The 116,310-nt window shown below is 52.0% G+C and overlaps 11 protein-coding genes and 1 long non-coding RNA gene across 17 annotated transcripts in view; 6 read left to right on the top strand and 6 right to left on the bottom strand.

Moving 5' to 3' along the window:
* Nucleotides 1-15,506: 15,506 nt before the first annotated feature.
* Nucleotides 15,507-35,767, bottom strand: LOC309831997. Of its 2 annotated transcripts, XR_014297652.1 has the most exons (4): nucleotides 35,674-35,767; nucleotides 32,072-32,183; nucleotides 17,977-18,188; nucleotides 15,507-16,279 (listed from the first exon to the last, which is right to left on the bottom strand). It is a non-coding gene; the product is annotated as an uncharacterized lncRNA (long non-coding RNA). The 2 variants fall into 2 exon arrangements; XR_014297653.1 differs by lacking the exon at nucleotides 15,507-16,279 and having other exon boundaries at nucleotides 17,743-18,188.
* MAPK3 (mitogen-activated protein kinase 3) lies at nucleotides 29,748-36,387 on the top strand. 2 transcript variants are annotated; one of them, XM_082669461.1, is made up of 9 exons: nucleotides 29,748-29,933; nucleotides 30,995-31,177; nucleotides 33,007-33,196; nucleotides 33,368-33,484; nucleotides 33,784-33,898; nucleotides 34,285-34,416; nucleotides 34,577-34,686; nucleotides 34,782-34,936; nucleotides 35,792-36,387. In XM_082669461.1, the coding sequence occupies exons 1-8, from the start codon at nucleotides 29,752-29,754 to the stop codon at nucleotides 34,902-34,904; spliced, it is 1,152 nt and encodes a 383-aa protein (XP_082525587.1). In that variant the 5' UTR covers nucleotides 29,748-29,751; the 3' UTR covers nucleotides 34,905-34,936; nucleotides 35,792-36,387. The 2 variants fall into 2 exon arrangements, with proteins under 2 accessions (XP_082525587.1, XP_082525588.1); XM_082669462.1 differs by having other exon boundaries at nucleotides 29,804-29,933; nucleotides 31,000-31,177.
* A 73-nt stretch (nucleotides 36,388-36,460) lies between these two features.
* GDPD3 (glycerophosphodiester phosphodiesterase domain containing 3) lies at nucleotides 36,461-42,614 on the top strand. 2 transcript variants are annotated; one of them, XM_082669473.1, is made up of 10 exons: nucleotides 36,461-37,199; nucleotides 37,464-37,506; nucleotides 37,742-37,877; nucleotides 37,970-38,015; nucleotides 38,178-38,296; nucleotides 38,376-38,465; nucleotides 38,785-38,918; nucleotides 40,473-40,532; nucleotides 40,633-40,684; nucleotides 42,420-42,614. In XM_082669473.1, exons 1-10 carry the CDS (start codon nucleotides 37,061-37,063, stop codon nucleotides 42,555-42,557), a joined length of 957 nt encoding a protein of 318 aa, XP_082525599.1. In that variant the 5' UTR covers nucleotides 36,461-37,060; the 3' UTR covers nucleotides 42,558-42,614. The 2 variants fall into 2 exon arrangements, with proteins under 2 accessions (XP_082525599.1, XP_082525598.1); XM_082669472.1 differs by having other exon boundaries at nucleotides 37,970-38,296.
* Nucleotides 42,615-43,876: 1,262 nt separating this feature from the next.
* Nucleotides 43,877-47,594, top strand: YPEL3 (yippee like 3). The gene is made up of 5 exons (XM_082671531.1): nucleotides 43,877-44,034; nucleotides 44,712-44,894; nucleotides 45,000-45,043; nucleotides 45,255-45,363; nucleotides 47,098-47,594. Exons 2-5 carry the CDS (start codon nucleotides 44,778-44,780, stop codon nucleotides 47,185-47,187), a joined length of 360 nt encoding a protein of 119 aa, XP_082527657.1. The 5' UTR covers nucleotides 43,877-44,034; nucleotides 44,712-44,777; the 3' UTR covers nucleotides 47,188-47,594.
* Nucleotides 47,595-48,721: 1,127 nt separating this feature from the next.
* TBX6 (T-box transcription factor 6) lies at nucleotides 48,722-52,640 on the top strand. The gene is made up of 8 exons (XM_082671265.1): nucleotides 48,722-48,854; nucleotides 48,937-49,171; nucleotides 50,086-50,353; nucleotides 50,435-50,581; nucleotides 50,659-50,729; nucleotides 51,930-52,003; nucleotides 52,086-52,269; nucleotides 52,352-52,640. Exons 1-8 carry the CDS (start codon nucleotides 48,737-48,739, stop codon nucleotides 52,563-52,565), a joined length of 1,311 nt encoding a protein of 436 aa, XP_082527391.1. The 5' UTR covers nucleotides 48,722-48,736; the 3' UTR covers nucleotides 52,566-52,640.
* Nucleotides 52,641-53,402: 762 nt separating this feature from the next.
* Nucleotides 53,403-60,895, bottom strand: PPP4C (protein phosphatase 4 catalytic subunit). Its single transcript, XM_082671182.1, has 9 exons — nucleotides 60,766-60,895; nucleotides 60,373-60,534; nucleotides 56,828-56,879; nucleotides 56,247-56,297; nucleotides 55,922-56,023; nucleotides 55,134-55,307; nucleotides 54,915-55,041; nucleotides 53,934-54,123; nucleotides 53,403-53,848 (listed from the first exon to the last, which is right to left on the bottom strand). Exons 2-9 carry the CDS (start codon nucleotides 60,468-60,470, stop codon nucleotides 53,719-53,721), a joined length of 924 nt encoding a protein of 307 aa, XP_082527308.1. The 5' UTR covers nucleotides 60,471-60,534; nucleotides 60,766-60,895; the 3' UTR covers nucleotides 53,403-53,718.
* A 2,351-nt stretch (nucleotides 60,896-63,246) lies between these two features.
* Nucleotides 63,247-68,467, bottom strand: ALDOA (aldolase, fructose-bisphosphate A). Of its 2 annotated transcripts, XM_082671683.1 has the most exons (10): nucleotides 68,343-68,402; nucleotides 67,242-67,305; nucleotides 65,818-65,944; nucleotides 65,521-65,732; nucleotides 64,997-65,051; nucleotides 64,706-64,866; nucleotides 64,275-64,358; nucleotides 63,983-64,157; nucleotides 63,639-63,838; nucleotides 63,247-63,550 (listed from the first exon to the last, which is right to left on the bottom strand). In XM_082671683.1, exons 3-10 carry the CDS (start codon nucleotides 65,927-65,929, stop codon nucleotides 63,455-63,457), a joined length of 1,095 nt encoding a protein of 364 aa, XP_082527809.1. In that variant the 5' UTR covers nucleotides 65,930-65,944; nucleotides 67,242-67,305; nucleotides 68,343-68,402; the 3' UTR covers nucleotides 63,247-63,454. The 2 variants fall into 2 exon arrangements, with proteins under 2 accessions (XP_082527809.1, XP_082527810.1); XM_082671684.1 differs by lacking the exon at nucleotides 67,242-67,305 and having other exon boundaries at nucleotides 68,343-68,467.
* An 815-nt stretch (nucleotides 68,468-69,282) lies between these two features.
* Nucleotides 69,283-75,014, bottom strand: LOC309832261 (uncharacterized protein; the record flags this gene model as incomplete). The annotated part of the gene is made up of 4 exons (XM_082669883.1): nucleotides 69,283-69,396; nucleotides 73,636-73,791; nucleotides 74,045-74,188; nucleotides 75,009-75,014. 4 exons carry the CDS (start codon nucleotides 75,012-75,014, stop codon nucleotides 69,283-69,285), a joined length of 420 nt encoding a protein of 139 aa, XP_082526009.1.
* A 13,763-nt stretch (nucleotides 75,015-88,777) lies between these two features.
* Nucleotides 88,778-97,219, top strand: TLCD3B (TLC domain containing 3B; the record flags this gene model as incomplete). 2 transcript variants are annotated; one of them, XM_082669561.1, is made up of 5 exons in its annotated part: nucleotides 88,778-88,902; nucleotides 93,139-93,222; nucleotides 95,859-96,093; nucleotides 96,523-96,618; nucleotides 96,932-97,219. In XM_082669561.1, the coding sequence occupies 5 exons, from the start codon at nucleotides 88,778-88,780 to the stop codon at nucleotides 97,217-97,219; spliced, it is 828 nt and encodes a 275-aa protein (XP_082525687.1). The 2 variants fall into 2 exon arrangements, with proteins under 2 accessions (XP_082525687.1, XP_082525686.1); XM_082669560.1 differs by lacking the exon at nucleotides 88,778-88,902 and adding an exon at nucleotides 92,162-92,286.
* Nucleotides 97,220-98,401: 1,182 nt separating this feature from the next.
* Nucleotides 98,402-99,202, bottom strand: LOC309832260 (fertilization-influencing membrane protein; the record flags this gene model as incomplete). The annotated part of the gene is made up of 3 exons (XM_082669882.1): nucleotides 98,402-98,493; nucleotides 98,611-98,769; nucleotides 99,082-99,202. The coding sequence occupies 3 exons, from the start codon at nucleotides 99,200-99,202 to the stop codon at nucleotides 98,402-98,404; spliced, it is 372 nt and encodes a 123-aa protein (XP_082526008.1).
* Nucleotides 99,203-107,414: 8,212 nt separating this feature from the next.
* Nucleotides 107,415-110,993, top strand: DOC2A (double C2 domain alpha; the record flags this gene model as incomplete). Its single annotated transcript, XM_082671181.1, has 10 exons — nucleotides 107,415-107,679; nucleotides 108,037-108,116; nucleotides 108,335-108,409; nucleotides 108,540-108,649; nucleotides 109,856-109,982; nucleotides 110,064-110,123; nucleotides 110,198-110,361; nucleotides 110,492-110,573; nucleotides 110,663-110,759; nucleotides 110,848-110,993. The coding sequence occupies 10 exons, from the start codon at nucleotides 107,415-107,417 to the stop codon at nucleotides 110,991-110,993; spliced, it is 1,206 nt and encodes a 401-aa protein (XP_082527307.1).
* Nucleotides 110,994-111,401: 408 nt separating this feature from the next.
* The window catches only part of INO80E (INO80 complex subunit E), a gene marked incomplete at its 5' end in the record, with an annotated part of 5,651 nt that continues 742 nt past the window's right edge, over nucleotides 111,402-116,310 (bottom strand). Inside the window, 3 exons of the mRNA XM_082669879.1 lie at nucleotides 111,402-111,984; nucleotides 115,767-115,883; nucleotides 116,261-116,310. The exon at nucleotides 116,261-116,310 is cut by the window's right edge and continues 62 nt beyond it. Coding sequence (XP_082526005.1) covers nucleotides 111,763-111,984; nucleotides 115,767-115,883; nucleotides 116,261-116,310 — 389 coding nt within the window. The 3' untranslated portion in view covers nucleotides 111,402-111,762. The remainder of the gene's footprint in view (nucleotides 111,985-115,766; nucleotides 115,884-116,260) is intronic.

Below are 116,310 nucleotides of genomic sequence, written 5' to 3'. Positions count from 1 at the left end.
GTTGCTGCGCGTGGGCTTTCTCTAGTTGCAGCGAGCGGGGGCTACTCTTGGTCGCAGTGCTCAGGCTTCTCATTGTGGTGGCTTCTCTTGCTGCAGAGCACGGGCTCTAGGTGCACAAACTTCAGTAGTTGTGGCTTGCCAGCTCTAGAGCTCAGGCTCAGTAGTTGTGGCTCGCGGGCTTAGTTGCTCTGTGGCACGTGGGATCTTCCCGGACCAGGGCTCAAACCCATGTCCCCTGCATTGGCAGGCGGATTCTTAACCACTGTGCCACCAGGGAAGTCCCTAAAAGTAGATTTTTAAAAATTAGATTCCGTCACTTACAACCAAGAGTCCCGAATGCTCCAAGCAGCACTGGGTCCTTGGTGCTGCACCAACATTCCATCACTGAAGAGTCTCAAGAGCTCTGTGATGTGTTTTATTGTCCCTCTTTTACAGTTGACCAAAATGAGGCTCACAGGCAGTAAATGACCTACCCACAGTCACACAAACTGGGATCCAAATACAAGTCTGTGTGACCCTTGAAACCCATGAGTCCATTCACGGTTTCCAGTTGTTTTGCCGAAAGCCTGCTTTCGGTTTTAAGGTTTGTTGGATTTGTTGACAAAACAACCACTCGTTTCACACAAATAAACAGCTTTAATCAATTCTTTAATGAAAGGTGATTTAACTTAATTTTAATATACAATCTTTAGAAGGAAAGGAACAAGAATATTAGAGAAACATAACAGGGTATCTACATCACCGAATTGGGCCGACACCTACTTCCAGATCCAAGTAACAGCTGGGAAGTCCCAAGTGACAGCGATCTGGAGCCCCAGTTGGGAAGTGTCCCGGGCGGTTCGTACACCCCACGGGTGAGACTTCAGATTGGAGTTCTGGGGGCTTCCGTTTATAATTCCAGGCCGCAAACTGATATGATCAGTTCGCGTGCAAAGGTGGAGCTCTGAGTTTACTTTAATAATGCTGTTGGTTTCACCATGTGGGTCACAAGATTTTCCAGACCCTGTGGGACTGGCCAGGTCCCCAGGGCTCAAGGAATTCCAAGACCCACTCCCTTTCTTATACTAAGCGCTGCTTGACTTGCTAGCAGCAATTGTTGCGTGTGCAAGTAAGCCCGCAGTCCAGGCAGGGTTACAGGTCGGTCAGAGGCCTGCTTCTGCCTCTGAAGCCTGAACAAGACTGCTTTATTCATTTCTCCAACACCAGTCGACCTCCCGAAGCAGAGGAGGGCACAAAAGCCAAGAGCAGTGGGATCTGGAGGGCGAACCAGGATGGAAGCATGGTCCGTAGATGGTGGTGGAACGGGTGAATGAAATTACACTTATACTGGGTCTTGAATGAGAGTTTGCCAAGCAGAGAAGAGAGAGGAAGAAAAGCGAGGAAGGGACAATGACGTTTTAAGGGAATGGTGAGCTCTTCACCATGGCTGGAGCTCGGGGGCTTGGGATGACGGGGAAAGTGGTGAAGCTGGGAAAATCCCCAGGAGGCAGCGCATGAGGGACCTCGAGCTGTGTCTTCTCAAGGAGTTTGCTCCCTATGCAAGTCTCTAAGTAAAGAAGTGACAGGGTCTCATTTGCAAGAAGTTACTCTGACAGCCTGGACCCTGCCCCTGTGGCCCCCAGGCCTTCTCACAGTTGTGGTCCCCCATCCACCTTCAGGCTCCGCCCTGACCCACATTCAGGAACCATCCTGGCCTTAAGCAGGAGGCACGTAAACATGCCTTGTCCACAGGCTCAGGTCTGAGCCAACCTTGCCGGCCACTTCTCGCCAGCCACCTCCTCAGGCTGCCTTCCTTACCTTTATGAGATGATCACTGCTCCTATTTTATGGAGAAAAGAGGCAAGAATTCTTTCAACCCCTTTACTCCCAACAGCAACAACATCTCCAGCTCCTAGAAACAGCCATAGGCTGTCGTTACAGGGGAGGTGTCCTCCTAGGGCCCAAGGCTGATGCCTCCCTCTTGGGACACATTCCTTCCCACTTCCTCAGTGACCTCACTCCATCGTTTAACCCCTTTCTCCTGCACTGCCAAGTTCTCCTCTCCACAGACCCTCTCTCTTCAGTATCTAAAAACAAGCTGAGTTCCCCTGGGTCTTTGGGGGAACCTCTCTCAACTTGGCAACCTCAAACCACTTCCCTATCTCTGTCTTACCGTTCACAATCAAGTTTCTTGAAAGAGTTGTTTACACTTACTGTCTTCACTTCCTCATTTCCTACTTAGTCTCATGAGTCTGGCTTCTGTTCCCACCTTTCCGCACAGACGTGCCCTTGCCTCAGCCACCAGTGATCTCCTGATCATTACATCAAATGAGCACGTTCTGGTGATCATCTGATGCTACCTACCACTCCCTTCCTCTAGAATCTTTCCTTTCTTTTGTGTCTGGGCCCAACATCTCCTGGTTCCCTTCTTTGCTCTGAAGTTTTCTCTCAGTCCCCTGCAGGGTGTCTCTCCCTTTGCTTAACACAACTATCTGTAGGATGCTCCCAGGACACCACCTCTTCCAGTGCACCCAATCTCCCTACACCATCTCTTCCACATCCACAAGTTCAAACTCTGACAGTCCCCCGTCTGTCTCTGTGGCTCAGTCCTACTGCCTGTGCTCCCTAGTTCTGACTAGCAACTCCATGGCTCGACCGGCATGTCCCATTAGGACCTCAGGGAGAGCCTCACAAGAGGAGAAAGTCTTGAACTTGAATCTCTCCCTTTCTCTCCATGCCCACCACCACCGCCTGAGCTGCGCTGCTTGGACCATGGTGCTAGCTCCCTGACCGATCGCCTTCTTCTGAGTCATCTTCTACCAGGGACTGGTTTCGTGGAAGACAATTTTTCCACAGACCAGGGCGGGAGGGGATGGTTTTGGGATGATTCAAGCACATCACATTTATTGTGCACTTTATTTCTATTACTTAAATTATTGTAATACATAATAAAATAATTATATAACTCACCATAATGCTGGCAGGAGGCGGAGCTTAGGCGGTAATGTGAGCGATGGGGAGCGGCTGTAAATACAGATGAAGCTTCACTTGCTCGCCCTCCGCTCAACTCCTGCTGTGCAGTCTGGTTCCTAACAGGCCATGGACCGGTACCAGTCCGTGGTCCAGGGGTTGGGGACCCCTGTTCTACAGCATCACTAGAGTCACCGCCCCAGTCATACTATGCCGACCTTACAAAACGCTACCAGCTCCTGAACATTTCTGGGAAAACACTGAAACTCCCTCAGCATGGCATCAAAAGCCCTTCATGATCTTCCCCCATCCACCCTTCTGGCCTTGCTGTTCATCATCACCCAAGCTCAACATGCTCCCTCATTCCTCTGGTCCAGAGGCTGAGCCCTCGGATGTCTACAAGGGAAGGAGTGGAGGTTGGTGTTCCAGTTACCTGTACGGAGTAAACCATTCCAAAACTTGATGACTTAAAACGATAACTGCTTTATTAGCTCTCATTATTTTAGAGTTTGGAAAGGGAGTGTCCTGAGAGAATGCTCCAAGAGGATAGGCCTGTGATTTGCATAGGGTTCCTTCCACCACATTCTTTTAGTTAAGCAGTTACAGGACCAGCCCAGATCCCAGGAGAGGGAAGATTAACTCCTCCTTTTGATGCAGAGAGTTACAAAGAATTTGCAGCCATCTTTAAGCCACCATGGGTAACACGAATTGCTGATGCAGGCCAGGTGAGTTCTAATAGGGACTGGAGGGACGGCAGCTGCTCTAGCCCTTTGTCACTGGGCAAGAATGAGGGCACTGTGTAGCTAAACCTTCTGGTGCTTCTGGTTTTTCAAGACAAGTTAGAAATATGGATTTTTAAATGAAAGCTCCAGATCTTTTTACATTGGCAACCAATTCAAACATTTCTAAAAATGTTAGATGAGCAAAATTAAATATATCTTTGGGGCTTTCCTGACGCAGTGGTTAAGAATCCACCTGCCAATGCAGGGGACACGGGTTCGAGTCCCGGTTTGGGAAGATCCCACATGCCGCAGAGCAACTAAGCCCATGCGCCACAACTGCTGAAGCCTGTGCACCTAGAGCCCGTGCTCTGCAACAAGAGAAGCCACCCAATGAGAAACCCACTCACTGCAACGAAGAGTGGCCCCCACTCGTCGCAACTAGAGGAGGACCCCGCGCAGCAACCAACACCCAACACAGCCAAAACAAATATCTTTCGTTTGGATGTGGTTTTTCTGGCCGACAATATTTCTGGACTCTATTCTTTGCCTTTGGCGCAGGCCTGCAGTGTCTTAGTCCTTGTTTGCTAAGGACTCATACCTCCCTCCCCCACACAGCCACTCCTCAAATGCTTTCTTTTCTCCCCTGTACTAGTGGCTCCCGATGCATCCCTCTCTCACAGTGATTAGTACATTGGATAGTAATTGTTTACAGGTCCAGCTCTTCCACCAGACTGCCAGGCCCAGGGCCCAACTCGTGGTTGGCATTCGATAAACAACACTTCTTTCTTTCCCAATGCTGCTAATCAACCAGCAACTCTTTTTTTTTTTTTTAACGTCTTTTTTAGAGTATAATTGCTTTACAATGGTGTGTTAGTTTCTGCTTTACAACAAAGTGAATCAGCTATACATATACATATATCCCCATATCTCCTCCTTCTTGGGTCTCCCTCCCACCTTCCCTCAACCAGCAACTCTTTTCCACTCTGCTGACACCAGTTTCTTTCCTGACTGATACATCCTCCATCCCAACTGCCATTACAGTAAGTCCCCTACATATGAACCTTCAAGTTGTGAACTTTCAAAGATTCAAACATGTGTTCGCATGTCCAATCACGTAAGTTAGTTCACGTGAAATTGCAGCTTGCCCTCCGTCTCCTATTGCTGACGATCTTTCAGCTCTATCATCTCCTCCCTCTTCTCCCTCCTCTAGTCAGTAACTCTTCTTGCCTGTTCACTTGAGGCCAGCCCCTCTATACCAGCTGTGGTACTGTACTACTGTACTTTTCAAGGTACTGTATTGTAATATTAAAAATGTTTTATTTTTTGTGTATTGTTTGTGTTAAAAGTATTATAAAACTATTACAGTACAGTACTATATAGCCGATTGTGTTAGTTGGGTACCTAAGGCTAACTTTGTTGGACTTACAAACGCTCTCGGAACAGAACTCGTTCCTATATAGGGGACTTACTGTACTCTAGTTCAACCCCTGCTCACTTCTGCCCAGAATGATTCCAAGAGCCTCTAACAAGTCTCTCTAGCTCCATCTCCTCTGTTGCCCCAATCCCTGTACCTCAGCCAGACTCCTCCCTGATGCACAGATCTGACCATGTCAACCCCTTACTCAAATGTTTTAAGATTCCTCCTTTGTTCCTCCGAATAAAATTCAAACACTGTGGACAGGGTTAGTGGATGGAGGTTTTGTGCCTCTTCAGCCCAGCTGGTTCAGGGGTAGAAGCAGGGCCATTTAATGTCTGCCTTGGGTCTTTTTCTGGAACTGCTGGTTGCCATTTCTGTCTCCATGTGGGGAAAGCCTTCCTGAGAATGAAGCTGACAGGCAAAAACCAAGTGGGAATGAGGAGTTGGGGAGAGAGAGACAGAGACACAGAGGGGGAGAGAGAAGAGGAGAGATTAATTTTTTTTTTTTTTTCGGTACACGGGCCTCTCACATTGCAGAGCAACAGGCTCCGGACGCGCAGGCTCAGCGGCCATGGCTCACGGGCCCAGCCACTCCGCGGCATGTGGGATCTTCCCGGACCGGGGCACGAACCCATGTCCCCTGCATCGGCAGGCGGACTCTCAACCACTGCGCCACCAGGGAAGCCCGAGAGATTGATTTGATGACCTTGTTGAGCCCCTCGATGTAGTTTCGCATGATGCCAGGTTCATCCCAGGCTTTCCCAGTTCTCAGAGTCAAGGTGAGATCAACAGCCCGCTGGCTAGACTTGGGGGCCTGGTCTGACTGGTCTGAAAAGCAGAATTGATACGCACATAAAACAAGAACATTCATCAAAGAATGCCCACATTGATTCATTTCAACCATGCTGCATTTTCAGAGAACCACACCCACCACTGATCCGCTTCCATTTTGGAAGTGACAAACCAAGCCTCACCAACCCTAGGTAGGGTCTCTCCACGTGACACAAATTTCTCCTATAGCCTCCCTTGGGAGCTCTGCAATAGGATCTTGGGACATTAATACTAGAAGGGATCTTAGTCCAGCTGCCTCTTTTTATGGGTAATGAAACCAAGACTCAGAGACCACAGTTAATTAGACAGAGTCACAGAGTCTGAGCTGTGGGTGTGGATTCCCACAGTACAACGTTACCAAGTTTGAGACAAGATCTTTGTTTCTTTTTCACACCCAGCTGCAGCTTAGACACAAAACAGACACCCAGTCGTCAGGCTTTTTCAAAGACCCATAAGGTGTCCTGCTTCCTTGCTTATGGTAGATAAAAAAACAAACAGGGAAAGAAAAGGGGGTGCACTAGCTATTGAGTAAACTATTTTTTTCACTTCATATGCGGCTATTTCTGAACCCATTTCCTTTTGTCTATGTCCAGATTTTACTCTCATATTTATACAGCATCAGAGCATCTATTTCAAACTGTAAGCAAGGAATTTGTCTTTATTAGCCAGGTCTCTTTGGGTTACAAGTTACAGAAACCCAGCTTAAATCAATATAAGCCAAAAAAAAAAGGAATTTAGGGGTTCACACAACTGACAAGTCCAGAGACTGAATCCAGTTGCTCAAATGATGCTATCAAGATCGTCAGGATTCTCTTTCTTCTTTCTTATGTGTTTAATTCTTGGGCAGGTTCTCTCCATTGATACCAAAGACGACCACCAGAGCTCCAGGTTTATAACTTAACAGATGGGCAACCCTGGAAAAAGAGAGATTCTCTTTCCCAGCAAAAGTCATGAACAGACTCTCATGGGACCGACCTGGGTCACTTACCCATCCTTGAACCAACCCCTGTGGCCAGAGGGATGGAATAGTCTGAGTGGCCAAGTCTCAGTCAAGTGCCTACTTCTCAGGTTGGGATAGTGGAGTCAACAATGTTCAAAGCACTGGGACTGAGAACAGGGGCTTAGATCAATCATTTAAAATAGAACGAATGTTGGGAGGCAAGTATGACCACTACAGTTACCCAAGTAAAATCAGGGCAGAAGAAAGACTAGCACTTAGCAAGCAAAAATACAGACTAAACTGCGTGATTTAGGCAGCTTTTATTACTCAATCACCTATGTTTCTGATGATATAGGAGTCTTACGGTACATATATATCAGGGTAATAAGATTTTGAATGATAGTTACCAAGGTTGTTTTTATGTTCTTTGAGTTGCAGAAAAGCATGTGAGCTGTTTTCCATTGCTAGAAGGCAATATATATGCTAATTGCCGTATTTCAAAGCTGGAAGGAACCACTTTATTGGAAGAAACTAAGGGCCTGGAATGCCCTAGTGGTCCAGTGGTTAAGACTCCGCGCTGCCACTGCAGGGGGCACACTTTGATCCCTGGTCAGGGAAATAAGACCGCAAGTGGCACGACGTGGCACCCAGTAATGTAGCGGCAGAGTCCAGTAACCAAGTTAATGGTTTTTCTCACCACATTGCAGCTGTTTCTGATGGCAAAGGAGATATCTGCGGTTTTTGCCTGATTGTCATCTATTCTCTATTCTATAATAGGAACTAGAATTTCCTTTGGAAGTCCTTTGTGATGATATGATCGTTGCCTACCTAACCTCCATTTCATTCCAATGACTAGTCTAACTCAATCAGGGAAATCCTATTCCTGTGCCAGTAACTGGTTCAAAGATGGACATTTGCCCCAAACTGGCCAATGAGACCAAAAGAAGTCATTAGCAGGTGCTTCATGTAAAGATTTCCTTGCTCATAAAAAAAGATACACTGGGGCTTCCCTGGTGGCGCAGTGGTTGAGAGTCTGCCTGCCGATGCAGGGGACACGGGTTCGTGCCCCAGTCTGGGAAGATCCCACATGCCGCGGAGCGGCTGGGCCCGTGAGCCATGGCCACTGAGCCTGCGCGTCCGGAGCCTGTGCTCCGCAGCGGGAGAGGCCACAACAGTGAGAGGCTCGTGTACGGCAAAAAAAAAAAAAGATCCAACACAGCCAAAAATAAATAAATTTTAAAAAATACTGAATTTTATTATATATATAGTTCTTTATATATTTTGGATATAATTCCTATATAAGATGTACAATTTGCAAATATTTTATTCTGTGAGTTGTTTTTCACTTTCTTGATGGTAGTTTTCGTCTTTCTAGGACTTTGTCCATTCCATCTAAGCTATCTAATTTATTGGCATATAATTGTTCATAGTATTCCTTTATAATCCTTTTTATTTATGTAGTTGGTAGTAATGTCCCCCAAGGTATCTAATGAGAAATTGGCTTCAATTAAATGGAAGCTGAAATAAATCATTTGAACCTAAAATAACTTTTGAGGGGGGTCAGATACTATGTTTTAAGTCTCTTTCATTTTGCTGACAAGAAAAGCTACCTGCAAAAAATGGAATCCAGAAATTAACTAATCGGTTTAAGCAAAAACTTTACATGTGGCCTGTCCGGAAAAGGCAAATCTATAGAACAAAAATTGGATCAATGGTTGCCAGGGACATGGGGTCTGGGCAGGGGATGGAGAGTAACTCCTTATGAGTATAGATTTGTCTTTTTCTTGGAGATGAAAATGTTCTGGAATTAGTGGTGATTGATGCACAACTTTGTGAATATACTAAGGACTAAAACCACTGAAATGCATACTTTAAAAAGGTAAACTTTATATAATATATAGTATATTTCAAGAATGCTGTTTTTTAAAAAATAGATTATATGTGGCCTTACTCTAATTTTCCTAATGTTAAGGAATTAAATGCTATATTTTTCTACCATTCAATGAAAAGAGATAAGGGCTCTTTGCTGGGCAAAAAATAACTTATTTTATAGCCCTTCTAAAATATAAACCTTTTTTTGGGGGGCTTCCCTGGTGGCGCAGTGGTTGAGAGTCCGCCTGCCGATGCAGGGGACACGGGTTCGTGCCCAGGTCTGGGAGGATCCCACATGCCGCGGAGCGGCTGGGCCCGTGAGCCATGGCCGCTGAGCCTGCGCGTCTGGCCACAACAGTGAGAGGCCCGCATAACGCAAAAAAAAAATAAATAAAATAAAATATAAACCTTTTTTTAAACAAGAATTGTGAAATATATTTTAATAATTATGAGAAATTATTAATCACAGTTAGTGTAGGAGTTTAATGATATTTCATTAATTTTACTCCTTCATCATTTCAGATGATCCTGATTTACCGTGACATTTGTGAGATTTCCCATTCAAAATTTCTTTTGTTCCTTCAAACTGTAAAAATCTGATACAGCTTTTAGTTTTTGAGATAGTCAACACAATTTTCTATCTTCCTTCTGCAGAAGTTAAAAAAACAAGTTTAATTAAAACAACAAAAACAGTACCTATGACATTTTCTAGACCTAAACATATCTTAGAACTTGGTTAATATTTCACAGCTACTGCATGGCACTATTTTGTATTGGCCTTGCCAACATTCCTAAAACTGGTTCTCTCCTGAAGTTTCTATCTCAAAGACTCAACTAAGAAAACAGAGTGTGTTCCCTGAGTCTGGCCTCGACCATCTGAGGACCTGGATGTGGACTGACATCAGCTCACCTCCCCCCTCAGGGTCAGACGATGACAAGGAGTATGCGAAGTGGGGCCTTGGCATCTACCTGAGTCTGAAGGGTCTATCACAAGACATTCAGGTGGTTCTCTTGCTCCTTGGCATTTGAAGCACCTCTTTTAATGTTCAGCCACAGAATAGTAAAGAATTACATATTTAATGTTTTCATAATTAAGCATTTTAGTCTCAGTAGTAATACATGCTAATTGTATATTAAATCCCAAAAGATACATAAAGAAAAAGTCATTTCAACACTAACTCTCCATTCCCATTGCCCTCAGGTAAACTATGTCAACAATTTGATGTGTTTTCCTGCACACCTGGCAAAGAATATGCTAAATGTGGCTATTTCCCAGAAAGCCAAAGAAAGTCTTGGATGACATAAGCATGCAAAGGAGCCTAGAAAAGAGAATAAAAAGGAAGAGTCAGTGGACTGCAAATGGGCCTGAGAAATCTTTTGGGAGTGATAAAATCGTTCTAATGCCAGTTTGTGATAATGAAACTGCACAACGCCATAAATTTACTAAAAGTCAATAATTGTGCACATAAAATGGGTGAATGTAAATTATACCTCAATAAAGCTGGGATGGTTTTTTTTGTTTTGGCTGCCGTTTTGTTGTTGTCTTGTTTTTTAAATAGCCAGGAAGATAGGAAGAAAACCAGGGTCTGGTTTTCTCTGCGAGCAGAGGTCTGTGCCCTTTAGAACCTACCTACACACCCATGGCAGGCAGAATAACGCCCCTGCAAGGATGTCCACACCTAATCCCTGGAACCTGTGATATGTTCCCTGACATAGATAAAAGGACTTTGCAGGTGTGATTAAGTTTACAGACCTTAAAATAGGGAGAGTAACCTAGATTATTCAGGTGAACCCAATCAAATCACCTGATTCCTTAAAAGCGGTGAACTTTCTCCAGCTGGAAGCAATAGAGATGCTGCAGAAGAAGGCGGAGATTCGCCAGCCACTGCTGGCTCTGGGATGACCGGGCTCTGCGCACGCGCACTAGTGAGGCCCCTAGGAGGCCAGGGCGGCCCCCAGGTGAAGCAGCAAGGAAGTGGGGACCCCAGTCCCACCTACAACCACAAGCAGCTAGATTCCGCCAACAGCCTGAATAAGTGGATTCTTCCCAGCACCTCCCCGCCGGCATCCAGCCAGCCAGCACCTTGACTTCAGCCCATAGATCCCAGAGCAGAGAAACCACTTGGGCCGACCTGGACTTCTTCACTACAGAACTGTGAGGCTGGAGACGTGGGTTGTCTTAAGTCTCTAAGTTTGCGGTCATTTGTTAGGGTAGCAATAGAAAACTAATACAATACCGAAATTATAAATCAGATGTCAGACCCCACTTCAAACCTTTTAATGACTTTTTGTTGCCTAAAACCAAATAAAGTCTAGACTCCTTAATGCAGAACACGTGGCCCTCCATGACCTGACCCCCACCCCACCCTGACTCACTCATAAGCTGGAAGCTATTCTCCCACCTGCACACACCCTGCTACCTCTCACCTCCCTTCCTCTCCATAGTATGACCCTCTCATTCTCTTGGACTAAACCTAGGCGGCACCTACTCCAGGAAGACTCTCCGATCTGTGTTCCATAGCACTTGCTGAATGGTTCCTTCATTATAATACAATATAATAATAATAATAATGACATACTTACAAAGTATTACAATGAACCATTTACTGCATGGATCCCCGCTTAGGCTGTAACTTCCTCCAGGGCAGGATCAAATCTTATTCATCTTTGTTTTTGTTTTTTCTTTTTTTTCTTTTTTTTGGCGGTACACGGGCCTCTCACTGTCGTGGCCTCTCCCGTTGCGGAGCACAGGCTCCGGACACGCAGGCTCAGCGGCCATGGCTCACGGGCCCAGCCGCTTTGCGTCATGTGGGATCTTCCCGGACCAGGGCACGAACCCGTGTCCCCTGCATCGGCAGGCAGACTCTCAACCACTGCACCACCAGGGAAGCCCCAAATCTTATTCATCTTTGCTTCCCGGGTGCCCTCTACGGTGGATGCTCCGTAAATATTATTTACATGTCCCATTCTTTTTACAATATTTATTTATTTATTTGGCTGTGCTGGGTCTTACCTGCGGCACGTGGGATCTTCGTTGCCCCATGTGGGATCTTCAGTTGCGGCACGCGGGATCTAGTTTCCCGACCAGGGATTGAACCTGGACCCCCTGCTTTGGGAGCACGGAGTCTTAACCACTGGACCACCAGGAAGGTCCCTACATGTCCCATTTGGAAGAAGGAACTTTGGTAACTAATAAAGAAGTTCATTAATCTACAAGGTTAGATCATGAGGGCAGTTCCCATGTCCATTCATTTGTAAGGAAGTAAGTGGGAGTTCGGCTGTGTTCCCTAGTTTATTTCCATGAAACAGGACTGTAGACCTCAAACTTTAGAACAAGCTCCTTGATCCTCCTCGCAGCTAATGTTTTATAGATACTATTGTTGACATCCGTGGCAGAAGGAAACCTCCTTCCTTGATATTTCGGTGTTAGTGGGAAATCCTCGCAGCTACACATGTCCACACTTGCCACCTGGTTACTCACTTGGATGTTGGCTATGTCGGAAGGGCCTTGACGTATGAAACTACCAGAGCCAGGTGACTAAAGTTTCTGAACAGTACCTTCACCAACCTTTGCCTGTTTTCCTAGTGAATATCAAGCTAATAGGTCTTAGAGGCATTTGCCAATCACTTTTCCTCTTCTCTTGATGATAAACGTCAATGACACATTTTTGCACTTTGCATATTTGGATCTTTGTTCTTCAGAATGGATTTCTCTTGGGGAAAAATTCATCCCATGTATGCAAGACCATTCACCATATTTTTATGACCTATTTATTGCTACTACCACATTTTCTAACTAGGATATTTTTTAATGTCACTGCCATTTTGTCTTTTTTTAATTAATTAACTTATTTATTTTGGCTGCATTGGGTCTTTGTTGCTGCACGTGGGCTTCCTCTAGTTGCGGTGAGCGGGGGCTACTCTTCGTTGCTGTGTGCGGGCTTCTCATTGCAGTGGCTTCTCTTGTTGTGGAGCTATGGGCTCTAGGCACGCGAGCTTCAGTAGTTGTGGCACACAGGCTCAGTAGTTATGGCTCACGGGCTCTAGAGCACAGGCTTAGTAATTTAGGCACACGGGCTTAGTTGCTCCGCGGCATGTGGGATCTTCCCGGACCAGGGCTGGAACCCCTGTCCCCTGCATTGGCAGGTGGATTCTTAACCACTGCGCCACGAGGGCAGCCCTCTAACTAGGATATTAAACACTGATGAGGCATAGCAGGGTTAACAATGTTTGTAAAACACCTCAAAACCAAGCACAAACCCAGGAAACACACCAAAGACTAAGCGATAATGCTGACGCTTAGTAATGCTAAAACGATCACACACAACCATTAATTCCATCTGCTGGTTCAAGCAGAGGTGGTACATGCTTTTTCTTGGGTACAGCTTGGCTTTTCCTATAAAGGTGTATGAGTTGAATAAGCAGAGAAAATTGTGTCTTTGGACTTGAAATTAAAATTATGTTGTAATATTATAGCACACATATTTAGAGGCAAATGCTCAAAATGTTCACCATTAATTTCCAAAGATTGTTGAGAATGGTGACCCCTGAACTGACAAGTATTTAGTTTTCTATACTTTCTCTCACTGGTTCCCTCCTTTCATCAATGAGTACCTGATACGTTCTGCCTCAAATCTCTCACGTAACCTAAAAGTGGCTGCATGTGTTGGTAAATGAGTTTCATATTCATGTCTCCAGCATTGCTGAGCCCTTGACAACATCTTCCTTTTCCTTAAAATCCACTCAGGATGCTCAAACATCAGGTATAATCCTGACATCCTGAACCTCTACTTTTTCACCCATGCTGCAACTGGTGTAATCAAATGACATCACTAACACCCACCTGGGAAACAGTACAAATTATCACATCTTATCTGTATTTGTAAATGTCTTCATCAACATTGAGATGTGTAAATGTTTTTTTTGGCAACCCTCTGAAGCTGAGTAACATGATAAAACGCTCTCTTCTAGCAGAAAATCCAACCTTCTGACTTTAGTCCTCAGAGCTTCTTTGTAATCTGCCTCTCATATTCCTCTCCACACAACTCTTATTCTTGACCTCTTCACTTCAGGTAAATTCATCTGGTATTTATCATCACTCCCTTGTACTTACCCAAACCCAGCCCCTTTCCCTGAAGTTCCATTTTTTTCCATGAAGTTATTTTTTTTCTGAATTTCTAAATAATTTATTAGGAATCAAAACAATTCATTCATAAACAAACTGGATGTCTGCATCTTATACTTCAAGAAAAGGTTTACTTTTCTTTTGGCTACACTGCACAGCTTGTGGGATTTTAGTTCCCTGACCAGGGATTGAACCCAGGCCACAGCAGTGAAAGCGTGGAGTCCTAACCACTGGACCTCCATGGAATTCCCTTACTTTTTTTCTTTCAGAGACATCAATGGTTTAATGGATGGGGGAATCTTACATGTCTGAAACAAGGTGGAGTGACACCCCACCATGTACGGCAGATAGCAGGCATGACGTGGAGGCAGTCTTCCCTTGAAAAGGTTTACTTTTAAAAATTGGAGCACTTCAGGGCTGCCCTGGTGGCGCAGTGGTTAAGAATCCATCTGCCAATGCAGGGGACACAGGTTCGAGCCCTGGTCCGGGAAGATCCCACATGCCGTGGAGCAACCAAGCCCGTGCACCACAACTACTGAGCCCATGCACCACAACTACTGAAACCCGCACACCTAAAGCCCGTGCTCCGCAATGAGAAGCCCACACACCGCAACAAAGAGTAGCCCCCGCTTGCCACAACTAGAGAAAACTCGCGCGCAGCAACAAAGACCCAACACAGCCAAAAAAAAAAAAAAAAAAGGAGCGCTTCAGGTTAAAGATGGTAGATTAACACATGTATTTACCCCTCTTCCTGCCAGAACTATAACAAAATGACAGTAAGAAGGTTTTTCTAATGCCACAAACCCACAAGAACAATGAGAATGAGAGAAGACCATAGGAACACAAATTTTATTGTTTTTTTTTTAAATATAGTTGATTTACAATGTTGTGTTAGTTTCTGGTATACAGCAAAGTGATTCAGTTATACATATATATTTTTTAAAGGTGATTTTTAAAAATATTATTTATCTATTTATTTGGCTGCATCAGGTCTTAGTTGTGGCACATGGGATCTTTGTTGTGGCATGCAGGATCCTTTTTTTTTTTAATTTTTGGCTGCGTTCTTTGTTGCTGCACGTGGGCTTTTCTCTAGTTGCAGTGAGCGGGGGCTACTCTTCAGTTGCGGTGTGCGGGCTTCTCATTGGGTGGTTTCTCTTGTTGCAGAGCATGGGCTCTAGGCACATGGGCTTCAGTAGTTGTGGCATGTGGGCTCAGTAGTTGTGGCTCGCCGGTTCTAGAGCGCAGGCTCAGTAGTTGTGGTGCACGGGCTTAGTTGCTCCACAGCATGTGGGATCTTCCCGGACCAGGGATCGAACCCGTGTCCTCTGAATTGGCAGGCGGATTCTTAACCACTGTGCCACCAGGGAAGCCCCTATGTCTGTATTTTTATAAGAAGCATATATTTATTTTTTATGAAAAGATGTTTTAATGGATCAAAAGAAGAAATTGGTTGAAATGGATTTCTGGTCACTGGTTTGGCAACCTTCCAGCCAGGGACATATACTTCACCTTTATAAATGTAAATAATTATTTGTAAAGCTGAGACAGTTTTAAAATATGGCCAGAAAATCTTTTTTTTTAATGGCTTAAAGCAATATTCATTTTATTGAGCTTACAATTCTGTGGGTTGGTTGAACAGTTCTTCTGAGCCATAAACTCTTTGACACCCCTCCCATCAAGAGGTGGGGTCTGGGGGAGTTCTCTGGTGGCCTAGTGGTTAGAATTCCAGGCTTTCACTGCCGTGGCCCGGGTTCAATCCCTGGTCAGGGAACTGAGATCCCGCAAGTCATGCCGCGCGGCCAAAAAAAAAGAGGTGGGATCTATGTCCCCTTCCCTTAATTTAGGCTGTCTGTGACTGCTTCAATAAAAAGTGTGGTGGAAATGATGCCGGGTGACTTCCAAGGATGGGTCATGCAGCTTTCACCTTGCTCACTGGAACGCTTGTTCCTGGAGTCTGGAACTCCCAGGTAGGAAGTCCAGTTACCCTGCCACAGTCATGTTGGTAAGGACACCCATAGGCACTATGGTTGAGCCTGTCCTTCAGCCATCCCAGCCCAGGCCACAGTCATGTGAGTGAGGAGACCATCTTAGAAGTGGATCCCCCAGTCCCAGCTGTTCCAACCCCAGCAGAGTCACTCCCAGCTGTTCAGGTCATCCAAGCTGAGACTCAGACATCATGAAACTGAGTATAGTGTATGCCTTTTCCAAATTACTGACCCACAGAGTCAGTGAGCATTTAAAAAAAAATGTTTTATACCACTAAATACTGGAATGGGGCTTCCCTGATGGCGCAGTGGTTGAGAGTCCACCTGCCGATGCAGGAGACACGGGTTCGTGCTCCAGTCTGGGAAGATCCCACATGCCGCGGAGCGGCTGGGCCCGTGAGCCATGGCTGCTGAGCCTGCGCATCCGGAGCCTGTGCTCTGCAACAGGAGAGGGCACAACAGTGAGAGGCCCGCATACAGAAAAAAAAAAAAAAAAAATTGGAATGGTGTGTTACAGAGTAATAAATGAAACAAAGGCTAAGGGCAATAGTGGCAAGTAATTATGTATTAATGTACTCAGCATGAAGAAGACAATGCCTACAACCATTACAATGCTGAATTAATCATTGGGTGCTAAATTGATGCATATATTAATCATTGGGTGCTTGGGTGCTAAATTAATGAACAATTATTTCATTGCATGTACTAAATAATTTTCTCTTTATGTTCCAATATTAAACTAATATGTGTAATTTTAATTATCACTTCAAGAACATCCAACCAAAAATAAACAAAGAAAAAAAAGTCATTCCTTCATCCCTTTTAGATCCTGATGATGACGCAATGGGAGAACATTTAAAGGAACTAAATTGACTGCACAGGAAATTCTACGAGAGAATACGGAAGAGCTACCTACTCAGGGATAAACACACAAGACTGGTATAAACCTATACGAATATTATCAGGATGGCTGAGACTGTGAAACATGCTATAGACAACAAAAAGGGCTTTTAAAGCTATATTTGGAGCAAGAAGAAGAAGGAAGAAATGGGCCCATTGCTTAGGGTAGATGGTGTAATATTAACAGATGACCAAGAGAAAGCAGAAGCTCTCAACTTTCATTTGGTTTGCCTTCTATAAAGAAAATGATGCTCAAGATTTTAAAATGGTTTAAGGTTGTGGTTCAGAGGAAACTGAAGCCCCAAAACTGAAGAATAATGACATGAGAACACTAACTCAATTAAAATGTTCAAGACCCCAGATCTGCATGAAATCCATCCTCAGGATACTGAAGGGAACTGGAGATATGGTTTGGGAACCATGGTAGACAAACTCTGAGAAATTTTAGAAAATAGGAAAAGTACCGGAGATAGGCAAACACCATTCTTACTTTCAAGAAGTTTTAAAAAGTGATTTTTAAAACTATTCACCAATGACTTTGGTATTAGTCTCCCTGACAAGGGTCTAGATCCTATATTCTTCAGATAATGTGTGAGCACTATTTGTGAGCACCAAGTAGTGGGGACAGTGAGAACTAATGTTAAATAAACCTCATTTCCCTTTTTCATAGTGTTATGATAGGGTTATCCCATGATGAGTCAGGGGAACCCTTAGGATTTTATTTGCTTTCTACCTTGATTTCAAGGAGCAAGCACAGTCTTTCAGGACATCCTTGCAGATCATATAAAGGAACGTGGTCATGAGTTCAGGAATTTGGTGGGTCTGTAGTAGTTTGAATGTTAATATTAATTAAATGCTTATTAAATGCAGAAAAATGACAGAGAAAGGACCTATGAAAATTCACTCCTACATAAGAGCAGTAAAGAACCCAGCAAAAATTGTCAGAATCAACTTTTTAAAAACTCTATAAATTAACCAAAGGCTAACAGCAACTTGAGGAATGCTTATTCAAGAAAAATTGCTGAATCTTGGTGAGAACACTGAGCTCTGTGACATTTTAACCTGCTTAAGTCCTGTCCTCTACTCTCCAGCTCTGTTGAAACCTTGAAAAATAGCCCCCATTCCCAGTACAACCTGGAAGACACTGGAGGGAAGAGAATGGAGCTGGAGCACTTTCCAAGTTTTTTTTTTTTTTTAATTGACGTGTAGTTGAATTACAATGTTGTGTTACTTACTGCTGTACAGCAAAGTGACTCAGTTATATATATTCTTTTTCATATTCTTTTCCATTATGGTTTATCACAGTTCTTTCCAAGTCTTATTTCCAAAGAATTGTCATTATTGGCACTGTCTTGTGGTTCCTTGGAAGACCCAGCTTACAAGGCTGTCTGTATTTGACTTCACTTGGAGCTTGCCCAGTGTGAGAAGTCCTCTTCCCAGGGGTCATCTGTCAAAAACATTTAAAGGCAAGTGTTTTAACTTTGCAGCTGCCTGAGGTAGTAGATAGCTGTTAGGGCAAACAATAGACTAACCAAAAAGCTTTAGAGGAAAAGCTAGGGGAGATCAAAGCTCTGAGATGATGGTGTGAGGAGCTCTGCATTCCCATTCCCCAGAATAACAAGCAAAACTGATGAAAATTATTTTTAAAAAAACTTAAAATTTCTGGAAGTTGTACTAATGGCACATAGCCAATGAAGAGACATTTACTCAGGAAAATCTACTAAAACTTGGTAAAACTAGGAAGAGTCAGTGGCATTGGAGCCAAAAGAATTCCCTCCCTCCCACCCTCCCCCCAGCTCATCTTAAAGGAAACTCTGCCCCAGGTAGGTGTGGCCAAGAAGACAGGGTTCCCTCTCCCCTCAGCTCCCAATCAAGCCTTACCATATCTCATGAGGGACAGGCTGCCAGCATTTTTCATCCCCTCCAACTCCAAGCTGAAGAGGCTAAATTTCTGGTGAGTGTGGCAGAGAAGTAGGGGTTCCCTTCCCCCATGCAGCCCCTACTCATAGGGTGGAGGCTCTGTCCCTGGTGTGATGGTCCAAGGACCATCCCCAACCACCCTCATCCCAGCTTGCTTGTAGAGCAGAGATCCAGTGCTGGGAGAAGCAAGCCAAGAAGACCAGAAGCTACTGCCCTAGCCAGTGCCCAGAGTAGTAGTTGAGAGACTTTGCCCAGGGAGAGACAGTGCATAGAAAAGAGACTTGAAGCTCTCCCCAAAGGAATTGACTTTATTTGAAATTTAGTATAGGAAAGCTCAAGCCTAAGGGCACTCGCAAAAAAAAAAAAAAAAAACAAAAAAAAAAAAACTCTTCTTAATTAAGAACCACAAGGCTAAACCATAAGCCACTTAATTCACCAGAGAGAACCAGTGAAAGAGACAGCTAAAAAGAGCCCTCCTGGGGTCAGAACAAACCTCAAAGACCAGCCTTAACACCTACCCCTGCCCAAATTTAATTGAATCAGACTGCTGAGCAATATATGCCCCAGGGCATTGTCAAAAACAATAGAGCAATCAGCCAGTAATCAGTGGAGCCTAATAGGCAGTGTGTAATATCAAATGAAGCAGACAACTTACCAGAGAAATCGGGAGAGAGACACAGAGAGCCTGCTATAACCCCTGTCATCCCAAGATGACAAGAGCTGAAACAGGAAGGCAGAGTCCAAGGCTATGCCCTTCAAGGAGCAAGACCAGAGCTTTCAAGGTGAGGGAAAACTAACTAAAATAGCCTAGTGAAGTCACAAAACAAACAAGCCAACAACAGCGAAAACAACCCCTAGGGAGGGAGAAGGGGAATCACTATCCAGAGTTGCTATAGTACCTAAAATGTCCAGTTTTCAACAAAAATTATGAGACACGTAAAGAAAAAGTGTAACCTATACACAGACAAAAAAGCAGGCAACAGAAGCTGTCTGCGAGAGGGACTAAATGTGCAACTTGACAGGCTTCAATGTAGCTGTTACAAACACGTTCAAAGAATGAAAGGAGACCATGCTTCAAGAAATAAAGGAAGGTATGATGATGATGTCTCATCAAATAGAGACCAGAGACTATCAAATAGAGATAAAGGGGTGGAAATTATTTTCTTAAATAACCAAAAAGAAATTCTGGAGTTGAAATGTATGTTAACCAAAAGGAAAAATTCATTATAAGAGCTCAACAGTTGATTTGAACTGGCAAAAGAAAGAATCAACAAACTTGAAGATAAATGGATAGAGCTTATGGAATCCAAAGAACAGAGAGAAAATGGAATGAAGAAAAGTGAACAGAGCCTCAGAGAAATGTGGGATGCCTTTAAACACACCAACATATGTGAATAAGAGTACCAGAGGAGAGGAGAAAGAGAAAGGAGAAAGGAAAAACATTTGAAGAAAACTTGGCTAAAGACTTCCCCAATTTGCTGGGAAGTGTTAATCTATACCTCCAAGAAGCTCAACGAATCCCAAGTAGGATAAATGCAAAGAGATCCACATCCAGACATATCATAGTAAAAGTACTGAAAGATAAAGAGAAAATCTTGGAAACAGCAAGAGAAAAAAAAGATTTATCACATGCAAGGGGGTTACAATAAGATAAACAGCTGGACCTAAATGTAAGAACTGAAACTATAAAACTCTTAGAGGAAAACATAGGCATAAATCTTCATGACCTTGGAATATACAACAGTTTCTTATCTAAGAAACCTATGTACAAGCAACAAGAGAAAAACTAGATAAATTGGAATTCATCAAAAGTAAAACATTTTGTGCTTAAAGAAAATGAAAAGAATCCATTGAATGGGAGAAAATATTTGTGAATCATTTATCTGATAAGGGTCTAATATTCCAGAATACATAAAGAACTTTTACAAGTCAACAACAGAAAGACTAACATCCCAATTTTAAAATGGACAAAGGACTTGAATAGACATTTCTCCAGAGAAGATATACAAATTGCCAGTAAGCACAAAGCCTTCAGAAAAATGCAAATAAAAACTACGAGATACCATTTCACACTTGCTAGGATGGGTATTATAAAAAAAGACAGATAATAACAGTGTTGGCAAGGATGTAAAGAAATTGAAACCTTCATGCACTGCTGGTGGTAATGTTAAACGGTGCAGCCACCATGGAAAAGAGTTTGGCAGTTCCTCAAAAGTTTAAACAGAGTTACCGTATGATGCAGCAACTCTACACCTAGATATATACCCAAGAGAACAGAAGACATATGTTCACACAAAAACTTGTACACAAAAGTTCACAGCAGCATTATGCATAATAGTCGAAAGTGGAAACAATCCAAACGTCCACCAACTGATGAATAGATATATAAACGTGGTATCTGCATACAATGAAATGTTATTAAGGCATAAAATGAGAATGAAGTACTGACATATGCCAAACCCTGGGTGAATCTTGAAAACATGCTAAGGAAAAGAAGCCAGATGCAAAAAGGCCACATATTCTATGGTTCTATGTATATGAAGTGTTCAGAATAAGCAAATCCATAGAGACAGAAGGAATTAATTGTTGCCAGGCTGCAGGGTTGGGGGAATGGGCAGTAACTACTAATGGGTATGGGCTTTCTTTGGGGGGTAATTAAAATGTTCTGGAATTAGATAGTGGTGATGGTGGCACAACCTTGTAAATATACTGAAAACCACTGAATTGTACACTTTAAAATAGTGAATTTTGTGAGTTCCCTGGTGGCTTAGTGGTTAGGATTCAGCACTTTCACTGCCGTGGTCTGGGGTTCAGTTCCTGGTTGGGGAACTGAGATCCTGCAAGCCGTGGCCAAAATTTTTAAAAAAAAAGGGTGAATTTTATGGTATATGAATTATATCTCAGTTCAAAAGTTGAATATTAGTATGCACAACGTAATTTAATCTAAAAATATACTAAGCATGAGAAGTCAAACATAAACACTACTTTGTGATTTCATTTATATGAAATCCTAGAAAAGGCAAAACTAAAGTAACAGAAAGTAGATCAATCATTGCCTGGAAGAGAGAATCACTGGAAGGGGGCTTTTTTTTTTTTTTTTAAGTCTTTTGGCTGCACCACGGGCATATGGGATCTTACTACCTCACCAGGGATCGAACCCATGCCCCCTGCATTGGAAGCGCAGAGTCTTAACCGCTAGACCTCCAGGAAGTCCCTAGAAAGGAGCTTTTTAGTTTGAAGAAATTGTTCTATATCCTGATTGAGATGACTGTTACATAATTGTACTGAATGACCAAAATTCATCAAGGCTGTATATGTAAAATGGGTGGATTTTATTGATTGTAATTAATATCTTAACTTTAAAAACAACAAAAATTTGATGTCAGCTTAGGGCGTTACCTCTTATGATAAGAGACATATAACGTCTATATATCTTTTGCAGTTTTTAAGGCCTCCATATTTAAAAATCTCTAGGGGCTTCCCTGGTGGCGCAGTGGTTGAGAATCTGCCTGCCAGTGCTGGGGACCTGGGTTCGATCCCTGGTCTGGGAAGATCCCACATGCCATGGAACAACTAAGCCCCTGTGCCACAACTACTGAGCCCGCATGCCGCAACTACTGAAGCCTGCACACCTAGAGCCCGTGCTCTGCAACAAGAGAAGCCACCACAATGAGAAGCCCGCACGCTGCAACAAAGAGTAGCCCCTGCTCACCACAACTAGAGAAAGCCCGCGTGCAGCAACGAAGACCCAACACAGACAAAAATAAATAAAATTTATTAAAAAAAAAATCTCTAAAACTTTACTGTACCTAACTTTGTGAAGTAGACAGAATCAATTTATGATCCCATATTTGGATTTGATAAAACTAAAGTTTAGAAAAGTTATGCCACCCACCCAGGTTCACATATTAAAAGCATTTAAATCTCAGCCTTCCTATGAAGTAAGTACTATATCCTCTTTTTCAGATGAGAAAACTGAGGAAGAAGTTAAACAACTGATTAGCGGTGACAGGATTCAAACTCCAGCAGTTTGATTCCAGGACCTGAATTTTTGTTTTGCATTGTTTTTTGATTTTTTTTAAATTAAAGGAAAGCAAAATGACACGAGTCAAGTAATATACATCTGCAGGCTGAATATGGCCTTGAGTTACCTGTTTACAGCCTCCAGTGAAGAATCAGATAGACAGGTGTTTGAGTCCCAGGCCTGACACTTATCACAGGTATGGTCTCCAGCGAGTCACCCAAGCTTTCCGCCCCAGCTTTCCCATGTGTGAAAAGAAGATGACATCTGTTTCACAAGGCTTGTGTGAATATCAAATAAGATCATGTGCCCTCAAAAATCTAGCACTTGGGAGGCACTCAGTTTTCCCCTTCAGTGTAGCCATTGCCTACCTGGCCCTAAGGTACTCAATTTCATTGTGTGTTGAAATAAAATAACCCAAGCCTCTGCAGTTAATAGGATTATAGCTCATCTCTCTGCAGTTCTGGAAAGTGAATTCACGGAGGCAGAAAGAGAAGGGAACTTGCAGTCCCCACACTTCTAATTACTGTGTTCTACCACTTCACAAGTGAATCTCTGACAAACTGTGCTAAGTCCCATTAAAGAAAAGAACACTGTGAGGAGGCATATGAGGTTCAGGGAAAGTCTCTGTGTGGAAGAGAATAAAATATTGGACCAATACAAGGGAAGCAATACTCCTACTATACTCCCACTGGTCAGACTACATATAGAAAATGGTATTCTATTTTGGGTTTTGCATTTTTAACAGGAACACAGTCAACCCTGAGCTCATACAGAAAAGTGCATCATCCCAGCTGACAAAGGGTGTGGAGACCATTCCATAAATACTCAATTCTCTCTTTCAACAAATATTTATTGAGTGCAAAACACATCTTGGTACTGAAGAGGGTTGCAAAGTAAAGACACCATCATTACAGCCTTCAAGAAATTCTACCATCTAGGAGGAAGGGCAAGATGAGCACATAAATAAATATAATACACATTTGACATTTGCTCTAAGACATAAGAGCTGCAGATGTGGCACACGTAGCCGGAGGATACCAGGAAACACTTCATCCTGGAAATGGAAAGGATTCCTTTTATTGAAAAACCTGCATAACGGGCAACCCAAATAACAGAGATTGCATGAGCAAAGGTACAGAAGCAGGCATGTGTATGGCATGCAAGCCATTGAGAAATTCAGTTTTCCTAGAGAGAAATGTTCATCTAGGAAATGAGCCTGAGAAAGGTAAGATTTGGATCAAAGGAAGTAGGGCCTTGGATGTTGGTAAGGAATTTGGACTTAATTTGGTAGTTAAGGGAGGAATGAAGAATCTCTAAAGAGAAACATTGTAATGACACTGTTATTTTGCCTGTCCAGCACTCTCTGAGGATAGCACACCAATTTTCATTGGGAAAACCATCCCTCCCCCAGACCAGTTCATGTCATGCAAGTAGAGATAACTAAATCCCCAGTTCTACATTGATTGGTTCAGGGATTTGCACAGGCTCCAAACAGAGCCAATAACCAATGGGAGTCAAATCTGGCATTTTTGTTACAAGGAGACAGAAAGACAGAGATGAGCCTCTCCCTTGCTGGAGTTACTGGAAAAAACATCAGATATGAATCTGGACCTGCTGGCAGCCATCTTGCCACCATGAAAGGAACCACCAGAGAATGGAAACAATTCAGAAGAAAGCAGAGGTCAGAGGTGGGACCAAAGTACTGATGACGTTGTTTAAGTCCCTGGAGCCAACGGTGCCTTAACATCTACCTCTAAATTTTTCAGTAAGTAAACCCATAAATTTCCTTTCTTGTTTAAGTGGGTTTGAGCTGATCTTTAGCCACTTGTTACTGAAAGATTCCTGCTTCATACACACCTTATAAGCGCTTGTGTTTTAGGCGTATCTGAGGAGGAAGAAGACTGAAGAAAAGGAGGCTAGTTAGTACAATAGTAGTAGCATCACACAATAGTAGAGGCAAAGTGAAAGGAGGAACCACAAGGAAACATCAGACACACTCTCCCAAAGTGTCAAGGTCAAGAAGGACAAAAAAAAAAAAAAAAAGACTAAGGAACTATTCCAGATTAAAGGAAATTGAGTGATAACAACTAAATGCAACCTGTGATCCTGAACTAGAAAATGGACATTATGGGGACAGGTGGCTGAAAAAGACCTGTAGATTAACTCTGTTCATGTTAATGTCTTGATTTTAATTATTGTACTGTGTTTATTTAAAATGTTAACATTTAGGGAGTGTTGATGAAGGGTATACAGAAATTTTTTGAACTATTTCTGCAACTTTTTGCTAAGTGCTGAAGTTAGTTAAAGAGTTAGAAAGTAAAAGAATAAAAACATGAAATGAGGGTTTTTAAAAATATTTATTTATTTATTTGGCTGCGCCGGGTCTTAGCTGTGGCATGTGGGATCTGGTTCCCTGACCAGGAATGGAAACTTGGCGCACTGTATTGGGAGCGTGGAGTCTTAGCCACTGGACCACCAGGGAAGTCCCTGAAATTAGGGTTTGATCGATGGTGGAAGAGATGGCTTTGGGAAATATTGTGATAATAAAATGACAAGGAGTTGGCTAGACGTGGAGAGAAATGGAAAATGAGAAAATAACAGGGTTCAACTCTGAGAGAATGGTGATTGTCCTGAAACAGAGTCTGTAAGAGAAGCAGGTTTGGGAGTAAAACGGATGACTTTCATTGGACATCCTAAATTTTCTATATCAGCTTGTCTCCCGGTGAATATGTCTATCAAACACTGAAATTTTGGAACTGGAACTTGGATGAAAGGCAATGGCTAAGGAGAGATTTAACATAAAGGAAAAACTTGACATCACAGGAGTATGATATGACTAAGAGAGAGACATCAAGAAAGAAGGCCGGTGAGGACAGCCCAGGCAAGGAGCCCAGTGGGGGCAGGCAGAGCTGACCACCAAGATTTCAGAGAAGGGATCAGCTGAAGAATGCTTATACCAGGGGAGAGATGTTTAGACCCAGCTAATCTCTCATATATGAAGGAGTGTCACAAGAAAATTATAATGAGGTTTTTTTGGGATTTAAAAAAGAGATCAGTATTTAAATCTTCATAAATTATTCATTGTGTTCTGACCCCTATTCCTGTACATTTGCTCCTTTCTCGGTTTGTGCTGGTGAGCTGAGTTAGCTGAAAGGGGATTGTTCATTTGTGTTCTTCCAATGTGACTCGTTTGTATTACCCTGAGCAAATCACCAACTGGCCTCTCTTGTGACCTTGACATCACAAAGAGATAAGAGCTGGTTTAAGACTTAGTCTGGGTTGGGACTTCCCTGGTGGTCCAGTGGTTAAGGCTCCATGCTTCTACTGCAGGGGGCGAGGGTTCGATCCCTGGTCGGGAAACTAAGATTCTGCATGCTGTGTGGTGTGGTCAAAAAGAAAAAAAAAAGGACTTAAAAAGACTTAGTCTGGGTAGATGCAGAGGCTGTGGAGGTACTGCACTACCTGACAGAGGAAATGGTTCTAAAGTTCCTTCCAACTCCGTAGTTCAGCGAGCTGCTGCTTATTTTTTTTCTGTTAAATGTTTATAGTATCTACTTCACATGGCTGCTATGAGGATGACAGGAGATAAAGTGCATAAAAGTGCCTAGCACAGGGAATTCCCTGGCCGTTCAGCGGGTAGGACTTGGTGATCTCACTGCCAGGAACCCGGGTTGGATCCATGGTTGGGGAACTAAGATCCTGCAAGCTGTGCAGCAAGCCAAAAAATAAAAACAAAAAGAAAAAAGTGGAGTATTGAAGGCTCCAACTATTAAAAAAATAAGTGTCTGGCACAGAATAGATGTTCAGTCTCTCTTAGTTGAATATGAATTTATGAAATAGACTAAGAAATCCCAATCCAATCTAGAAGGAAGGAAGTACCAACCCCAGCCACTAGAGGGGGCTCTCAGTCACACGCCTTCAAATGAGGCTCAGATACAGCTGAGGTGGCAGGCACCCCTCCGGATACACCAGCCTTTCCCATGCCGGGAAACTCACTCCTACTCAGGAAACCTGGCTCCACGCTCAACTCCATGGTGTTTTCCCTGAGTCACTATATTCTCCCATAGTTGCAAAATGATCTGGCAAAAGTCCCTGAAAGGCTTTTACTGCTTACTGAGTAATATCCAAACTCCTTGCCGGAATCGGAGGCCTTCCTCAACCTGGCCCCAACCTACCTCTCCAGCCTAAACTCCCCTTAACTGCAGCCACACGGGACAAATCATGCTCCTGCCTCTATGGGTGGTTCATGCTGCTCCTTCTTCTTGATGCCTTTCCTCCATACTGTCCTTCTGAAACCCTACTTCTTTTTCAGAGAGGCAGATGCTACCTCCTCCATTATTCCCTCCTCACTTCTCTAGAGTGATCTTACATCTATATATCACATATATTACATCCATCTATCCTGTATTAAATTGATTTCTGTATGTGCATCTTTTTTTAATTAATTAATTAATTTTATTTATTTATTTATTTTTTGGCTGCGTTGGGTCTTTGTTGCTGCGCATGGGTTTTCTCTAGTTGCCACGGGGCTCCTCTTCGTTGCAGTGCGCGGGGTTCTCATTGCAGTGGCTTCTCTTGTTGCGGAGCACGGGCTCTAGGCGTGCTGGCTTCAGTAGTTGTGGCACACAGGCTCAGTAGTTGCGGCTCGAGGGCCCTAGAGCGCAGGCTCAGTAGTTTTGGCGCATGGGCTTAGTTGCTCCATGGCATGTGGGATCTTCCTGGAGGACCAGGGCTCGAACCCATGTCCCCTGCATTGGCAGGCGGATTCTTTTCTTTTTTTCTTAACATCTTTCTTGGAGTATAATTGCTTTTGGCAGGAGGATTCTTAACCACTGTGCCACTAGGGAAGTCCTATCATTTCTTTTTAAGATTAGAAATTCGATGAGTAGAGAGGCCAGTGTGTAATCTGTCCAGGATAACATAGCAAGTGGCAAAAATGGGATTCTAATCCAGGCAATCTGACACCAGAGAGCTCTTGCTCTTCACCACTAATTCACACTATACAGTAATCTTTTATCAGCCCTAGTGCCTAGCTCAGAGCTTTGCACACAGTACCATTAAATAGCTTATCAAATGAATAACTAAAAAAAAAAAAAGGATCTAATTAGCACCTCTTGTTTTTAAAATTATTTATTTTTGGTTGTGTTGGGTCTTCGTTGCTGCGCGCAGGCTTTCTCTCCGTGCGGCGAGCAGGGGCTATTCTTCGTTGCGGTGCGCGGGCGTCTCATTGCGGTGGTTCTCCTGTTGCGGATCATGTGCTCTAGGCGTGCATGCTTCAGTAGCTGTGGCGCACGGACTTCAGTAGCTGTGGTACATGGACTTAGTTGCTCCGCGGCATGTGGGATCTTCCCAGATCAGGGCTCAAACAGTGTCCCCTGCATTGGCACGCAGATTCTTAACCACTGCGCCACCAGGGAAGTCCTAATTAGCACCTCTTGAACCTTCACTGACTTGTGGGTTATTGGGAACCAGCAACTTGGTCTCAATCTGAATTAGAGCCTCACCACAGATCTAATTATGAGTAATTTCAGAATCATAATTACAGTTCTATTTTGTCTCTTGATCTTTAATGCATACAAGGACCTACTCCCAGCTTCTAAGGAAGACAAAAACAACATTACTTAAGCCTAGGAGGTGTGTTTCTGTGAAGGTCCCAGCTCACATTTTCACTGTGAAGTGAGGGAGATGGACTGGATGGTCTCTGAGGGCCCTCTCTTCAGTTTTAACAGACTATGATTCCAGGAGACAGAATGAAATGAAAAAGAGCATCTACTTATGTGTCAGAAGATACCATGTTGAGTCTCAGCTCCCCAACTCTCAGGTTTCCCATTCTGTAAGAGTCGATTCATCCATTCAAAAATTTCTGAGGAGGGGCTTCCCCGGTGGCGCAGTGGTTCGTGCCCCAGTCCGGGAAGATCCCACGTGCCGCGGAGTGGCTGGGCCCGTGAGCCATGGCCGCTGAGCCTGCGCGTCCAGAGCCTGTACTCTGCAACGGAAGAGGCCACAACAGTGAGAGGCCCGCGTACCGCAAAAAAAAAAAAAAAAATTTTCTGAGGGTCTGAGTTTGAGTGTAGGGGTGGGGGATACAGCGATGAACAAGACAGACATGGCTCCTGCTCATCCAGCTCAGAAAAGCAGATGACATCTGCACTGTGGGGTTGTCCTAATGAAGAAACTGAAGTGGACCAAGTACTGTGGAAAGTCTAGTACAGAATCAAAAGATGACGATCTTGACAGGATTGCCAAACCCAACTACAACAAAAACGTTAGCTATCTTGCTGTTTTTCAGAAAAACCTAATAGTATATTTTCACCAAACCCGGTCAACGCAGCTCTCTCACCTCTCCCCTGCTCTCCATGTAAGGATAGGCTGGGAGTATCTGTCCTCAGGATACAGGCACAGCCTGGTTGCTGAGGCCAGGTCCCTAGCCCACTCAGATAGGCCTCCTTCTGAAAGCCATTACGCTGGGAATCTGGAAGCCTGGGTTTTCCAGCTCTCAAGTCACCTTGTCCAGCTCAGGTTTCAGTTTCCTCATCTGTGAAAAGCACGCCACATCTGTGAGGCATCCATCTCCCACCGCCACTGTGAAATACGCATTGGATCACTTAGCATCGGGCCTGGCTCCGGGAGGCCAAACTCCAGAGGGCTGGTGAGGGTTCCCTTAAGGTTCCATCTCGAGGCCCGGGCCACTCCTCCGGCTGAGTGGGGCTGGCGGGGGCAGCGGGGCCACGTGGCCCGGTCTTGGTCCCCGGTCCAGCACTCATTTGCTGGGTGGCTCTGGGTGAGGTCATCGGGCGGCCCTACTGGTCTGCATTCGGGGGGAGGGTCTGGACAGTCTCAAGATGGTCCTGGGGAGCTTCTAAGGTTGACTGGAGTAGATGGAGCCGACAGGTGCCAAGGACCAGGTTCCTTAAGCTGGGCGCGGGGTGGTGGGTCACGTGACGGGGACGGGCAGGGGCGGGGCCTGGAGCGCCAGGCTCCGCGGGTGACAGGGCGGGCGGGAAGGGGCGGGGCCTCGGGCGGGGCCGCCGGGGGGAGGCAGGCGGGCGGGCGGGGAGGAGTGGAGATGGCGGCGGCGGCGGCGGCGGCGGCGGCTCAGGGGGGCGGGGGCGGGGAGCCCCGGGGAACTGACGGGGTCGGCCCGGGGGTCCCGGGGGAAGTAGAGATAGTAAAGGGGCAGCCGTTCGACGTGGGCCCGCGCTACACGCAGCTGCAGTACATCGGCGAGGGCGCGTATGGCATGGTCAGGTGAGGGGCGTTCTGGGGGCGGGGGCGTCTTTGGGGAGGGGGCTCCGAGGGAGGGGGCAGGGAGGGTTGCTGAGAGCTCTCTGGGCCTTGGGGACTCTTAGCATCCTGAAGAAGCTGAGGCTTCAGGAGGCTGGGGAGCATCCCAGGGAGAGGGCCTTTGAGTGCTTTCTGGGGGAGGGGGCGCTGCGTAAAATCTAAGGAGAGGGGGCTTGGGAGCTTTGAACCCACCATTCTGTAATAAAGGGAGGGGCATCTGAGTATGTGTGGGGGAGCTGTGGGGGCCTTGGGGACCCTATAGACACGGGGTGAGGAGAAGAGAATAAGTCTTCTTGGGGAGGTAATATCCTTAGTGAAGAAGGAGTGAAGGACCCTTCACTGGGGAGAGGATGCCTTGGAACCCCCCCTCAGTGAGGCTGGTCAAGGAGCTTGGGAGAAAAGAGCGGAGCTCAGGGCTAGGCAGGGTGGGGTGGGGATTTGGGCCTGGGGCCAGGGACCCAGTGAGCAATGAGGGGTCCAGGAATGCCTTCCTGCAACTTTTAGGAGGGGTCTGTGAGTTCTCCCAGCCCCACTGGGTGCTCTGGGCCTTTGTTCATCTGGGAATAACTCTGCTGCCCAGGAACCTCCCCCTGACACCCACCCCCGCCCTGCCTACCCCTTCTCTCCAGTCCCTCCTATGATTCCCTCCTTCTCACTGTATTTACCTCACTGTACGTCCTCCACACCTCCCAACCGCTGGACCTGCCTTGGGTTGAGGGAGCCCATCCTAGGAAGGGGAGGATGAGGGGTCAGGGCAACTAGAATGGAAAGGGTTGAGGAGAGGGGAAGTCAGTGATCGGTCAGTCTCTTCCTCTGTTTGTGAAGTCACTGAAAGGCTGCCTGGCTGGTCCCCAGCTTTCTCCCTGGAGATCCCAGGCCTTCACAGCAGGAAGGAACCAGCATTGTTTATGACTGGCCAGAGCCTCTCCTGCTCCCTCCCCTCCCTGCCAAGACCTGGGTGGGGCCACCGGGCCTGGACTCCCCCTTTCGTAAGGCCATGCCAACAACATCTCTGGCCCTCTCAGCTCAGCTTACGACCACGTGCGCAAGACTCGAGTGGCCATCAAGAAAATCAGCCCCTTTGAGCATCAGACCTACTGCCAGCGTACGTTGCGAGAGATCCAGATCTTGCTGCGCTTCCGCCACGAGAACGTCATCGGCATCCGAGACATTCTGCGGGCACCCACCCTGGAAGCCATGAGGGATGTGTATCCTTCACCTTGACCAGATGGCTGGCCAGGCACAGCCTCAGAGCTGGGCTGGGTGACTGTTGGCTTGTTTTCTGTTTCCTTCTTCCCTACCACCCTCCAAAACAAACCCAGTAAAGGAAACTTTCCAGCAGTAAAGAGACCACAGAGTGTAAGAGGACGACGGGGAGGCCTCAGAGGAGTCCTGGCCTGCTGCAACCAGGCAGTATGGCCCTGGGCAAGTCTGTTCTCTGAGTTCTGCCTCAGTAGGGGGCTGGGCAAGATGGTCTCTATGGGAGCTTTGTCTTCTGACATCTGCAGTTCTCTGATGAGATCCAGCCACTGCCCACAGTCAGTTTTTTTGTTTAACAGACGGGGATTCTTTCTCCTCTGGGTCCTCAGACTGGAAGGAAGGCAGGAAGGAAGAAAACTGCCCTTTTTGGAGGGGCTACTATGAGTCTGGTGCAGTGCAAGCCGAGTGCTTTGACATTTCTTATTCTAACTCCCAACTGCCCTATAAGATGGGTCTCATCAGCTCCATTTCAAAGATGAAGCAACTGAGACTCAGAAAGCCTCAATAAAATCAAGTGCTTCTGTTGCTACCTCCTCCTCTCCCCCAGATGAGAACCTGTCCGCTCTCTGGGACTTCCCACTCAGAGCCCCACCCCAATCCCCTGTGGACTTGCACCTTGCCCCGGGAGGGACAGCCTTGCCTTTGCTGCCCTCCCCCCATATTGCTTTCCACGTTTGTTGTCCACTTCCTGCCTGGCTCAGTGAGCAGCTTATAACGCCCATCACCTCTCCCCTGCCCCACCCACCCCAGCCAGTTCCAGTCCTCCACCCAAGAGTGAGGATTAGTATCGCACCGTTTGCAGCTTCCACCACAAACCGAGGGCAGGAAATCTCCACACTCACCCCCAGCTTGCCGTGTGACCTTAACCAGGTCACTGCATCGTGTCGGGCCTCCTCATCTTTAAAACAGCAGGGTTGGTCCAGGTGTTCTCAGAAGGCCCTTTGGAGGCTGATTCTGAAAGACAGCCCTAATTTAGTCTTCTAGAAACAAAGCACATGACATTTATTTGTTTATTTATGTGTAGTCTTTTTATCTTAGAATATAAAAGGACATTTACTCCTCTGTCTTTGGATGTATGGCCAAGCACCCTGAGTGGGAGCGTGCAATGGGGAGTTTCTCCTCATCGTCTTGCACAAACCATTCCCATAACGCAGGCATTTATTTTTAAGCAAACATTTATTGCATGCCAGATGGTGTTCATACATTATCTCATTTAACCTTCTCAAGAGCCATGCGGCTCAGGCTTTTATAACAGCAGTACTAGTTCATGTTCGCCGAGCACTTACAACATGCCAGGCACTGGGCTGGCTGCTCTGCATGGGTCATCTCTCTGCTAATCTTCACAACCACTTTCTAGAGAACAATTTTTTCCCCTTACTTTACAGATGAGGAAGTAGAGGTGCAGACAGGTTGAGGCCACAAAGCCAATGAGCAGGGCAGTGGGGATTCAGACACTGGCAGGTGAACTCCAGAGTTACTGCTCTTAAATGGGACATTCTCCTGCTTCCCACAGTTGAGTAGCCCTATTCTCCCAGTAGGGAAACTGAGGCCACAGAACTGAAGTGCTTTGGTCAGGGTCCCTGGCTGAGATCCGGCAGAGGCCTTGAGCCCGACTGCTAAGTATGGGCCTTGCCCAGCTCATGATATGAGTTGGCAGATCTGTTGAGTCCCAGGGGCATCAGCTGGAGGGATATGAAGCCTGTTGACCAAAGGCTCTTCTTCTTAACCAAGTGCCTCTCGCTGCCCCCATCTGGGGGGTCTCTGGCACCAACCTCAGCTACATTGTGCAAGACCTGATGGAGACAGACCTGTACAAGTTGCTTAAAAGCCAGCAGCTGAGCAACGACCACATCTGCTACTTCCTCTACCAAATCCTGCGGGGCCTCAAGTATATCCATTCCGCCAACGTGCTCCACCGGGATTTAAAGCCCTCCAACCTGCTCATCAACACCACCTGCGACCTGAAGGTCAGAGCGTTGAGGGCCGGTCTCCTCCCACCCCTGGGGTCTCAGGCTTGCAGGGCACGGGAGGAGAGTATCGCAAGCAAAGGGAACAGCATGGGCAGAGACGCGGTGATATGATTACTTGGGCCCAGGAGGCCTTGAGCACTGAGCTCAGTAGCCTGGCTTGCCTTCCAGATCTGTGATTTTGGTCTTGCCCGGATTGCCGATCCTGAGCACGACCACACTGGCTTTCTGACGGAATACGTGGCTACACGCTGGTACCGGGCCCCAGAGATCATGCTTAACTCCAAGGTAGGGGGGCCACCCACCCCTGAAGGGAAGGGGCTGTGTCCCACAAAGCCCTGGAGCCTCCTCTAAGCCAGGCAGTGATCCCCGTGATGCAGGAAGTCTCCCCCCAGGCCTTGTCACATTATGCTGGTCCTTGGGCTCTGGAAAGACACTGTGGATTAGCTCCTCTGGGCCTCTGCCCTCTGCCTCCCTGGCTGGTGTTGAACCTAGGTCGGGGGTTGTGGGCAGGCGCAAACATCAGGGTTGGCTCAACAACAGGTTGAGGCTGGCCCAGGAGCCCGCCACTTTCTCCTCCTCCCCAGGGCTACACCAAGTCCATCGACATCTGGTCTGTGGGCTGCATTCTGGCTGAGATGCTCTCCAACCGGCCCATCTTCCCGGGCAAGCACTACCTGGACCAGCTCAACCACATTCTGGGTGAGGGGGGACTGGCCAGCTGAGTGGGAGGGAGATTTCACTTTTTGGAGGTGAGATTTCTTTAGGATCAGGGTCAGTGAGTCTGTGGGAGTCAGGTCAGGGGCACGACCATGTGTGGGGCCCCTACAGCATTTCACAGTAGTTCACTGAGGTATAGATACCGTCCCCATTTGGTAGATGGGAACAGTAAGGCTACGTACACCCCATGCTTAGGAAGTGCTAGGGCCTGGATTTGAACCTAGGGCTGCCCGAATCCAGACCCCTTGCTCTTCACCACCATAGTACTGGCTGGTGGCCTGGAGCAGGTTGGTGGAGGCTCTTGTTCCTGGCGCCTTCTGTTCCCAGAAGGGAGAGATTGCTCACCAAGTCACCTGCTTTACCTACAGGTATCCTGGGCTCCCCCTCCCAGGAGGACCTGAATTGTATCATCAACATGAAGGCCCGAAACTACCTACAGTCTCTACCCTCCAAGACCAAGGTGGCCTGGGCCAAGCTTTTTCCCAAGTCGGACCCCAAAGGTGAGAGAGACTTGGGGGCTGGTGTGTGATAAAAACCGGGTGTAGAAGAAGGTACATGGGCCCAGTAGCTACCTGGGCCTCTGGACACAGAGAAGGAAAGCGATGCTTCTGGGAGCTCCTCTGACCTTCCCTTTGACCCCTGACACCTGCGCTTCCCTAGCTCTTGACCTGCTGGACCGGATGTTGACCTTTAACCCTAACAAACGGATCACAGTGGAAGAAGCACTGGCTCACCCCTACCTGGAGCAGTACTACGACCCAACAGATGAGGTGGGCCAGCCACCAGCAGCAGGGCTGGCAGGTAGGTGGATGGGTGGGCATCCCTCAGCCCCTGTCCTGAGCCTCCCCACTTCTTTGCCACCCAGCCAGTGGCCGAGGAACCTTTCACCTTCGACATGGAGCTGGATGATCTACCCAAGGAGCGGCTGAAGGAGCTCATCTTCCAGGAGACAGCCCGTTTCCAGCCTGGGGTGCTGGAGGCCCCCTAACCTGGACAGATGCCTCTGCTCCCTGGGGCCTGGTGAGTGCTCCCCACCACCCACGCACAGATTCCCCCTGAGACCAGGGTGCCCAGCGTGCCTCCACGCAGTCACAAGCTTGCTCACGTCCCTGAGCCACGTGTACGGTGGCAACAGAAGGGCCAGAGCCTGCCTCAGCCGCAGACCCGTGGTCGCCCAGCCCCACATGTCTCCCACCTGTCAACACCCTGCACACTCCAGCCCCAGGTCACTGAGGGCCCCCTCTCACCCATCTGAGGAACAGAGCCAGGCTTTGGCTCCCCCAGGATGGGCAGAGAGGCAGGTGGGGCAGTAATTGCTTTGGGAGGAGCCGGCAGCATCCGGCCTGACCCACATGCCAGGCTTTTTCACACCTGGTGTCCAGGTCAGCAGTTCCCATACCTTTGGGGGACCCGGCTGGGGCTACCGCCACCCACACTGCTCTCTGTTCCTCCTCTAGTTTCCTCTCTGTCTCTGGCCAGCTGTGGCCTGATAGCAGCAAGGCAGACACACCTGGGTTCAAAGCCCGCCTCTGATACTCCATAAGGGCTGTGTGATATTGTGCAAGACACCTCACCTTTCTGCAGCTCAGTTTCCTGGACACAGTCCTGATAATGAGAGCGAACACCTCCCGAGCACCCAGCATTGTTGTAAGAGATTTGCATGGATTAACTCACTTAGTCCTTATAGCAGTACCTTGAAATGGGTACTAATGTCATCCGCATTCACAGATAAGGAAACCCAGCCGCATCACACTCACCGTAAGGCAGGAGTAGAGGCCAGGCTGTGAGGACGAAATGAGGGAAGTGGAGGTCGGGGCTCTGGCAGGTCCGCTCACGTGTGCTAATGGTTCCTTTCCTGCCTGCCTTTTTGTTTAGGCCCTGCCTCCTGCCTGCCCCTCCCCTGCCGGACTGTTAGAAAATGGACTCTGTGCCCAGCCCAGACCCCAACAGCCCAGGTCGAGGCAGAGGGCAGGCCTGGCCACCTCCCTTTGCTTTGCTCAGGCATCCTGCTTCAGGCAGGCCAACGCGCCCTCCCCCCTCACCTGAGGACCCGAGGGGCTCAGGTGGCCCCAAAGCAAATTCCCCTCTGCTGTTCTGCCACCGTCTGCCCGGCTCTCCCAGTCTCTGGTAGTTCTGGAATTCAAGGGCTCTGGCTGCCCCGGGACCTACTGAGGGGCAGTGGGGGAGGGACATGGAGGACACTTGAGTGGGGACTCAGGGCCAGCCCTGCCCCACTCAGCCCATTAAAACCCCACCCCATTTTCCCTGAAGGAACATTCCTAAGGCTCAAGGACTAGTGTCCCTGAGGAGCAGACCTAAACCCTCCCCCACAAAGCTGCCACATCTAACGTCCCCGCTGCTTCTGTGTGTGGGTGAACAGAAGTGGAGGCGGGGGCACGTGGAGAGCCCAGTGCCCCTGCCCACCCCGTGCCTGTATCTAATATATAAATATAGAGGTGTGTCTATGGATGGCCCTGGCTCTGTCTGTGTTCGCCGATGCCCTGACCATAATCCTTGCTGCTTTGAGGACTGAGTCTCCAGCCCCGCTGCTTCCCACCTGTGGCTTTACCTGGAGCGGCGGCCTTTGGCTCCCCCGCTGGCCAGGGTTGAGGCTGGGAGTGTAAGGAGTTCCAGACTCCTGGACGGAGTGGGGTCAGTCTCCCCCTTAGTCACTATTCTGTCCCCACCCTAATGGCTTCCTGTCTTATCTGGCTGGGGGTGATTCTGGAGTGACTCAGGGACACACTATACACCCCCGGCTTCTCTGGAAATGGCAAGGGGTGGCATGTTACATACCCTGGGCGCACATACCAGTGGGAAGGGGGAGTGTTGTAGCAGAGCTGGTGGGGGGCGGGGGGGACTTGATTCCCCAGTGTGGCCACGGAGAGAGGCATTCTGGGGTGTGTGAAGGGCCTGGGGGTACGCGGGCCAGAGCTGCCTGGCCTCTACTCCTGCCTCTACCCCAACCCCAGCTGAGCCCTGCAGTCTGGCCTCAGGCCAGAAGCAGGCTCAGCAGGTCCCAAGGGGTGTGGTGGCAGCCGGTGGCGGAGCCAGCCTACATCAGCCAGGCAGTCAGCGAGGCAACACAGCCCATCGGGAATGGCTCAGCTTGCGGCAGCCAGGGCCTGAAGCAGCGGCGCGACCATGAGCTCTCTGCTCTACTACACCCTGCCCGCCCTGAGCAGCTATGTCATGCTCTCCATCTTCTTCCTGCGCCGACCTCGCCTGCTGCATACGCCGTGGGTTTCAGCCTTCTGTCCCCGCCTGGGGGCCCACCGGGGAGGTGAGCTGGGCTGGGGTAGACGGGGTGGGAGCTTCTGAGGATGGAGTGAGGATAGCAAGGCAGGTACCAGGGTGGACAGCAGAGAGGGGTAGGTCCAAAGGGCAGGATGTTAAAGGAGGGCAGAGTTCGAGGTGGGCGGAGAGCCGGGTGGCAGGGCAGGATGTGGAACAGGGAAGAAGAGGCTGCTCAACCCGGCCTGCCTGGGGCTGATGAGGCAGGGGGCGGGGCCGGGCCGCAGGAACCCACCCTGGATGCCCCACACAGGATCTGGAGAGCGCCTGGAGAACACCATGGAGGCCATGGAAAAGTGAGTCCACCTGCCTGGCCAAGCTTCCGGGTAAGGTTGTGCCAGCTATGCGAGGCGTGACGCTAAGGGGCGCCGTTCACTTCCTGCTCTGGGTGACTGGAGCCCCCTGGAGTCGTGCAGGGCACAGCCTGCACATCCGGCCAGAACTGCCTCACGTTCCCCTAAACATCCCCACCGCCCTGCTGTCTGGCGCATCCCCCATCCCTCGGCCACTCACTGACCTTCGCTCCCATAGCGCCGTGGCCCAGAGAGCCGACCTCCTGGAGCTCGACTGCCAGCTGACTCGGGATGGCGTGGTGGTGGTGTCACACGACAAGAGCCTGTCCCGCCAGTCAGGCGTGAATAGGGATGTGGGCAGCCTGGACTTTGAGGTGGGCCTTGCCCCAGCACCCCAACCGTGCCCAGAGAACCACCGTGCCTCCACGCGTGACTCCTGGTGACATGCTCCCTGCTCTCCCTATAGGAGCTGCCCCTCTACAAGGAAGAGCTGGAGGTTTACTTCTCGCCGGGTGAGCGTGTGGGCTGTCAGCGCCGGGCTGAGCCAGCTGGAGTGGGGTCACGGCCTCAACCTCCTGCCCTCTTTTCCCCTTTGGGACCCACGCCCTCCCCCCGGGCTTGCAGCCCCCCACCCCAGCAATCCTTCTCTGATCCTTCTTCCCACAACCCCTCAGGCCACTTTGCACACGGGTCAGACAGGCACATGGTGCGTCTGGAGGACGTGTTCCGGAGCTTTCCGCGGATGCCCATAAGCGTGGAGGTCAAAGAGCAAAATGAAGAGCTCATTCGCAAGGTGGTGCTGTGGGCAGGGGTGGGCGAGGGCCCAGGGCTGGATGGAGGCCTGACTCCCCATCACCTCCTCCCCCTCCCAGATAGCGGGCCTGGTGAGGCACTATGAACGCGATGAAATCACCATCTGGGCCTCGGAGAAGAGCTCAGTCATGAAGAAGTGCAAGGCCGCTGTGAGTCCCTTACCCCTCCCTGCGCCCACTGCCCCTCCCAAACGGGCTTAGGCCAGAGGGGTCTGGGGGTTCTGCAGGAGCCCTGAGCAGGGTTTCCAGGGGTGGGATTTGGAGAGCGGGGGAGGTGGGGAAGGTGTGTGAGCAAAGGCATGCCAGAGGGACAGAAGCGGGCTCTGGGCTTGGAACGCTGGGCCAAGATGTGGCTTTGATCCTGCAGGTAGTAGGGTTTCCTGAATGTTGAAAACTGTGCAGCCCAAGCCTCCTCTCCGCTCCCACAGGAGCAGACTGATCCCCTTTCTCACTTCCCCTTGGCTTCCAGAACCCTGAGATGCCCACCGCCTTCACAATAAGCCGAGGATTCTGGGTGCTGCTGCTCTATTACCTGGGGCTGCTGCCCTTCATCTCGATCCCTGAGAGGTTCCTCATCTCTTTCCTGCCCACCATCATCAACAGGTACCTACAGGGTCCCCGTCTCCCTTCCTCATTCTCCCCCAGACTTCTGTCCTCAAAAACAGCCCCCTCCACCTTACACCGGAAACTAAAACAACATTGTTAATCAATTATGCTGCAACATAAAAGTTTAAAAAAAAAACACCCCCCACTTCAAACCCCCTTGTGCAGGGTCCCGTGTGGAGCAGGAGATCCAGTGTCCCCAGCTCCCTGGCTACCCTCAAGGATAATCTCCCATCCGGGGTCCTTTGAAGACAGTGGTCTCACCAAGCATTCATGAATACTAAGGGGGACACGAACCCCCTGAAATCCTATGCAAATGTGCGTTGATGTGGGTGGAGTTTTAGGACAAGGGTTCATTTGTTCATCTAGTCATCCAACAAAGAGTTATTGAATGCCTACTCTGTTTCAGGTGCACTTACACTAGTAAATAAGACCAATGTGGGTGGGGAGAGGCCCTTCACGAGCTTACAGTCTGGGTGGGAAGACAAATATTTATTAATTACAGCATCACTCTCATTCTCAAACAGAAAGGCAAGCATTTTCCTGCCTGGGGACAAGGATTAACAAAGTAACAGCTGGGCAAAGTATCAGGAATTCGGACACTTCACCAGCTCTCAGGCCGGGACCCTCCCTTTGCCTTCTGAGACCCCCTCTGTGGCGGCCCCAGTGCTTTCTGCTCCCCTCTGTCGTCCTGAGGGAAGCTCCCAGCCAACCCCCATCATCCCTTGCCACAAAGAGATCGTTACACTACAAACTTGGTGTACCTAACTTTTTTTACGGGTTTTGCAAGGTGTTTTCACATCCTTTAGTTTATTTGAGCCTTACCTTGCAGCGCCCTCAGGAGATAACAGGAATCATGACCCCCATGGAGAATCTGAGGCTCAGAGAGGTTCTGTAATTTGCCCAAGGTCACACAGCAGAGCCTGCCCTGGGACACTGTGAAAGCCTCTAAGGTCACCCCGGGACTTCCCTGGAGGTCCAGTGGTTAGGACTCCACTCTTCCACTGCAGGGGGCACAGGTTCAGTCCCTGGTCAGGGAACTAAGATGCCGCATGCCTCACAGCGCAGCCAAACAAAACACGACAATAACAACAAAAAATTCATCATTAAAAAAACATAAATAAAGTCACTCTGGAGTGGAACAATTAGGGACAAGTAGCCGACCGAATAAAATGCTGTCTGGTCTCAGGAAGTTGGTCAGGCCTAACCAGGAGGACCTCCAGCTGCGTATACAGTTTGGGAATCAAGCTGGGTCCTGGCCCTGGCCCCACCATGGATTTGCTGTGTGACCTCGGGCAAGTCACTTTAGTTCTCCAAGACTCAGTTTCTTCTTCTGTAAAACGGTGAGGGGAGGGGCACACCCTCAAAGCATGGAGTCAAGGATACCGGAGTAGGAAGTCACTGAGCAATGGGTGACTTGTTCCTCTGGGCAGCCGCAAAGGTTCTTCTAGAGGGAGTAGGGTTATACGGGTTGGGGGGCGGTCACTACCACCCCCACCCCACCTGTGACAGAGAGAGACCCAAGGGGCTGACCACGACACCACCTCTCCACAGGACCTACTTCCCATTTTCCTGCTCTGGGCTGAATCAGCTGGCGGCTGTGGTTTCCAAATGGTGAGATGGGCGAGAAGGCTAGGTGGAGGGATCCCACAGAGACCCGCCCTTCTCCTTAGTCCCCTCTCATCACAGCCTTTGCTACCCCGCCCCCCACCAGGCTCATCATGAGGAAAAGTCTGATCCAACACCTGGAGCAGCGAGGGGTGCAGGTGAGCAAGTGGGTTGTTCACAGTGTGGGCCCAGCACGACATTCCAGTCACAGCCCTTTTATTAACTGGCTGGGTCACTTGGACAGATCACCTTCTGAGTCTCAGTTTCTTCATCTGTAAAATGGGGATAATGATATACTTAATTCTTCTGGATATGTAGCCGATACTTAGTAAGGGCTTGATAAAGGCTAGCCGTTACGATAATGATGATATATTGAACTGTCCTGATCCCTGATGAGAGGGGCTGGGAAGAGACCAGAAAAGGGGAAGACCAGCCCAGGCCACCCCCACCCCACTCCAACCTACCGAGCATCAGCTCTGACCAGGTCATTTAATTAGCAAACCTTTGTTGGGAACTGACTGTGTTGAGAACACAGTTCCAGGCACTGTGGTCCCGGGGAAGGAGCAGGGAGCTTACCAGCAGGGGCAGAGGATGGGGAAAAGCAGGCATCGCAGGGGCAGCCAGTGGACAGAAAGGAAGAAGAGTGCTGTGGTCTGTGGGGTCAGAGAAGGCCTTCTAGAAGCAGTGAGGAGCCGGCTGGCAGGGAGGGGAAAGGGAGAGCATCTCAGCAGGAGGCTCAGCATGTGGGAAGGTCATGAGAAGCAAGAGGCCAGCAGAGGAACTGAGAGGGGTCCCACCAGGCTGCAGTTTGGAGGAAGTGGCACCAGGGGAGCTGGAGAAAGCAGGAGAGGCTGCGGCAGGCAGCCTGTGAACCTCAGTAAGGAACCTGGACTTCAGCCCAAAGGAGAGGGAAGCTTTTGAGGGCCTTAAGCAGGCGAGAGACCTGATTCAATTAAGCCTTGTCGAGTGAGGGTCACTCTGGCCACCACGTGGAGAAGGGATTGTGGGGGCCAGTGTGGAAGCAGAGTCTCACTAGGCGCCTGATGCTGCCACTGACAGGACTGAGGCTTAGGTGGCAGCAGCAGGGATGGATGGAAGGGTTAAGTCACAGACAGGCCGGACTCGGCCACTGATTGGATGTTGGGGTGAGCAAGGCATGGGGATGACATAGCTCTTTCAGGTCAGGCCTCCTGCTCCACGGTCTTCCTCGTAACACTGGGAGGATAGACCATCACTCTCATTTCTGAAATTAAGAAACTGAGATGTCCAGCCAGTGACTTAGCCCAGGGTACAAATACCAGCTCTGCCTACTTCAGTGCCCACAGGAGAGGACTCAGAAGGCAGGGAAGATGTAGAGCAGCAGGATATGGGCAGGCTGGGAGGCAGGCTGGCAAACATTCCACTACCAGCTGTCCCAGGGGGAAAGAAACCCCTTGATTTGAACATGAGGTAATTTCCCTGCTGTATATACTCCCACCTTGGCTAATTTCAGGCTATCAACATGAATTCACAGAACAGAGTTGGGAAGAGATGTGTGGTGTGGTAGCACACCATTATATACGATTTCCGTCTTATACATTCGATAGACGTAGATAACCTCCAGAACATGGGTAACAGTAAAATGTGGTAAAATAATTAGGAAGTGATGAGTTTTGAGTATTTATTACCTTTGTTTTTAATATAATTTATTGAATTGTATGTTTATGTAATGTAATACTTAATAATGGCTGTATTTAATAACCAGTTTTCAAAATTCCTGAAAATGTGACGGTCAGCTCCAGCATAGCACTGCTGGGAGGTCTCCACAGAGGAGGAGAGCTCCCAGCATCTGGATACAAGGGGAAGCACTAGGTAAGGTTGTTGGGAAACTACAAGCCCCTCCCTCCCCACTAGGTGGTATTTTGGTGCCTTAATGAAGAGTCAGATTTTGAAGTGGCCTTCCGCCTGGGGGCCACCGGCGTCATAACTGATTACCCGACAGCCCTGAGGCGCTACCTGGACAACCATGGACCACCTGCCCCGGCCTCCTAACCCAGAGGTGCTCGCCCTCTCCTCTATTTCTCTTCCCCAATAAATGTATTCTTTTCAGTCACGTCTTTGTGCTTGGGGAGTCGGGGAAGGTGTGAGGGGTTATAAGACTACAAAGATGGCAGCTTGTGGCAGAAGAGGCCAGCTGAGGGCTAGAGTCTGAGGCCCTAACCACCCTGACCCACTGGTTCTACCACATTCCAGACCCAGAGTAATGCCACACCCTGTGCCAACCTGGCCTCCACTCTCCTCAGGAATGTCCCTTGCAAGGCCCCCTGCCCCTTCAGAGCCACAGACAATGGTTCCATTCTCCTGAGGACATTAAGAGCCCCAAGCACACAGCAAGAGACTTGCCTTCCCCTGTAAGCCACATCACCTGGCTTCAGAGGATGGGCATGGCTGGCCCATCTGCTACCTCAGCCATTCCAACCTTCCATTACCAGGTGTCCCACTCCAGAAGCTTCTCGAATTCCTCAACCCTCGTTAGCCCTCCTACCTTATTCATTTAATGAATCACATATTTCACAAAGAAGTTATTAACTATAGGCCAGGCTGGGTACTGGGGCCAGTGCAGGGAACAAGACAAGCCTAGCATGGCAGGCACGTGTTTAAATGGACATTGTCATTTTCAACCCAGTTCAGAGGTGAGAGGGAAAGACACCTAACCCAGCCTGGATGGGCAGGACATCAGGAGACTGCCAGGAGGAGGTGATGCACAACAGTAGGAATCGGCTTGTTCTGAGGCTCTGGCTCCCAGGGTTCTAACACGGATGGATACCTTTAGCTCTTCCCATCCAAGAACCTGGCCCTGATGCTGTGGCAAGAACCATAGAATCGGGCCAAAGTGAGAATCTCAGCTTTACCTCTTATCAGCTGGATAAGCTTTGGAGAGCTGCTAGGCCTCTGTGGACCTCAGTTTCCCGGTAAAATGGGAACAATAGCAGAAGCTGCCTCCTAGGATTGCTGTGGGGATTAAGGGAGTGGGGCACGGGCGGTGGGTAAACGCAGATAATTATGACTATTATTTCCCGGGGTCGTGCTTCCAGACACCATCTCCTTCCTAACCCTACGTCAGGTCAGGTACCTCAGATTCTCGTCCCTTCGAGGACCGCGGGAGGAAAAGGGGGCTACCAGGCCCCGGCCGTGGGGCCGGCCGCCTGGGTTTCGGGCCGCAGCCGCATTTCCGGGCCGGCCTGAGCCAGGAGCAGGGGGGGAAGGGCAGGCCAGGCCTGCGCTGGCCGCTGTGTGACGCGCCCCCTCATTTGCATACTGCACGCCGATTGGCCACAGCGGCCGCCGGGACCAGAGGCTGTCCCCCTCCCCCTCCCGCCGCAGCGGCGGCAGCAGCTGGTCTCGGTGTAAACAAGTCGCGGAGGCTGCGAACCCGGGCCGGGGTGGGGGGGACGGCGCCCACCAGGAGCGCCCCCCACTCGCAGGCCAGGCCACCCCGGCGGACTGGACCCCCGCGCGCCCAGGCGAGGTGAGGCCCGCAAAGTCAGGGTTGCGCGTCGCCCCGCGCCCCCGCGGCGAGCACTGCCCCCTTCCCCCCCCTCCCCCGGCGCCCGCCCCTCGTCCCCGCGCCCCAGGTGAGCCCCAGGGTCTCAGGTAAGGCTCCGCGATGCAGGTAAGATCCCCTCGGCATAAACAAGGCCTCAGCGCCCCCAGGTAAGAGCCCGTCCCCTCCCAGGTGACCCTCCACCTTCACTGAGGCCTCCTGCCTTCTCCAGGAGGGTGAGGCATCCTCTCCCCAGGTGAACTCCCTGTGCCTCAAGTGAAGTCGTCCCCACCTCCGGCAGTTCAGCTGAGGTCTTAAGGACCATACAATTCCTAACCTCCTCCATGTTCCCCCTAAACGGAGAACTGACAGCTCATCCACTCTAGAGCCCCTTCCTCCAGCTTCAGTTGCCAGGTCAGCGGGGGTGAGGCTGAAAGTAGGTGGGTGACTCATCTTGGGCTCCTCCTAGCCTCAGTTTCCCCATTGATGCAACTTGAGCACTCCTCAGTGAGTCAAAACTCAGATAGCTCTGGCCCCTGGAGAGGCTGCTGGCTCTGGGGAGAGGAGAAAGCAGCCAAGTGTGACAGAGAGAGTCCCCGTGGTCCAGGGCATGCCTGCATGTGTGTGGCCCGGGTCCTGACAGCCCACTCCCTCCGCTGCAGGCACTGGGCTCCCTCTGCTCCCCGTGGGCCGCTCCCCGCGTGGGGCCACTGCCCCTGGCCCCCGCCATGGTGCGGATTTCAAAGCCCAAGACGTTTCAGGCCTACTTGGATGATTGTCACCGGAGGTATAGCTGTGCCCACTGCCGTGCTCACCTGGCCAACCACGACGACCTCATCTCCAAGGTAACCAGGTCACAGCTGGGGCTGGACTGGGAGGCTAGAGGGGCTGCCTGGCAGCTCCCCATCAAGATCCCTGACATCCTCTCCTTTGTCCCTCCCACCCTTTAGTCCTTCCAGGGTAGTCAGGGGCGTGCCTACCTCTTCAACTCTGTGTGAGTATTCAATCTCCCTTTCTTTCCCTGACCTCTGTTGTGACTTGTGACCCCTGGCATCATACTGAGACTCTCAGAGTCCCCTGGTTTGGGCAGGAAGCTTTGATCGCCTTTCTTTTGGATGCTAAGGACAGACACAGTAGGATACAAGCTAGAGGCGGGCTTTGTGATGGTGGGGACCCTCCCTGGGACTGCCCCCGTGTCCCCACAGGGTGAACGTGGGCTGCGGGCCAGCCGAGGAGCGGGTGCTGCTGACAGGCCTCCATGCTGTTGCTGACATCCACTGCGAAAACTGCAAGACCACTTTGGGCTGGAAATATGTGAGTCAGTGACCTCAGACCCCAGGGTAGCCTTTGACCTGACCTCATATCACTTTCTCCTCACAGCAGTCATCTGGTAGTGTTTCAGTGTGTATAGGCCCAGTTCACCCAAGTCAAACTGTCTTTTCATCCCCAGACCATGTTCTCTTCTCTCACATCCTGCAGGGCTTTTAGAATTTTTCTCTTAACTCGTCCTTCTCCTCACAGGCACAAACATTCTCATTTTAGAGATGAGGATATATAATGAGAATTACCATTTATTGAATGCTTATGTGCCAGGCACTGTTATGTACTTGGCATATCTTATCTCATTCACTCATTACAGCAATCCTGTAGGTAGTCTCTTATTATCTCCACTTTACAGAAGAAGAAAGGAAGGCCCAGAGATGTTAGGTAACTTCCCCAAGGTCACACAGCTGGTAAGTAACAGAATAGGGACCAGAATCCTCATTTTGTCTTTTTTTTTTTAACTCCAAACCGTTGACCCCCAGCTTCTGTTGCCATTCAGAGGATCAGAGAAGTTGCCCAAGACCCCACAGCAACATGGAGCTTGGGTCCATGAGCCTCCTTTTCCACTGCCCTCATTGCCACTGCTGTTGTTCAGGGTCTGATTTCACCACCCTGAGCATCATTTCCTTATCTGGCAGTGCAGGATAAAGCCACCACCTGGCACCCAAAATTGTTACGGGGATCAGATTAGATGTAGCAAAAGAAGATGCTCTTGGGAAACTGCAAGTGACAGGAATCCTCAGGCATCTCTTGGAGCTGTGGTGCCTCTGTGAGGTGGATGCCCCAGGCAGAGAGAGAACCGTGACCTGAGTTCACCCCTGGCCCTGCCACAGATTTGCTTTGTGTCCCTGGACAGGTGGTTTGGCCTCTCTGGACCTCAGTAAAATAAAGAAGTAGCCTGATCCAGAGATCAAAAACTCAAGTGCTTGCAGGGCCAAGCAGATGCTGTGGATCTGCAAAAGGGGCAACATAGATCTGGAGAGGGGGTCAGTCTGGCAAACTGGAATGAGCATGGCCTGCCCCGTATTTTACTGTTTGAAAGTTATTTTTATTAAACTCTCTGTTGGCCAAACAAAACACATGTATAGGCCAAAAATGGCCCTCAGGCTACCAGTTTGTAATCCCTAGATCTTTTATTTATCTATTATTATTTTTAAAATTGATTAATTTTTGGCTGCATTGGGTCTTCGTTGCTGTGCACGGGCTTTTCTCTAGTTGCGGCGAGGGCGGGCTAATCTTTGTTGCAGTGCGTGGGCTTCTCATTGCGGTGGCTTCACTTGTTGCGGAGCAAGGGCTCTAGGCTCGCGGGCTCCAGAGCGCAGGCTCAGTAGTTGTGGCACACGGGCTTAGTTGCTCCGTGGCATGTGGGATCTTCCTGGACCAGAGCTCGAACTCGTGTCCCCTGCATTGGCGGGCGGATTCTTAACCACTGTGCCACCAGGGAAGTCCATCCCTGGATCTTTTAGAACCTTCCATATCCTCTCTGTTGGAGCCAACATTAGTACTTAAAAAGTACCTAGGATTCAGAGAGTTCTGTCTGTCCCCTATTAGTGAGAAACCTGGCCCTGCCATTTACCAGCTTTGTGTCTGTGGGCAGGTGGCTTGGTTTCTCTGGTTGACAGTTTCTTCATATGTAAAATGAGGCCAATCATATCCACTCCCCAACCCGTATTCCTTTTGATAAGGCCCTAGCTCCAGGGATGACAGCCTCTCCCCTCCTTTCAGGAACAGGCCTTCGAGAGCAGCCAGAAGTACAAAGAGGGGAAGTACATCATTGAACTCAACCACATGATCAAAGACAATGGCTGGGACTGACCCCTGCTCCTGATGCATGTGGCTCCAGCCCTGTCTGGCCGCCAGGGGGCGCCACTGGCTTCCCTTCACCCGAACGGAGCTCTGGACCATCAGGGCCTCTGCAGAGGAAGGATCCAGCTCCTGTACATATATTTTATTGCATGCACTGTGACCTTGGGGGGAGATCAGAAGGTGGACAAGGTGGACGACACCCCCGCACCTCCCTGCGATCTGGCTGGCTTGGATCTCATTTTTAACCCCTTCCTGCCCCGCCTGCCCTATAGATATGGCCTGTGTGCTTCTCTCTTGGCCCCAGTGCACCATCTGCCCTGTGAAATTCTCCTCCCACCGGGCATCTCTTACCCCACACGTGTCTGCTCCCCTTGTTCTGTAGCGTTTGTACATAATAAAACCATGGAGTGGAGACAGCCCCAGGCTCACGTGGAATCCGGGAAGGGGGGGACTTAAATACAGATGCCTGCTTCTATAGACCTGTTCCTTTTTGAGTCCCAGAAACATGGGGTGGTAGGCACGGCGGTCAAAGCTGGGAGCCTTCGCTCCTGGGGCTCAGCTACCTTCTCTAGCACCGGGGGCGGATCTCACTGCAGGTGGAGATTCCCGCGCCCACTCTAGCTCGCTAGGCCTTGACCTCAGCTGATCTGCATCTTCTCAGCCTAAACGTTTTGACGCCGCCTAGGGGCAGCTCTCCTGAGAGGCAACTGCTCCGCGGGTTTCACCGCCCCCCCTCGTGCCAACTACAACTTCCAGCGGCCCCAGCGGCACCTGCCTGCCTCCTTCGCGCCAAACCTCGGCCCTGGGCCTGCTGGGAAGTGTAGTTCCGAGGGTTCCCCAACGCGGGACCTTCTGGGAAACCCGGGCGTCAGCGGTCAGAGATCGTCGAGCTGTCGGCGTCTCTAAACTTTTGAGACTTGGCCGAGGCTGGAGGTTTTTCAGAATGGGAACCGGGAAGGACTCCAGAGTTCAGGCCTCGTCTGCGGACTCCTCGAGGTCCCCGGTGCCCCGCATTAACAACAAGCTCTGGTCGCGTCCCTCCAGCCCTGCTCCTTCCCTCCAGTCATGCTTCGTCCCTCCAAGTCTCATCCTCCAAGTGAAGGGGGGGGGGGATCACCTGCCAGAAAAGTCTGGGGCGCCAGGGTCTGCCCCAGGACTCCAGGCTCCATCCCAGGGTCCAGGCCCCGCCCCTCAGTAGCTTATCCCTAGCCGGGGCTCCCCCCGTGGGAACGGGGACCAGCTGGCCGGAAGCGCCAAACTGCGTCCCTGTCGAGCCCCGGGGATCAATCAGGCCGAGGAGTTAATTATGTAATGAGGGGGCAGGGGGTCGGGGCTAATGAAGCCTGGGGGGGAGGGGAGGGTACCCAGGTATCCGGCCCGCTCTCGGACCCCTTCCAGGCCCCAGGGGTCTCCACCCCAGCCTAACTCCAGGGCCCCAAAGAGGGGAGGGGCTGTGATCCTGGGTCTGGAAGGGGCTGAGCTGTGAGCTATAAAGGGGGCATCTCTCAGCACTGGGGCACTCTAGGCAGCGTGACCTGAGGCCAGACAGGACTACTCCATGTACCATCCACGAGAGTTGTACCCCTCCCTGGGGACCGGCTACCGCCTAGGGGCCCCCCAGCCCGGAGCAGATTCCAGCTTCCCGCCTGCCCTGGCAGAGGGCTACCGCTACCCCGGTGAGCAGTGGGAGCAGCTCCTGGGTAGGAACTGGGGTGGAGGCTGTGGCCCTCGGCTGGCTCATTCTCCTCCCATCTCCAGATCTGGACGCTCCCAAACTGGATTGCTTCCTCTCCGGGATTGAGGCTGCTCCCCGAACTCTGGCTGCTCCCCCACCTCTACCCCCGCTGCCCCCAACCCTGGGCACTGAGGCGCCCCCTCCAGCCCCAGAGAGCCTTCATCCACTCCCCGGAGTCAGCCTGAGCCTGGACAACCGGGAGTTGTGGAAAGAGTTCAACTCCGTGGGAACAGAGATGATCATCACCAAAGCTGGGAGGTGAGGGGTCTGGTCCAGGGTTCGAAGACCCAGTGTGTTCCTGGTGGGGGTCTCTTGGGAAAGGCAGAGTCCCCGGTGATGGGGCTACGTGTGGGGATTCCTAGGGAGGCTAGAGCTCTGCCTGAGTTCAGAGTGTGACTGTGGCCTGGGTCAGGGGTTCTTCTGTGGCTGGACCAGGGGTCATTCTGTGGCAAGTGTCAAGGGTCAGTCTGTGGAGTCTGTGGCTGGTTTTGGGACTAACCTATGGCAAGGGTCCTAGGTCAGTCTGGGCTGGGGGCAGAAGGTCGGGCTGGGTTATGAGTTAGTACGTGGCCTAGATCAGGGGTCAGTCTGTGCCTAGAGTCAGCATTCAGACTATGACTGGGGTCAAGGGCCAGCCACTGACCAGCATCAGGGAAGTCTGGCCAGGATCAGGGGTCACCTTGGAGGCAGGGATATGGTCAGTGTGCAGTCTTTATCTAGGTCAGGAGCTCAGGCACTAGCGTGGTGAGTCCCCTTTTTATTTTCTCTGAAGCAAGTTTGTCCAGCAGCTGTAGATTCTGGTGCTGGAGATCAAGTGAGGAGACCAGGGTGGGGAGCAGAAGGCTCCTGGCAAGATTTCCAGAAGAAAAGTGTGTCACTCCTGCTTCTGCAAATGGAGTTTGAAGGGCCAGGGGTCAGGAGTCCGGACTCTGCTCCTAACCTGCTGTGTGACTCTGGTCAGATCACCTGACCCCGTTGGTCCTGTTTCTCGTCTGTAAAATGGGATGAGACAAGCTTATAGCTCTAAGATCCTGCCCTCTAAGTTCTGATTCCGCATCCCTCGATTTTCCGTGACAACTGCGTGAGCCAGTGGCTATGCCTTCTTGCGAGTGCTGTGCCCACCACTGGCCACTGAGGAGCTCCAGGCCTCTCCCGTCCCTTCCCCTGTGCAGGCGCATGTTCCCTGCTTGCCGAGTATCAGTCACTGGCCTGGACCCCGAGGCCCGCTACCTGTTTCTTCTGGATGTGGTTCCGGTGGACGGGGCTCGCTACCGCTGGCAGGGCCGGCGCTGGGAGCCCAGCGGCAAGGCAGAGCCCCGCCTGCCTGACCGCGTTTACATTCATCCTGACTCTCCTGCCACCGGTGCCCACTGGATGCGGCAGCCTGTGTCTTTCCATCGTGTCAAGCTCACCAACAGCACACTGGACCCCCATGGCCACGTGAGGCCCAGGCTGGGACCCCCGGATAAGGGTTGGGGGTGGGACCAGGGTAGGGGGTCACGCCTGTTTCTTCCCTCCCAGCTGATCTTGCACTCCATGCATAAGTATCAGCCCCGCATACACCTGGTGCGGGCCGCCCAGCTTTGCAGCCAACACTGGGGGGGCGTTGCCTCCTTCCGCTTCCCCGAGACCATGTTCATCTCCGTGACAGCCTACCAGAACCCACGGGTGAGTGACCCTGCTTGAGGGGGTGGCCGTGCCCTGCCCAGGCTGTGGGAGTTTTGACTCTGGATGTGCACCCCCAGATCACACAACTGAAGATCGCAGCCAACCCCTTTGCCAAGGGCTTCCGGGAGAATGGCAGAAACTGTAAGAGGTGGGCATCATTCATTCATTCATTCACTCGTTCATTCATCAAATGTTTATTAATCGTCCACTGTGTGCCAGGCACTGTGCTGGATGCCAGGAACACAATGTAAGTAAAAGCATGTATTCACTCACTGATTTGACAAATACTTATTTAGCACCAGCTTATGTGCCAGGCACAGTTCTAGGCAGTGAGGATACAACAGTGAACAAACCAAAGCCCCTGCCCTCATGGAACTGGTGATACTCTAGTGGGCGGAGTAGACAAGAGAAATAAATATATAATATGTTAGGGGTAAGTTCTAAGGAGAAAAGAAAGCAAGCGAGGATCAGAAGGAATGGAGAGAGGTATTTATTAGATAAGAGGCCTGGAAATGCCTCACTAAGTGGACATTTGAGAAAAGACTCGGAGGAAGTATGGGAGGGAGCCAGGTGGATATCTGGGAACATGCCAGGGCCCTGAGGTGGGAGCATGCCTGCGGTATGGTGGGTGTGGAGTGAGAGAGGTGATGGGTAGCCAGGTTATGGTGGGCTGTAAAGGTTTCATTCGTTAGCACACTGGCTTCTAACTAACCCCTTCAGAGCTGGCCCTTGCCCTCAAGACACTTAGAGTCAGGCAGAAGAGATAGATATTCATTCAAGGATCACCCTAACTAATGTAACAGTATCACTCTCGACAAAGGTTATCAGGGAGGGCGTGTGGTGCTGTGGGAAGTCAGGAGGCCTCCTTTGAGGAAGTTATGCTTGAACTGAGACAAGAAGGAGGAGTAAAGCAGGTGAAGAGGGGACAGACGGGGATTCCAGAGTGTGGCTGAAAGGCAGCTGGTGGAGATGGGCAGAGTGAACAAGGTGGCATGAGCTGGGACCAGACCACGCCCTGGCCTTGTTGCTTGGGAAGGAGTCTGCACGGATTCTAAATGCAATAGGAAACCATTAGAAAGTTGTTAAGTGGAGAATAAATCCCAGCTCTGCTATTTCCTGGTCATTTAATTCTCTGGCCTTCCATTTCTTCTTCTGTAAAATGGGTATAAAGTGGCACCTACCTGATAGGGCCCCTGGGTGAAATGCCTGGCACCTGGTAAGTGCTCTTATTACCATCATCACCATCGCCATTATCATCATCGTCATCACCATCACCGTTATCATCATCGTCATCACCATCACCGTTATCATCATCGTCATCATCATCATCATCATCACTGTTCCCCAGGGAGCGAGACGCCCGTGTGAAGAGGAAAGTGCGGGGCCCAGAGCCAGTAGCCACAGCGACCTATGGGAGTGGAGGTGAGTGTAGGCCCGGTGGTGATGGGGCCAGGCCTGAGATGCTGATCCTCCTTAGCCCACACTGTCCCTTCTGTCTCCCCAGATGCACCGGGTGGTCCCTGTGATTCCACCCTGGGCGGGGACGCTCGTGAGTCAGATCCGGAGCAGGCCCCAGCGCCCGGGGAAGCTGCCCCGGCCCCAGCTCCTCCCTGTGGTGGCCCCAGTGCTGAGGCCTACCTTCTGCACCCTGCAGCTTTCCACGGGGCCCCTGGTCACCTTCCGACCAGGTGAGTGGGGCAAGGGCACAGGGCTGGGCTCTTCCAGGCTGGGGATCCCTCTCCCCTGTTCTGATTCCTCTCTGCACTTCAGGAACCCCAGCTTCCCTGAGGCTCCAGACTCTGGGCGCCCAGCCCCCTACTCAGCTGCCTTCCTGGAGCTGCAGCCCGGGCCACCAGGCTCAGGATACCCAGCAGCGGCACCCCCAGCGTCCTTTGCCTCGCACTTCCTCCAAGGGGGCCCCTTCCCTCTGCCCTACCCTGGGCCTGGGGCTTACCTGGATGTGGGCTCCAAACCAATGTACTGAGCCTTTGCTAAGCCCCTCTGCCTCCCTCCCCATCTTCCATCACAAACCTCCAGTTCCCCTCCCCCAGGCCTGTTGCCCCCTCACTTCCACTGGCCCCATCCCCCACGCCAAATGGCTGCCTCGGGCCTCCCCCACCCCACTTCACACTTTGATTTCACTCCTACCCCCCTCTGGCTTCAAAGCTCTGGCTAAGCCGCTGGGAGTCCAGCTGGGGCCAGCTTCCCCTTCCCGGCTCTCACCTCAGTGTGAATGGAGGGAGGCTCTGCCTGGCCAAATGGGACCTGGGACCAGCACTCCCACCTCCCGGCCTCACCCTTGGGCCCGGCAAGTTCTACCCCCTCGCCCCAGTGCAAGCCACGCCGGTCTCTTCTCAGGACTAGAGTATCTTTTGTTAATAAAACTCGGAAGACATCAGTGTTCTGGAAACATTGAGCTAATGGTGTTCGGCCCGGAGTGGGGCTGTGTGAGCACAGGTTCTGTGAGGAGACCCAGGCCCCAGTCTAGACTTGTCATTTCCAGCTGCTTGACCTTGTGCGTGTAAATCAACACTCTGGGCCTGTTTCCTCTTCAGGAAAACGGGGGAATCAGTGTCTTGACACTCAATGTTCTGAGAATTAAATAGGGCTGCCTGAGAACCCGCCCCTCTACCTAGCACTCAGGAAGCCCTCGGGAGCGGTCACTGTCACTGGATGGGGACCAGGAGGCTCTGGGCAAGTTGACGCCTGAGCCGCACCTTGCTGGCAGGACTGGGGTTCCAGGGCAGTCAATGTCCTGACGTCTACCAGGCTGCGCTGGCACCACTGCTCATCCCCAATCAATTCCGACACAAACCCAAAGACCATTTTTCTTCTTTTATTAGATTTTTTTCTTTTTTTTTTTTCTTCTCAAAATTTTTATCTAAAAACAAACAAAAAAAAAAAGGAAAAAAAAGAAAAACAAAATTATTGGAAACTTCATGGTTCAAGTGGGGAGACACGGGAGGAGGAACATGGAGCAAAGGCTCCAAGCCTCTCCAGAAAAGTCCTCACCCGCGAAGTGCCCTCTTTTGGGGGGACAGCATAGCCGGGGACAGCCCCCCAGCCTTCGTCTGAAGAGGGCAGAGTCACAGTGGTCCAGGGGCCAGAGGGGCTGGAAGGGGCAGGGGCCAGAGGGGTCACAGGAAGTAGTCAGCCACGGGCTTTTTGGAGGGGATGCCCCGTGTCTCTTGGGGAGCGGCCTCAAAGATGATGAAATCTTTCTGGAGATGCTCGTCCAGCTCCAAGATGGCTGCCACATTCCCACAGCTGGAAGTCGGAGGGCAGCAGTGTTAAAGGAGTGGGTTGGGTCAGCCTAGATCCCCACCTCAACCTCCCAGCCCAGGCAGCTCACCGGTAGCAGTAGTTGGGTGCCGACCACACAGTGAGTACAGTCTCGTTGAAGTGCCACTTGTAACCTTCCATCACCAGTTGGTGGGCGCGGCAGATCATGTCAATGTCGTTGGCTGCATTGAACTGGGCCACCACGTCACTGCCAAATAGGTAGCCAGCCCCACGGGGGCTCACGCCCCAGCCTGTTGTGTCTGAGGCAGATGAGGGTAGGGATGCCGAGAGGGTGTCTTCAGGGCATCAGTGGCTATCCGCGGCCCTTTGCAGGAGAGTGCCCTGTCCCTCCCCCAGTTAGGCCTGTGCAGCAGGAGCACAGGGCCCGAATGCGTTGAGGGAGCCTGGGGGCAGGACAGCAAATGCTGAAGCAGATAAGCTCCAAAGAAGAAAGAATTTCCTGATAGTTGAGCCACCTCACCATCAGGGTGACCATGTAATTTACTGTCCAAACAGGTACACACAAGAGCAAAAAGAGGTGCTGACAGTAACCACACCAGGACAGCACCTGTGACCCCGGGCTGCCCAGCCGGCGGGGAGGTAGTAACAGGGCAGCGAGGGAGTGGAGGCTGCTGTTACAGCACAAGAGCCCTAGACGGGGATGAAGAGGCTTGGCTTTCATCCCGGCTCTGCTCCATACTAGCTGAGGAGGCCCACAAAGTGAGGGGTCCTCAGGGGGCTACCATTCTGGGAGTCTGACCTCTGCAGAAGCCCCTTCACATTCAGGGAGCCGATGATTTTGTCCTCAACAAGCCCCTGAGCAATGACATACATCCCCACCAATCCCCCAGCTCAAAGCACCCAGCTCCCCATGCTCTCCTCCTCCTCAAGGGTGCCAGCCAGTTGGCCGTCAAGCACGGACACCAGTGAGGACCAGCCCCGCTCTGCTCTGCCCCAAACTCACCGGCTTGGGCTGTCCCTTCGAGGCACCTGCTTTAACCACAGGACCCCGAGTCACCCACTAAGCTAAGAGTAGAGCTCCTGCCCTCACCTTCAGGGTCGGACCAGAGCAGGTCACACATGGGCCCGTCATGAGGCACCTCTTGCTTTCGGTCAATTGTCCGGATCTGGTCCAGTGTCTGGATGGAGGGGGAAAGGCCCCCGTGCACACAGAAGATCTACAGGGGAGAGCGAGGCAGGTGGGAAGGGAGGCTGAGGCCCGGTGCCTCTTCCATCTCTCCCATCCCCGGGAGCTGTGTGGCGGGCCTACCTTGCCATCGATGATGGCCGACAGGCTGAGGTAGTCAAAGATCTCAGTGCAGTAGCGCCACACGGTCACCGAGCCGTACTTGCGCAGACACTCGTCATAAAAGCCGTAGACCTGGGTGATCTGACGGCTTTCGTGGTTGCCCCGGATCAGGGTGATGCGGTCAGGATAGCGAACCTGGAGGTAGGCACCATGCCAGGCCTGGGGTCGAGGCTCTGTCTCGTGCTCCTAGATGTCCTCACATCTGCCAGCCCCGCTCCATCCTCATCACTACTGCCGTGGCCCAGATTCATGTCACCTCTGCCTGAACTGTGTTACATCCACCTCACACACTCCCGGTCCCTCCTCCAGAGGATGCAAAGCTGAATCCTCTCCCACCTCCTGCCCCCCTCACATCAACTACAAACCTAATGGCCCCTCCTTCATCCACCAGGTACAGACCAAGCCCTTAGCGAGACACTCAGAGCACTCTGTCATCTGGTCCCTTACAGCCTCTCTCCCGCAATGGATAATGCACCCAGCTGAACTCAACTCCTTGCCACTTTCTGAACTGGATGAGCCTCTATTTCCTCCCCTACAATGCCGTCCCTCTGACCTCATCCTCCAGGGGCCCAATCAGATGTCCCCAAGTCAAGGAAAGCTTCTCTGACCACCCAAGCAGAATGTGTCCGTCACCAGCAGCACAGCTCAAGAGTTGGGGGTGGATGGGCAGGAGATGAGGGCGGAAAGGATGCAGACAGGTCAGGCCTGAGGTGGCCCAGGTCTGGGGTCCAGAAGTCGGGGGGTCCCACCTTAAGTGCCAGCAGCAGGAGGAACGTTTCGACGCTGTAGAAACCACGATCCACAAAGTCCCCCATGAAGAGGTAGTTAGTCTCAGGGACGTCGCCTCCCACCTGGGGAGGGAGGAAGGAGGTTCTGCTTGGTCCTAAACTGTCCCCGACCCACTGTGGTGGCCCATTTCCAGTCAAGTTGAGGCCCTTCTTTCACAATGGGCCCACCTGACTAGGGGCCTCTGGCCTCCACTCCACTCACCTAACTCGAAAGTTTCCACTCTCAGTTAAAGGGGTCTTCCAGTCATCCCCCAGGTCACCTTTCCCATTGTTTCCCCACACTCACTCTGAACAGCTCCTTGAGGTCATAGAATTGTCCATGGATGTCACCGCATACCTGGAAGTGAGAAAGCAGGTTGGAACTCAACAGTCCGAAAGCCTCTGCTACCAGGGGCTGTCCTTCAAAACACCCACTGCTTGAGAAGATCCTTATCTCTCTCGGCTAAGCCTCTGCTTCTCAGGGCCAAGAATCTACTCTCCTACTCCAATCCCCCCATCCCGCACTGAGTGCCAACTATTCTGGGGGCAAGAGCTAGAGCCAATTCTTTCCAGCTAGACCTGCAGCTCCCAGAGGACCTGGCCCCCTCCTCTCCCTACTCCCCACCAGGCACCCAGAATAAAGTCACTAATAACACACAGGAACACATGGAGTCATCACTCACCAAACTGAGTTCTTCTGCCCTGGTCAAGAGCATCCCTCCAACGACTCCAAAGACCCCGCCCATAACAGCCAATTCTTCTAGCAAAGCTCCCCTGAAGATGGGGCTCTCAGGGATGAGGGGTAGACCTCAGAGCCCACAAGATTAACGGGAATGACCACGTGCCTAAAAGACCAAGCCAGGCTGTGGAGGGACAGCGGGTACTCACTGTGACTGGCGAGTCCACCCTCTGCACGTTGCTCTCCTCCACCAAGATCTCTCTGGAGACAGGAGAAGACCAGGGTCACCAAAGCTGAGCCAGCCCAACCCTATTCCTGACCTTTTCTGCGGGGTAGGGGAGGATATGAGGCTGTCCTTGAACCTCTAGGGGGCAGGTCGGAGGTGTGCAATTTCCCCAGGATAGCCTGACCACAGCCCCACTGCTCGAGACCCTTCTGTGTGTGGCTCCCTGCTGCCAACAGGCCAAAGCCCAAGCTCTCGTTCAGCCTTTGCAAGGAGTCTGGGACTTTCCCGACCTTGACCCTCCATGCTGCTCCCTTTCACACAGCCAGCACTTACTCCCAGAAAACAGATGTCCTCCTCCTCCTCTCCACAGGGCCCTCTGCTCAGAGACCGTGCCCTTGGCTGAGCTCTTACAGCCCATCTCTCCCCACCACAGGGGCCTCCTCCCGGACTGTCCCAAGTCATAGGGCTGGTGCCCTGCGCAGGCCGGCCGTCGGAGGCACCTTCAAAGTGATACGCTGTTGATGCTTTTCTATTATTTATTTAGAGGAAGTGAGGACTTTGTCCTCCCTTTCTCCTTGCAGTGCAGTCAACTTCTACCTGAGTGAGCTTGACATGACATTGCTTTGTCCATTACAGACACCTAATAGTAAGTAGTGCCGTGTTTCTAGATTTTGTCCTTGATGATCACAGCAGCCGTGAACACTTCAGTTCATACCACGTGCCAGGACGGTAGTAAGAGCTCTGCACAGATGATGCAGGTAATCAAACCACCACCCTCGAAGGCAGGCACTGTGATGATTCCTATGGCTCAGATGAAGAAAGCGGCCAGTCACACAGGCAGAAACTGAACCAAGGCAGCCTGCTCCAGAGTGTGGCCCTTACCAAGCTAGTCTGACGTGGGAGGCACTTGCTCAGCCCTCTCTCTGCCAGTCCCCTCCCACAAGACCAGGAGTTCCCTGGGCTTAGGGTGCTCTGTATGACTAAGGTGGCTCCAGGGAGGTGTGCCTCGGTTTCCAGGAGTGGCAGGAGGCGCTGGCGGTGGCCCAAGGGGCCAAACAGCAGCAAGGCTCTCCCACCTGTACTGCGTCTTGTGCCAAACATCCGCCACGTGACTGCTTATAATGACCTTTCCAACTGACTCGGGAGGTTCCTTCCATCCTCATCTGACAAAGGAACTGAGGCTTTAGAGAAAAAAGGGTCAGAATCGAGGTCACAAAGCTGGAGAGTGGCTGAATTGGAACCTCGGGGACCCAATTTCCTGAGACTTTATACCAGCCCCTTCCACAGACTCTGGGTTGCAACCTACCTCAGTGCCAGCAAGGCCTCAGCACAGCGTGGGAACCAGGCCCCAGCTCTGTCACCTGCAGCACACCACCAGCCCTCTCACGGCTCACACCTGCTCACCTTCACTTCCACAACGAACACTGCCGACCAAAGCGCCAGACCCTGACCCTGGATATGAAGAATCTCATGCAGGCTCCGTAAGGATTTCAAAGACTTGGAGATGTACAGTGACTTGACCAGGGTCACACTGTTTATAGGTGACAAGGCCATACTTCCTACCGAAGACCACCCCCGATTCAAAACCCTCGGCCGTTCTAATGTGCTGATGTTTTTCACAAGAGCAAATTCAGCTCCCAGGCCTCTGTAGTTCCAAGGTTTTGAGCCTCCATACCATCTGAGCAAGCAAAAGCTCCTGACACGACCAGCCTCAGCCTGGGCCCCTGGTGGGTCCTCAGGAGGCCATGGCCAGGTGCTAGAGTTGGTCCTCCTCCAGATTGGGCCTGGGATTACACTGGCCACCTCAGGCCTGAGCCTAATACCTCCAAGCTCCATCTTAGGAGCTGGGCAGGACCCTTCCACCCCTCAGTAGCCCCCTGCTGCCTCTCACAGAGTCTAAATGTCTGTCTGCCTGGCTGTCAGTGAGCGTGGAGTATGGCCAAAGACCTGGATCCAAAACCAGGCTCCCCGCCGATCAGCTGTGAGACCAGGGGCAAGACATTATCTTCTCTGAGGCTCAGTGTCCTCTCTGTGAAAAACTCACCCCATGCCCTGCCTATTCCACAGGGCTGCAAAGAGCAATGAAGACTGAATACATGACGAGCCACAGATGAGCATTTAAAAGCAGGCCCTGCCTGTTCACCAAATCCATGCAGGACCTGTCCGGCTGTTACAGGTTTGTGTGGGGCAAAGCCAAGCAAAGAGCCCGACGGCCACTTTCTCTCTGGGTGGCCTTGGTCAAATCACTAGGCTTCAAGGAGTCACAGCTTCCTGTTCTGTAAAATGGGCCTAATAATTCCAACCTCACTGGATGGCTGTGGGAAGGAGATGGATACAAGTTCTTTGGCAGTACAAGGCCAGGCTGGCAGTGGGCCTGTCGTTCCATCAATGTGGGGTGGTTCTTCTGGCACTTTCCCCACAATTCTCCAGCATGGTGGAAGCCATGGAAAGTTCCTCAGGAGGCAGGTAACTGGTCTCCTCACCGCTGCCCACACATCTCAGGGCTCCACTCCTATTCTCACCCTGCTAGGAATGCCCTTCCTCACTGGGCCTGCCCCCATCAGCCATCCAAATTATTTTCACCTTTCAAGGCCACCTTCTCTCATAATCCTTCTCTAATAACTTCTGTCCATATCAGCATTGCCCTCTTCCTACAAAATAATTTCAGTAACACCCAACGTTTGTCCAGCATTTTACATTTTACCAAAGCCTATGCTAAGCACATCCCAAGCACCAACCATCTTATTAAGTACTATTATCCCCACATGAAGAAACAGAGTCTCAGAGACCTCAACATCACCAACACAGCGAGGAAGTTGGCAGAGCTGATTCCAACCTAGTGCCATCATATTCCAAAACCTGGTTCTTCATCACTACGTCACCCTACTTGCCACAGAACTGAGTTGGGCCTCCCTCCACACCTTGCTTAATTCTACTCTGGCTTATTGGCTACTATTTCCCAGGCTCCCACAATGAATATGAGAGTGATCCAACTCCACTGTCTTGCATTATGGCCCGAAAAGGGACAGGACATGGAGAACTGGCTTCATGATCCATCCCTTAATTGCTTAATATGAGAGTCCTCACCTGTAAGATGGGATCAATTCCATCCACCTTTTAGGGTTGTTATTGGAATTAGAAGAACACTGTAAACCACAGAGTCTTTAGTTTTTCTGCCTTGAACTCCTGTTCTTGCTGACACTCCCTTTTATCATCTTATTCTTCGAGGTCTGTCCCAAAGTTCCTCCAAGAAACGTTCTCTGTTCCCCCCCAGACAGACAGGGTTGTTTCCCTGAGCTTCCTAAGTACTTTCTGTAACTAACTCCACTGAAAACACATCATCTAATACTTCAAGTGACTTCATCCAGGTCTGTCTTCCCCCAACAGGCTGGCTGCTCCTCGAGGGAAGAGGCCCTATTCCGCTCCTCTCCAGGAAAGCTTCCAGGAGGAGCCAGGCCCAAAGTTCTCAGCTGGATTTGCCCGAGGCCGGAACCCCAGGCCTCTCTTCCCCGGAGCCACAGGACTCACCTAGCCTTAGCGCACAGGGCCTTAACTTCGCTCTCCTTGATGAGCTCGCAGCGCCGCAGCTGCTCGATCTGCCGGTCCAGGTCGCTGATCTCCGCCATGGCCCACCCCCCGGCGCGGGTCAGAGCCGGGGCCGCCGCCCCCTCCGCACCGCACAGGGGTCTCCTGGGAAAGGCGAAGACAAGCCCGCGGATCAGAGTGTCCCTAGGGGGCGCCGGGTCGGGGTCGGGGGCAACTCGATTCTGGAGCTGGCCCGGCCTCCCCACTCCCGCCTCTCCTCACATCGGCTCCCGGGCCCCCAGCGTCCCACAGGCCGGGCAGCACCCCCGCTAACTCCCGTCGAGCCCAAAGGGCCCGCGCGGGGTACGGTGGCCTAGAGGGGTCTCAGACTATTACCGCCGCGGCAACTCCGGCTCCGGCTCCCGGGGGTCCCTGTCTTCCCCCTTCCCTCCGCTTTGGGCCGCCGCCACCACCTCTTCCACTTCCGGCCCCGCCGCGGAAGCAGAGGAAGACTAGTTCCGCCGCGTGCCGGACGTGGCGTCATACACACACTCCCCCTCCCACGCCGCGCCCTTACCCCACCCCCTCAAGCCTGGGAATGGAAATGAGCCCAAGGAACCGGATGTCGGCAACAAGCGGACGGAAGTGATTGTGGGCTAAGCCGATTGGCGCTGCGAGGGATGTTGGGGAGCCTCAGTCCTGTCCCCCCATCTCAGTGAGGGAAACTGGAGCTGAGCCGGGACTCCACCCTGTAACTTTAAGTTACACGTTTTTGTTTACCTGTTTTAGCAGGCCTCCCCCATTACAATCCCTGAGGGATGGAACTTTGCCCTGTTAACACTTGCAGCCCCAGTGCTTACTTTGAACAAGGCCTGGAACAGTTGGCATACAGAAGTATTCGTTCAATGGTGAAGGAATTCCAGTCCGGATCTCTTTCCAGGGCCCCAGAGAAGTCTCTGCTGTGGAGGACCTCCGAAATTAGAAGTGGAGGAGTCCACCTTCCCCACACCAAGTCTATACCTCAGTTAACATGACCTCCCCGATTCCAGAATGCTCCCTTTGAAACCCCTCAGCTGCTTATTGTCTGCAGTTTACTTTTTTTTTAGAGGAGGAAACTGGCTTAAAAAGGTTAAGTAACTTGTTCATGGTTGCATAGCTAAGAACTTTGGGTTTGAATCGAAGTTGAAGTTTTTGTTTGTTTGGCTGTGTTGGGTCTTCGTTGCTGCCTGCGGGCTTTCTCTAGTTGCAGTGAGCAGGGGCTACTCTTCATTGCAGTGCGCGGACTTATTGCGCTGGCTTCTCTTGTGGAGCACAGCACGCCGGCTTCAGTAGTTGTGGCTCACGGGCTCTAGGGTGCATGCAGCCTCAGCAGTTGTGGCGCACGGGCTTAGTTGCTCCGCGGCATGTGGGATCATCCCGGTCCAGGGGTCGAACCCGTGTCCCCTGCATTGGCAGGTGGATTCTTAACCACTGCACCACCAGGGAAGTCCCCAAAGTTGAAATCTGAACCCAGGAAAGCTGTGTCCTCAGTTCTAGTTTCTTCTTCTGTCACTTACTCTTTCTGGCGCTTTGTCATTAGAAACTTTATAAAACATCCCAAACTGACATTTGATGTCCTCTGCTTCCCTAGTCTCTTGCTGCACGCAGAGGAAGTGATTGGTCTTTAAACAAACTTCCTGGTGTCAGAGCCCTTTTGGAATGTCCTTTTTGCTATCTTCTATGGACCCTCAATTTCTAGTTGCTTTACTTCAGACTGTTTCACAGAGAGCTGAGTGAGGCTAGGCACAGAAGTGAGGCCACAGTTTTAAGGGGCACTAGACACCAGTTCTGTTTTGGATGTAGGCAACAGATGCAAATGTGCAGAGAAAGGTAAAGGACTAAGTTCTGAAATTCCTACAAGGTACTAAGTTTCTATGCAGTGACTATAGGGATTCAGTAGGTCCAGAGATCAGAAAGGTGAAGTTTTTTTTCCCCCTCTAGAGGAGAGCTCAGACAGGAAATGGTCCACATCATGAAATTTGGGAAGTGGCAGGACTATGTCGTTGGTTATGACTAAGATCTTTAATACCCAAAAAGATCTGATATAGTTACTATTACACCCCAGCCTGGGTGAACGGAGAAGGGTTCAAAGCACGGTATAGGGAAGTGCAGGGCCCTCATTCTGGCTTCATGGAATGCAGAAGCCACAGAGGTTCAGTTCTTAACCTGGAACCTGAGCTCCACAGTTGTGTGTGTGTGTGTGTCTGTGTTGTTGAAGTGGATGTCAGAGAGGATTCCAGGTTCTTCAAGGGGTTCCACAGCCCAGAGTCTAAGAAGTCAGTTCTAATCCCATCTCCTTTTAAGATGGGAAAACAAACAAGCTTAACAGTGCAGATTAAGAAGACATGCATTAATAATCTTGTTTCAACCAAGAAACAGTGAGGCAAGATCGCCTTAAGGACAAATTGGGAATAACAGTACCTACTCCTGTAGAATACTTATCATGTTGTACGGTCTATAGATTCAGGAAATCTTAGTTTCTGTCAGTGGCTGTTTTTTTTGACAGGGGCCTTCTACACCTGTGAGTTCTGGGCCTAAAACTGAGGCTGAGGCTGCAGCCTCCTAAGACCAGCAGTTACACATGCGCTTCCCCACTGTAAGCCTTATCAGATGCTGCTGGTAGAAGGAACAGAGCACTGGGTGGTTGGAAGAAAATTCACAAGCCCTTCTCTTGAAGCCCTGGGCAAGTATTAAACAAAGTATTAAACTAGTCCACCTCCTTCACCTATTTTTCTGCTCAAGAAGGAAGAACATAATGCAAGGGCGCTTTCTCCTCTGGGCTCTGCCACCTCCCCCAGCCCTCCCCTGCCCTAGACACCACAGACATGGACAACAGACTCCCCCTTAAATAGTTGTTTATTGGCAGTAGGCTGGAAATGGCGGAGTTAGCGTACACAGACAACACCAGGCATCAATGTCACGAGGGAGGCAAGAGTGACGGGAAAGAGCAGCCTGGAGCCCCGGTTGAGGCCCCCTCTCTTCAAGAGTGAGTGTGGGAGGGGGCAGAGCCTGGAGTGTTGAGGGGGCAGCCTTAGAACACCTCCGCTTAGTAGGCATGGTTAGAGATGAAGAGGGACTCACTGGCTGCAGCCCCCGCCTTACCACTTGGGCTGTACTTTCCTTGGCAGGCAAGGCTGTTGGCCTAAAAGGGGAGAGGAGCCAGAGTGAGAAGGTTCCTTCTCAGATCCCATCCACCCCAGCACCCTGCCCACCTCCTGCCCCATCCTCACCAGGGCTCGCTTGACGTATTCTTCCTGGGCAGCCTTCAGGTTCTCCTTCTTTCCACCCCAAGTCTTCAGGGCAGAGGCCTGCAGGGCTCGGCCGTAAGAGAAGGTCAGCGCCCACGGCTTCAGCAGGGGACACTTGTTGATGGCGCTGAGGTTGATGGATGCCTCCTCTTCACTCTGGCCTCCAGATAGGAAGGTGATCCCTGTAGAAGAAGGGGGTGAAATGGGGGTAGGGGCTGTAGTCAGAGACCCTAGAAGCTGACCTGGAAATTAGAGCACATGGGCACAAGGTTTATGGGTACAGTCTGTCTACCTCCCAGAGGTCAAGATGAGGGTGTGGGTCTCACCAGGGACAGCGGGGGGCACTGTGCGACGCAGCGCTGTGACAGTTGCCATGGCAATCTCCTCGTGAGAATATTTATGGGTGCAGGCGTGGCCTGGGGTTACCATATTGGGCTTCAGCAAGGTGCCTTCCAGGTAGATGTGGTGGTCACTCAGAGCCTTGTACACAGCAGCCAGCACCTACGGCAGGGCGGGACCAAAGTGGGGTGGGGTGAAGCAGGGAGGGGTACGGGGGTCAGCCCCAGAGCCCCCAGCCCAGCTCTCTAGCCCACCTCACTGCCCAGGCAGGCAACCTACCTTCTCGGTTACATACTGACAGCGTTTCAAGTCATGGTCCCCATCAGGGAGGATCTCAGGCTCCACGATGGGCACAATGCCATTCTGTGGGGTGAGGGACAGGGCAGCCTTGAGGCCTCCTAACCCAGAGCCCCACCTACGGCTCTCCACAGCCACTGACCAAGATCTTATCTCCATGACGACAGAGACCCCTGGCTTCACAGCCCTTGGCCGATTGCAGGAGATCAGCCATCTCCCCAGATCCACCTGCACAACCCCTATTCTGCTCTTCTGCTTGCAGAGCCCTCCACGGGCCCAAGCCTCGTGCGTGGTGAGGATCCGGGGCAGTTGCCTTGGGGAAGGTAGGTAGCCTGGCACATGGGTGGCAGGCTAGCTGACATGCTGGAATGGAAAGAGGTGGGAAGTGGCCTCTTGGGGACCTACAGGCCCACCTGCTGGCAGATGCTGGCATAACGGGCCAGGACATTGGCGTTTTCCATGATGGCGAGGGTGGAGGGGGTGTGTTCCCCTATCTTCAGCACACAACGCCACTTGGCAAAGTCAGCTCCGTCCTTCTTGTACTGGGCACAGCGCTCCGACAGCCCATCCAGCCCTGTAGAGGGGACGGAGGAATCAAAGCATGGCAGAGGAGGGGGCACGTGGCTCCCACACACCCTGGGCACCCAGAGGGGTACCGAGCTGGGTGGGCTGGTGGGTAGGGCTGGGAGCTAAACGGTTCTCACCTTGGGTGGTTGTCTCGCCGTTTGTTCCTGCCAGGGGTACCACACCCTTGTCTACCTGTTGGAGTGGGGCAACAACACAGGACAGGGAAGTGATCTCTAGTGCCCTTTTCTCCTCTGTAGCCCCGCCCTGTCCCCGCTTTACTTCCTCTCTCAAGTATCTTTCCTGATTTGCAAATGTTTCACATAGTCACGTTATCTGATCCTATAGAGCAGGACACACACAGAGAGCCGGGGCTCCTACCACTTACTAACCCTATGAGCAAAACGCTTCATGGCCTTGAGCGTCTAGTTTTTCAATTGTATAATAAGTGTAACACCTGCCTCTCACAATTGCAAGGATTAAAAATGCCAAGCAGGTCCCAGATGTCTCTAGCTTTTTTACACGCGATTTGGAGGTGATCTGGGGCAGACTCCACCCAAGTCTCCAGGCTTCCGACCCGAAGTTCATCCCCCAGCCTGCTACTCTGGATTTCTTTCCCCCAGATCCATCTTACATCTCACACCCTGAGGCCTAGCCCCCTCACCTTGATGCCCACAACACCGCCCTTGGCTTTGATAACTTGGGGGAAGGGACGCCCATCATCTGTCTTCTGGTAGAGCGTCTCATGAAAGAGGATGACGCCCCCAATGCAGGGATTCACGCGGTCGTCGGCAGTCAGCAGCAGTTGGCGGTAGAAGCGCCGGTTCTCCTCGGTGTTCTCGGTGCCAATGGACTGCAGTCGCTTGGCAATGCTCCCTGGAGGGAAGCATCACATGGGAATAAGGGGATCAGCCTATCACCCCCAACCTGGGGCCCTCCTCCCACTGTGTCCTGCCCGCACCGGTGGACTCATCTGCAGCCAGGATGCCCTTGCCCGGAGCCACGATCCGGTGAGCAATGTCAGAGAGCTCCTTCTTCTGCTCCGGGGTCAGTGCTGGGTATTGGTGGGGCATGGTGCCTGTCGGTTCCTGGGCAGGAGACAGACCAGGGAGGGCTAGTTAGCAGGGTCTTCCCGTGGTCTCCCAACAAGCAAGGCCCCTTGCCTGGAGGTCAGGGCAAGGGACACTTGCTGTCCCCAGCTCTCCCCTACACCTGACTTCCCTATACTAGGCCTGCCTCCTGTACCTTTCCTAACTCTGTTGCTGGGTGTTGCCCAGCTGAGGGTGGGGCTGTATACTGGCAACTGGAGTAAAGGGAATAGGCCAGAGCCATGGACAGGCAAGTCATGTGGAAGCCGGACCCTCCTGGCTTGCGCTCTGCCATGGGGTCACCTTGCCTGGAAGCAAAACCGAACCAGAGTATTTTAGAATTAGAGGTTGTGCAGAAGGCAGAAGGCCCAACCTCCTCATCTGAAAGGAGCCTGAAAAGGGAAAAGGTCTGTGTTTCAAGCCACACAGCAACCCTAGAGCCAGATGTGAGCGTAGCACCCAGATCTTCTGACTGTTACAGGAGTGTTCCTTGCAGAGATCCCAGGGCTGGCTCAGGCTCCATGGCCTCAAGGACACCTCAAGGTCAGGCTTCTCCCCCCACGGTGGGGGAGGTTGTTAGAAAAAGGGTGTTAGGAAAAAGGCAGGAGGGTCATCAGAAGCCCAGAAAAGGGCCGCAGAGGAAGCCTAGCCCGAGGTGGAGGAAAGGGGTGGTTTGTCGCTCTCACTGGTCATACAGGGTGAGAGAATGTGGAGGAAAGGCAAGCGCCCACCCCCTCCCCTGAAAAATGCTCATGTCTGCTCTGCGGCTGCAGCTGTTCCAGGCTCAGAATCAAGGTCACCCGATAAGGAAAAATAGGGAAAAGTGTTCATGGGGCATCAGAAGCTGCCGAGGGGTTTCCCCTGCTCGGCGGGGGCACCCGCCTCCCAGGACAGGGACCAACCACCCGCTTTCGGGAACCCTGAGGCAGTATATGAGCTGGCCCCCACCCCTCGGGGCCTCCTAGGATCCCTGCAGAGGCAAAGGGGCCATAATACTTGCACCAAGAGTCCTAACAAGAAAAGGGGAGGGGGAAATGGTACTTCATCTCGCCCTGCTTCCTTCCTCCCTGCCGTGACTCAGCGCGGAGCGGCCCTTGGACTGCGCAGCAAACCGCGGGAGCTCAAGCTGGAAGAGTTGGGGAGTCTGGGCTAGGAGCACAGGTGTGGGTGGTGGTGGAGAGGGGAGATGCTGGGCCCGGGTGGGGGGGCTCCGCGCGGACGCCCGACCCGCCACTACATCCCGGATCCTTCCCCACGACCCTCTCCCTGACCTTCGCACGTGGCGAGGGGCGCTCACCTGGCACAGGAGAGGGGCGGACTGGCGGGGTGCAGCGGTGGAGAGCCGCGGGCTGGCGAGTGGACTGAAGGAGCGAACACGGCAGTCGTCACCGGGACTCTGGTTCTGAGGCGCGTTCCAAGGGGAACGCAGCCTACTCAGCTCCCGAGGGGGGGGCGCGCGGGGGCGGGCGGGAAGGAGGTGGTGCCGCGCCTTATAAAGGCACCGCTCCACCCTCCGCGGAGATTTTCCCTTTGCAGGGGGCCGGAGGCGCCCCGGCGTCCAATTGCAGGCGAGGGACTGTGCGAGAGACCGCCCCCCGAAAGGCGAAGCCCGGAGGCGGCGCTTGGGCGACGACAGTGCGGCGAGAACACGATCCCTTCCCCCACCCCGTCCCCCTCGGACGTGACTCGGGCCACATCCCGCGGGTCGCGGGGGACCTCCCCTCCCTCTCCCTTCTCCTCCCCCCAACCCCCCACCCCGCTTGGCGTGCTTTGGGGCGCTGTGACTCAGCCGATTTGGGGCACCGGCAGAGATGGGGATGCGGTGGGGGTCGGGTCGGAGAAAAGCGGGTGGCACAGCCCGAGAAGACTGAGGCTCAGCTTCCCCCGCCAGGGGCCCAGTCCAGCGGCCCGGGGCAGCCCCAGCTTCCGGCTGCGCTGAGGCAGCGTGCGTCGCGTTGTAACCGAATCCAGAGGTCAAGCGACTGCGAGCCCCGGCGGAAGAGAGGGCGGCGAGGGCACGCACGGGGAGCGCGAGGAGACGGCAGGGGTTGGCAAGGGGCGGAGGCGAGGCGGCAGCGGTTCCGGGTGTCCCGCGGGGAGACATCTGCGCCCCATTCCGGCGGGTCTGGCTCCTGCCGCCCGGGCCGCCCCCCGAAAGCCAGACCCAGCGGAAACCCGCCGGCTACTGCTCTGCCCAAGCAAGTCTGGGGATGCGGGGCCAGAGTCCCTGCGAAACTTCTCCCTGGCACTGACTTCCTTCTCCAAAATAAAATCCGTCCGCCCGCTGTCAGCCTCCCAGATATTTTTCTAGCCTCCCCATCCTACCCGCCAGGTCTCCCCTCTTAATCCCGACGCCTTCAGCCCAGCCCCACCCCCGCTCCGTCCTGCTGGCGCCCACCTGCGAGGAGGAGGCCGAAGGAGCGGGCAGAGCCTGGTCAGCAGCGAGTGAGTCAGGCCACACCCGGGCTGGGTTATAAGGCAGCTCCTGCCCTACCCCCAACCAATGTCCCCGACCTTCTCCGGTGACCCTTGCCCTTTCCTCACCACAGATCCCCTGGCAGGGGATCTATATTTAGGGAAACCTGAAGCTCCTGACATTCATGCCAGCTGGGGGCCTCAAGTGAAGGATGGGGAGGAAGCTGTGGGCCTGCCTCTTTGGGGGTGGGGGGAGGGTCCCCTGTCCACTCACCAGTACTTCAGAGGAAATTTCTTCCTTCGAAATCCAGACTGATGCCCTCAAAAGGTTGTCAGGAGAAATCTTTGGACAGGGATCTGCGCGGAGGAAAGGAGGGTAGGGGACTCAGATCCGTGGCCTTCCCTGTCTCCTCTGCTCCCCTGACTCCGGGCCTCTCGCTGGCTGCTGTGATTCTCCGGAGCCTGTTTCTTTAGAGGGAGAGCAGATGCAGGCACTACACTCACACCTCAGAATAACCAAGAGTCCATGGACAGGGTGTGCCTGGGGTACCCCTACACCCTGATATTCAAGGCCCAAGTTTGTCCCATAATGCTCACTGTGGTGAGCAGTGTCCCCCACCCTCACCTTCAAATACGATCATTTACTTGGGGAGGGGGAGAGGAGGGCAGGGGCACCTGGCAGAGCACCAGCCACTCTCTCTTCTGGCCCTCCAAAGGGGCCGCCATGCCGCTGGCGGAGGGCTCCTTGAGTCCCACTCTGCAGGGAGGCAGGCTCTCCACTGCTGGTTGCCAGGCTGGTGAGCTGGGTAGTCCATTTGTGGTTCCAATAGCCTGGAGAAAAGTGTCCTGAGGCCCCTCAGGGTACAGGGCCTGTGGGCCCTGGGAGCTGGCCGCTCCCCAAAGGGCAGGGACCCTGCGTCTTGTCATCGGAGCTTGATCTCAAAGCAGAGACAGTTGAGGCTCTGGCAGTCAGGAAGCTGGCACGCACAGGCACAGTCACAGAGCGGGCAGCAGCGAGGGCAGTGAGGGGCCCAATCCTGAGGGAGAGGAGAACGGGGTGAGGGAGTTGGGCAGGAGGAAGGGGGACCAGAGCCTGAAGCTGTTTCCTTCTCAGGGGAGAAGGGAACAGAGTGGCCTGCAAAGTCCCATTTGCCCAGTGGATCAGAGGGTGCCATTCACCATTCTTGGGAACAAATCAATTCTTTCTGCTGTTGAGAAATCAGCAAGGAGGCAATGTTCCTTACAGCTGGGTTCAGGAGCTGGAAGAAATCATTCGGTGGGCGGTGGGGGGTCCTTTCTTTCTTCCCATCTTATGGATGAGGAGACTGAGGACCAGAGGACAGCTGGCCCTGGACCCACGCTTAGGTCACAATGTTCAGCTCAGAGATGTTTCTCTTATAACACGCAATTCAAAGTCGTTAGACTGGGAAAGCACACACACACTGTCTATGATGAAAACAACTTGTTGGTTTTGTGGATTTCTTCCTTGGCCTGAGACGAAGCTGGATCTCATTCATCCTCTATTTCTGGGCACCTACTCTGTGCCAGGCACAGACTATGTTCATGAATGATTTTTAAAATCTAGCTTTCCTTAAAAATGGTAATTTGCAGATTTAATTTTTTAATGTTTAAAAGGAGTTACATCTCTTTTATTTATCAGAACCTTGAGTAGAGGGCCTCTTTACAAAAGAGGAAACGGAGGTTCAGAGAGGGGAGTGATCGTGCAAAGGAGTACAACGAAGGAGTGGGGCTGGGATGGGTCCGGGCCTGCCTGCTCCCAGTCCTGAGATGCCCCCTGACCAACTGCTTCCCAGGGGCATGAATAGCAGCTTCTTTCAGGGTCTGCTAAGGCAGGGACAGTTCATCTCCCGTCTTCACTGAGCTACCAGGGGACTCACGCTCAGCAGGTGTCTGAGATACAGATGAATGTTGAATGAATGGATCAATCAAAGCATATCATTTTTCCCTCTTTAAGCAAAGAAGAAGAGGGCTTCTCATCTCCCAGGGGAGACAGAAGGTCTGCCTCTTGGGGAATAGGAACAGCAAGTCCTTAGGAAGGGAGAACCGGTCCACTCCGACCCACTCCTCTTCTGCCCTGGGACACGGATGATCTGTCACCGCTGCAGGCAGGGACTGGAGTCAGGCCAAGTGGCTGGAATAGGACCCACCCAGGATGTGTGACAAGGCTGGCTCCTTGAGGCCTAAGGCAGAGTTAGTGACAGTCACAGTTGCACAGCTCAATCAGACACCGGGCCAAGCCAGGAATAGGGGAATGACCTTTAGAAGAGCTGAGGTTTCGGGGTGCAGTGTCCGATGACTGGTGAGATCAGATATCACCAGGGGCTCCGGTGAGGGGAGGGCATCTGCTCCTGCTAAAAGAATTGTCTCTCTAGAAAGAGGTAGAAGTATATCATGGTGGAGGGGAGAGAGCGAGGTGGCTTCCTTGTGTTTGATGGGGGTGTGGTTTGGGGTGTCTCTGGGGAGTCCCAGTCTGGGCTGAAGTCAACTCTGTGGGTTTTTGGAGGACTTGCACCGTCATTCTGTGCGCAGAATTGGGGGCTGAGAGAGGTCCCACTGCTCTCGCTTCAGAGAAGAGGGTATTAAAAGCATTTTTTGGCTCTGCCCCCAGGAAGGGTTTGGCTCTAGTTGTTAATAACTAGCTAATGGATATCTCGACTCTCACAGGCAGCCTTGTGGCTTCTGGAAGGAATCTGCTTTTTAAGTACATTAAACAAGGGCTCCACATGACTGTTAAGCCCTGTGTTTCTTTAGGCCTGTAGTTTTTCACTCTGATTTCTTTCACTTTGAAGTTGTGAAGGCCAGCCATCGTTACTGTTTGGAGCTCAGGGTTTGAATCTAGTTCAGGCCCAGGTGTGGCTAATTCATGATTTGTGCCTCAGTTTCCTCATCTCTGAAATATATTTTAAATATAACACCTACTTCACAGGGTCACTGTGGGGAATCAGTGGAAGGCACGAAGCACGGTGCCTGGTAGGGAGGGAGCTCTCAGCAAAAGGGAGCTCCTCTGTCACAGCGCTTTTCCCTCAGCAATAGCTCTTAACCCTGGTGGTATGTGTCAGTCGTGTAAGAACTTGTTAAAGATTCGCAAATTCTGATCCCATTCCAGATCTGCTGGGCATGGGGCCTGGATGCCTGGCTTCCCATTTAAGCCTCGTTCCAGCTTCTGATCACACAAGGGGCTGAGAACCAACCACTGCCCTGGATTGCATCATTTCTCACCCTCGATTGAGAATGTGAGGCAATTTCTCACATTGCCTACTTATTTCTCTGTCCTTTGCGGGAATGTAAGCCCCGTGGTGGCCGTGTCTACCTTGTTTCCACTGCGCCCCCAAGGCTCAGCACAGTGCCTCAACAGTGACTCCATAAATCTTCCATAAGTGAATAAATAAATGAATGAATGAATTAGGTCCTCACGACATACCTGTGAAAGAAGTAACATAGGCAGGTTTCCCCCTGAGAGAAAGAGAAGCCTGGGTTTGTGTCTCCACCCAGGCTTTAGGCCTCTGTAAGCCTCAGTTTCTACAGCTGTGAAGAAGCCAAGAGTTTTGGAGTATTTGTGGTGGCTATTGTTACTATAAGGAAGCTGAAGAACACAGAGGCCTTACTGTGCCTTGTGGAAAGACAGCTCAAGGAAAGAATGACCATTCGTCATTCTAGAATCCTTCCTGGCTCTGGCAGAAGCCGGGTAGGATCAGGACCTGAGGTCTCCAGCTTGGACGCCCTGCAGCCCTGGAGGCGGCAGTGGGAGGAGTCAGTCCCTCCTGACAGCGCACCTCACTTTCAAGGAGGAAGAGAGGCCTCTGACTCTTCCCTCCCCGCGGACAGAAGGTGAAGGGAGTGGTGTCCCCAGGAGAGGGGGCCAGAAATCATTGTGCAATTGAGCATTTCTTATAGAATAGGAGGTTTGAGGACCCAGGGTCTTCTCCTTTTGCCCCTTTGTCCCCCTAGCCCCAGCCCTGGGCCCCATCTCCAGGCTATCCCTGGGAAACCAGACGCAGATTACCTGAAAGAGGAGAACTCCTTGCCCCATAATTTATTTTGAAACTCAAAACATCTTGCAGGGATTTGCAACTGCAGTCTGCCCAAGTTACGAATTTGCTTGGTCTTTTCCCCTCACTCTTCCCTCCCTGGGGAAGGTCCCCACTTCAAGGGCAGGAGCTTTGCTGTCTACATCTCTGAGCCCAAAATCATCAGAGCCTAGGAAGGTGGTCAATTACACTTAACATGTGGCTTTAAAGCCACAAATGCAAAATTGGCCTGTCCTCTGTGAGCCAGGCTTCTCCCTGAGGGTTCTGTTTCAACACATGAAGGAGCAATTTGCTGTGCAAGACTCTACTGTGGAATGCTGGAAACGTGATTAAATTTCCCTGAGCCAATTTATTCCCCTGCAAAAGGAGGATAAAAACATGGACAGGTAACCAAGGTGTGATGCCACGTTAAAAAGGGCAAGTGGCAGATGTGAGGAAATAGTCTGTGTGGTATATGTGGTATGACTACATTTTTACCAATAGTAAAATACAACAGTGATAGTACTGTATGTGTATTAGTATATGAGGGACATACACCAAATGTAGCAACCTTGGTTAGAGAGCTAGTTTATAAAGTGACTTGTACTTTCTATGTATTTCTACATGCACACTTTGTAATTAAAAAAAATACATATAGATAGGTTTTTAAAAATATCCAGCTCTCGGGGTTGTTAATCAGGTAGCACAGTATCTAGAACATCGTATTTACTCTGCAAACAGAAGGAGCTCTGTGAGGGGCTGTCTTTTCTTTTAACTACCATTTTCAGAAGTAGAAATGTGCCCTACATGTTACATACATTACCTTTCTCCAGATGCTGCCCTATTTTCCTTTCTCCAAGTAGCTTTCATTACCAGAAAATATCTGATATGTTGTTTTTGGCTGTCTCCACCTGACCCAGTACGTGGAACTGTGCCTGGCCTAGAATAGGTACTCAGTAATAAATTTTGTTGAACCAAAAAATGAATGCAGGGCTTTCCTGGTGGTGCAGTGATTGAGAGTCCGCCTGCCGATGCAGGGGACGCGGGTTCGTGCCCCGGTCCGGAGGATCCCGCATGCCGCGGAGCGGCTGGGGCCGTGAGCCATGGCGGCTAAGCCTGCGCGTGCGGAGCCTGTGCTCCGCAATAGTAGAAGCCACGGCAGTGAGAGGCCCGCGTACCGAAAAAAAAAAAATAATAATGCACAGAGAGTACCAAGATCAGGACTCACGGGCCAGAACGAGAACTCACAGATTCGGCGGGCTGGGGGCAGCAGGCATCCAGGTAGTGGGCTGGGCTGGGCAGAGGAAAGTCACAGGCTTCTGCGCAGGTCCAGCAACAGTCTTGGGGCTTGGAGGCGCCTTGCTTCCTGCAGGGGGAGCTGCAGTCTGTGCAGCAGCCCTGGGCCTAAGAGAAGGCAGGGCTCAAGCTCTGGGCCAGGCGGCAGGTAGGGAGGTACAGCCAAGACTCAGTTTTGGGGAAAGGGGCAGCAGAAGGTTCAGCTGAGGACGAGAAGAGGATCTCCTGGTCCCACGAAAGGGACAGATGCGGGGACTAAATGGCAAAGGTGTCTCAGGGTAAGGGCCTACCAATGAGGGGAAAAATTGACCAGGTTCCTCCTCCCCCAGGCCCACCCTTCAGCCCCCACCAGGCCCCTCACCAGCAGGCAGTGCCTAGTCAGCAGCACTAGGCCCAGCAGCAACAAATAGATGCCCACAGCGAGGACGACAATGGCAGGGATGGGGAGCAGCAGGGAGGGGCTGCTGACGGGAGCCGGGGTTGGATTCCACGGGCTAGAGGAGGCCTGGACAGCACAGGAGGAAGGGGTGATGAGGAGATGTGGAGGGGCTGCAGGGACACAGAAATACCAGGAGGGACACGGGAGGTGGCTGGGAAAAGGGGAGGAACAGCCACCAGGTGGTGGGGAGAGAGTGAATAGGACTACACTGTCTTGTCCCCAAACCTGCCTTTTCTCTTGTCATCCCCATTTCAGCACCATCGAGGACCTGTTGGTCATTCTAGACTTTTCCAAGATTTATTGCCTTTCCTTTCAGAATGCCTCTCCAAACAGATCTATTGTCTCTGCTTCCACTGCACTACTTTACCATCCCTCAGCCCACAGTACTGGCCTCTAACTGTCTTGCAACCTGCAGTTGTGACCCTTTCCACACCAGCTGTCCTGCGTATCCCTCCCTCCCTTGCGGTCCATCAATGGCTCCTACCGACTCAGTCCAAACTTCTTATCTCAGCGACAAAGGCCTCAATCTGGCCCTGCCTACCTCTCCCTCTCCCCCATTACACTCCAGCCATACTGAAGTCCTAGCAGTTCCCCAAATGCCCTGGCCTCTCCCTCACGCCCACCTCTCTGCCCATGCTGTTCCTTCTGCCTGGGATGCCTTTTCTTCTCTGTTGCTTGGCTAGCTCCTCATCTTGCCAGAGTGGGATGTGCCCTTCCATGGGAAGGCCGTCCCTGCAACTCTCTTTCTGTCTCACAGCTCTTGTCCTGAGCTGGAAGGGTCTATGTTGGGTAAAGAGCCCCCTCTCCAGTCCAGGCTCCAAGGCAGGCAAAGTCAGGGTGAGTGGAGGGCGCTGAGGGGGCCGCTCCAGAGAGGGGTAGGACTCACGTCCATTGGGCAGGACAGCGCCAGTCAGTCCAGGAGCTGCAGAGGAGAGAAAGTCCTGGGCCTCAGACACTGAGAGGGGCCATTGGCCTGGGATGCCCATTCTCCTCCTCCCATTTCCCGTTTGGGGAAACTGAGGCCCAACGACGGTCCCTGGTCCGGACAGCGATGATGGGGACTCGGGGCAGCGCCTCCTTCGCAGGCCCCAGCCCGACCCTGGCCACATCCTACCGTTGTCCCCAAACCCCGGGCTCCCTCCAACGACCTATCCCCATCACCTGCGCCCTCGGGGCCGCGGGCAGTTCACGGATTCCGCTCCTTGTTTGCTCCAATCGGCCGCAGCTACTGCACCGCCCAGAAGCCTCCCGCTGCTTCTCCCTGTTGTCATGGGGATCAGAGCGCCGCTACTACGGTGGCTGCTCAGACCCAAAATTCCTTCTACGCGCCCCTCGTTTCCCTTTTCCAGTCTGTGGACGCCCGCTCTTCTTTCTAGTCGATGTCCGCTGGGCTTTGCGGCAGTTACCGAGTAGAAATGGCGAGAGTTCCCGCCGCTACCCGCCTGGCTCGGATCCTCATCGTGTGCTGGGTCCTGCGGCGCTGCAAAAGCAAGCCTGAACCCCCGGGCTACACCGCCCACTGGCTGTGTGACTTCGGCCAAATCACTGCGCCTCACTGAGTCCATTTTCCCCTCTGTAAAACGGGGAAACGCCTGCCTCCCAGGGATATTGTAAAACTCAGAGACACTTCTTAATTGTATAGAATTATCCTCAATAATTTTTAAACCTGACCCCCCCACTCATTTTTATTGACAGTGCCCAAATTTAAGAGCCATCATCTGGTCTCTTCAACCTTCACATCATTATCAAAGTGATTTCCTCCCACCCACGTCAGATCTTGTGCCTTTTTTCTTTTTTAAAAAATAAATTTATTAATTTAATTAATTTATTTTTGGCTGCATTGGGTCTTCGTTGATGCGCGTGGGTTTCCTCTGGTTGGAGTGAGCGGGGGCTACTCTTCGTTGCGGTGCGCGGGCTTCTCAGTGCGGTGGCTTCTCTTGTTGTGGAGCATGGGCTCTAGACACGCAGGCTTCAGTAGTTGTGGCACCCAGGGTCAGTAGTTGTGGCTCGCGGGCTCTAGAGCGCAGGCTCAGTAGTTGTGGTTCACGGGCTTAGTTGCTCCGCGGCATGTGGGTTCTTCCCGGACCAGGGCTCAAACCCGTGTCCCATGCATTGGCAGGCGGATTCTTTTTTTTTTTTTTTTTGAATTTTATTTTATTTATTTTTTTATACAGCAGGTTCTTATCAGTCATCAATTTTATACACATCAGTGTATACATGTCAATCCCAATCGCCCAATTCAGCACACCACCATCCCCGCCCCCACCCCCCGCTGTGGCTTTCCCCCCTTGGTGTCCATACGTTTGTTCTCTACATCTGTGTCTCAACTTCTGCCCTGCAAACCGGTTCATCTGTACCATTTTTCTAGGTTCCACATACATGCGTTAATATACGATATTTGTTTTTCTCTTTCTGACTTACTTCACTCCGTATGACAGTCTCTAGATCCATCCACGTCTCAACAAATGACTCAATTTCATTCCTTTTTATGGCTGAGTAATATTCCATTGTATACATGTACCACATCTTCTTTATCCATTCGTCTGTTGATGGGCATTTAGACTGCTTCCATGACCTGGCTATTGTAAATAGTGCTGCCATGAACATTGGGGTGCGTGTGTCTTTTTGAATTATGGTTTTCTCTGGGTATATGCCCAGTAGTGGGATTGCTGAGTCATGTGGTAATTCTAGTTTTAGTTTTTTAAGGAACCTCCATACTGTTCTCCATAGTGGCTGTATCAATTTACATTCCCACCAAGAGTGCAAGAGGGTTCCCTTTTCTCCACACCCTCTCCAGCATTTGTTGTTTGTAGATTTTCTGATGATGCCCATTCTAACTGGTGTGAGGTGATACCTCACTGTAGTTTTGATTTGCATTTCTCTAATAGTTAGTGATGTTGAGCAGCTTTTCATGTGCTTCTTGGCCATCTGTATGTCTTCTTTGGAGAAATGTCTATTTAGGTCTTCTGCCCATTTTTGGATTGGGTTGTTTCTTTCTTTACTATTGAGCTGCATGAGTTGTTTATATATTTTGGAGATTAATCCTTTGTCCGTTGATTCGTTTGCAAATATTTTCTCCCATTCTGAGGGTTGTCTTTTCGTCTTGTTTATGGCTTCCTTTGCTGTGCAAAAGCGTTTAAGTTTCATTAGGTCCCATTTGTTTACTTTTGGTTTTATTTCCATTACTCTAGGAGGTGGATCAAAAAAGATCTTGCTGCGATTTATGTCAAAGAGTGTTCTTCCTATGTTTTCCTCTAAAAGTTTTATAGTGTCCAGTCTTACATCTAGGTCTCCAATCCATTTTGAGTTTATTTTTATGTATGGTGTTAGGGAGTGTTCTGATTTCCTTCTTTTACATGTAGCTGTACAGTTTTCCCAGCACCACTTATTGAAGAGACTGTCTTTTCTCCATTGTATATCCTTGCCTCCTTTGTCATAGATTAGTTGACCATAGGTGTGTGGGTTTATCTCTGGGCTTTCTATCTTGTTCCATTGATCTATGTTTCTGTTTTTGTGCCAGTACCATATTGTCTTGATTACTGTAGCTTTGTAGTGTAGTCTGAAGTCAGGGAGTCTGATTCCTCCAGCTCTGTTTTTTTCCTTCAAGACTGCTTTGGCTATTTGGGGTCTTTTGTGTCTCCATACAAATTTTAAAATTTCTTGTTCTAGTTCTGTAAAAAGTGCCATTGGTAATTTGATAGGGATTGCATTGAATCTGTAGATTGCTTTGGGTAGTATAGTCATTTTCACAATATTAATTCTTCCAATCCAAGAACATGGTATATCTCTCCATCTGTTGGTATCATCTTTAATTTCTTTCATCAGTGTCTTATAGTTTTCTGCATACAGTTCTTTTGTCTCCCTAGGTAGGTTTATTCCTAGGTATTTTATTCTTTTTGTTGCAATGGTAAATGGGAGTGTTTCCTTTATTTCTCTTTCTGATCTTTTGTTGTTAGTGTATAGGAATGCAAGAGGTTTCTGTGCATTAATTTTGTATCCTGCAACTTTACCAAATTCATTGATTAGCTCTAGTAGTTTTCTGGTGACATTTTTAGGATTCTCTATGTATAGTATCATGTCATCTGCAAAGAGTGACAGTTTTACTTCTTCTTTTCCAATTTGTATTCCTTTTATTTCTTTTTCTTCTCTGATTGCCGCGGCTAGGACTTCCAAAACTATGTTGAATAATAGTGGTGAGAGTGGACATCCTTGTCTTGTTCCTGATCTTAGAGGAAATGCTTTCAGTTTTTCACCATTGAGAATGATGTTTGCTGTGGGTTTGTCGTATATGGCCTTTATTATGTTGAGGTAGGTTCCCTCTATGCCCACTTTCTGGAGAGTTTTTATCATAAATGGGTGTTGAATTTTGTCAAAAGCTTTTTCTGCATCTATTGAGATGATCAAATGGTTTTTATTCTTCAGTTTGTTAATATGGTGTATCACATTGATTGATTTGCGTATATTGAAGAATCCTTGCATCCCTGGGATAAATCCCACTTGATCATGGTATATGATCCTTTTACTGTGTTGTTGGATTCTGTCTGCTAGTATTTTGTTGAGGATTTTTGCATCTATATTCGTCAGTGATATTGGTCTGTAATTTTCTTTTTTTGTAGTATCTTTGTCTGGTTTTGGTATTGGGGTGATGGTGGCCTCACATAGAATGAGTTTGGGAGTGTTTCTTCCTCTGCAATTATTTTTTTCTTTTTCTTGCGGTACACGGGCCTCTCACTGTCGCGGCCTCTCCCATTGCGGAGCGCAGGCTCCGGACACGCAGGCTCAGCAGCCATGGCTCACGGGCCCAGCCGCTCCGCGGCATGTGGGATCCTCCCGGACCGGGGCACGAACCCGTGTCCCCTGCATCGGCAGGCGGACTCTCAATCACTGTGCCACCAGGGAAGCCCCTTCCTCTGCAATTTTTTGGATGAGTTTGAGAAGGATGGGCAGGCAGATTCTTAACTACTGCGCCACCAGGGAAGCCCAGATCTTGTGCTCTTTCAGTTTTTCACCCCCACGCCAAAGGGCTCGCCACTGACTCCAGGATAAAGCCCAAATGCTTTAGTTGACTGTCCACACCATCCACCCTGGGCCTATCTTCGGTTTATTCATTCACAGTGTATCCCACAGCGTGTCAAGCACTGCTCTAGGCTCTGGGACTCTAGCAGAGACTAAGGCAGACAAATTTCCTGCCCTCGTGTTGCTTATATTCCACTGGGGGAAGAGGATCAGATAATATGTATACAGATAAGATCGTTTTGTGCCCCATCAACTCATTCAAGTTTCCACCGTAGGATCTGTTCAAGGTTCCTGAACCAGTGCATAGGGTTTCACAACTGCTGTTCCCTCTGCGTAGAACACCCTTCCCCTATCTCTCCCCACTGCCTCCACCCCAACCAACACCTTCCTCGTCCTTTGAGCCACTGCTCAGTTTTGCTCAGTTACCTGCCTGCCTTAGGCAGAGGTGACTGCTTTGGCCATCATATACGTACAGCTGCTCTAGCACTTCTCACAAGGTAGTTAAATTCTCCATTTCACTGCCTGGCTCCTCAATTAGACCACAAGTGCCTGCGTCTAAATCGTCTCCATATCCCAAGCCCTAGCAATTAGCCTGGCCTTGAGGGGGCCTCCACTAAGTACTTACTGATTCTGTGAATGAATAGAATCCAACCAATGCAGTAATGTTATCTAGATCCCCTGGTTCCCTTGGCTCTTAAGGCACTCCTACCTCCCACTTTCATTCCTGACCTGTGTGGTTCTCCACACCCACGCTTGTACACAAGATCGCGCACACGCGCGCGCACACGCACACTCAGGTAAGCACACCTCCCCCACAGAGGCCTCAGACTTCATCCATGATTTCTGCATTCTGGCATGTTCCCCTGAAAGCAGCACTGTACACCTGCTTCTGTCCACATTCTCCACCCCAGTGTACCTCGCCACAGCTGCTGCCCCAGGGATTTTCTGCACCATGAGGCAGCCACAGAAATTGCCAAGGTCTGTGTTCCTGGTTCCCAAATCTCTCCTCTCCCCTTCAGCCACACTGAGAGGGTCCCAGGCACCTTCTCTGCCACCCCAGCCCTCTCAGAGGGGGATTCAAGCCCAGAAAACAGGACTCTAGCTGTCCCCAGTGACACCTCTGTTGAGTCGAAGTCTGGGTCAGACTGCGTGCTTAGGGCTGTCCTGTTGTCTGCCCCTATCTTCGCAGAATGCTGAGACCCAAGATGAAACCAGTTCCCACCTCAGCCCCAGGAAAGGCTTCAAGTGACACATGGCCCCTCCCTCTCTTCAGCTCCTGCCAACGGAGAGACATCAGCCTTGGCAAGACCTCTGGACACGTCCAGGGCCTGCAGTGGCCAGACTCACCACGGGTGGTATTCTGTTCCTGCCACGGGTGCATACATTATGCAGGAGGGTGGACAGGGCACCAGGTCTGCTCACTGCAAGGCAAGCCAGTAGGAGGGGTGATGTATGCGCCCCACTTTGCCAGGGCCCCACTTCTACCCACATCACACCAATTGTTGGAGGCAGGGAGAAACTGACTTCACAATAGCTGAATAGCCATAAGATCTCCCTTTTTCTAAAGTTCAAAGCCGGCGATGTTAGATATTCTCACCTGTAGTTTTACACTGCCCCTGGGAAAGAGAGTAACAGATGATGTCCTAATCGTCATGGGGTGGGTGGGAGGCCTGAGACGCAGAGAAAACCAAGAAGATGAAAGACACCTCTGCAGACCTGGGCTTGCATATGGGAAGGCAACCTGGCAGTTCTGATTTTGATCTGATACTTTCAACCCCCTCCTATGGACATCAGATAATATTGCCTCCCAGAGACAATGAGGGGTTCACCAGCCTCCTTATTATGAAAATGAAAGGCCTAGGCTTAGATAATTACTTCTTATCCCCGGGGGAGTAAGAAGCTGAGCTGAGCTGAGCATCAGCAGAAGCCTCTTCACAGACTTTATCTTTTTTTTTTTAAAACATCTTTATTGGAGTATAATTGCTCTACAATGTTGTGTTAGCTTTTGCTTTATAACAAAGTGAATCAGCTATACATATACATGTATCCCCATATCTCCTCCCACTTGTGTCTCCCTCTCACCCTCCCTATCCCACCCCTCTAGGTGGACACAAAGCACCGAGCTGATCTCCCTGTGCCATGCAGCTGCTTCCCACTAGCTATCTATTTTACATTTGGTAGTGTATATATGTCCATGCCACTCTCTCACTTCATCCCAGCTTCTCCTTCCCCCTCCCTGTGTCCTCAAGTCCATTCTCTACATCTGCATCTTTATTCCTGTCCTGCCCCTAGGTTCGTCAGAACTTTTTTTTTTTTTTTTTGGATTCCATATATATGTGTTAGCATACGGTATTTGTTTTTCTCTTTCTGACTTACTTCACTCTGTATGACAGACTCTAGGTCCATCTACTTCACTGCAAATAACTCAATTTCATTTCCTTTTATGACTGAGTAATAGTCCGTTGTATATATGTGCCACATCTTCTTTATCCATTCATCTGTCGATGGACACTTAGGTTGCTTCCTTGTCCTGGCTATTGTAAATAGTGTTACAATGAGCATTGTGGTACATGACTCTTTTTGAATTATGGTTTTCTCAGGGTACATGCCCAGTAGTGGGATTGCTGGGTCGTATGGTAGTTCTATTTTTAGTTTTTTAAGGAACCTCCGTACTATTCTCCATAGTGGTTGTATCAATTTACATTCCCACCAACAGGGCAAGAGGGTTCCCTTTTCTCCACACCCTCTCCAGCATTTATGGCTTGTAGATTTTTTGATATGGCCATTCTGACCAGTGTGAGGTGATAGCTCATTGTAGTTTTGATTTGCATTTCTCTAATGATTAGTGATGTTGAGCATCCTTTCATGTGTTTGTTGGCAATCTGTATATCTTCTTTGGAGAAATGTCTATTTAGGTCTTCTGCCCATTTTTGGATTGGCTAATTTGTTTTTTTGATATTGAGCTGCATGAGCTGCTTGTATATTTTGGAGATTAATCCTTTGTCAGTTGCTTCATTTGCAAATATTTTCTCCCATTCTGAGGGTTGTCTTTTCGTCTTATGGTTTCCTTTGCTGTGCAAAAGCTTTTAAGTTTCATTAGGTCCCATTTATTTTTGCTTTTATTTCCATTTCTCTAGGAAGTGGGTCAAAAAAGGGCCTTGCTGTGATTTATGTCATAGAGTGTTCTTCCTATGTTTTCCTCTAAGGGTTTTATAGTGTCTGGCCTTACATTTAGGTCTTTAATCCATTTTGAGTTTATTTGTGTGTATGGTGTTAGGGAGTGTTCTAGTTTCCTTCTTTTACATGTAGCTGTCCTGTTTTCCCAGCACCACTTATTGAAAAGGCTGTCTTTTCTCTATTGTATATTCTTGCCTCCTTATCAAAGATAAGGTGACCATATGTGCATGGCTTTATCTCTGGTCTTTCTATCTTGTTCCATTGATCTATATTTCTGTTTTTGTGCCAGTGCCATACTGTCTTGATTACTGTAGCTTTGTAGTATAGTCTGAAGTCAGGGAGCCTGATTCCCGGCTCCGTTTTTCTTTCTCAAGATTGCTTTGGCTATTTGGGGTCTTTTGTGTTTCCATACAAATTGTGAATTTTTTTGTTCTAGCTCTGTGAAAAATGCCATTGGTAGTTTGATAAGGATTGCATTGAATCTGTAGATTGCTTTGGGTAGTATAGTCATTTTCACAATGTTGACTCTTCCAATCCAAGAACATGGTATATCTCTCCATTTGTTTGTATCATCTTTAATTTCTTTCATCAGTGCACAGACTTTATCTTATTTCATCCTAACAGTAGACCTCAGTGGCAGAAGCCATCATTTTCACTTTACAGATAGAAATGAATTAGGACCTAGTTGAGAAGGAATTTTAGAACCAGGCAAGATCTAGGTTTGAATTCTAGTTCTGCCACCATGTGTCTGTGTGACCTTGGGCAAGTCAGTTGACCTCCCTGACCCTCAGTCTTCACCTGGAAAGTAGGGATTACATAAGAGACTGGCAGGGCTCGTTGTGATGATTAGAGGAAATGTATGCAGAGCTGCTGGCACAGAACGGGGGTCATTAAAAAATAGAACAACGTGGGACGTCCCTGGTGGTCCAGTGGCTGACTCCACTCTCCCAATGCAGGGGGTCCGGGTTTGATCCCTGGTCAGGGAACTAGATGCCATATGCCACAACTAAGAGTTTGCATACTGCAGCTAAAGATCCTGCATGCTGCAGCTAAAGAGCCCACATGCCACAATGAAGATCCCATGAGCTGCAACTAAGACCCAGTGCAGACAAATAAATAAATAAATATTTAAAAAAAATAAAAAATAGAACAACAAGAACTATTAATGACTGTCACAATGAATACTTACAATGTGCCACATAGGAACTGTGTTCACATACATCTCATTCAGTCATCCCACAGTCCTATGTAGAGGTACTGCTCTTGTCCCTATTTTATAGATAAGTAGCCTGAGGCTCAGAGGAGTTAAATCACTAGCACAAATTCTTCTGGCTAATGAGTAACGGAACTAAGATTTAAGTCCAGGCAATGGGACTTTGTGTGTATTCAGCTGAGGCTCAGAGAGGTTCTGACACTTGATCAAGGTCACACAGACAACGTATGGGAGAAAAAGGGTCTGGACGCTTAGTTTTCTCACTCCAACTCACCTGTTGTGCCCCCTCGGCGGCCTTTTCTATTGTAGAGATGAAGGGTGCGACTGAACTTGCCTGGAACCTAACACTAAATAATAAATGATCTGGCGCACTGTCCAGGACACACCCCAGAGCACGGGGAGGGGGAATTGGACCCTTCCCTGGGTATCATGTGGGAAACAGGCCACTTCTGGCTGTTTATCGTTTACTTATTCACAGGCTTCGATGATATCACACCTGCACACCTCCGCAGGGCCGCGGCGGCTCGGCACACAGGTAAAGAGGATGCGCAAGATAGCATTTGGACCTAACGGAGGCTGAAGGAGCAGGAAACGGTAAACTCCAGGCCCGGGGTGAATTGTGTGACAGGTCTGTGAGGTCCACTTGGGGGTGAGAGACCCACCTGGGAAGCCAGGCTGGAGCGGGAAAGCGGCGGCCGAAGTCGTGGGAGCTTGGACGGGCACTGGGGCAGCGCCACCCCACGCTGCCCGTCTCCACGCGGGCGCTGCCTGCTGCCTTCCAGAGGCGCGTGTAGCCAGGGGCTGCACTCACACGCCAGAACTGGCTGGCATCTCCCTTCCTCCGCGGGATGTTCAGACCCTCCTGGAACGCCCAGACAAGGGACCACGGTGTGTGGAATGCATCCCATTTTGGGTTTATTTCAGGTGGTACAGCCATTAAGCAAGAAAGCGCTGCGCCCGCGCGCCCCTGGGCGCGCGCGCGCACACACACACACACACACCTCTGAAAGCCATTCTCTTTCCAATTCCCTTTCAACGCTTCTGATTATTCCAGGACAAAGTCTCATTGCGCTGCCAGAAGCCCTTTGACACCTCTCTATCCATGCTTCTCTTGTCTTTAACAAAGAGAGAGAGGGCGGCCTCCAGCTCAGAATTCTGAGCACGTGCTAATATCTAGTGAGAATGTAAGAACAAGTGTTTTTTTCATTTTATTTTTTGTTACCTTCTATTTACAACAAATAATACTGGTTTTCTATTTTCTGTTTACTGATAAAAAGTTTCCTTTTAACGTACATGGTTAAAAGCAGGTACTCTGGAACTCATATTATTAGGTTCAAATCCCAGCTCTGCTACTTACTACCCGTATGACCTTGGGCAAGTCACACAACCTCTCTGTGCCTCAATTCCCTCAACCGGAAAGAGAAAGTAATAATAGCATCTCCCTCTTGGGTTATTGTGAGGCTTACATTAATTAATGTATGTGAAAAGGGTAGACTGGTGCCTGACACCTAGTATATGCTGTAAAAATGTCTCCTATTATTAGCTCAAATAGGGGGGAAAAAACCCCTGAGGTTTAGAGAACACTTCTTTGGACCAATTCCGCCATTTTCCATGTGAGGGAACGAAACTTTGGAGAAGATAATTAAGCAGCTGAGCTAGGATCTGGTAGGTCTCTGGATTCCCAATCCATTTACCAGCCATTTCAATCTTCAGAATTAATATAACCTCTCAGCCTCAGCTTATTCATTGCAGAATGGGACTAATACTATTTCATTGGATGTTGGGATGCTGTGTGTAAAGGTGGCTCAGAAAACGAGTTGGTATGGATGTCTCCGGTGCGTTCTCAACAGGGGAAATAGCACCCCCCACCCCCCAAGAGGGCAGAAATTGGTTCTCGGCGGGTGAAAAATATCTTTTAGATATACAAAGCACAGACATATAGTATATAAGTTCATGAGAAATGGTGATTAGGAAACAAAATGTCTAAAAAAGGCTTGGGGAGCAATAGTTAAAAAGAAGTTGAGAGTTGAGAAATACTGCTCTTAACCAAGATTTTTCCAACTTGGGTTGTTACTCATAAGTGGATTATGAAATCGGCTTAATGGGTCATGATAAGCATTTGGGGAGGAAAAATGATAAAGGGGAACAATGATATAGTACGGCGTGAATCAGGATCAGAAAGTATCCTGAGAAAGTTTCAGTTCAGTTTGACATGTGCCTGCCGGTGCTGAGTCATGAAATAAAAGTCTCTCTTGAGGCTCACTGTAAAAAAAATGGTGCAAGCCATTCCTCTAAACCACAATTTTCCTTTTCTCCCCTCATTATTTATCTCTCAGACAAGCCCATGCAGCCTCGAACTATTTTACTCTGAACAGGAAGAACCTGATAAGGAAATAAAGAAATGTAGAAGACAGTGTCCAGATTCCAGTAAAACTAGGGCCTGACCTTTACCAGCTCATGGCCAAGGACTCTTCCCTTCCTCATTCTCTGTTCCAGGGTAAGCCACAGCTACGGAGGAAAATGACTGGCCCTCAGCACCAGAGGGACCTCCCCTCTTAGATTCCTCCCTCTTCCTCCCTCTTCCTCCCCTCCTCTGCTCCCGATGTGAAAGGCAGCAGTCATGTTGACGGAGTCTGAGTCCTAGCTCTGCCATTTACTCTGCAATCCCAGGACAAGTCATTTAATTTCTCTGATCCTCAGTCTTCTCAGCTATAAATGAGGAACTTATTTGTAAGTTTGTTGTGGTGCTTAAATGAGAGAAGGTAGAGAAAGTATATTAGTATTTTAGTGCCTTATATACTGCAGGTGCTCATGATAATAGCAGCTAACAGGCCCTGAACGCTGTGTGAAGAAGTTTATCCATGTTATCTCTATTTCATCCTCTAAATGAGCTTACACAGGAGTAGAGAAGGTAACAGGGCAGACTCCAGTCAGGCTGCCTAGTTTCAAACCTCAGTTCAGTATCTTTTCACATGTTTAAGGGCTGCCTATAGTTCTTTCTTTCTGACTGCATTGTCTGCCTTTTAAAAAGGTGCTTTCCTCATAACCCCACATAAAGTCTTCGGCTTACATCACATTGGCCAGAACTCTAACTACCAGGGAGGCTGGGAAATATAGTTTTTTAAGTAGGCACATTTCAGTCTCCACCAAAATAAAGAAGGTGATAAGGATGATACCGGTTAGGCAACCAGAGTCCTCATCTTCAACAGTCTTATCTCGCTCTTGATTTAACCTTGAATTTAATTTTCAAAGGCCTATCCAGAGGGGAGAAAATGGAGGAAACAAGTAAAACAGTTAACAGAGATAAGCTCTGAAAATGTCACTGACGTGTCTAAATTGTAGTCAATAATGTTTTGTTTCTTTTTTTTTCTTAACCATTCAGTTTCTTTAGGAAATGAGTTTACGAGTTTTCTATATCTGTTTAATATTAGAGAGACCAATACAGTCAGAAAATAGGGTTGAAAAAAAATCCCACCTCATTAACTCCCTGACTGTGTAACCTTGGACAAGGTACCAAACCTCTCCGTGCCTCTGTTTTCTCATCTGTAAAATGGGTACAATAATAATCCCCATTAACAAAGTTGTTGTGAGGAAATGACTTGATATTTTTAAGCACTCGTATCAGTGTCTGGCCCATAGTAAATGCTATATAGTTAGCATTTAATGAGCTGGCATTATTATTATCCCAACTTCACAGATGAAAGAATTGAGGCCCACAGAGACTGGCCAACTATCGCTCAGGGAATGGAAGAGCCTAAGATGGTTTAGCATTTTAAAAATTCCAGGGCATCCCCTAGCGGTCCAGTGGTTAAGACTCCGCACTTCCACACATTAGAAGAGTACGCCTTGAGGATGCGTACCTGTGTAAATGCCCACGATCCATATAAGGGCATTCCCAACCCCTCAGAAGGCTCCCTGGGGTGTCCTCTCCGTCAATACCTCCCCCAAGTTAAATGCTGTTCCGATTTTTCACAGGAGATATTTTGCCTGTTTTGAACGTCGTCCAAATGGAGCCATACAGTATGTTTCTTTTATTATCCGTGGAGTCTGAATTTGAAGTCCAGATGGTCCCACCCTAGGAACTGCCATCTTAACTATTACCCTGTACTGCCTTTTAAAGCAATGACTGCTTAGGCTGCTCTCATTTCCCCCACCTCCTCATCCGGTCCCCTCTTTCAGCTCCACCCCTGAATCCTAGCTGTGCTTCAAGCCATCAACGAAAGCTAATTAGTCAATTCTGTGTTAGAAGGTTACCCCCCCAATGCCCCCCCCGCCCCCCACCCCAGCAGGCACTCTCCAGAAAGCATATGATAGAGCACATGTTGTCAAGAAGTGGGCCAATGGGAAGACGGCATATTCCAAACCGTCCACCATTCCACCAATAGGAAGGTGATGTTCCTGCCCCCTCCAACTGCCTCTGTAGAGCTGCCTCCGCCTCATGCCCTTGCAGTTTGACGCTTTCCTTGTATCCTGAGAAGGTCCCCTCAAAGCTGCTTAAGGGGTGCAGGATGGCAGGCCCTGACTCCCTACATCTCTCCTGGGCTTTCCTCACACCTCCCCTCCCTGGAGTGGATGGGAGGGGAGGCTTTTCCAGACAAAAATAACATATATGTAAATATATATGTTTTCAAAGGTTTTCCCATGTTTTGTTTCTTTAATGGGATAATGCCTTGAGTTTTCTTTTTCTTTTTAAAGAAATATTATTTTTAAAATTTCAGTTATCTTTACAATTTGAACACCCCTCCTTCCTTTTTTTCTGAGTTCTGGGCACTGATGAGAACCACCAGCCTCCCTCTCTAGCCTCCACCTTGCCCCTCCGAGGTGAGGACCTAGGAGAGGGGAGAGGTGACACAAAGAGCTTGGGGTGGGGGGACAGAGGATGGGATGGGGTGAGTTAAGAAAGAGCAGGCACATACTTAAGAGCTGAAAGAGAAAGAGGGAATTTTAAGGTGTGAGATGGACTGGGAGGTGTAGGCCAGCTTCAGGAATTACAGAGGAAATGAATAAAAGTGTAGGAAATGGATTGATAACCAAAAATTAGGATGTCCAATTGCTCTGGATGAGGCATATTTAAAGTGCATTAAGGATCTCGAAGAGATTGGGGAAGAGCTACGCCTGATGGCTTTTGATAGTTATGAAAGATGGATCCCATAGGCCTTGAGTTTTTGGGGTGAAGGGAGGGTCTGAGGGACACTGTGTTGAGGTGTTCTCACAGCCATCTTTTCTCACCTTCTCTACCCCAGACAGGCATGACCCTGCTCTTTGTACTGGGCTGCATCTTCTTCCCGCTGAGCTTTGCTCTCCTCTGCTGGGGTCTGCAGAATCACTCCAACCTGCGGATGGAGAGACCAGAGGCCGTTCTGGTGGCATCCAAGTAAGAGGACAGGGTGAGGGCATCCTTCCTGGGGCCAGGGCTGGTGGAGTTGATCTCCTACTTTCAGGAAGAGCTAGTGATAAGAGCAGAAGCAGACTATGTGTGTATGTGAGCGTGGGTGGGTGGGAGATATAGAATCAAAAGACACTGGCTGTGGGATCTCTTGCAAGTCATTTAACCTCTCTGAACTTCAGAGCCCCCATGTAAACCCCATGGGTTTAATAAGAATACTCACCTTCCATTCTTCGTGGAGATGTTGTGTGAGGGTCAGGTGAATTCACGTCTGTAGAATAGGGGTAGGGAATTCCTTGGCAGTCCAGCGGTTAGGACTCCGTGCTCTCACTGCCAGGGGCCCGGGTTCAATCCCTGGTCGGAGAACTAAGATCCCACAAGCCATGTGGCCAAAATAAAATAAAATAAAATAGGGGTTGCAAACTCCCGCAAGTGACACAAGAGATGTTGGCTCTGTGGGGACTGTGTGAGCTGGAAGACTACTTTCTTGCCATCCAGTGGGGGCAGCAGCTGCTCGGCTCCAGCCAGACATCATGGAGTTAAGAGTGTGGGCCCAATGTTGTCTGACCTTCTGATTTTTTTCTTAAAAGAAGTTGAGCTTTTATGTGAAATCTAATTTTTAAACACTGACACATAACTTAGAATTTAAGAAAATACTATACTGGCAACACCATACTGGCCAAACGAAACATGTTTATGGACTGGCCTGGGCCCTTGTGCTGCAAATCTATGGCCTATTTGACAACGATTAGTAACATAACTGTGAACCTTAGGGAGGAGAGGGAGCCGGCAGAAGGCAGAACTTACTTGGGTGTCTGGAAGACAAAAAACCCATCTCTATCTGCTTTAATGCCCACTATCCAAAATGAAGCCACAGCTCCTTCACCAGGTCTGTGGCCCTCCCCACAGCTCAGCACCACCCTGCGGCCTTGCTCACCTTTGGCTCTGGAGCTATGCAAACATGGGTTTGAAAGCCAGCTTTGCCAATTCTCATAGCTAGGTTATCTTGGGCAGGTTTTCTGTCTATTTTTTTTTTTTGAATCTCTAAGCCTCAGGTTCCTGTCTATAAAACAAAGATACTACCATCTGGGAAGATTAAATAAGAATGAGATAAACCACCGCACCCCGTCCCCAGCACATAGTAAACACTCAGGAAGTTGGGTCCCTTTTCCCCTTAAGTGAAGCGCTGAGGTCAGGAAGCTAGGTCCACTATTGTCTCTAAAATTGTCCCTCACTCTTGCTGCCTAAGGCCAGGGTCTGTTCCCGCAGTACGACACTAGAGGGCAGCACAAAATTGCAAATCCCAGTCCTTTGGGGAGGTGATGGCATGGGCTTTGGACAGGCAAAGGCAAATCGTAGCGTTACTATTGAGGCGTATCTTAAGACAGGCTTGAAAACCAAAGTATGGTTTGGGTAGCAGGGCCCCACGTCATGCAGAAGTCTACAGGGCAGTTGGTTTCAGGACGAGAAGGCCAAATTCCAGGGAGGCAGCATGAAAGGGTGAGAAGCAGCTCAGAGGCCAGTGTGGTTCTGGTGGGGCTTCTGACCTGCAGTGGGACTCTGGTCAAGTCACTGGGCCTTGGTTTCCTTGCAGTGGAATGAGGGGCTTGAATCAGCCAATCCCCGGGGTCCTTTCCCACATGGAAACTGGGCTGTGAAGTTGCAGAGGAAGGGGAGCCAGGAGCATAATAAACCTGAAGAAAAAGAGAGTGACCAGGGCTTAGGGGAGGCCTGAAGGACACGGGCAGGGGCATCATCGGGCTTGAAGTGGGTTTTCAGAGAAGCAGCACTTCCCCACCCTCTTCAAACCCTGCCGCCTAGTATGAGTGGTCTCTCGCGTTTTCTGAATTATGTGACCTTGGGGAGGGTCACTGAAGGCCTCAGGACCATTTCTTGACCTGTAAAAAGGGGACACATGTCGTTACCTCAGTGCTGTTACAATAGTTAGAGGAGATCATAGGACAGTCTTGCGGCGGCGTTGGGACCAGAGGCACCTCATGTATATATACCTCAGAGTTTCCCTCCCTCCCATTGGGGTGAGGGACATGGGGGTCTCTGAGCCCAAAGGATACTGTGTTGAGGTGTTTTTATTCCCATCTGTTCCTTAAACTCATCCTTCAGAGACAGCAAGATGCACCAACTTCTCCCGCTCCCCCCCCCAGGGAATCCTCTTTCTCTCTGCCGGGGTGGGTGCCCCTAAGCTGGGACCCCAAGGCCGCTGAGGGACACATGTTGAGATGCCTCGGCAGAGGAGGAAATGGCAGGCATTTGCAAAGTACTGGTGGGAAACGGGGTCAGGCCCATCTGGGGGCCCAGGGCCTCCTCCCAGCTGGCCAAGGAGCCCCAGGCCACCTCCCTCCCCAAGAGGAGAGACGACCCTCCCCTGGCCCTCCCAGGCCGACCCTCCCAGGCAGGCCCCTGTGCCTGCCGCAGCGGCTGTCTCTTTAAGGGCCTCCCCCTCCCTCTTTCTCCGCTTCCCCCCACCTCTGTCGCAGCCGCCGCTGTGGTTCAGAGCTGCATGGGGAGATGCTGCTGCAGGTCCGGTTTCTTGGTGTCTGGTCGGTGCCATCATTTCCCTCCCCCTCCCCCGCCCTCCCCGAGCCGGCGACTTCCCGTCCCCCTCCCCCTCCCCACCGAGGGGGCAGGGGGCTGGGCACGAACTCTCCATAATGCCCCGTACAGCCTCCCGGCCGGGCCGCGGGGACTGTGGCGGCAGCGAGAGGCGGGAGAGCCGTGCTGACCGCTGACCACTTGCCCGGCTGCTCCTCTGTCTCCCCTCCCTCCCTTTCAGAGCTGGCACCACAGTCCCACCCCCCACCTCCCACCCCGCCTCCTCGGGCCCTCCCAGCCTCTCCACGTAAGCCCCCCCCCCACCTGCCTCTCTCCCTCCCCTCCCCCATCCGCATCCTCCTCGTCCTGTACCCCCTCCCTCTGTCCTCTCACCCGGTCCTCCCCTCCTCGGCTCTCTCCCAACCCTCTGGCTGGCTTTCTCCTGCTCCCTTTCTCGGGTCCTCCCTGTCCCCGGTCTCTCCCCATTTCCCCAGTCTCATCTAACTCCCTTTCTCGGGTCCTCTGGTCTGACTCGACAGCCCCATCCCGTCCCTGCCCTGTCCCCTTTGTGCCCCTTTCTCTTTCTCTCTCTCCTTCCCCGGCTTGGCGTCCCTTCTCCACCTCTAACTCCCTTCAGCTCGGCCTCCCTGTCCCTTCTCGGCCGCTCGCTCGGCTCCCTGCCCGAGGCCTGAGCACCATGCTGACCCCAATGGTGGCTGGAGGGGTGGTGTTCCCCGGACTCTTCCTGCTCTCCAAGAACACGCTCCAGCGGCTGCCCCAGCTGCGCTGGGGGGAGGCCGACGCGGTCATTGTCTCAGCCAGGTAAACTGCATCCCTTCCCCGCCGCCCCAGGCTCTATGGGGATGGAATGGACCCTTGGCCCGGTGGGGACTGGGGGCTCCTGAAGTGGTCGGTGGGCTCTACCTCCAAGCTTCCCTCTCTCCTCGCTGCCTTACTCGCTGTCCCGGGAGACCGCATCCAAGCCCAGCCATCTGGTCTACTAGTATTCAGACTGCTCTCCCTCCCTTTCCCATTCACCCTCCCACCCTCCAAAACAGGTCCGGCCTGTGACTAAAACATCCCTATAGGATATTAGAGAGCAAGGCAAGGGGCACAGAGCTGTGTATTATTCGGGGCATGTGTTTGGGGGAATGAGGGACAGAGGAGTGAACAGTGGAACTCTGCACACCCTGGAATCCGGGCCAGAGTTGGAGAGGGGAGCGTGGTGGCACGCAATGAGAGAGCGGGAAAGTGACCAGGGGGAATCAGAGGCAACCGAGGGGCCATGGGATAACTGGCACCATGACTGGGCAGCTGACGGTGCCAGAACAGGCCCGTGGGCTTCCCCCTGCCATCCTGTGCTGTGCCCCCCCACTTCCCTGGAAGGGACACCTTGTCATCAGCCACTCGTGCTCAGCAGCTTCTCACCTCACGATGACCTCCCTGGTGCCCTCCTGGAGGAAGGCAACTCAGTGTCCAGTGAGGAATGGGTGAACCGAGGAGTAGCAGCCGGGCCAGTCCAGGAGCCTGAGGTGGTGTGGCTGAGTCCCGGGCAAGGCAGCCTTGGGGAAAGATGGGCAGGGAGCACCCAAGAAGTGCAGAAACCGGTCAGTAAGGAGGAGGAACCGAGGGGCGCGTCTCCTGCCTCTACTGCTGCTCCCTCTTCCTCCCTAGGCTAGTGTCCTCTGTCCAAGCCGTCATGGCCTCCACAGCTGGCTACATCGTCTCCACCTCCTGCAAGCACATCATAGATGACCAGTAAGTGCCATGAGACCACCTTAGCCCCCGTTCCAGCAGCCTGTGTGTGTGTGTGACCCCTGAGTACCCCAGGTCATCTAGGGGGCTCCTTCAGTGGTCCCCAAGCCCTTAACTTGAGCCTGAGCAAGTCAACTGCAGTAGCTGCAACTCAACACCCAGGGATAAATTTATCCACATCCTGTCCTTAAAGGTCAGAACCAGGAGAGGGAGCGGGGAGCAAAAAGGATTCTCAAAGCAGCTCCTAGGCTTCCCGGCCTCTCGGATCATAGTAGGTTCTGAAGGTTGTTTCCTCCCGTACCTCCTCCCACCCTTTCACCCCTCGGACCCCATTTCCAATCAGCACCCAACTGGGGTGCTTCTCTACTCATGTCGGGCTCACCCCTCCCCTCCCCCCAGAATCCAGGTGTCCAGCCCCAGCTCTGTGCATGAGAGGGACAGATGACACAAACAAGGCCACCAGTGGTTAGGCAGTGGGGTGGGGAGTGGAGGGTGAAGAGGCCAAAATTTGGCACTGGGAGCTGCTGCAGTGCCTGGCGCTTGCCAAAACCCCAGGCCTGAGAGGCAGAGCAGGAGGAGGGAGGAGAGGGGCCCTGTCCGTGGTGCTGACGGGCAGCTCTAGTTGACCCACGGGCCGCCGCCGCAGAGTTGCCGGTGAGGGTGCTGATGACGCCCCACGCTTAACTTCTGGTCCTGTTCCCTCCTCTGGTGGCGCTGAGCCCCAGGGACATTGTCTGGATGCCCCAACCTAGAGACATTCCCTGTCTCCCTCGAGTTCCTTCATCTGTGGACTGAGGTCCATCCCTCCCTGGAAGGGCTGCTGCGAGGAGGAATTGACTTGTGTGTGTCTAACGCCTAGAGCAGTTCTGGCCACACAGAGTGGATGCTAAACTCTTTCTTCAGACCCCCACCCCGGGGACTTGGCTTCCTCTTGTCCTCTCCCCCCATTCCCACCCCTGGGTCCAAGATGAGCCTGGATCCCCACACATTCCCTTCTCTCGCCTTCTTACAGAGGTCACTTTTCAGTTCTTACATTTTCTCCCCCGCCCCACCCAGTCTGTTCTTGTCCCTCCCCGCTTAATCCTCAGGTGGGTGGGAAGGATCAGGGTTAATCCAGGGGCAACAGCTGTTCCTACCTCTGAGCACCTAATTGCTGAAGAGGGTGGGAATGGGTTTAACCCTGCACACTGGAGCCCAGGGCCTGGAGGTCCTGGAGCCCCACAAGCTAGTGGTGTCACCGTGTCTGCTGTGACTGACTCTCCAGGCCACTCTCTGCTCTAACTTCTCTTGGGCCAGTGGGACCCCTTTCCACCTTCCTGCCCTTCGTCTCTAACCTGGGCCACTGCCTCCTCTCCTCTCTCTCTCCCTCTTGGTCACACACTCCAGCATGGGTCTCTGCTTCTCTTTTCCTGAAATCATCCCTGCTAGAGTGGGCTGCCTGTCCCCTTCCAGGCCAGCCTTCCCCAGGGTTCACCTTCTGTTTCCATCTCACCCCTGGTCCTCAGCTGCCCTGCCCTCAGGTCTCACTCCACTTCTCCCTTCAGCAGCTGCTCTTATTTTGTCCTCATATTTGCGTCCCTTCTGGCTGACTTTGCTTTCATCCCTCCACCGAGCTGGGCGAGTTCCCCTGGGCCTGCCTCTTCGACCTCCCACCCCACCTCGGACCTGTCACAGGACTACAGATTCAAGAGAAGGTGCTTCAAGTGCTGACTCGAGAAGAAAAATGCAATGTTGCGTATTCATGCACTTTTCATTTTTGTTTACTCACTAAGTGCCTGGAACTTTCTCTGCTCTTGACTCCTTTTGCTCAGCGTTTTCTCCATAATGCTTGGCTGTACCTGAAAAAACAAGAGATGGGGCCACATTCAAGCAGAGCAAACACCGCTGACAGCACCACCAATTCCCCAGTGCGGCCTGTCTGGGACCCCTGTCTCGAATCTTCTAGGGGACAGCAGGGCTGAGAGGGAGAGCTGTGGAGCCAGACTTCTCATGTTGATCCCTTGGTCAGGTTACCTAGCCTCTCTCACCTGTAAAATGGGGTGACAACCATACCTACTTTTTATAGGCTTTCTGTGGGGAGTAAATACGTTTGTGCATGTAAAAGATTTAGAATATTAGAATAGTGCCCGCATGTAATAAGCAGTCAATTGATGTCAGCCAATATGCTCTCTCCCCACCACTCCCAGAATTACTCTTCTGCTGTAATTCGTCCTGATCTCAGCTGTTTCTCAGATCTGGTCTGGCTTGTTTTCTCACTCTATCTCGGCCCTCAGGTCTGTGGCTGTCTTCTGGTCTCTCTTCCTTTTTCTCCCACCATATTGCAGAGAGAGAGAGAGAGAGAGAGAGAAAGAGAGAGAGAGGGAGAATGTGAATGAATGAATATGAATCCTGGGTGGGTCCTCAGGTCAGTCGGTGTTTGAATCCCAGCCCTACTACTTACCAGCTGTGTGATAGTGTGACCTTGGGCAAGTTTTTCACCCTCTACCCTTGTAACTTGAGAGTCCACTTCCGTCTCAGCGTTGTTACGAATATCACCTGAGATCTGACTCCCGTGATGCGTCCAGCATGGACCCCGGCACCTGGCAACTGCCCTGCCCATCCCCTTTCCTCCTTGACCCCCCTTTCTCTCTGCCCGACAGACACTGGCTTTCCTCTGCCTACACGCAATTTGCGGTGCCCTACTTCATCTATGACATCTACGCCATGTTCCTCTGTCACTGGCACAAGCACCAGGTCAAGGGGCACGGAGGGGACGAAGCGGGGACCAGAGCCCCGGGCAGCACCTGGGCCGCGGCACGCGGCTACCTGCACAAGGAGTTCCTCATGGTCCTCCACCATGCTGTCATGGTGCTCGTGTGCTTCCCACTGTCCGTGGTGAGTGGGGCCGCTGAGAGCCAGGGCCCCGTGTCCTGCTCATGCCAGCACTGCAGGAGCCTAGGAAGCCCTGGGTCCAGGTCCCAGCAGCAGGGCAGGCCCAGGATGGAGGGCCCCATGGAGGGGTTAATGAGCTCCAGCCCAGCCCCAAACAGCAAGAGGGTGGATCGCACCCAGCTGTGGTGCTTTGGAGCTGTGGTTACACACCACTGCCTCTGAGACTCAGTTTCTCATCTGTAGTATCAGGAATACCATCTCACCTGCAGGATGGTTGGAGGGATACGGTGAGTTAGTGCTCCCAGCTCAGCTACTGTTCACCTGTGCTCAGACTTTCAGAGTGAAGCATCCCCAGAAGTGACGGGGGTGGGGGGGCAGGTGCTGCCCAGGAACCCAGGCTCAGGGCAGGCGGTTTCCTTCCTCTCCTCTCAGGTGTGGCGTCAAGGCAAGGGAGATTTCTTTCTAGGCTGCTTGCTGATGGCAGAGGTCAGCACCCCCTTCGTCTGCCTTGGCAAGATCCTCATCCAGGTGAGAGGGGCGCTGGGGGTTCTGAGCGTGACAGGAGGACCGGGGAAGGGCGGGCACTTTTAGGGACCGATTGGAGATGCTTTAAAGGACAGGTGAAGAGTCGGGGCTATAAGGCGGGGTATAGGGGAGGCGTCAGGGCGGAGGGGGGCGGGTGGAGGGGAGCGGGGCCTGGGGCCCCTAACCTGGCCCCTGTCCGAGGAAGGCGAGGCAGGGAGGTGGGCCGAGGGGGGAGGTGGCCCGGGGGCTGAGCCGGGGGCGTGGCCGGAGGCGCCCCGCCCCTCACCCCGCCCCTGTCTGCCCGCCCCGCCCGCAGTACAAGCAGCAGCACACGCTGCTGCACAAGGTGAACGGGGCCCTGATGCTGCTCAGCTTCCTCTGCTGCCGGGTGCTGCTCTTCCCCTACCTGTACTGGGCCTACGGGCGGCACGCGGGCCTGCCCCTGCTCGCCGTGCCGCTCGCCATCCCGGCCCACGTCAACCTGGGCGCCGCGCTGCTCCTAGCCCCGCAGCTCTACTGGTTCTTCCTCATCTGCCGCGGGGCCTGCCGCCTCTTCCGGCCCCGGGGCTCCCGGCCGCCCTCCCCCTGTCAGACCCAGGACTGAGGGTGGGGCCGGGGGCCGGGGGCCCTCCCCACCCCACCCCGACGCCGTGGGGACAGGGCTCTGGGGCTGCTGGGTGGGGGGAGGAGCCAGTGGCCTCTTGCCCTGACAGCCCCCGGGAACTGACAGATGGACTCCGAAGGGGTGGGGACATGTCCCCTCAGGGGCTGAGGGCTGGGACCAGGTGAGTTGGAAGGCAGGGAGAGGGGACCTCTCCCTACAGTGCCTGAACCGAGCGAGGGTCGACCCCCTCCTGCCTAGCCTCTGTCTCCATCACCTCCCCTGGGCCCTGGAGAAGCGAAGGAAGAGGAAGAAGACGCACCCCTTCCCAACCGCTTAGGGCTCAAGGCTGTGGGGAGCCTGAGGGGACCAGGACTCACAGAATTGTCGGGGAGGCCCTGCTGCCAAGGCCATGCCAGCCCCCCTGCTGCAAACTCCTCTCAACTCCCTGTCACCTGGGAGGGAGGGGACACCCTATCTAATGCCCGTGGGCTCGCTCAGGGCTGGCTGTCCCCACTGCTCCTCTCCAGGGGAGGCCAACCTGAGGAATCTTATTTATTTTATTAATTCGTCCAAATGCAAACTCGTTTGTGGGTGTCGGAGGAGGGAGGTGGTTGCTACCCCCCAGCCTTCCCAGTGCTGAGCAACCCCGGGGGCAGGTGGGGGGCCGCCTGGTCCCTTCCCCATTAGGCTGCACATCTTGCCCTCGGGCCCTGGCATGTCCCTGGTGCTACAGACCTCTCAAGGCTTCCTCCAGTCTGGGGTCGGGGGACCCTGGGAGGTGCTTTACAGACCGCTAATAAAGACGATCTGCGTGAACGCCACCAAGGCCCTCGTCACCCAGTTCTTTGGGGCTGGGAAGGGAGCAGGCGCCTGGGGATAGAAAGCACGATGACTGGTTGACCGCAGGACAGGGCAGGGCCCCCGGCCTGGGTCGCTGAGCAGTCAGGGAGAAAGAAGCAAGGACTTTTATTCATCAGCAGGAGAGGAGGGCGGGTATGGGCACTCAGGGCAGAGTCCAGGGCCCTCGTCCGTCCGGCTTTTTAGGCCCCTTTCTCACAGCTCCTATTGGGTGTGGAGATCAGAGGTGGGAGGTCACGCCACCACCGCCTCCCTGGGCTTTGGGTCCTTCAGCCTCTCCCAAGGAAGGTTGAGGTGGGCGGGGCTTGGGGAGGGGGACAGGCCTTACATGTGTGTGCAGAACTGGAAAAGCAGGAAGATGAAGGCCACCACCAGAGCGCCCACCAGGATGTGATGGAAGAGCATGGAGTCGGAACCTGCTAGACAGTGAGGTTGAGGCAGGGGCCCTGGACTCACCTCCAACCGAAGGGCCAAGGGCAGCTGTCCTCCAGGCCCCGTCAAGGAGGGCAGCCCCTTCTCAAGCTGGGTCATACCTGAGTTAACAAAGATGACAGGTCTCTCTCCAATGAACTGGGCCAGGGCCAGGAGCCTGGCTTGGTCCGAGTCTGGGTAATCAAAGAAGTCAGGTCTGTCTAGGAAGAGTGGAGACTCCGCTCCCCGGGCCAAGGCCTTGGCATTCTCCAGGATGGGTGCTGGGGACCCAGAGCAAAGTCTATGAAAGAGCCAAACAGACCCGTGCCCCCCACCCAAGAGGCTGAGGCAGACCCAGGGCCTGGCCAGGCCACAGAGCCCTAGTACAGCTGTGGAGGGCCTTGATTTTGTTCCAGGAACTTCTTGAGGGTCAGCTGAGCTCTCCATGAGAGGACCCACGCCAAACAGGGAGGATGGGAGAGAAGCATGGAGAGCAAAGAGAAAAGCCCAGGCTTGGCCTCCCAGCCTCTCAGGGGCAGGAACCCCACACCCCAGCCTTCCTCCTTCCCACTGTTCCCAGGACAGCTTCCCACCTGATTCTACGGTCCCCAGCCCAGCCAGCCACATCCACACCTGCGCCCACTGCCACGGCCTCATCACCCTTCCACTCCAGTGATGCGGTGAGGGCTCTGTGATGTCACCGCCCAGAGCCATTCTGATCACACACTCTAGGGTGAGGGGAGAGAGAAAGTGCTAGGATCTGGAATCCTTCCCCCCAAGCCTCCGAATCCAAAGGGAAGGGATTGGGACCCACAGAGCCTTTGGGCTGATGCTGATGATAGAACAATAACAGTGGAAGCCCCAGGATTTACAGATAGGGGGACTTGGTTGGGCAATCTTGCTGAAAGCCGGGACTAAGGAAAGCTGCATTCGTATAGCAGGCATAGTGGATTTGCGGGGGGAGGGGGGACAGGCCTAAACATCTCCACTTACCCCTTGGATTGACCACAGATAGCATTTATTGAGCACTTGCTACTATGCCAATACTTTAAATGGACTGACTCATTTAACCATCATAAAATCCTATGAGGTAGGTACTGCTGCCCTCATCTTATAGAAGAGGGAGACAAGGCATAGATGGGCAAAGTGATGTGGGCAACACACACTTCCCAATGGCATGTATCCTCCTCCCTGAGCCTACCCCCTGCCTCGTGTCCTCAAATGCAGGGGCACAGGGGTCTCCCCCATGCCCAAACTCTGTCTCGTAGTGCTCAGCTGAGGACAACCCTGGGGTTAGCAACCTAGACAAATAACAGGCATTTCCACTAGGTGGCAGCAGTGTCTATGCCTGCCTGCTTGTTTGCCTGTTCTTGCCCAAGGAAGGCACAGCTCCCAGGCTCCAGGCCCTCCCGCCTCATCCCATCAGGTTGTATCAGGTGCTGCAGGGAAAGGTATTGCAGGCATGGGGGTTGTCAGAGGAAGTCCCCCGGCCCATCTCGGGGCAGGTCTCTTGGTCATGCACAGAGCCTTCACAGGCTACCCCTCTCTGGGTGGGCTCCCCCAAGGGCCATCCCATTTACCCTTTCTAGTTTCTGCTTTTCCCTTATTTGTCACTTCCCAACAGCTACTTTCACTCCTCTTGCCCCCCCAACCAGTGGCTAAGAATTAGCTCCCTTCTGATTGGAAGGTGGGCCTGTCTGTCACACATGTGTCCCGCCCCACCCAAGCCCAAGGACACTTCAGGGTCTCCTTGGTTTTATTACACAGTTGCCTATTCAGCAGCCTCTGACAGTCCCAGTTCCATGACATGCCCCACACCAGGCATGTGTCTGTGGCGTGTATGAGGTCCTCTGTCCTACGGAAGGAGGCTCCTTCCTCCACTGGATTCGTACCCCTCATCTTTCCGATCCTCAGGGACTACCCAACCATTCTCCTCGCAGCAACCCTGGGAGGTACTTGTCAGGGTCAGCTTCTACTTCCTAAACAAGGAAAAGGCGCAAAAAGAAAAAAAGGGGGGGAAAGAGGAGACAGACTAACATCTATGGGGCCTCCTGCAGGACTGGCTCCTGTGGGCCTCTTTTCCCTACACTTATCTCTTCTAAGAAAGAGGAAGTGATTTACCCAATGACGCAGGCATGTGAAGGGCAGCAGGGACTCAACCTGGTTCCTGGCTCTGGCCCAGGGCCCCCTCCCCAAGTCTGCATGCAGCTGCCCTTGGGGCCTTAGCTGGGAGATGGGGTCCTGAGAGAAGGGGTCCAGAGCCTTTAGCCTTTGGAGTAGATTTGGTAGTTTCCTCCGTTGCCTCAAAAGAACACTGCTGTCCTCTCTACCAGAAAAGGCCCTTTGCGACAGCCTGTTTCAGGCCATCCTGGATAACCCCGTGGTGCAGCTGGGCCTGACCAACCCTAAAATCTTACTGACATTTGAAGACATGCTCGAGAACCCGCTGAACAGCACCCAGTGGATGAACGATGCCGAGACGGGCCCAGTCATGCTGCAGATCTCCCGCATTTTCCAGACCCTGAACTGCACGTAGGCCACGTGCTCCAGCCGCGGGGTCCAGGAGGGCGGCCTCTTACTTCCCAGCCGAGGGCTGGGAAGAGCGGACAGACCCCGGGGTGCCCTGGGCTGGGGAGCGGAGAAGGGCGGGCCGGAGGGGGCCCCACCCTGGGTGTTGGGCGCCCAGGCCACACTCGTGCTTGGATCTTCCTGCTGAAAAACCGCTGTGGCGGCAGCGTGCTCAGCCGTGCCTCTAGCCTCTGACAGTGTTTACAGACAAGGTCGTCACCCCGGGAAGGGGTCACCTCCCTCCAGTGTCCCTCTGGGCTCTTGAAACGCTACTTGGATTGACCTGTAAGCGCTGCTTGTAGAGTCCATTTGTTATTTGAAAGATGGCATGTTTCAATCCAAAGTGTTAACGTCAAGGGTACTAACTTAAGTAGAACTCGCAGATGACTTTTTTTAAATAAATGAATTCCCCTTTTCCAAAAAAAAGAAAAGGCCCTTTGGACACAAGCAGTGAATTATCCATTCATTTATTCATCCAACCATTAAATAAATGTATTGAGCTCCTGTTATGTGCTGGGCTCCATTTATGGCTTAGATAGAAATCACCAGGGCATGGTCTCTGCCTGCGGGGACCACAGGGGAGAGAACTCAGGGATGCACATCGTTCAGAGTATAGACAGACAATCCCTAAGGGGCTGTCTACACTTGCTGTCATCGCTCCCTCACCTTTAGTGTATTCTTCAAACCCTTCAGACCTGGCTTTGTCCCTCCCACTGCACTGAAGCCACTTTGGCCAGGTCTGCCAATGACCCCATAACTTGCCATATCTAACGATCACTTCTCTCTTTTTACTTCTGTCATCTAATGGTTGGTTCTGTCTGTCAGCATCCTGCCTCCAGGCATGGGGGCCACACTCATCAGTTTTCTCAACTCCTCCTCCTCTGAGCTGCTCAGGCTTGGACCTTCTCTTTTCTATCTATACCCTCTCTCCCTAGGTGATCTCATCCAGTCGCATGGCTTTAAATACCATCTATACGCTGATGACTCACAAATGTATATTTCCAGCCCAGCCCTCTCCTCTCCTCCAGACTCCCCTACCCAACTTCCTGCATCATGGCTCTGTATGTCCAAAAACATCTCAAACTCAATAGATCCCAAATGGAGCTCTTGATTCTCCTATCTCAAACCTGCGCCTTTTTTCCATCGCAGCAAATGGGCTCACTATTCCTCTAGATGCTCGGCTCAACACAAAAACCTAGGAATCGTCTCAAACCCCTCCCTATTTCTCTCCTGACAAACCCATAATCAAGACCTGTTGGCTAGGACCTCCCTGGAGGTCCAGTGGTTAACACTCCCTGCCTCCATTGCAGGGGGCGCAGGTTCGATCCCTGGCCAGGGAACTAAGATCCCACATGGCACGTGCAGTCAAAAAAAAAAAAAAAAAAAAAAGACCTGTTGGCTCATCTCCAACCTAAATCTCAAATCCATCCACTTCCCTTCCCCTCCAGTGCCGCCCTGCCCCCCTTCATTCAAGCCAGCCCTATGTCTCATCTGGCTTATTGCAACGACCTATGGACTGCTTGATCTCTATTCCCTCTTCCCCAAGCGAGAACAGACCAGAACACGTGGATCCACTACTTAAAACCCTCCAGTGGCTTCCCTTGCCTCCTGTGTTATTTTGAACTTCTTACCCTGATCTGCGACACTCTTGTCTACCTACCCACCTCGGGTTTTCCCGAGCTTCCCTTCCTCGGCACACCCCAGCCTTTGCACACACCTCTGCCTAGGACACTCTTGCCCCAACTTGACCCAGTAATTCCTCCTCATCTTCCAGGTCACAGCTGAGACGACACTTCCCCTGGGAAGTGAACCTGAGTTTTCTGACCATGCCCTGTCACCACATCAGTCTGACTGCACTGGAGTTGTCTGTGTATTTGTCTGTCTCCCCTACAAGCCTGTAAAGCCAGAGATCATTGGCCTTGGTCGTAGCCCTAGCACCACAGTATAGAATAAGTATTCAGTAAATACTTACTGGCTTAATGGATGGACGAAAAGCCTTTCCACCTCTGGACAAACCAGGGCTCAGAACTGTCTGTATTTTCCCCCGCGACTGGCTGGAACTCCAGCCTCATCCTTGCCTTCGTGCAACAAGGCTTTCTAGAGGTGAGCTGCTGGGCCTGAGCTAAACCCCAGAAGAAGAAAGCAGTGCAGGAAGCAGGGCTGGGCTTCTTGCCCAGCTCGCCCCTCCTTTTACTGCAGGCCCAGGTCTGCCTCTCCCCAAACCCACCCGCTCCTGGACGGTGTCTCCCTTAGTCCTGCCTCCTCCTTTCTTATCCTGGAGAACCTCAGAGGAAACCTAATGGTTGCCTTTATCTAAAAAAAGATATTATTTTAGTGTATTCTTTTGAGTAGGTAACATATGCACATGGTACAAAATAAATCCTCTTCCTGCCCTCCCCTGCCTCACAGCAGCCTCCTCAGAGGTCACCATAGTTACCACTTTCTTGTGCAGCCTTCCAGGAATAATTTATGCGCAAATAAACAAACATATATAAACGCTTTTTTTTTTTTTCCTCAAATGGCAGCATTCCATTCATGCGCCTCCTTACCTTAGCTTTTTCAGTTACCATGAGATTGTGAAGATGATTCTGTACAAGCACATAAAGGGCCTCTTTCTTGTCATGGCTGCATGTTATTTCACTGTGTGAAATTCTCATAACTGATTGAACCAGTCGTGGACATTTAGGTTGTTTCCAGTCTTTTGCCATTGAAGACATGCTGCCGTTAATAGCCTTGAACTTCTATTATTTTGCTCATGGGCCAAATCCTAGAAGTGGATTTTTTGGATCAAAGAGTCTGACAGTGGCTATGTAACTGAAAGTGGGGTCCGGCTGCTTGCTGCGCAAAAGCCAATAAAGGAGCAAGGTTGGTGCAGAGGAACGTTTGCTTTATTTTGGGTGCTGGCAACCAGTGGGGAGGGTGGACTCCTGTCCAAAGGGCAACTCCCCCCCACTGACAATCAGTGGGCAAGAGCTTTTATAGATGGAGGGAGGGGGCTACATGCAGGAACAGCACAGTCAGCTCTGATAGTCATGTTGAAATTGGTCCTGCGGTGGTCTGATCAGTGTCATCTTGATTGTTTTAAGTACAGTTAGTCTTTAGTTCCAGGGTTGATTTGTTCCCATTTCTTGGAGGCCAGTTCTTGGAATTGTGGGAGCTTATGTCATGGCTACAGTCCGGGCATCATGTAGTTAACTTCTTCCACCTGGTGCAGGTTTCAGTATCTACAAGACAGCTCACGGGAGATGGCTCAGAATATTATCTATAGCCCTTGAGAAGGAACTAAGGGTCCTTAACTATGCTTAATGACTAAACTATTATTATTTAGTCTTGCTGGCTGTTTTCCTTTGTTTCTGCATTTTCTCACTTCTCTGATCAAACGTATTCTTTTTTTAAAAAATTATTTATTTATTTAATTTTTAATGTATTTTTGGCTGCATTGGGTCTTTGTTGCTGCACCGTGGGCTTTTCTCTAGTTGTGGCTAGCGGGGGCTACTCTTCGTTGCGGAGCACGGGCTTCTCATTGCGGTGGCTTCTCATTGAGGAGCACGGGCTCTAGGCACGAGGACTTTAGTAGTTGCGGCACGCGGGCTCAGTAATTGTGGCTCGCGGGCTCTAGAGCGCAGGCTCAGTAGTTGCGGTGCACGGGCTTAGTAACTCCGTGGCACGTGGGATCTTCCCGGACCAGGGCTCGAACCTGTGTCCCCTGCATTGGCAGGTGGATTCTTAACCACTGTGCCACCAGGAAAGCCCTAAACTTATTGTTTGGCTAAAGTTTTCCCACAGACAAAAGGCAGGCTGAGTACACGGAGGGGCAAAGACCTAGGGTCCTGCTCCGTTTCAGCTACAGAGGTGGTGCCCATTTACTCACAGCCTCACCAACACTGTGTGTTAACATTTGCTTTGAATTTCACCATTTGATGGGTGACAAGTGGTATCTCAGCATAGTTTGGTTTTACATTTCTATTACTTTAAAAAAATTAGGGTAAAAATACACATATGAATGAATAGTTGTATCTTAGCTGTTTTCAGGCACAAAGTTCAGCAATGTTAAGTATATTCACATTGCTATGCAACCTAAAATCACAATATTTAGTGATGCCAAACTAGTGCCAGGCCTAGCATGCCGGCAGCCTCTGCTCCCCAGTAGTGGGGGAGACAGAAATGGAAACAGACATGACAAACCAGAGACAGCACTGGAAGCTGGGGGCTGGGCTGGGGGTGGGGAGATGTTCCAGTAAGTCTCTTAGGAAGAGGGGGTCCAGGATGACCCCTGAAGAAAGGAAAGATCTTCCAGGCTGAGGAACTTGTATGAGCAAAGGTCCACAGGTCTGAGAGATCCAGGTGTGTTCTGGGAACCGCAAGTAATGGTCCTGAGAGCCAGCAAGATGAGCACGGGGGATGAGATTAGAGAAGTCAGGGTCTTGGGCTGAAGGGCCTTGAATCAGGTCACTGTGAGGACTTTGTCATTGGGGGCTGGCAAGTTTTGGACAAAGGAGAGCCAAAATCAAAGGCTGGAGTTAGACTGACAGGCAGGTGACAGGGCTCAGGTGAGAGACAGCAGAGAGCGGAGGAAGGCCTGCAGGGCTCTGAGGCATTCAGAGCGAAACCCCACGCTCCGCTCCACCTGAAGGACAACTGGAGATGGGAGGGTGAGGGAAGGCGGATTCGCAAAGGAGATGCCATCCCTGAGAAGGGGACTTGGACCCTCGGGGGCTGGGTTGGGTCACAGGAGAGAATCCTGAACAACTAATGGAAGGAGGCGTGGGGGGAAGGCCACAGCCTCAGGCCTCAGACTCTCAGGTTTCCCAGCCAGGGTCCGAGACCCCGAGATTTCAAACCTGGGACCGTAGGCGGATCAGACCCCCTTCCCCAGCCCGTTCCTGGGTCACTGCGGATCTCTAAGCCCCGCCCCCACAGGCCCCGCCCCTACGGATATTTGGTAGGGGAGGGCCAGACACCCTCCCCCCCTCCTCCAAACGCTCTCTGCGGAGGAGGGGCATAAGGACGCGCGAGGTAGGGGGCGGGGAGGGAGGAGGAGCCGGCGTCGCCATGGCAACCAGGCCGGTGGTCTGTCCTGGAGACCCGGGAGGGAAGCTAGGAGAGAGGGGCGGAGGGAGGCTCCGCCGGCTCGGCGCGGGGGCGGCGCGGGGAGGAGTTGGGGAACACCGGGCAGTTCTCACTGTGGGTTCCTGGCGGCGCAGGGAGCCCGTGTGTCTGAGAGCGTGTGTGTGCGAAGTTCTCCTGGGTGAGTGTGCCAGCGCGTGTCTGGGTTTGTGCATGACTGTGGTGTGCGCACGTGGGCACAGGCGTGTGCGCGGGAGTGTCCGTGCAAGATGCGTGTGTCAGCCTGCCCGTGAATGTGTGTGCACCCGTGTGCGCTCCTAAGTGTGCCCGGGCGGGCGCCGGCGGGAGAGTCCCGCCCCCTCCCCAGCCTCCGTCCGCCCCTCCCCGCCCCGCGCCGCCTGCGCCGGCTGCATCCTCGCCTCCACCTCGCTCACCCCCTCCTCCCCGCACTTTCTCCTGCTCTCCCTCCCTCTCGGCTCAGACTGCCGGACTCGGCGCTCTTCTCGCCGGCCGCCTTGGGAATCGCCGGCTGCCACCGCCCAGCTCGCACCCGCTGGCCCCCCAGTGCTTGGGCACCTGTTGGAGGCGCAGAGACAGGTGCAGGGGGCTGGGTTGCCGGGGGCGAGAGGGTGAGGGTGAGTGTGTGTTAGCCTGTGTGTGCCCCTGGGGGTGTTTAGCTCTCCGGAGGCTGTAATTTCTGGCTCCTCTGGAGAGCCAGTTTCAGGAGGAAGCATCTGAGGCAGGGGTCCTCACCTTGGATGGCAGCGGATGGGGGCCCAGGCAGGCGGGCAGATCCTGGGGCTGAACGAAGGGACAGTGGGAAGTGAAAACCTAAGAGGTGGGTGACCCCCAGACCAGACAGGCGCCTGGTGCAGAAGGATAGTCAGAGCCTCAGAAAGACAGAGGAGGGGGCCTAGGGGGCAGCTTCAGGGGTAGAGGACCCAGGGCAGACAGAAGCCCAGAATGAGGGGCTGGCGCTGGGAAGAGGACAGAGGGACAATCTAGAGGAAAGTGGGCAAGGCTGAGGTGGAGCCAGGACCTATCTGGGGGGAGTGGGCTGGCAGCCCAGCCCCATGGAGCACAGCTTGGGGTCTAGAGGGCCCAGGCCTTCTGCCTGCCCGTCAGCGGGCACAGGCTGCCCTCTCCCTCAGCACCTAGGAAGGGAGGCCAGTGAGGGCCCACAGACCCTGGCGGGTGCCGCCTGGCCCTCAGCCAGCAGACGGTTAGGTTTGAGAAGTCAGCCCCGGGCTCAAGCTCTCTCGAACCTCCCTCCCCCAGCCAGGGGTGCTGCATGAGGGGCCGCAGGGGCGACCGCATGACCATCAACATCCAGGAGCACATGGCCATCAACGTGTGCCCGGGGCCCATCCGGCCCATCCGCCAGATCTCTGACTACTTCCCCCGCCGGGGACCAGGACCTGAAGGGGGTGGCGGGGGCTTCGGAGAGGCCCCTGCTCATCTGGGCCCCCTGGCCCTGGCACCCCCTGCAGCCTTCCTTGGGGCCACCACGCCCGAGGATGGAGCTGAGGTGGACAGCTATGACTCGGATGATACCAGTGAGTCTGCGGGCTTGAAGGGCCCAGGGTGCTAATGGGGGCCTCCAGGCTTGTGGGAAGGGGATGGGGCCCTGCTGGGGGTGGGGAGGCGGCGGGCACCGCCACCACAGCTGCAGTCAGTGGAGATTACAGGTTCAGCTAGGCTCAATATTCAATATTTCTGCTGAGACACTCAACCACCCACAGAGCACCAGTTGCAGCCCAGCCAGGGACCCAGACGTGCACACACAAGCAGGCTGACAGGCACAGACACGCACAAACCTTCACAGCTGGCACACGTAGCAGGCCTGCCCACCTGTCTCTCACACACACCTGTCTTTACGCACGGACTCAGGTTACCTCTTCCCTCTTCTCCAGCCGCCCTGGGCACGCTGGAGTTTGACCTTCTCTACGACCAGGCTTCCTGCACTCTGCACTGTAGTATCCTCAGGGCCAAGGTGGGTACTCCCTGCCCCCCGAGAGCCCTGGCCCTGTTTGCCTCCTACCCTGAGAGGGGTGCATTTCCATTCTCCTTTCCCTTCCTCAGGCCTGACTCCTGCTCCTCTCCCAGCACCCATCTTGGCTCTCCCGCCCCCAAGGGTCCACACTACAGAGAGAGGGAGGGAGGGTGGGCAGGCTGGGACCTCACAGCCCTCTTCCCTCCCCTCCTCCCCAGGGCCTCAAGCCCATGGATTTCAATGGCCTGGCCGACCCCTACGTCAAACTGCACCTGCTGCCTGGAGCCTGCAAGGTAACGGCCTCCCCCTACCCTCGCCCCCCAGCCTGACCCAGCTTGTGGGTGTGCCCCCAACCTTCGTCTGCCTCCAGCCTCTGTGGGTCTGGGGGACATGTACTGTGAACCCTTCGTCCCCACACCTAAGGCCAATAAGCTAAAAACTAAGACTCAGAGGAACACGCTGAATCCCGTGTGGAATGAGGACCTGACGTACAGCGGAATCACAGATGATGACATCACCCACAAGGTGCTCAGGTGAGGGGTCTGTCCTCCCGGTTACCAACGAGTCCAGCTCAGCACCTCCTTGGGGACAACTGTCATTGGAACCTTCTTTGGTTGGTCGACCCACCTCCCATTAAGCCCTCGGATGCTCTAGAACCATCAGTGGCTCCTTGTCCCCTTCGGGAGCAGGCCAGAATGTTCCCCTGGGTTCCTGCCCTCCAAATAGCTCCTACTGCTCCTCCAACAGAGGACCGCCCTCTTGCGACTGGTCGGGTTCCTATCTCCTGACCTTTGCCTGTCGTGTCTCTTCCTGCTTCCTCTCTCTGCCGGCCTAAATCCCACTCATCATTTGAGGCTCTGCCTCCTCCTGCAATCTTTCCCTGCTCACTGAGACCCCTTCTCAGAGCCCCGACTTAAGTCAGACCTATGCAGCAGAGGTCTGCCCATTCTGCTGCCCTTGTCTCCCTAACATCTCTAAGGAGTGAAGTCTCAAGCGACAGAAACGGGAATGAGGCTTAGGGAGGTTAAGTGACTTGCTCAAGGTCATGTGGTTGCTAGGTGGCAGAGCTGGGAATTGAACACCTCTGCATGACACAGCTGCTCGAGAGTGTCACAGCAGAAGGCAGGGAAAGGGGCTGCAGACCGAGACGGATGGAAGTAAAAGCAATAATCTCTTACTTGCTGGGTTCATGAGTCTCTCCCAGGCTGGCTCCCTGCTCCACACAGGAAAGGACAGGGGCTCTAGGGGGAGGTATGCGCTCCTGGTCCAACTGCTCAAGGCTCCTTCAGGCCTTCTAGCTCTTACATCCTGGACCCGTGACCCACATCCACCAGTGCACACCCTGTGCATGTTCAGTTGGATCCTGTCCCCAGGCCCTGAATGGAGGCTGTGTGTGTGTGTGTGTGTGTGTGTGTGTGTGTGTGTGTGTGGTCGCGTTCCCAAGGTTTGTGAGGGCTTCCTCAAGGAGCCGAGCAGGTCCTGATGGGCCGGGGACAGCCTGGGCAGCTGGAAAGGGAGGCGCAGAGGAACAGGGCAAATCAAAACATCCTCCCCCAGCTCCAGGCCTGGTGCTCCCCACACAGCCCTGAGACAGCCCATTTTACAAGTGAGGTGTAGAGTATTTAGGGCAGAGCTGGGACCAGCCTCGAGTGTTCAGAGTTCAGTCGGAGGACCTTTCTCCCAAACTGGAGTGGGGCTCAAGTACCCCAGGGGGCCTTGACCCTGAAGTTCCCTACCAGGATCTCCGTCTGTGATGAAGACAAGCTGAGCCACAACGAGTTCATCGGGGAGATCCGTGTACCCCTCCGCCGCCTCAAGCCTTCACAGAAGAAGCATTTTAACATCTGCCTTGAGCGCCAGGTCCCGGTCTGTGCCAGGCTGCGGGGTACCACGGGAAGGGGGCCCTGGGGAGATCAGGTTTCCAGAACTTTCTCTTTGCCCCCTCAGCTGGCTTCACCCTCTTCCATGTCTGTGGCGCTGAGGGGCATCTCCTGTTACCTGAAGGAGGTGAGCCACCCACAGGGACCGCATCTGGGCGGGAGGTGGTGAGGGTGCCGGCTGACGCCCGCGTCTGCTGGCAGCTGGAGCAGGTGGAGCAGGGGCCTGGGCTGCTGGAAGAGCGCGGGCGCATCCTGCTGAGCCTCAGCTATAGTTCTCGGCGCCGCGGGCTGCTGGTGGGCATCGTGCGCTGCGCCCACCTGGCTGCCATGGACGTCAACGGCTACTCTGACCCCTACGTCAAGACGTGAGCCCTCGCCCTGCCCCGAGGCCCACCCTCCCCTCCCCAGGGACTTGCCACCAGCCCCGTCCTCTTCTGGGCCTGGCCTGTCCCTGACTGACCTGCTGCCCCACCCGTCCCTCCTCCCCCTCGGCAGGTACCTGAGGCCAGACGTGGATAAGAAATCCAAGCACAAAACACGTGTGAAGAAGAAGACTCTAAACCCGGAATTTAATGAGGTAAATGGGGCAGAGGCCAGAAATCGAGCGGGGCTGGGGCTGGGAGTGGGGGCAGAGCCTCACGGAAGGTGTCGCTTGCCCTGTCCCAGGAGTTCTTTTACGAGATGGAGATCTCCACTCTGGCCAGCAAGACTCTGGAAGTCACAGTCTGGGACTATGACATTGGCAAATCCAACGACTTCATCGGTGAGGGAGGAGCCTGCTGGGTGGTGCTGATGGAGGGCAGCCCGGCAGTGAGCCCGGCCCTGATCTTGCCTGCCTCTACTGCTCCCAGGTGGCGTGGCCCTGGGGCCAGGCGCCCGGAGAGAGGCCCGGAAGCACTGGAGCGACTGTCTGCAGCAGCCGGACGCAGCTCTGGAGCGCTGGCACACCTTGACCAGCCAGTTGCCCCCGGCAGCCGGAGCCCTGCCCTCAGCCTGAGCAGGACAGCGGCCGCCCAGCACAGGGCCCTCAGGGCTGGGCCCAGTAGGCAGCCTTCGCACGAGTGTGTTGCACGTTTACACGGGGTGGAGGCCCCACCCCGCACTACTTGTCTTGTTTCGTGTCTCCGTGACCGTGGGTCTGTCTTCTTGTGAGGGACTGTGGAGATCTATATTCACATATGCAAACTTCCTCCCGCCTGACTCGCTACAACAGACAAATATGCAAACCACCCATCCAGAGCACACCTGCAGGGGGGATCCCACAGTGCCCCTGCCCCAAGGACCCGGCTGCTGCTCCTCTCTCCTGCCTCTCCAGGCTGCCCGGCCCCCTCCCCTCCAGGGAGGAGGTCGGATTAGGGGGGGTTTGGAGGAGGAGGTTTCCAAAAATGAAAATGACACACACAAAAAGAGGCACTCCTTTAATGCAGAATCTTCATTAAAAAAACCACCACCACCGAGCCCTGTACAGCTGCCCTTTTAAGTGGGGGGCCACCGCAGGGTCTCTGCCTCTCTGAGAGGTGGCAGATGCTCCTGGCCCACTCATTTAAATAACTGTCCCCTGGATTGGGCTGGGATGTGAAGGCAGGGCCCTTGCCCTCCCTGGAGAGGGCCCACCTTCTGGGGGACATTCATGCATGTTTACGCCTTTTCTGATTGTGTCAGTGGCCACAGCATGGCAACCGGGCGTCAATAAACGTCTCTGCGGAAGCTGGGGGCTCATGTGTGCTGACACAGAGGGCGCTGGGCAGGGGGTCAGGCAGAGGGGTTCACTCCGGGATGTCGATCACCAGGTCATCATCCCCGTCCAGGGCGTCGTCCCCACTGCCTGCATCGCTGAACATCTGCCGAGGGACGGCGCTCAGGATCGTAGGGGGAGGCATCTTGGGTGGGGGCAGTGGGGCCAGGGCTGCCCCCACGCCGGCCCCAGAACCCCGGCCTGGGAAGGTCAGCGGCCCTCCCACGGGGCAGTCGGGGGGTCCTACCGCCATCTGCAGCAGCGGGGAGAAACACAGGGAGGGCCTGTCAGGGAGGCACTGGGACCTCCAGGAGGCTGGCACTGCCCCTTAAGACAGTTCCAGGGGATGGGCAAGGGGGCAAAGGCTCATTCAAGGGGTAATGGACACAGCCAGGCCAGCCACGGCTGGAATCAGGGAGCCTGCCCCACCTCAGCCCTGCAGAGTCTCACACCAGCAAGTGCGTGGGGGTGAGGGTTGGTGATGGAAGTGCTGATGAGGGTGGCAGTGGAGAGAGTCTCATGGGAAACCAGGAGGGAAAGGCCGGGCCCTGCCCTTGCCAGTCAGGCACTGTGGCTGCCCCTGGGATAGCAGCCAGAGCCAGAGCCAGCCTGGAGTGCCTGCCTGCCCGCCTCTGGGCACCTCCAGTACCACCTGCCACACTGGCCTCCTCTCCCTCCTCCTCCTGCAGGGCTCACTGGTTCGGTGGAGGGTGTCAAAGGTCTTCACCCCCGGCCGTGCGAGGCTTCTACCTCTTGTGTCTGGGAGAGGCCCCTCTTTGGGATCCCCAGAGCCACCGGCCTAGGCCAGGCCCTCCTCTCAGCTCACCTGGACTCCCTGCCTTCAGCCTCTCCCAGATCCAGCTCCTCCTCCGCACTGCAGCCAGAGTAAGCTCTCTAGAACACAGACCTGAGCGCGTCACTCCTGTACTCGGGGGCCTCCGGCTCCTCGCTGCCCTCAGGACAGGCAGTGCCTGAGAACAGGCCAGTCCTTCCACCTGGACTGTCCTTTTCTATTTGTCAAAGGTCCTGCTTTGTGCTCTGAGGCTGGGAAGTGGCCTCTGTCCTGCCCAACCCTCCAGTCCCACCCCTGCCAGGTCCTTCTGAATCCTTCCCAGAGATCTGTGGGCCTCCTGCTTTGCCTGTAGGCACAAACTGAGCACCTAGTATGTGCCAGGTGACTTCCATTAATGATCTCTCACCATTCCGACCACCCTGGAAGGGAGGAGAGATCATCAGCCAGAGGAGGAAACGGAGGCTTGGAAATGGAGGTTTGAAGGCACAGGCCTGCCAGGTCCCCACCAGGCAGTGTCCAGTCTGGCCCCGGGTGCGGGGATGGCAGTAGTCTTCACAGTGGCCCTTCTGATTGCCTTAACACATTCGGGCCCCTGTGGCCTACTCTCTGCTTCTCAAGGTGGCCCCCTCACCGCCGCTGTTCCTAGGGTGGCATGGAGGGCCAGAGTGGGTTTGTACCTCGGGCGACTGGGGTCTGCCAGGATGGATGACAGGAAGCCCAGCTCTGAACAGCACCCTTGCACCCAGTACCAGGCACTCATGTGCACACACGGGAGCAGATGCACACGCACGACTGAAAAGGCCGGTGGCATGACTGTCCCCCTCCTCTGGCCACCACCTCTTGATTACCTACCCGAGGCCCCATGTACTACCCCTGCTTGGACTGACTTCATGGCCTCCTCAGCGTGACCCACGGTAGTGAATGCTTATCTGTGGCGTACTAGGGACAAGGCACCAGGCTAAGTGTTTTCTCTCTCTTAACTCATTTTATCCTCACAACGACCCCACCGAACAGAGGAGCAAGCGGAGGCTCTGAGAGTTAAATGACGCGCCCAAGTCGCACGGCGAGTGCGTGGAGGAAACCCAGCTAAAACGGGTGAGGCCCAGGCTCCTGACTGACCTGCTTCAGTCTTCACAGCGTCCCCTCCCCTCTCCTCACACCACCACACCCAGAAACTTCAGGGACCCCCACTCTCCTCACAGGACACCCAGCCTTCTATGACCTGACCCACCCTATCCTTCCTACGCTGTTCGCTCTCACCCCTCCGGCTCCAGCCCAAACACCGCTTTTGCCGCGTCCCCCCCTTCCTTCCACAACCGCCTCAGCCTGAATATCCAAATCTCACCCTGGGCTCAAGTGTCACCTGTTCTTTGAGGCCGTCCCTGATTTATCCCCTCCCCCATGCACCGCCATTGGTTTGGGCCCTTTTCCCCTGCCTGCCCCGAACATAGCTCACTGACACGCCTCTGGGTCAGGAGCCAGCACTTCAGAGTCCTGAACTGCCAAGCGCACCCCACGCCACGCCTCCACGCTCTGCTCCAGGTTTCTCTGGCCCGTGCCTTCTCCACCAGTCCGCCCAGCCCAGGAAGCAGAACCCCTGCCAAGTAGCGTGAAGCAGGAGCTGAGCAGTATCGTCACCCATTAGCTACTCATCTTCCAGGCTCAAGGGCCACGGTCACGCGGGAGGAAGTGGCAGAGCTGGGGTTAGAACTCCAGAACCCACACTCCTAACCACAAGCAGGGCTCCCGTTCCACCTCTGGCTCCAGAGTCTCGAGTCTACAGTCCACCCAACTTGAGAGCTGCCAGCCCGGTCCTTATTTCACTTTGACTCAGAGCTGGAAGGGCACTGTGCCTTCTGTGTCCTCATCTCTCCCAGGGCTCAGGGTGCAGAGACCTCTTCTCCTCGCCATCCACCTCCCTGCCCGTGACTTCCAAATACGGCCCCCGTGCGGCCCAGGCTCACGTCACCCAGTTGTCTCGTTGACATTTCCAGACAGCATCTCAAGACATCCAAAGCCAAACTCACCTTCCTTCCCAAACCTGCTCCTCCCACAGTCCTCCCCGACTCAGAAAAGGGCCACTTCTTTGGCTGCTCAGGCCAAAACCCCTGGAGTCACCCTCAACGCCCCTCTCTCTCACAGCCCACACGGCTCTTCCTGGGGCTCATTCTTTGAAAGAGACCCATCACCCACTTTTCACTCTTCCCCCTGCTGCCTGGTTGACCGCAGGAGCCTCCTCACTGGTATCCCCACTTCCATCCTGACCCCCCACCCACCAGCCTATTCACTGCAGTGTCAAGCAATTTTCTTAACATGTCAATCAGATCAGACGCCCCTCTGCCCCACCTTCTCCAGTGGCTCCCGTTTCACTCACAGTACCAGCCAAAAACTTCCCAATACCTCCAAGGCCCTCCACAGCCTTGCCCCTCAGGTGCTGTTCTGACCTGCTCTCTGGTCACTCTCCCTCTCACTCTCCTCCGACCACACTGGCCTCCTTCCTAGTCCTTGAAGAAGCCGAACACGTACCCACCCCCAGGGCCCCTGTGCTGGTTCTTCCTGAATGAAACACTTTGCAGAGAGCCAGAGGGCTTTGCTCATTTAAGTCTCTGACCACCCCACTGTAAACATCAGCCCCATGTACTCTGGTGTTTCCCACGCTCTTTACCTGAATCTATTTTTCTACATTGTTACCTATTTATCTTGCTTGTTTCCTGCCTACCCTTCGAGAACATGGGCTCCATGAAAGCAGGGATTTCTGCTTTGTTCGCTATTGTATCTGCAGCACCTAGCACAGTGCCTGGTACACAGTAGACGCTCCGCAACACTGGCTGATTACACGTGGTTTGATCACTCACTTTACAGACACACAATCCGAGACCTAGAGGGTCACGGTCACATGGTTTCTAAGTGGTGCAACCTTGACTTGATTCTAGATCCCACAACTCTGCCCCTCCTTGGGGGCTGCCTGGCAATACAGAACACTTGTGAAAATGAGCCTGGCCCCCAGCCACCTTCACTCTGAGCTCCCCGAGTCTGGGCTTGCCCTGACTGGTCTCACAGGGAGCCTGGGAGCCAGGACTTCTGGGACCCGCCCCTCAGCGCCTAACCCTGGGCTGGGTCCCCAGCAGCAGCCCCAAATCAGCCCTTCAACGTTCTCGGACAGGCCCCCAGCCGTCCTGAGCCTCCCTCAGGTGGCTGTCCTGCCGTTCTGGCCCCTCCCTAACGTCCCCCAAACAGGGTACCTTGAGTTTCCGGGGCAGGCGGGGCCGTTTCTCCCGCTTGGGCCTCAGGGGGCTGGGCTCGGGCAGCTGCAGGGCCAGGTAGTCAGAAGGGAATGGGGGGTAGGTGGGGGAAGCCAGCTGCAGGCGGGAGTGAGGGGATGGAGATGGGAAATGGAGTGGATGGGGTGGGGGTAGAAGGAAGAAATGCAAACAGGAGGAAGAATGGAAAAACAAGAGATGGTGATGAGTGTGGCTCCTGAGAACAGACGGGAGGGGACAGCAGCAGGACTGTGTCCTGGGGTCTCCTCTCCTCAGTCACGTCTGTCCCCATTCCTACACCAGAGAGAAGTAGGCAGCCCCGACTCACACCCCTCCGAGGCACGCTTGCTGGCCACACCCAGACAGATGTTCTTGGTGCTGGGCTGGCTTCACCCTGAGGCCTGGACCCTCTGCCCAAATGATGCCCACCTTATTCCCAGGCATCTGACCATTTCCCACCCTTGACCCCAACTCACCGAGCTCAGGTATGGGGAGGGGGCCCCAGAGGCCTGAAGGGGAAACCCTG

The sequence above is a fragment of the Grampus griseus genome, assembly GCF_964374135.1.
Source record: "Grampus griseus genome assembly, chromosome: 14".
NCBI classification, from domain to species: Eukaryota; Metazoa; Chordata; class Mammalia; order Artiodactyla; family Delphinidae; genus Grampus; species Grampus griseus.
The sequence above is the reverse complement of the archived record's forward strand: the minus strand, read 5'-3'. Positions and strand labels throughout refer to the sequence as shown.

What these genes read in the sequence shown, in the direction of transcription:
- MAPK3 (XM_082669461.1), top strand. Translation starts at nt 29,752, where the DNA reads ATGGCGGCGGCGGCGGCGGCGGCGGCGGCTCAGGGGGGCGGGGGCGGG. An exon ending in CTGGAAGCCATGAGGGATGT is followed by an intron (nt 31,178 to 33,006) that starts GTATCCTTCACC and finishes CACCAACCTCAG; the next exon opens with CTACATTGTGCAAGACCTGA. An exon ending in TCCCAAGTCGGACCCCAAAG is followed by an intron (nt 34,417 to 34,576) that starts GTGAGAGAGACT and finishes GCGCTTCCCTAG; the next exon opens with CTCTTGACCTGCTGGACCGG.
- GDPD3 (XM_082669472.1), top strand. Translation starts at nt 37,061, where the DNA reads ATGAGCTCTCTGCTCTACTACACCCTGCCCGCCCTGAGCAGCTATGTC. An exon ending in ATGAAGAGCTCATTCGCAAG is followed by an intron (nt 38,297 to 38,375) that starts GTGGTGCTGTGG and finishes TCCCCCTCCCAG; the next exon opens with ATAGCGGGCCTGGTGAGGCA. An exon ending in CTGCCCACCATCATCAACAG is followed by an intron (nt 38,919 to 40,472) that starts GTACCTACAGGG and finishes ACCTCTCCACAG; the next exon opens with GACCTACTTCCCATTTTCCT.
- YPEL3 (XM_082671531.1), top strand. Translation starts at nt 44,778, where the DNA reads ATGGTGCGGATTTCAAAGCCCAAGACGTTTCAGGCCTACTTGGATGAT. An exon ending in GCCTACCTCTTCAACTCTGT is followed by an intron (nt 45,044 to 45,254) that starts GTGAGTATTCAA and finishes GTGTCCCCACAG; the next exon opens with GGTGAACGTGGGCTGCGGGC. An exon ending in CCACTTTGGGCTGGAAATAT is followed by an intron (nt 45,364 to 47,097) that starts GTGAGTCAGTGA and finishes CCCTCCTTTCAG; the next exon opens with GAACAGGCCTTCGAGAGCAG.
- TBX6 (XM_082671265.1), top strand. Translation starts at nt 48,737, where the DNA reads ATGTACCATCCACGAGAGTTGTACCCCTCCCTGGGGACCGGCTACCGC. An exon ending in AGAGGGCTACCGCTACCCCG is followed by an intron (nt 48,855 to 48,936) that starts GTGAGCAGTGGG and finishes TCCCATCTCCAG; the next exon opens with ATCTGGACGCTCCCAAACTG. An exon ending in CAGCCTACCAGAACCCACGG is followed by an intron (nt 50,582 to 50,658) that starts GTGAGTGACCCT and finishes GTGCACCCCCAG; the next exon opens with ATCACACAACTGAAGATCGC.
- PPP4C (XM_082671182.1), bottom strand. Translation starts at nt 60,470, where the DNA reads ATGGCGGAGATCAGCGACCTGGACCGGCAGATCGAGCAGCTGCGGCGC. An exon ending in GCCCTGTGCGCTAAGGCTAG is followed by an intron (nt 56,880 to 60,372) that starts GTGAGTCCTGTG and finishes TCCTGTCTCCAG; the next exon opens with AGAGATCTTGGTGGAGGAGA. An exon ending in CGGCCATCATCGATGGCAAG is followed by an intron (nt 55,042 to 55,133) that starts GTAGGCCCGCCA and finishes TCTCCCCTGTAG; the next exon opens with ATCTTCTGTGTGCACGGGGG.
- ALDOA (XM_082671684.1), bottom strand. Translation starts at nt 65,929, where the DNA reads ATGCCCCACCAATACCCAGCACTGACCCCGGAGCAGAAGAAGGAGCTC. An exon ending in GGCTGCAGATGAGTCCACCG is followed by an intron (nt 65,733 to 65,817) that starts GTGCGGGCAGGA and finishes GCTTCCCTCCAG; the next exon opens with GGAGCATTGCCAAGCGACTG. An exon ending in AGTGCCCCCCGCTGTCCCTG is followed by an intron (nt 63,839 to 63,982) that starts GTGAGACCCACA and finishes CTTCTTCTACAG; the next exon opens with GGATCACCTTCCTATCTGGA.